We start from the raw sequence: 144,179 nt of genomic DNA, 5'->3' as shown, positions 1-144,179 counted from the left end.
CCATTTTCACCCAGGTGAATTCCGTCTTCCACAAAGTAGCCAGGTATATTCCAGAAGGAGTCAAAACTGTTGACGAAGGACATGCCGAAGTCCTTGGTCAGACGCATTAACCACTGGTGAAGAGACCAAAGATGGCTAAAACACTCGAGACAATTATATGTCCTGCTAATTTCTGAGCATTCTCCAAGAGTTGTAAAAAATTGTCTCTTAGCTTTACAGATTTCACATGCATAATATCATTAGACCTAATATTCAACACAACTGTTTTCAGAGCAGGAATCTGTTTCTTGATGATGGGCATGACTTCTAATACATCCAATACCCATCCAATGGACTTCCACCGATCTAACCATGGAGCTTCCCATAATAATGGTTGATGGCTGCTGCCACTAGGGGCTCCTCTAACTCGCTCCACACAAATTATAGAAATAGCAGAGCCCACAATAGTCCCTGGTGATGTCATCACAATGTTGGCTGATACCGAAGGAACCTCCGACGCTCCATGATAAGATGGGGCCAGGACAAGGGTGGCTATTTGAAGAAACTTAAATATAAAATTGATTTAGATTTGTTTAACCCAGTCCAGGAAGTACTGCAGGCCCCTCACCCGGCTTCTCGAGTCCAGAATGGCACACATATAGTGTACGCCGGGGACCCCTCGATTTCCAGAGGGGGCGGAGGGACCACAGGCACCTCACCTTCTTGCAGTGGACCAGCTACCACCGGCCTGAGGAGAGACACATGAAATGAGGGGTTAATACGATAATAGGAAGGGAGCTGTATTCTATAACACACCTCGTTTATCCTCCCCAGGACTTTGAAGGGCCCCACATCCTGCGGCCCCAGCTTCCGGCAGGGCAAGCGGAGGGGTAGGTTTTGGGTCGAGAGCCAGACCCTGTCCCCCGGTACGAACACAGGGGCCTCACTGCGGTGGCGGTCAGCACTCCTCTTCTGCCCTTCACCGGCTTGCTTGAGGGACTCCTGGACGGCTCTCCAGGTCTCCTTGGAGCGCTGCACCCACTCCTCCACCGCGGGAGCCTCGGTCTGACTCTGATGCCATGGTGCCAGGACCGGCTGGTAGCCCAACACACACTGAAATGGTGATAGGTTTGTAGAGGAGTGACGGAGTGAGTTCTGGGGCAACTCCGCCCTTGGGACGTACCTAGACCACTCCCCTGGCCGGTCCTGGCAATTAGACCGCAGAAACCTACCCACCTCCTGGTTCACTCTCTCCACCTGCCCATTACTCTCGGGGTGATAACCGGAGGTCAAGCTGACCGAGATCCCCAAACGCTCCATAATTGCCCTCCATACCCGGGATGTGAACTGGAAACCTCGATCAGAGACAATGTCCTCCGGCACCCCGTAGTGCCGGAAGACATGGGTAAATAGCACCTTAGCAGTCTGTAGGGCTGTATGTAGGGAGAACTGGCAACTGGCAAGAAAACCGATCCACAACAACCAGGACCGTAGTGTTCCCCTGAGACATGGGGAGATCGGTCAGGAAATCCACCGACAGGTGAGACCATGGCCGTTGTGGAATGGGGAGGGGCTGTAACTTCCCTCTAGGAAGGTGCCTAGGAAGAGACATAGAACCTAACGTCCCTAGCCAAGGTGGGCCCCTGCACTGTCCTCGCCACACCAGGATGACCCGAAGAGGGTAGTGTGTGAGCCCACCGAATCAATTGATCACGAACACCAAGCGGCACGTACTTGCAATCTGTCGGACACTGAGGAGGCGCTGGTTCCACCCGTAATGCCCGCTCTATGTCCGAGTCTACTTCCCATACCACCTGTGCCACCAGCCTCGAAGCTGGAAGGATGGGAGTAGGATCGATGGGCCAATCTTCCGTGTCATAGAGACGGGACAGCGCGTCGGCCTTCATGTTCAGGGAACCTGGTCTATAAGAAATGGTGAACCTGAATCGGGTGAAGAACATGGCACACCGTGCCTTACGCGGATTCAGTCTCCTAGCTTCCCAGATATACTCCAGACTTTGGTGGTTGGTCCAGATGAGAAAAGGGTGCCTAGCCCCCTCAAGCCAGTGTCTCCACACTCCACACCTTCAGGGCCTTTACAACCGCTAACAACTCCCGAGCGCCGTGATAGCACGGCACCCACCCCAGCCTCGGACGTGTCCACCTCCACTATGAATGATAAAGAGGAGTCCGGGTGCGCCAACACGGGTGCATCGGTGAATAGCGCCTTCAACCTATTGAAGGCTCTGTCAGCCTCTGCCGACCACCGCAAATGCACCGGTCCCCGCTTCAGCAGTGAGGTAATGGGGGCCTCTACCTGGCCAACCCTGGATAAACCTCTGGTAGTAATTGGAAAACCTTAAAAACTGCTGCACTTCCTTCACCGTGGTTGGAGTCGACAATTACACACGGCCTTAACGCGGTCACACTCAATCACCACCCCCGAGGTGGAAATGCGATAACCCAGGAAGGAGACGGCTCGTTTGGAGAACACACACTTCTCAGCCTTGACGTATAGGTTATGCTCCAGCAGTCTACCAAGCACCCTGCGCACCAGAGACACATGCGCGGTGCGGGTGGCGGAATAGATCAGAATATCATCGATACAGACAACCACTCCCTGTGGCTACAAAGGATTGAAAGACAGCTGGAGCATTCTTTAACCCATACGGTATGGGGTACTCATAATGACCCGATGTGGTACTAAACACGGTTTTCCACTCCTCTCCATCCCGAATACGCACCAGATTATACGCGCTCCTGAGGTCCAGTTTTGTGAAAAAACGTGCTCCGTGAAATGATTCCACCGCCGTAGCGATGAGAGGTAGCTGGTAACTAAAACCCACCGTGATGACATTTAGACATCTATAATTAATGCACGGACGCAGACCTCCCTTCTTTTTTTCACAAAAAAAGAAACTTGAGGAGACGGGTGTAATGGAGGGCCGAATGTACCCCTGTCCCAGAGATTCCGTGACGTATGTCTCCATAGCCAACGTCTCCTCCTGTGACAATGGTTACAAGTGTCTCTTGGGAACCGCAGCGTTTACCTGGAGATTTATCACACAATCCCCATGTCGATGAGGTGGTAATTTAGTCGCCCTCTTCTTACAGAAAGCGATAGCCAAATCGGCATATTTGGGGGGAATGCGCACAGTGGTAACCTGTTCTGGTCTCTCCACCGACGTGGCACCGATGGAAACTCCCATACACCTCCCTGAACACTCCTCTAACCACCCCTGGAGAACCCCCTGTCTCCATGAAATCCTGGGATTGTGACTAGCCAGCCAGGGAACCCCCAACACCACTGGAAATGCAGGTGAATCAATAAGGAAGAGACTAATCCGCTCCTTATGATTCCCCTGCGTTACCATGTCCAGTAGAACCGTGGCCTCCCTGACCAACCCTGACCCTAATGGCTGGCTATCTAAGGAGTGCACGGGGAAGGGGGGATATATCGGCACTAAATCAAATCAAATCACATTTATTTATATAGCCCTTCGTACATCAGCTGATATCTCAAAGTGCTGTACAGAAACCCAGCCTAAAACCCCAAACAGCAAGCAATGCAGGTGTAGAAGCACTAGCGGAATTCCCAGCTTGATGGCGAGTCCGTGATCCATAAAGTTCCCAGCTGCGCCTGAATCGACTAGAGCCTTATGCTGGGAAGAGGGAGAAAAGTCAAGGAAAAAAATAAATACAGTGCCTTGCGAAAGTATTTGGCCCCCTTGAACTTTGCGACCTTTTGCCACATTTCAGGCTTCAAACATAAAGATATAAAACTGTATTTTTTTGTGAAGAATCAACAACAAGTGGGACACAATCATGAAGTGGAACGACATTTATTGGATATTTCAAACTTTTTTAACAAATCAAAAACGGAATAATTGGGCGTGCAAAATTATTCAGCCCCCTTAAGTTAATACTTTGTAGCGCCACCTTTTGCAGCTGTAAGTCGCTTGGGGTATGTCTCTATCAGTTTTGCACATCGAGAGACTGACATTTTTTCCCATTCCTCCTTGCAAAACAGCTCGAGCTCAGTGAGGTTGGATGGAGAGCATTTGTGAACAGCAGTTTTCAGTTCTTTCCACAGATTCTCGATTGGATTCAGGTCTGGACTTTGACTTGGCCATTCTAACACCTGGATATGTTTATTTTTGAACCATTCCATTGTAGATTTTGCTTTATGTTTTGGATCATTGTCTTGTTGGAAGACAAATCTCCGTCCCAGTCTCAGGTCTTTTGCAGAATGGTCCTGTATTTGGCTCCATCCATCTTCCCATCAATTTTAACCATCTTCCCTGTCCCTGCTGAAGAAAAGCAGGCCCAAACCATGATGCTGCCACCACCATGTTTGACAGTGGGGATGGTGTGTTCAGTGTGATGAGCTGTGTTGCTTTTACGCCAAACATAACGTTTTGCATTGTTGCCAAAAAGTTCAATTTTGGTTTCATCTGACCAGAGCACCTTCTTCCACATGTTTGGTGTGTCTCCCAGGTGGCTTGTGGCAAACTTTAAACTACACTTTTTATGGATATCTTTAAGAAATGGCTTTCTTCTTGCCACTCTTCCATAAAGGCCAGATTTGTGCAATATACGACTGATTGTTGTCCTATGGACAGAGTCTCCCACCTCAGCTGTAGATCTCTGCAGTTCATCCAGAGTGATCATGGGCCTCTTGGCTGCATCTCTGATCAGTCTTCTCCTTGTATGAGCTGAAAGTTTAGAGGGACGGCCAGGTCTTGGTAGATTTGCAGTGGTCTGATACTCCTTCCATTTCAATATTATCGCTTGCACAGTGCTCCTTGGGATGTTTAAAGCTTGGGAAATCTTTTTGTATCCAAATCCGGCTTTAAACTTCTTCACAACAGTATCTCGGACCTGCCTGGTGCGTTCCTTGTTCTTCATGATGCTCTCTGCGCTTTTGACGGACCTCTGAGACTATCACAGTGCAGGTGCATTTATACAGAGACTTGATTACACACAGGTGGATTGTATTTATCACCATTAGTCATTTAGGACAACATTGGATCATTCAGAGATCCTCACTGAACTTCTGGAGAGAGTTTGCTGCACTGAAAGTAAAGGGGCTGAATAATTTTGCACGCCCAATTTTTCAGTTTTTGATTTGTTAAAAAAGTTTGAAATATCCAATAAATGTCGTTCCACTTCATGATTGTGTCCCACTTGTTGTTGATTCTTCACAAAAAAATACAGTTTTATATCTTTATGTTTGAAGCCTGAAATGTGGCAAAAGGTCGCAAAGTTCAAGGGGGCCGAATACTTTCGCAAGGCACTGTAAACATGTGACCAACAGGGGGTTCTGGGTGAGTTTGGTGCTGACTCACCTGGGGTGACCGAGAAGTGTTCTGCCTGCCCTCTCGACTCCCAGACGGGCTCCTCCAGCACCGGTCGGCCATGTGTCCTCTCCGACCACAGCTGGTGCAGGAGGAGCCTCCTCCTCCGGTATCCCTTGGCACGGCCCCCCCTAACTCCATAGGAATGGGAGCGGGAGTGCTAGGAGGTGGAACAGACAGGACCCTTTCCAAACACCCGCGGGCAGCCAGCAGATTGTCCCGCCGGATTGACAAGTCTATCAGTTCGTTGAGGGAGAGCGGCGTCCCGACACGCTACACCGGTAGTGGTCTATCAGGGCCCTGTCGTTCCACCCAGCCCCAATGGCCAAGGTCCGGAACTCCAACGCGAAGTACTGCGCTCTCCTCGTCTCCTGCCCAATATGGAATAGTCGCTGAACTCTAGATAGTGTTCCTTCGCCGAGTCTGGGCCATTCCAGAGTTCGTTGGCCCACTCCAGAGCAAGACCGGTCAGGCACTCTCCTCCCCCTAGGGAGTCGGTCTCACGGTAGCCAGGTACAGCTCCAGTCGAGCAAAAACCCCTGGCACCCAGCCGCCTTTCCATCGTACTCCCTCGGGAGAGCAAGACGAAGTGCGCCGGAGCCGGACGCGGGGGGAGGAGGAGGTGGACTCGTCGGAGGAACTGGATCCATAGCCGATCCTATCCGATGGAGGAAGGTGGTATGATGGAGGACAAGTTCCTCCATCGATGGAAGGGGGGCGGCAGCTGCTCCTGCTGACTCCATTGGTAAGGTGCGGGATTCTGTATCGCTCTGGGCGTAATGGGTGCGAAGTCAGGCGCTGGAAGCAGAGAGTACAGGGTAGGGCTTTTAATTGCACACACGGCAAACATAAGCCACCCCACGAAACACAGGGCGCACACAAAACAAATTCCCCAAACACGGGGACTCAAACACTTTGGAGAAAAGCCCACGAACGAAAACACGTCAACATCAAACGTGCACAGTAGCAACACAAAACAATCCCGCACAAAGAGCAGGCGGGCCTACTGGCTAACATAGCCCGACTAATTAGCCTACACACAAACAGGTGAAACCAATAAACAGAAAGGGGAAAAGGGATCAGTGGCAGCTAGTAGGCCGGTGACGACGACCGCCGAGCGCCACCCGAACAGGAAGGGGAGCCACCTTCGGTAGGAGTCGTGACATATGATGACAAGACGCACCTGCTAAAATTGGTTTCCTATTGAACATACTTCTTTCCGTAATAAATATTATAGTCTGATTACATTTTAGGGTATCTGAGGAGTAATTAGAAATGTATTTTGACTTGTTGAAACAAAGTTCAGGGGTAGATTTTCAGATTCCTTTCTTTGCATGTTGAATGAGTGGATTACTCAAATCGATGGTGCCAACTAAACACTTTTTGGGATATAAAGAAGGATTTTATCTAACAAAACAACACTATATGTTATAGCTGGGACCGTTTGGATGACAAATCAGAGGAAGATTTTCAAAAAGTAAGTGAATATTTAATCGCTATTTGTGAATTTATGAATCCTGTGCCGGTGTAAAAATATTTTGATGTGGGGCGCCGTACTTAAAAAATTGCATGGCATGCTTTTGTTGTAATAATGAAGACATCAATGGGCAGTGCAGTTAGATTAACAAGAATTTAGGCTTTCAACCAATATAAGACACTTGTATGTACTTAAATGTTAAATATCCATCATTTTTATGATTATTTATTTGATTTGCTCACCCTCCAGTTTCACCGGAAGTTGTCCCACTAGTGGGACGCTTAGCCCTAAGAAGTTTTAAAGTAACTAACTTTGGCCTTCCAGATAGCCTGAGTGCACTTATTTCTAATTTGCCTGAACGAGAGCCAGTCAGTCTGCGTGTGCCGAGCGATTTGCCTAATTGAATTCTTGAGGTGGAGTAACTCTGCCAAATCACGGTCGAACCAGGGACTGAACCTGTTTTTAATTAGAATTTTCTTTATGGGCACGTGTTTGTTAATGATACCACTGAAAATATCAAAAAGAAGGTCCAAGCATCTTCTAAAGAGGGGATCAAGATGATTCTATACCAATTTAAAGAGGCCAGGTCATGAAGGAAGGCTCGCTCATTAAATTTTTTAGCAAGCGTCTATGACAAGTCAGGACAGGTCGTTTCACTGAGCAGCCATTACAATCACAGGCTGTAAAACAGAGATCCCTAAGGTCATTACCGAAAACACCAGACTGATACCTATCAGGATTACTGGATTACAGTAATTTTCTAGGTGTTTAGAGTCATACCTTGTGGGATTAGTAATAATCTGAGCAAGATTTAGGGAGTCCCATTGCTTTAGGACTTGGTCAAGAGGTTTACGCATATCCCAGTTTAGGTCACCTAGCAGGACAAATTCAGATTTAGTGTAAGGGTCCTGGAGAGAGTAGGGCATAGGCCGAAGCTGATGGTGGCCGATATCACCCAGCAACAGTCAACAAAGAGTTATTTGAAAGTTTAATGCGTACCCCAGCAAATCAGACTTGTTGGAGACAAACGAGCAATGAAGGTGTTCTTTGGTAAAGATTGCCACTCCACCACCTTTGGAAGATCTGTCTTGCTGAAAAAGGTTATAACCAGAAAGGTTAACATCAGTGTTCAAAAACTCTTTCTTAACCACGTCTCAGTAATGACCAGCACATCTGGATTGGAACTGTGAACCCACACCTTTAATTGTTACATTTCAGGTAATAAGCTTCTAGTGTTAACGTGCAGAAAACCCAGGCTTTTACAAGAGCAGAAATCAGTGAAGCCCAAAACACAGAGCACAAATCTAAATTGTGGCTAGCAACAGAAGATGGGCTAGGATGTACATGCACATTTCCAGATATAATCAGCTGTAATACAATCAGGGCATGGCAGAGGACATTTGAATGTGCATTAGATGGCAACAAGATCATATTGTACAGCAATTGCATCAGGTAACATGAATACAAAGCCGGCGAGAGGTGGTTAGAATAGGATGGAAGGCCAAGAGCCTGTGTAACCAATAGAGAGTCAGAGTCCTGAGTGTGGGAACAAACATGGTTGGGTAAACAAGCAAGTTCATAGTCAACAAAACACGCAGAAGTCATGAGGCAAATAGCATAAAGCATAAGAGAAAAATATAACATTTGGGGCTAGCCATTTTAAGTTCAGAGTCCCTCGCCCCAGTAGTTCATGTGTGCTGGAGGCGAGCGAAAGCTCGGGAGAGAGGGGGGAGTGTAAGCGGGAGTACCGATACCAGACATGGGGGAGACAGGCCAGGGCAGACGGTGAACAGATAGCCAGGTGAACTCCAAGCAGCAGTGCAGAAGGCAACGGGAGTAGGTGTTACACCCACTTGGGAAAAGGGGAGAATACCGACACTACACACACACGGCTACTTTGTTCTTTATTTTACTCGTATTATTATATATCCTGTCTTTTCACTTTACCCTGCTTAATGTACATATATGATCCAACCTCAAATATATCGTACCCTGCATATTCATCTGGTACTGGTACTCCCTGTATATAGCTCAATTATTGTATATTTTATTCCTCTTGTGTAATTGTAATTTTTACTGCGTTGTTGGGAAGGGCTTGTAAGCAAGTCATTCACGGTAAAGTACACACCCATTGTATTCGGCGCATCTTACAAATAAAATTTGATTTGATTTGAAAGTAAATACCTACTTTTAGGACATTTCTGGTTGGGCATTCACAACATCCAAGATGGCTGCCACTGTAGAATCCCTTGTTTTGTACGGAACCGATTCAGATAATGACACAAAATCTAATGTTAGTTCCGAAAAGTTGACCCTGATGCCCTAGCACATCTTCAACCGTTGATATCTGGCAAAACAATGTCTTTGGTGCTCCTTAATTCAGCGTATGCTAGCTAGCTAACTAGCTGTGGACATCAGCAACACCATCTAGCTAAATGTCAAGTGCATATTGTGGTGGAAGATTCTATTCAAGTGAGAGAGACTGTCATTTCTTCAAACAATCATCTTTATTCAATATCGATTAATTATTGAAATAACGAAACCATCGACCCACTCATAATTCACTGTATCACAACTCCAGTGGGTCAGAAGTTTACATTACACTAAGTTGACTGTGCCTTTAAACAGCTTAGAAGCTTCTGATAGGCTAACTGACATCATTTGAATCAATTGACATCATGGGGAAATCTAAAGAAATCAGCTAAGACCTCAGAAAAAAAATTGTAGACCTCCACAAGTCTGGTTCATCCTTGGGAGCAATTTCTAAATGCCTGAAGGTACCACAATAGTATGCAAGTATAAACACCATGGGACCAGGCAGCCATCATACTCCTCAAGAAGGAGACACGTTCTGTCTCCTAGAGTTGAACGTACTTTGGTGTGAAAAGTGCAAATCAATCCCAGAACAACAGCAAAGGACTGTGTGAAGATGCTGGAGGAAACAGGTACAAAAGTATCAATATCCACAGTAAAACAAGTCCTATATCGACATAACCTGAAAGGCTGCTCAGCTAGGAAGAAGCCACTGCTCCAAAACCGCCATAAAAAAGCCAGATTGCAGCTTGCAACTGCACATGGGGATAAAGATCATACTTTTTGGAGAAATGTCCTCTGTTCTGGTGAAACAAAAATAGAACTGTTTGGCCATAATGACCATCGTTATGTTTGGAGGAAAAAGGGGGAGGCTTGCAAGCTGAAGAACATCATCCCAACCGTGAAGCACATGGGTGGCAGCATCATGTTGTGGGGGTGCTTTGCTGCAGGAGGGACTGGTGCACTTCACAAAATAGATGGCATCATGAGGAAAGAAAATTATATGGATATACTGAAGCAACATCTCAAGACATCAGTCAGGAAGTTAAAGCTTGGTCGCAAATGGGTCTTCCAAATGGACAATGACCCCAATCAAACTTCCAAAGTTGTGGCAAAATGGCTTAAGGACAACAAAGTCAAGGTATTGGAGTGGTCATCACAAAGCCCTGACCTCAATCCCATAGAAAAATTGTGGGCAGAACTGAAAAAGCGTGTGCGAGCAAGGAGGCCTACACACCTGACTCAGTTACACCTGCTCTGTCAGGAGGAATGGGCCAACATTCACCCAATTTATTGTGGGAAGCTCTTGGAAGGCTACCCGAAACATTTGACCCAAGTTAAACAATTTAGAGGCAATGCTAACAAATTCAAATTGAGTTTATGTAAAAGTTCTGACCCACTGGGAATGTGATGAAAGAAATTTAAGCTGTTATAAATCATTCTCTCTACTTTTATTCTGACATTTCACATTCTTAAAATAAAGTTGTGATCCTAACTGACCTAAAACAGGGAAGTTTTACTAGGATTAAATGTCAGGAATTGTGAAAAACTGAATTTAAATATATTTGGCTAAGGTGTATGTAAACTTCTGCCTTCTACTGTAGATTGGGGGTACCATAAGCCACTTTGGTGTCATCCTGTGGTCATCTGCCTCTGGTGTTGTCTCCCAGATGCCAGGATAATTAGGAATCCTGAGGCCTTTGTTCTGTTCCTCAACTTAATAGTGGAATTACAAGGTTTAAAAATAAAAATGATCAGTTTAGTGCCTAATGAACTGAACCCAGGATAAGCATCATGATTCCACCATGTATAAGGCATCGCCTGTGGACTCTATGTGCCATTAGCATAAACCCACTATAGTTCCTGAGCATCATCTTTCTCATCAAAAATGTCAATTTGGTAATGGATATAGATCAAATAGAATAGGATCAGTTTCACTCTCAGAATCAGAGTTCACCTCTCCATTCACCAAGGCATGCTGAGAATAGTCATTGGTCAACATTTTCAGTGCACAACAACCTCTTTACCTATGTCACAGTCTGCATAACAACAATCAAAACAGTTAATCCATAATACATTAAATGTTCCACTCATATAGTTAATAACCTACTAAAACTTACTCAAATCCATTTTAATTTTATTCAACTTACTCAAATCAATTTCTGACTTACTCAAGTCAGTTTTAATTCAGCTTCCAAATCATAGTTAAAACCTAATTAATTATCCAAACCAAAATGCAGAATGACATTGCTTGGTGATTCACCTTGGTTCTATCACTCAAAATTAAAAACCTCAACACTGCAGAACATATATTTATATTAATATACAATTATATTCATCTCATAATTCTAGTATTAAGTTTCTCATCAGGGTTATAATTACAGAACAGTATCTCAATGCATTCTTAGCCTCAATTACTTTAAATTTAGCAGTGTATAAACCTCAATCAACCTTATAACCCAAATAATAATTTCAGACAAGTCTAAAATGTTTCTTCAGATAGCTTCACAGTTCAAAGTGGATGGCCCATGACAATGTCCCAATTTCATTGTCTCACCTGAACCCCACCACAACTCAAACTATGTCTTGTTCATTTGCCAACCAGGGAACATTTTGTGAACGAATCACTCCACGTGGACATCTTTTGCACTCCTGAGAGAAAAGGCATGAGAGAAAAGGCAGTTGATAACTTCAACCGGTTGCTGTACATTGGTTGCTGGCTCGGACTCAGGTCTCTCGATAGAAGTGGTGCAGGACAGGGCTGTAGTGAATGCAATTTCTTCAGCCGGATAGAGGGGTTTTTGAGGTTCACACCGTTTGGTCAAACTATCCCTTACATGCATCTAGATACCATCTCCACCATAACTTTGAGAAAGGACAGGTCTCATCTCTTCAGTGATGATTGAGTGTAGTCTGGCCCAGGAGTGTGAAGGTGAACAGAAAGGCACTCTAGAGCAACGAACCGCCCTTGTTGTCTCTGCCTGGCCGGTTCCCCTCTCTCCACTGGGAATCTCTGCCTCTAACCCTATTACAGGGGCTGAGTCACTGGCTTACTGGTGCTCTTCCATGCTGTCCCTGGAAGGGGTGCGTCCCTTGAGTGGGTTGAGTCACTGACGTGATCTTCCTGTCCGGGTTGGCGCCCTCCTCTGGGTTGTGCCATGGCAGAGATCTTTGTGGGCTATACTCGGCCTTGTCTCAGGATGGTAAGTTGGTGGTTGAAGATATCCCTCTAGTGGTGTGGGGGCTGTGCTTTGGCAAAGTGGGTGGGGTTATATCCTGCCTGTTTGGCCCTGTCTGGGGGTATCATCGGACGGGGCCACTGTGTCTCCCGACCCCTCCTGTCTCAGCCTCCAGTATTTATGCTTCAGTAGTTTATGTGTCGGGGTGCTAGGGTCAGTCTGTTATATCTGGAGTTTTTCTCCTGTCTTGTCTAAAGAAGGTCCGTTTTATTGCATCTTTAATCAGAACAACAGTTTTTAGCTGTGCTAACATAATTTCAAAAGGGTTTTCTAATGATCAATTTGCCTTTTAAAATTATAAACTTGGATTAGCTAAGACAATGTGCATTGGAACACAGGAGTGATGGTTGCTGAAAATGGGCCTCTGTACACCTATGTAGATATCCCATAAAAAATCTGCCGTTTCCAGCTACAATAGTCATTTACAACATTAACTTCTTGGATATAGGGGGCGCTCTTTTAATTTATGGATAAAAAAATTTTCCCATTTAAACAAGATATTTTGTCACGAAAAGATGCTCGACTATGCATATAATTGACAGCTTTGGAAATAAAACACTCTGACGTTTCCAAAACTGCAAAGATATTGTCTGTGAGTGCCACAGAACTAATGCTACAGGCGAAACCAAGATGAAATTTCATACAGGAAGTGCCCCAGATTTTGAATGCGCTGTGTTCCAATGTCTCCTTATATGGCTGTGTATGGGTCACGAATGAGCTTAGACTTTCTGTCGTTTCCCAAAGGTGTCGACAGCATTGTGACGTATTTGTAGGCAAATCATTGGAAGATTGACCTTAAGAGACTACATCTACCATGTGGCCGCTTGGTGTCCTCCGTTGCAATTATTGCGTAATCTCCAGCTGTGTGTATTTTTCGTTTGCTTTGAGGAGAAACACAGCTGCCACGAATGATTTATCATCGAATAGATATGTGAAAAACACCTTGAGGATTGATTCTAAACAACGTTTGTCATGTTTCTGTCGATATTATGGAGTTAATTTGGCGTTGTAGAGACTGCATTTTCAGATTTTTTTTCTTAGCCAAACGTTATAAACAAAACAGAGCGATTTCTCCTACACAAATAATCTTTTGGGAAAAAATGAACATTTGCTATCTAACTGAGAGTCTCCTCATTGAAAACATCCAAAGTTCTTCAAAGGTAAATTATTTTATTTGAATGCTTTTCTTGTTTTTGTGAAAATGTTGCCTGCTGAATGCTAGGCTTAATGCTATGCTAGCTATCAATACTCTTACACAAATGCTTGTGTAGCTATGGTTGAAAAGCATATTTTGAAAATCTGAGATGACAGTGTTGTTAACAAAAGGCTAAGCTTGTGAGTGAATATATTTCTTTAATTTCATTTGCGATTTTCATGAATAGTTAACGTTGCGTTATGGTAATGAGCTTGAGGTTATAATTACGCTCCCGGATACGGGATTGCTCGACGCTAGAGGTTAACAATGTCTACACTACATTTCTGATCAATTTCATGTTATTTTAATCGACACATTTTTTGTGTGTTTCTTTCAAAAACAAGGACATTTCTAAGTGACCCCAAAGTTTTGAATGTTAGTGTAGTTCATAGCCCAAACAGTTCGGACGCTATAGACGTTTTTGCGAGAAGTCCGATTTTTGGGATGTGTCCTGGACTGAAAAACACCGCTGTAGCACTTCTATACAAAGTATAGCTTCTGACTACGCAAATGACCTCTTTCCCAGTTGTTGACACCAGGTCCATTTCAGGTGGTGAATGAAAGGTCAGAACTTATTTTCCCGACGTCGAAAAGAAATCAATTACAGACATTCAAAATCTGTATTTTATCTGTCGTTGTTCCTTTGCTGAAATTTCAATTGCACATACATGTTCAATGAAGTACGCATCATATCCTAATAATGTAGGAAAGAGCAGAATTGATTGCAACACACTATATATATTGCTTCAATCTGTCACATGCAATTATGTTAACTTTTTCAAAAGTTTTAAAACTGGTGCTGAATATGTTCAAATGAATCCAAACTACAGAATAAACCAACAGACCACTTCAACTACAATAACATTAAAAATAGACACACACAAAGGTACAGACTAATATATACGCACACATTGTGATTGTTGTGTGGTGATATTAAACATTTTGTGTTGTGGATATGTGGTGGTGTAGGGATGTTGTATGATGTACTGTTTAATCTTTAGCTCATTCAATACAGATATAGTTCATTGTTTTACCTTTCGTTTTATATGTAATGTGGGTGCTTTGGTGTGTTTGGACCCCAAGAAGAGTAGCTGCCAAGCTAATGGGGATCCCTAATAAATACAAATACAACGGTTACATCTTTTTTTATTTTCTTGCTGTAAGTGTGACATGTTGTTATTTATCTACCTTAGTTGAATGCACTGACAGTCAGTTGCTCTGGATAAGAGCGTCTGCTGAATGACCAAAATATAAATGGAAAAAAAAACTTGCAAAGCATATTATTCTAATGAGCCCCGCCCACAAACAAGTACAAATTTGTTCAGTGAGGACCAGATTCAAATCTGAACTAACCATAGACGTCTAGGCCAGCGTTTCCCAACCCTGGTACTCAAGTACCTCCAACAGTACACAGTTTTGTTGTAGCCCTTGACAAACACACCTCATTCAACTCATTGAGGGCTTGATGATTAGTTGACAAGTTGAATCAGGTGTGATTGTCCAGGGTTACAATAAAATGTGTACTGTTTGGGGTACTCGAATTTCCAGTTGAATGTTTAGGTCAATGTGTTTATTGTATTTTGATATGTATTGTGGTGCTATACAGTGCTCATCATAAAAAAATACCTTGCTCTCAGCATTGACTCCCTCACAAAATAAATATTTGTAGATGTCTATGTTTGGGCCAAATAGCAGCCGGTCCAGACCAAATCTGAACCAAACATAGACATTTATGTTTGGGCCAAATAAATGTCAGTTGAAATCAAGGCTGGTCCACACCGCACCAAAAATAGACAGCCAGTCTGGACAGGACCAAAAAAAGACGTCCAAAAGACGTCGCCTGACGGTAAATTCTTAGTTGGTCTTTAAGGCTGGGAAAACTCCAAGGCTGGATGGCTTACCAGTGGAACTATATATTTTTTTGCTATACTCAGAGGACCATTATTAGCATGTTTTAGCCACACAACAAGGTCGGATTTCATTATTACTGAAACAGGATCCAAGTGGTATATATAAAGATCCAATCCATTAAAAAAATTGGAGACCTCTTACACTTCAGTGTTGTGATGCAAAAATTCTTGCTAGATGCTTGGTGCATAGAATTAAAAAGATATTGCCAGATATTATTCATCCTAATCAGACAGTTTTTTTACATGGATGATACATTGGCTATAAAATAAGACAAGTACGGGAAACAATAGAATACTATGAAATATTGGGGAAACCAGTCCTAGTTTTCAAAGCTGTTTTTGAAAAGGCTTTTGATAATGTATGACTGGCGTTTATATATAAGTGCCTAGAATATTTCAATTTTTGAGAATCTCTTATAAAATGGGTTAAAGTTATGTATAGTAACCCTAGGTGTAATATCGTAAATAGTGGCTACATCTCAGAATGTTTTAAAATGTCAAGAGGAGTAAAACAAGGTTGTCCACTATCAACATATCTATTTATTATTGCCATCGAAATGTTAGCTGTTAAAATTAGATCCAACAATAATATTAAGGGATTAGAAATCCGTGGCTTAAAAACAAAGGTGTCATTGTACGCTGATGATTCATGTTTTCTAAAACCACATATAGAATCCCTCCACAGCCTCATAGAGGATCTAGATACTTTTACTAAACTCACTAGTATGATAAGTACTATATTACGTAATGAATAATTTAAAAAACTGCAACTTTTACATTACCGTGTAGTTTACCATTAAAATGGTCTGACGGGGATGTGGACACACTCAGTATACATATCCCAAGAAAAAAAAGAAATTCTCATTCCAATACATTTTTATAGAAAGTTAGCAAAAATAGATGAGATCTTGTTACCATGGAAAGTCAAATAGCTGCCTATTTGTGGGAAAATCACCTTGATTAATAACCTCTTACAGCCACCGAGACGCCAGCGTCTCACCTAGCCAACGGGAAATGGAAATGCGTAGCGCCAAATGCTAATAGTACTCGCTAAAACTCAAACTTTCATTAAAACACACATGCAGGGTACTGAATTAAAGCTACACTCGTTGTGAATCTAGCCAACATGTCAGATTTTTAAAATGCTTTTCGGCGAAAGCATGAGAAGCTATTATCTGATAGCATGCAACCCCCCGAAATACCTGAAGGGGACGTAAACAAAAGAATTAGCGTAGCCGGCGCTACACAAAACGCAGAAATATAATATAAAACATTCATTACCTTTGACGAGCTTCTTTGTTGGCACTCCTATATGTCCCATAAACATAACAATTGGGTCTTTTTTTTCGATTAAATCCATCCATGTATACCCAAAATGTCCATTTATATAGCCCGTCTGATCCAGGAAAAAAATGCTTTCCAAAACGCGACTTCATTTTTTAATATTAAAAAAGTTGCCTATAAACTTTGACAAAACACTTCAAACTACTTTTGTAACCCAACTTTAGGTATTTGTAAACGTTAATAATCGATCAAATTGATCACGGGACGATCTGTATTCAATAGCAGCTACTCTTGAAATCATGGTCCATTGTCTCTCTCCCATAAGCCTTCTCCTTTGTACTGGATGACAGGAAGTGCCTATTTCTCATTTCACCAAGGATTAATTCCAATTAAATTGCCAGTACTGGCGATATCGTGTGGAAGCTGTAGTAACTGTAAATCGCTATCTATTTTCTCTTGCCATAGACAATTCAGAGACTGGCGGATGAATATATATATTTTTTTGTGACCAGGTTTTTCTTGGGATTTTGACGGCCGTTCACGTTCTGTTATAGTCACAGACATGATTCAACCAGTTTTAGAAACGTCAGAGTGTTTTCTATCCACACATACTAATCATATGCATATACTATATTCCTGGCATGAGTAGCAGGACGTTGAAATGTTGCTCGATTTTTAACAAAATGTTGAAAAAATTCAGGAGAGCTCTAAGAGGGACTCTTTAGTGGAAGACTAACCATTTACCTTTTTGCTTATAGTTTTGCCTACACCTAGCTACCTGCTTTTTAAATTATAAGAACAAAAAATATTCAATTTTCTTTGGAATTAATTCGGAGGGCAGAAATGATTAAATATTAAAGCATTAGACCTCTCACTAAAGGCAGCAGTCATACAAAAGTTATACTTAAATCAGAAATGGTTCTCTAGTAAATTGGTAGGAATGTCTCACCCCATGTTCAAGAATGGCCTTTTTCCCTTTATTCAGATTACAACTACTCACTTTCGGTTGTTTGAAAATGATATCATATTTTTTAAACATATCATATTTTTTTAAACAAGCCTTAGAGAGTTGATTGCTATTTCAGTTTAATCCACCTGAAAAGACAAATAACACAACAAATATTGTGGTTAAATTCAAAAATACGAATTGATAAAAAAACAACGTATTTTTTGATAAAATGAAATAAATTATTATATTTGGTAATTTATATCATAAATAGGACTGTGGAGTTATGTCACACATGCAGCTAACACAGACATATGGAAATGTCTGCTCTACGCAAAATTACAACCAAGTAATTGCAGCATTACCACAAAAATGGAAGAGGCAAGTAGAAGGGGGAAAAATTAAGGAACTTGTCTGTTGGCTCTGCATTAAAGACCATAAATGGTTAAAGAAAATTGTGATAAATAAAAACATATACCAATTTCATTTAAGGACCAAAAACTTGACAACTATGCCATATAAATTACAAAATGGTTGGGAAGAGATTTTCAAGTTATGAATTGACACGCAAAACGCCGGATTCAAATCTTAGAATTTTTCAATTTAAATGATTATACAAAATTCTTGCAACCAATAGAATGTTATATATACAATCTTCCCAACTCTGAAGATTTTGCTGTGAGGAGGCAGAGTCATTAGATCATTTATTTTGGTACTGTCCATATGTAGCTTGATTTTGGTCACAGGTCCAGGAATGGCTGAAGAACTGCAACATTTACCTAGAACTAACACTGCAGATAGGAATACCGGCTGATTTGAAAAGTAATAATCAATCAATAATATAATTATTCTTTTTTCAAAATGATTATCTTTAATTTATAATCTGTAGAAGCTATGAGAATATTTTTATTTTACTAGGCAAGTCAGTTAAGAACAAATTCTTATTTTCAATGACGGCCCAGGAACAGTGAGTTAACTGCCTGTTCAGGGGCAGAACGACAGATTTGTACCTTATTAGCTCAGGAATTTGAACTTGCAACCTTACAAGTCCGCCGCTCTAACCACTAGGCTACCCTGCAAGCCCAATATAAATGTTCAATATAAAGGTTCAGTACTTTTGTGAAGCATCACAGCACATTTGAAATATATATGGCAAATAGAAATCCAAAATGGATGGCGTTAAGAGATAGATAGGATGGGTTGAATGGAGCTGAAGGGTGGGACAATATAACCAATGAAAAACACTGGGAAATGTCCAGATATGTTGTAAAATAGCACAGTTACAAATAGAAATCAAATTGGATGGACATCAGAAACAGAGGAAAGACTAAAAACAAACAAAATATAACTATTGTAAAATAGATTGTGTCTGTAAAATGTGTATAATATGTATAAACTGAAGGTAGAAGCCTAAGTGTTATTGTTTATTAGTTTACTCCAATTCGGGGAGGGGTGTTAGAGTTTGCGGGGAATAATATTCAAAAAAAATGTATGTATGAATATATGTGTATATGTATGAATGTGTATGTATATATGGGTATGTGTGTATATGGAAATATATATTTACCTTGAAAAATATATGGGGGAATGGAAATCAATTACATTGATGGAAGCAACAATCTTTCCTCAATATTAAAGCTGATTCACCCCTTTAAAAAAAGAAAATGGTACCTATATTAGCATTTTCACTCTTCATATCCAAATAATCTATATATATCATCATTGAGTTACACAACAATTTTTTTAATACTTTAGGATTATTTTTTATTTGGTTTCTCCTAATAGCAGGAACACCACAACCTAGTGGTCAGAACCTGGCAATATCAGGATAGGATAGGACATAAACCTGCATTATATATGATGAAGAAACAGCAGCCACAGCTCCATACTACTTGTCAGACACAGAGAACTGATACTATATACTCGTTGTTGGGCTGGGATTGGCGTGGGGTGTAGGGGGATTCTTGTGTGTCGTGACCATTCCTTTGGAATTCTCATGTATAACTCATTGTTAGAAAAAAGTATGATCCAAATCTGAATATTATATAAATCCAATAAATTGGCCAATTTGGATGCATTCCAAATTAGGTTAATTTCTCAGCGATCAAATTATATTTCAATAAAATAATATTGCAGGAATGCAAATGGTGGGTGTCAAAATCCTCTGTCTTATGCTTTTTGAGGTGGAACGACCCATAGGTGTGGTAATACACAACCATAATCAGAACGAAAGGTCTACATGTAAAGATAGAGAGACATGTAAACATATTAAATAAACATGCTAATGAATGCAATAACATTACATTCCTAAACCCAAGGATATTTACACAGTAGATGCAATAGCATTAGTCTACTCTCACATATACTAGGGCAGGTATGTTACCAGAGAGAGCGAGAGGGAAAATTAAAAGGCCTGTCATGCCAAAAAGTGTCCCCCATGCGTTACAATGGGATTCGAGAAGGTATCAGAGTCTGTTGCTATATCAACGGTGTGATGAGCTAATGCGTCCTATTTTGGAGATCATTACAGACAATATGACATTCTTTTCATCCCTGATATAGAAACAAACAATTTCGCAGATTAAAATGAAAACATTATTTGAACTTCTTTTGGGTACCTTAACATTTCATCCACATTAAAAGTCATGTCTTAAACGGTTCTTAATTTTCTAAATAGCAAAGAAAACGTGTAAACTGCACATGAACTTACCTTTCAGATCGCAAAGTGAGCTTCCACAAAGCTATTAAAACTTCATTAATGTGCAAATCAGTTCAAGTCATACACTGGCTCATCTGGCTGGCATATTTTTATTTTGACTTTATGATTAAGTCCTATTATTATTACTTTTCCCTACCTCCCTTCCTCCACCACATGTCAAAGCTCAATAATACAGCAGTATACTTGTGGTTGAATATCATGCAGGACACAACAGACAGTTGAATAATGTTGAACTCACAAATAGCAAAAGGGATTTACAGCAATTAATTATATGAACACCCTGTGGAATTAAATGGCAATATTTAAGATTGAAATATGAAAAAGTAGTATTTTATGGAACAGGTGTGTCATGAACTTGGTGGTTTTATTGAATATACCCACATGGCAGTTATAGACTGAAATACATGAGTACAGGCTAACATCAACACATAAACAATACAATACCATTTAGTTGAGAAAACAAAATCTCGTTCTAGAAGCTGGGCTAAGCAATATTCAAGATATAGCACAATTAAGTGTATGTTTAGTTAACAACTGAACCTGATTTGTTCAGTGGTGTTCCGACTGACAGTTTTTATATCAAGTTTTACATAGAAAATCAATATAGGATACCTGTCTGAGAAGTATAAGTTTGAGGAGGGGTACGACTAGCAGTCGAAGTTGAAGAGAAAGCAACCAGTGGTCAGACGGAGGAGGGGTTGGGGTTGAGTCGAGTGGGCAGGTTGTTCGGCAATCAGACATCACTAGACACAGAATTTCGTCTGGAGGAAGAGGAGAAAACCAGTAACAGGATGAGGAATAGGAAGAGGCAGAATCAGGAGGGAGAGATGGTAGGTTTTAAATTGTCCAGATATTTTTCATTAGTGAGGAGGAGAAAAAGACATTAGGACTATTGAGATGTTCCCCTTGTTTGGTTGTCACTCGCCGTTTACTGATGGACATGGTTGAAGTTGCACTCACTGCAGTGATGGTAGGGATGCCATAAGAATAGAGCTTTTAAAAAGAAGGGGAACATACTGCTTGTATTCAGACAATATGCTCATACATTTTTTTTATTGTGCAATGTAAACATGGAAATTATCTGGTTGTCTTGCCTCCTGATGTCATATTTGAAAGCTCAGCTCGCATTTCTGTTGTTTATGTGAGGAAGTTGCTTGACAGAGGCCCACACCATGGCAACCTGGTATGTAACAAGAAAAACAAAGGATAAACTATCATGAATGTAATAATTCAGCAAGAAATCGATTCAAACCTCACTGGATCAGGTTTTCCAATCATCTACTAATACAGGTCCTTCCCCTTTTTTTCCCTGGTATAGGCCTGAATAGATAACAGGATGGTCTCTAATAGTAGGTCCAGGTACAATCTGATCAGTCTAATGATAGACCCAGGTATCGGTAATCCCAGGTACAATATGATCACTCTTGATGACCAGAAGATTAATTAATGGAGTTCACCTTTTTCCCATAATATTTTACAGATCATGTAACACTTGTCATAGGCTACAAACATAAATAAAACAACACAAAACAAATCTTACTTTAGCTTACTAGCTAGCTAAATAAACAGATTTGGAAAAGTTGTCTTACCTTGCTTGCAAGGTATTCCGAAAAATGTCTGTCTTCATTCTGGTGGCCTCCACCATTTCTCGTTCGTTGGTTTAGTTATTATTTCCGGTTTGTCGGCATTCGCCGGTGAATTCTATTGCACCTCAATCAGGCTATCGCCATTGTGGCTTGTACACAATTCTTACCGATGATACTGTATATACCAGCCTACTTGTATTACAGAAACATACAAAACATATTTTAGCAAGTTCTCTCTGTATTAATCCTGTTACCCAAATATAGCAGGTAACTTGTGTCTGTGTCAAATATGTTGTTGAGTTCAATTTCATATATGCTTCGACTGTTATGCGGAGCGGAGCAGGTGAACCCAAGAGCAGACTTCGACGAGGAGACTGGGATAAGGTGACCAGGGTATTTATAGAAAAAACAGGGAGAAGATGGGGTGCAGGCCAGGGAAAGCTCGGGCAGGATGCAGGGAGCCAGGTGCTGAGGCTGGAGCAAGGAGAGTTGGGGCTGGGTAAGCAGGTCCGGAGAGGAATCCAAAGAAGCAGTTGAGTGGAGGGTCCAGGACAGTGTAGTAGGTCTGACAAGACGTGGGACTGGAGACAGGGACCAGCATCAGAGCTGACAGATCTGTAGCAGAGAGGAAAACAGCGTCAGGCAAGGGAAAACAGGAACAACCCAAAAACAGGATCTATGCAGGAGCAAACGGCTAAAAAATGCAGACTGACTGAGCAGAGGTTACAATCTGGCGGCGTGGAAGTGGCAGGGCTGAGTATTTTTAGAGGCCTTGATTATGGAGCTGGTGGGGATCTCTAGCACATCTGTCTCCACCCACACAATCACACACACAGAGAGAAAGAGGGAGAGAGCACTGGGGGAGTGGCGGCAGGTTAGGGGGCGTGGCAGGCAACCTCAAGATGCTTGACTCACTTCAGGTGCTTTTGAAGAAATGCCCAGTCGTTTCTGCTTTACATTTGACTTTTGAAGTCACTTTATTGGACATAGATAGTAGTGTCTAATAAAAAAGAGCTAAATTCTTTAAAGCATATATTTATTATTAAAAAACAAATGTGCATTTTTAGGCAGTTTCATTTCACAAACATTTAATCTACATTTCATGGTTTACAATACCAAATAATTTCATGGAGTGTACATATGGTTCCCAATCAGAGGCAGCTGTCAATCGTTGTCTCTGAATGAGAACCATAGTTAGGTAGCCTGTTTTCCCACTCTTGTTTGTGGGTGGTTATTTTCCGTTTCAGTGTTTTCCCCATACGGGACTGTTTCGGTTTTCCTTTATTCGCTTGTTCGTTTGTTTTCTGTGTTCTGTGAAATGAATATGACGAACACTTACCACGCTGCATATTGGTCCGATATTTCCTACTCCTCCTCAGAAGAGGAAGACGACAACCGTTACACTTGGTTAAGTCTTGGTGGTTCCAAACTTATTCCATTTAAGAATGATGGAGGCCACTGTGTTCTTCGCAACCTTCAATGCTGCAGAATATTTTTGGTACCCTTCCCCAGATCTGTGCCTTGACACAATCCTGTCTCGGTGCTCTAGAGATCATTTGTTTGAACTCTTGGCTTGGTTTTTGCCTTTCCAAATCATGTACAATCAATTAAATTTACCACAGGTTTGGCCGAGGACCCAAGTTTTAGGATTACCCCTGGAGAATGGAATGCACAATGAGAATGGACTGTGGACTGTGGATTGTGGACTGTGAACTAGTTGCTGAATTCCCCCCTTTCCCTCAGTGTGCAAATCCCCCTAATATACATTCCCCATTTGTATTCTAGTTGTGCTTTGTGTGTGTGTTTGATTACTGAACTTGTTGACATGGAAACCCCACCCCCTTGAGCCTGCTACATGTGGTGGAGAATGTGGGCAAAGCCAACCAAGCTTAATAACTAAACAGACGTGAAGCACAATGGTAGCACCAGTGAAACAGCTGGTGGAGGCGAACATTGCACAGTAGGCTATGCATCAGGAGCTGCTGGAGGAACAGCGTCAGCAGACCGATCTCCTGTGAGCTGAACTCCGCCAGCTGAGAGTCGCTCAGGCCTGCGTGGCTGCAGGTGCAGCAGTCTCTCGTCCCAAACCCAGTAGGTTAATACTGAAGCTGACAGAGGCTGATGACATTGAGGCTTACCTCCAAGCCTTCGAGAGGACGGCGGCTAGGGAGAAATGGCCCCATGAGCAACGGACCAGCCTGGTAGCCTCCTTCCTGTCAGGCATGGCCCAGAAGACATATCAGGATCTGACGGGTGACCAGGATACGCATTACGAGGGGCTGAAAAAGGAAATCCTATGGTTTCATCCTGATTAGCAGGGCACAAAGATTCCATGATTGCCGTATGATGCTACAACATCCCCCCGATTGCAAATTAATGATCTAATTAGGCTGGCCAATAACTGCTGAACCACTGATGCTCATGCCCATCGAGACAGTGCTCATTGATACATTTCTACGCTCTCTCCTGTTCAAAGCTAAAAAGTTAGCAAGCCAAGCTAACCCACAGAGCACAGATCAACTGGGGGAACAAGTGGAAGGTCAACAGGTGTCTTTGGAGGTTCTGCGCGGTGGACAACCACGGAGGACTGAACCCTCCACTCGCCCGACGGAGCGGAGAAGGGTGGAGGACCACGCCGGGACCCCAGCCAGCTCCCCGAGATGAGCTCCCTTCCTGAATGATGCATCCCTGTGGCTTGCTGAAGGCATGCTGGGCTGAGGAGAGTGGTCCTTCCCCTGTCAACCCGGTAAGAGCTAACGGAAAGGACACCACGGCACTTTTGGACTCCGGGAGTATGGTGACCCTGATCCGACCTGACTTTGCCCAGTCCCCAAACCTGACTGACACCATGGCCATCACGTGCATACACGGTGAGACCAAAGACTACCCTACCACACTCCTCCACCTACAAGACCACAAAGGGACAATACACAGGGCCAGTGGGAGTCATCCTGAACATGCCTGTGCCGGTCCTTATCGGGAGGGATTTCCCGATGTTCCGCCAACTGTGGACCAGTATGTCCGGAGACGTGGGGAACAAGAAAGGAAGAGGAAGCCAGAGTGGTGGGAGGGATGCCAGAAGGAGGGATGCCTGGATGTGTGGATTCTAGGTGTCAACAGAACCCCTCTCGGAGGGTGACTCGAGTGATTTTACTGGACGGGTGTGAAGAGAACAGGGGAGGATTACTGCCGCAATTGCTTGGAGTGCCAGCAGGTGGTGCCAAAACCACACTTTCGCAGCACCTTAATTCCCCTACCCATTATTTCAGTCCCTTTCAGCAGGATTGCAATAGACCTGGTGGGACCTCTACCCAAGAGCAACCGAGGGCACCAATACATCCTAGTGATTCTGGATTATGCCTCTGGGTACCCAGAAGCCATTACCCTGCGCACCATGGCCACCAAGGGAATCGCACGTGAGTTAGTCATGCTGTTCTCCCGAGTAGGCATCCCCTACAAAATATTAACCGACCAAAAGATTCAATCGAACCCTGAAGCAGATGCTAAAGAATGTGATGGAGGCCGAAAGAATTGGGACCAGCTGCAACCCTACATGATGATCTCGATCCGAGAAGTGCCCCAAGCTTCTACAGGGTTCTCTCCCTTTGAACTCCTGTACGGGAGACGACCCCGGGGACTGCTGGACGTGGCTAAAGAAGCCTGGACACAGCAACCATTGCCCCATTGAACCATGGTGGAACACATGGAAGACATGAGAGACCGGATGGTAACCCTGTGGCATCTGGTACGGGAACACATGCTGAAGGCCGAAGGAGGCCCAAGCGAAGGTGTACAACAGAGGGGCACAACGGAGAGACTTCCAGCCAGGAGACAAAGTGTTGGTGTTGGTACCCACCTCAGAATGTACTTTTTTGGCCCAATGGAAAGTGCCATATGAAGTCCTCGAGAAGGTGGGTGAAGTTAACTATAGGGTCAGATAGCCAAGACGTAGGCATCTGACCCAGATTTACCATGTGAATTTGTTAGAGAAAAGGAATGCACGGATATACTTTACTCTATTTCCCAAAGAAGGTTACCACAGAGACCAAGCCGGAGGAGGTGCCACTGGGGGATACAGCTGAGCCAAGTACAGAAGCAGGAGCTAACGGAGTTGGTCGGCCGGAAACAGGACATGTTCTCCAGTTAACCAGGGCAAACCGATCTGGTACAGCACAGCATCCTCACCGAGCCTGGGAAAAAGGTGAAGCTGAGACCCTACCGCATACCAGAAGCAAGGAAAGAGGCCGTTAGGACCGAGGTGAAAACAATGTTGGAAGATGACATTATCGAAGAGTCTAATAGTGAGTGGTGCAGCCCCATAGTGTTCGTCCCGAAACCAGACGGTACCATTCACTTTCTGTAATGATTTTAGAATGGTAAACGAAATCTCACAGTTCGACGCATACCCCATGCCCCGAATTGATTAACTAATCAAACGGCTAGGGACCGCCCAATTTTTCAGCACGCTCGACCTGAGGAAGGGGTATTGGCAGTTGCCCTTTGCTCCCGAGGTGCGGGAGAAAACTTGTTTCGCCATCCCTGATGGGCTATTCCACTACAAGAAGCGGCCTTTGGGTTACACAAGGGCCCCGGCCACCTTCCAGAGGTTCTCCGTCCCCATCGTGAGTACGCGGCGGCCTAACTCGATGATATTGTGATCCATGGGAGAAAGTGGGAGACACATCTAAATCAGGTGAGTGCAGAATTGCAGGCCTTATAGGGGCGGGGCTATCAGCTAACCCAAGGAAATGTTGGGTCGGGCTGCTGGAGGCTGAGTACACAATCGGGAGGGGATGTGTCAAACCCCAGGTGAAGAAAGCGGAGGCGATTCGGGTCTGGAAATGCCGATGCCCTCTCCAGGAGGGATGCTCTAGGGAGTTGGATCGTCCCTGCCTCTTGGTTGGAGCTGGGGGGGGGGGAAGGTTGAGGGGAGTGGTGATTGAAGGGAGATATCTTGCAGCCTGCTGGCTCCACCCCCGAGCCTTTAACCTCTAGTGACACCCCATTCCGGATCCGGGAGCGTAATCATCGACTGACACTAATTAGCATAACGCAACGGACATAAATATTACTAGAAAATATTCCTATTCATGAATATCACAAGTGAAATATATTGAGACACAGCTTAGGCTTTTGTTAATCACCCTGTCATCTCAGATTTTCAAAATATGCTTTACTGCCAAAGCAAGACAAGCATTTGTGTAAGTTTATCGATAGCCTAGCATAGCATTATATCCAGCTAGCAGCAGGTAACTTGGTCACGAAAATCAGAAAAGCAATCAAATTAAATCGTTTACCTTTGATGAGCTTCGGATGTTTTCACTCACGAGACTCCCAGTTAGATAGCCAATGTTCCTTTTTTCCAAAAATATTATTTTTGTTGGCGAAAAAGCTCAGTTTGTTCTTCACGTTTGGCTGAGAAATCGACCGGAAACGCCGAAAAATATTTAAAATTAGCTCCATAATATCGACAATCCTCAAGGTCTTTTCAAATATCTATTCGATAATATATCCACCGGGACAATTGGTTTTTCAGTAGGACCGATTGGAAAAATGGCTACCTCTGTATTTTACGCGAGAATCACTCTGAGAGCCATCAGGTGACCACTTACACAATGTAGCCGCTTACAGGTATTCTTCAACATAAAGGCGTAAAACTACGTCACAATGCTGTAGACACCTTGGGGAATACTTAGAAAAAGTAATCTGGTTGATAGCCCACTCAATAGGGAGCCATTGGAACGCAGAGCTTTCAAAACATGATTTACTTCCGGATTGGATTTTTCTCAGGCTTTCGCCTGCAATATCAGTTCTGTTATACTCACAGACAATATTTTTACAGTTTTGGAAACTTTAGAGTGTTTTCTATTGGACTTCCTGCCCCAATGAGGCAAGCCTGTGGATCATTAAGCCATGGAGTGCTTGGGGATAAAAGAGGAAGCGGGCTGCGCAAACAAGGAGAGGACTGAGAGGGAAACGTGTGTTATATAGAGTGTGAGAAGAGAGATAAGTATCTGTGTGATTAGCTGTTGTGACCTAGACTGTCTGATTACCCCAACTGTGTACAGAACCGGTTTGGCTGAGGACCCAAGTTTTAGGATTACCCCTGGAGAATGAAATGGACAATGAGAACAGATTGTGGACTGTGAACTGGTTGCTGAATTACCCCCTTTCCCACAGTGTGAAAATCTCCCTAATAAATTCCCCATATGTATTGTGGTTTGTGTGTGTGTTTGGTTATTGAACTTGGTGACGTGAAAACCACACCCCCTTGTGCCTGCCACAATAGGTTTAAATGTACTGTGAATAGCCTGAATAGTTATATTAAAATGTTTACATGCTTTGCAAGTAGAAAGTGTATACAGCATGACTAATGCCATACTCTGCTTACTGCAATAATCATCCGTTTGAATTATTTTAGTGTGAATGTAAACGTGCTTACTGTGTTTTTTGGTGGAAACTGTTGCGTGTGAAAATCCCAGCGGGGTTGCAGTTTTTGCCACAAACTGGTGAGCCTGTAACCTACTACCATATTGCGTTCAAAGGCCTTTGAATATTTTGTATTGCCCATTCACCCTCTGAATGGCACAAATACACAATCTGTGTTTCAATTGTCTCAAGGTGTAACGATCGTCGTTGGTGGAATTAGACCAAGATGTAGGTTAATCATATTCTTTAACAGCCAAAGCAAGACAAGCATTTGTGTAAGTTTATCGATAGCCTAGCATAGCATAGCATTATGCCTAGCTAGCAGCAGGCAACCTGGTCACGAAAATCAGAAAAGCAATCAAATTAAATTGTTTAATGATAACCAGAAAAACAAGAAAGAGAGAACCAACGAAATGTACAGCCTTGTAGGGCTCAACAGCAACAATACAAGGACAAGATCCCACAACATAGGTGGGAGAAAAGGCTACCTAAGTATGATTCCCAATCAGAGACAGTGGTAGACAGCTGCCTCTGATTGGGAACCACACTCCGCCAAACACAAAGAAATACAAACACATAGAATGCCCAACCAAATCGCACCCTGACCAAACCAAATAGACATAAAAAGGCTCTCTAAGGTCAGGGCGTGACAGTACCCCCCCCCCCCCCCCAAAGGCCGCAAAACCTGAACCTATGTTCAGACAGAGGGTCTGGGTGGGCATCTATCTTCGTGGCGGCTCCGGTGCGGGACGCAGACCCCGCTCCACCTCTGGCTCCCCCCACTTTGGTGGCGCCTCTAGTGCAGGGACCCTCGTCGCCGACCCTGGACCGGCGACCCTCTCTGCAGGCCCCGGACCGGAGACCCTCGCTGCAGGTCCCGGACCGGGGACCCTCGCTGCAGGCCCCGGACCTGGGACCGTCGCTGGAGGCTCCCGACCTGGGACTGTCACTGCAAGCTCCGGACCGGAGACCGTTGCTGGAGGCTCCGGACTGAGGACCATCGCTGGAAGCTTAGTGCCTTGAATCCTAAATGCAGGCTCCGGGCCATGGATCATCACTGGAGGCTTCGTGCCATGGATCATCACTGGAGGCTTCGTGCCATGGATCATCACTGGAGGCTTCATGCCATGGATCATCACTACAGGTTCTGGGCCATGGATCATCCCTGGAAGTCTGGAGCGCAGAGCTGGCACAACCCATCCTGGCTGGATGCTCACCTTAGCCCCGGCAACTGCGGGGTGTTGGAACATGATGCACTGGGCAGTGAAAGCACACGGGAGACACTGTGCGTAGAGCTGGCACCACCCTTCCTGGCTGGATGCTCACCCTAGCCCGGCAACTGCGGAGCGCTGGCACAGGACGTACTGGGCTGTGGAGACGCACTGGAGGCCAGGAGCGCTGAGCCTGCACAATCCATCCTGGCTGAATGCCCACTCTAGCTCGACAAATGTGAGGAGCTGGCACAGAGCGCACCGGGCTGTGCATGCGCACCGGAGACACACTGCGCAGAGCCGCATAACATGGTGCCTGACTAGTCACATTCTCCCCAAGGTAAGCACGGGGAGTTGGCTCAGGTCTTTAACCTGACTCCGCCAATCTCCCCCAAACTTTTTTGGGGCTGCCTCTCGTGCATGCTTTGTTGTGCCAACTCCTCGTATCTTCGCTGTTCCGCTTTTGCTGCTTCCATTTCCTCTTTAGGAAGGCGATATTCTCCAGCCTGCGCACAGGATCCCTTGCCTTCCAGTATCTCCTCCCATGTCCACTCCTCCAGAAAACTCTGCTTGGTCTTTTTGTGGTGGGATCTTCTGTAATGATCGTCATTGGTGGAATTAGACCAAGATGCAGCCTAGGTTAATCATATTCTTTAATGATAACAAGAAAAACAAGAAAGAGAGAACCAATGAAATGTACAGCCTTGTAGGGCTCAACAGCAACAATACAAGGACAAGATCCCACAACATAGGTGGGAAAAAAGGCTACCTAAGTATGATTCCCAATCAGAGACAACGATAGACAGCTGCCTCTCACATGCCCACCCAAATCTCACCTCACATAAAAAGGCTCTCTAAGGTCAGCGTGACACAAGGCTTAAAAATCCTTCTTTAACCTGTCTCCTCCCCTTCATCTACACTGATTCAATTGGATTTAACAAGTGACATCAATAAGGGATCATAGCTTTCACCTGGATTCACCTGCTCAGTTTATGTCAGGGAAGAGTAGATGTCCTTAATGTTTGTATACTCTGTGTATAAATACTTATGGTAATATACTGATGATAACTGGAGTAATCGTGACCAGTAGCAGCATAAATATAAAAATACTAATGCCAACAAATAGTCATTGTGGCAGGTAGCCTTAGAGTTATTGGGAGCAGGAGTGATGGTGATCATCTTGAGACACGTGGGGGTTACAGACTGGGACAAGGAGAGGCTGAAAATGACTGTGAAGATTCCTGCCAGCTGGTCTTTGTATCCTCTGAGAATGAGCCAAGGAATACCGTTTGGGCCTGTGGCCTTGCGAGTATTGACCCAATTAAAAACATTACTCACGTTGGCCTCGGAGAGCGAGATCACCCAGTCTTCTGGCACAGAGCGTGCCGTTGTGCAGGGCTCAGTGCTGTTTTGTCAAAACGTGCATAAAATACATTGAGCTCGTCCGGTAGAGAGGCATCGTTGGATAGATCACGGCTAGCTGTTCCTTGTAATTCGTAAAGGACTGTAGCCCCTGCCACATGCGTTGCGCATCGGAGACGGTGTAATATATTCCTATATTGCCCTTTTGTCTTTTTGATGGCTCTGAGGAGATCGTAGAGGGACTTCTTGTACGTGTTCGTGTCCTCAGTCATAGCCTTGGGGTTGTCTGCGATAGCCTTGTGTGCAGTAGCTCGGTCCTTTAGTTTGGTGCGTACCTCAGTGTAAATCCAAGGGTTTTGATTGGGGAAGCAGTGAATCTTCACTGTTGGGACAACGTCGGCGATGCATTTCCTGATGAAGCCAGAGACGGAGTTAGTTAGCTCATTGATTTTGTATTTGTATTTATTACGGATCCCCCTTGGCAGCAGCTAAAGTTTCTGGGTTCCAGCAAGATTAAGGCAGCTATACTATTTTTAAAACATTACAATACATTCACAGAATCCTCGAGCTGACAAGGTAAAACCACAAGGCAGTTAACCCACTGTTCCTAGGCCATCATTGAAAATAAGAATTTGTTCTTAACTGACTTGCCTAGTTAAATAAAGGTAAAATTTATGTTTAAAAATAATATCACAAAACGTTGTGTGTCCTCGATGATGCTATTGGCGGAGTCCAAACAGAGCTGTGTATGTAAACATATTTTTTTCCTAACGCCTACACCGTCAGTGTCACACACTGACCTTAGAGAGACGTTTTATTTCTCTATTTGGTTAGGGCAGGGTGTTTATTTTTATTTTTTTTATTTCACCTTTATTTAACCAGGTAGGTGGGATCAGGGAATCGCCCGCAGCAAGAGCAACATCATTGGTATATACAGAGAAAAGAGTCGGCCCGAGAATTGAACCCTGTGGCACCCCCACAGAGACTGCCAGAGGACTGGACAACATGCCCTCTGATTTGACACACTGAACTCTGTCTACAAAGTAGTTGGTGAACCAGGCAAGGCAGTCATTAGAAAAACCGAGGCTACTGAGTTTGCCGATTTAGAATATGATGATTGACAGAGTCGAAAGCCTTGGCCAGGTCGATGAAGACGGCTGCACAGTACTGTCTTTTATCGATGGCGTTTATGATATCGTTTAGTACCTTGAGCGTGGCTGAGGTGCACCCGTGACCGGCTCGGAAACCAGATTGCACAGCGGGAAAGGTACGGTGGGATTCGAGATGGTCAGTGATTTGGGGTGGGCATTCTATGTTGTCTATTTCTTTGTTTTTGGCCGAGTATGGTTCCCAATCAGAGGCAGATTTCTATCGTTGTCTCAGATTGGGGATCATACTAAGGCAGCCCTTTTTCCCACTTTCTGGTGTGGGATCTTGTCCTTGTATAGTTGCCTTGTGCACTACAATACTGCACGTTTGTTATATTCTTTGTTGTTTTTGCTGTAAGTTTCACTATTAAGGAATGTGGAACTCTACGCACGCTGTGCCTTGGTCCGATCCTTTCAACAAATTAAATTGTCAGAGTGAGCATTTCAATGGACAAAGGAGACTCAGGGAAATAAATTATTAAAATATATATTTTGGAATTATGTTCAGTAAATTAACACACACATTGATTTATTAGACATACAGTGATGATTTAAAAATGTAATTAAAAATACTTCTGGTGGCTATAAGCATATTAGAACATGGAGATAATATTAAAACACATGAGAGGTAAGACATTGTATACACACACAAACATGCACACGCACGCACACACACACACACACACACACACACACACACACACACACACACACACACACACACACACACACACACACACACACACACACACATACACCCACACCATCCATCAGTGTTGAATAGGGATTAACAGAAAGAAAGAAAGAAACAACAGATAGTGTGGGAGAGTTTTGCAAACGTGTGAAGAGCTACGAGACGAGTGCACACACAGGAAATAGAGAGAAAGATTTTTCTCTTTTTAAAATCTCACTCCCTCAGACTCTTTCTCTTTCTCTGTAGAAATGTGTTTGTATTTATTAAGGATCTCCATTTGCTACTTCCAAGGCAGCAGCTACTGTCCTGGGGTCCAGCAACATTAAAACAGTTATATACAGTTTCAAATATTACTTGACATTACATTTCATAACACTTTAACCAATACATTTAGTGTATTTCCTCAGGCCACAACTCCACTATCACATATTTACAATGCAACATCCATGTGTATGTGTCTGTAGAGTGCATTTCTTATCGTGTGTATGTGTCTGTGGCTCTGTGTGTCTTCACTGTCCTTCACTGTCCTTATGTTCCATAAGGTGAATTCTTATAACTTAAAAAACATCTTCAAAATCTACTGCTTGCATCAGTTATATGATGTGGAATAGAAATGTAGCCATGGAAATGTAGCCATGGCTCTATGTAGTACTGTGTGCCTCCCATAGGCTGTTCTTGACTTGGAGATTTTGAAGAGGCCTTTGGTGGCATGTGCTAGTAGTTTGAACAGACACCTCGGTGCATTCAGCATGTCAACACATCTTATAAAAACAAGAAATTATGAAGTCAATCTCTCCTCTACTTTGAGTCATGAGAGATTTACATGCATTTTATTAAAGTTAGCTCTCTGTGTACATTTAAGGGCCAGTCATGCTGCCCTGTTCTGAGCCGACTGTAATTTCCCGAGGTCCCTCTTTGTGGAACCTGACCACACGACTGAACAATAGTCCAGGTGCGACAAAACTAAAGCATGTAGCATCTGCCTTGCTCATAGTGTTGTTAAAAATGCAGAGGAGCATTTTATTATGGAAAGACTTCTCCCCATCATAGCTACTGTTGTATGAACATGTTTTGACCATGACAGTTTACAATCCAGGGTTATTCCAAGCAGTTTAGTCACCTCAACTTGCTAAATTTTCACATTCTTTGTTACAAGATTTAGTTAAGATTTATGGCTTAGTGAATGAAATGTCCCGACACAATGCTTTAAGTTTTTGTATTACAGTTTTTTCCAAATGCTTACACACGTTTTCGAAACTGCCTCCTTTTTCCAAAACTCTACACACAAAATGCAAAATGCCTCACATCTCCTTCAAAATGTAACACTGCATTCAAAATGCCATAAACACATGTCAGAATGAAGCATTTGCATCAAATGGCAAACACTGCTTTCATAATAGTACATTTTTGGATATACCATGTAAACACTGTTGTTTTAAATCTAAAGCTCTTTGGTCTGTCATAGGCTTATATCTACATTTCAATACAATGTTCTACAGTGAAAGTAATCTGCTGAGAGGGGTAACAAGTACACTGTAAACACCAATGCAATGTAGAAACAGAAAATATTTATTAGGCCAAATATTACTGTTGTATACAGTAGCATACAACAAAACCATAAGCATATGTAAACCAAAAGTATATTCTTTAGAATACAGTAAAGAACACAATTGTGTGTGTGTGGGGTACCGGAGGGGCAGTCCAGGAATTGGTAGGGGGGGGGGCAGTCACCAGTGCTAAGCTACGCTTCATCTCTTCTCCGGCCTGGGTCTGGCCACATACTTCATCCACATCACAAGATACGTTTTCTCTTGCCAAACATCGAGGGAAGTGTCTCCTAGCATGGTGTATCCAACCTTGGACAGAGGCAACCTCTATGTCCCCACATGCGTCCTCCATTGCATGGAGAAGCGGCATGCGGGCATAGGGTTGTCGATTATACACTTTCAAGCGCCAGGCTGAGAAGAATTCCTCTGTGGGATTTAGAAAAGGTGAATGTGGGGGTAGGTACAAAACTACAAATTGTGGATGGGTGGCAAACCAGTTTTGGACCAGAACAGCCTGGTGAAAACTAACATTGTCCCATAAAACCACAAATCTAGCAGGCTCCTGATCTGGATCAGGGACAAGCATTGTGTAAATTGCATCCAGAAAAGTATATGGCCAGTGTTGTACGGACCCAGTGTGGCATTGTGATGGAGGACCCCATCTGAGTGATGGCTGCACACATAGTTATATTACCCCCACTCTGTCCAGGGACATTGGTAATTGCCCTCTGTCTTATTACATTTCTTCCGCGGCGCCTGGTTTTGATGAGGTTGAAACCAACCTCATCCACATGAATAAATTAATGGCGAATTACATGGGCATCCAGCTCCAATACTCTCTGTAACAGACAAAAGGATATACAGATGAGTAAATATGGTATGTCTGAAGTACTGGAAGTAGTGTTGCATACATACCTCTACAAAGTCATGTCGCATATTCTTGACTCTGTCAGAGTTTCTCTCAAAATGGCACCTTGTAAAGTTGTTTCATCGTCACTCTGTGTCGTTGGAGGATGTGTTGTATGGTCGACAGGCTTACAGCATTTATGTTGTTAAATATGGTGTCATTATTCAAGATATGCTCTCTTATTTCTCGAATCCTAATTGCATTGTTGGCCAAAACCATATTGATAATTGCAGTCTCTTGTACATCTGTAAACAAGCATCCTCATCCTCCATGATGTCTTTGCCTTTCCACTCTGTACAGAATTCAAACACAGTATGTGTTCAGCATAGAAACTGTAAACAATGTACAAAACAATGTAGTACAGCATGATAACCAACCTCCTTCATGCAATGCAGTGTAGTAAATGGATGGCTTACAGTTACAAATGTTTATGCAATACTATGCAGTCATACGTATTTTACAGTACATTACTGTAATGCTAAAATAGTAATTAGATAGTTGCATACCTGTTCTCATTTCTGAAGGTTCGAATTATGGACGCCACTGTAAATCGACTCAAGTTGGGCTGGACTCTCAGTCCAGCCTCTCTCATGGTCAAACCGTTGGCTCTCCTTCCTTCTCTTCTTTGCCCTCGTCCTCTTCTTCCTTTTCCTCTCCCTCCTACTCCTCTTGCTCTCTGTCCATTGTTGGCATCCATTGTTCAAAACAGGTAATCTGACCTTTGACCTATTTATAGGCCTATACTACAGTAAAGCAATGATTGGTTAGTGATCAGTTAAGCTATTCGTTTTTGCACATGTGAGGAGTGTGTGTGTGACCTGGTGAATAAGTGTAGCATTTTGATTGGTTGTGTTTGGAAAAGGAAAGCAAGTTACTTCCTGTTAGATTTTTGTGTTTTAGGTAGAGAATTGTGTGTAGTGTTTTGGAAAAAAGTGTTTTATGCAATTGACAACTGAGTCAAAGCCTGAGAAATAGCTTATGGTTTTGGATATTTGGTGTGTAGTTTTGCACTTTGAGTGAGAGGTTTCAAAAATCGTGTGACATGAAATTATTTTGTGTGTAAGCAGTTGGAAAAAACTTTAATGACTAATTTAATTCTTGCCACCCATTCTTAAGCTAACTGCAGCTCTTTGCTAAGTATTGCATTGATTTCACCTGCTGTAGTAGCTAATGTGTATAGTGTTGAGTCATCCGCATACATAGAAACACTGACTTTACTCAAGGCCATTAGTAATGACTCATGTCATTAGTAAAGATTGAAAAAAGTAAGATTCTACCTGGATTATGTTGGAGAGGCTTCCAATAAAGAACACCCTCTGTGTTCTGTTAGATAGGTAACTATTTATCCACAATATAGCAGGGGGTGTAAAGCCATAACACATATGTTTTTCCATCAGCAGACCATGATCAATAATGTCAAAAGCCGCACTGAAGTGCTCCCACAATCAATTTCTCTCAGCCAAATATCAGTCATTTGTGTAAGTGCTGTGCTTATTAAATGTCCTTCCTATAAGTGTGATGAAAGTCTGTTGTCCATTTGTTTACAGTAAAATAGCAAAACAGCATTGTATCTGGTCAAGCACAACTTTTCCCAAAAGTTTACTGAGGGTTGATAACAGGCTGATTGGTTGGCTATTTGAGCCAGTAAAGGGGGATTTCCTATTCTTGGGTAGCATAACACTTTCTAGTAGGCTTAGATTGAAGATATGGAAAATAGGAGTGGCAATATTGTCCGTGATTATTCTCAGTAATTTTTCATCCAGTCACTACAGAGATATAGGGCTATAGTTAGAGCTAGATTCAAACAGATCCTAGCCGACACCCACATAGTAGTTGTTTTGGAGTTGTCAGAGGTGAACTGCATTAGAGCTGTCAAATCCACAAGCCGCTCCTTGCATTACGCTATCACAAACACAGCAATTGGATGCAATGAAACCACACCAGATTTATAATCCGACAAATCCCATGCAGCCGTGTTACAAATTCAAACACAGGATTGCCTGATGTTCTATTGTCTACTGGGGCGGCAGGTAGCCTAGTGGTTAGAGAGTTAGACTAGTAACTGATAGGTTGCAAGATTGAATCCCTGAGCTGACAAGGTAAAAATCTGTTCTGCCCCTGAACAAGGCAGTTAACCCACTGTTCCTAGGCTGTCATTGAAAATAAGAATTTGTTCTTAACTGACTTGCCTAGTTAAATAAAGGTAAAATAAATAAAAAATACTCCTCGATTAAACTGATAGACAATAAATCCCTCCATCCAAATTAAGATGAAAACATGCACTACACTTTCTCTCGACCCATTGAATTCCTAACCTGGTGGGGACACACAAGACCATCCACCTATTTGACAGCTTATACCGCCAAAAACATGCACAATGTGGATGTCGGTCAATGCGGGTTATTAAAGCTTGATCTGAATTAATTAAGGCCTTAGTCTTTCCTGGAGATGATTGTCCATGATGAGGTGCCATGCATGTGTGAGATAGATAAACTTTACAGAAACGTACATATTAACCAATGGCATTTATTTATTAGCATTGGTAACACATTTTCATTTGTCAGTTAGAAATTATTTTACTTTAAAAATAAAGCATACTATTTAATCGGCTGACATGAAACTATGTAGTTGAGTTGTAATCAAATATAGCAACAATACTGTCTTACAAACACATTTTAAACACCAATATAGAACGTCGATACTACAGATGTAAAGAGATTTAAAGGATCACATTGAAGTTTTGATACCGAAACCAAATGCTATTTTCAAATTAATGACTGGCACAATGACAACATAAGAATACAGGCCCACATCAAGAATGTCTGTCTCTAGCGTAGTCTGTCTCCCTCTGTGTCTCTAAGCTGTTGTCTACTGTTGGTAATGATTCTCAGTGGTGTGAGTTGGTGGCGGGCTGCTAGGGTGTGCTTTCATGTTGCCAGGCTGTGTATGATTCTCTGTGGTGACAGGGTGCGTGTGACTCTGTATGGTTACGGGGTAGAGGAGAGGTGTAGCAATGCCTTGGCCTGGTTTCTGGAAAGCTGTTATCAAGTTCTTCATTTTCCGAAAGTATCGTTTCTCCACACCGGGAGTAGTCTAGAAGAGAGAGACAGAGAGGGTGAGGAAGAAAGAAAGGGGGGGAGAGAAAGGGAGATGGGGAGATAAAGAGACAGGAGGAATCAGGAATAACATCAGTTAGTGTGGTGGCGAGAGCTTGAGAAAGATAGAGAGGGTGAGAAAGAGCGAAAAAGAGAGAGACAGGAGGTCTGGTGTCTTACCTCTGCTGTCCAGGAGCCTCCACCATCCAGGGACAGCCTATATGTGTACACATAGCCTTTATACCTGCACACACACCCACACAGTAAGTTTGACCATGCACATAGCAGACAATCACAGTGTGTGTGTGTGTGTGTGTGTGTGTGTGTGTGTGTGTGTGTGTGTGTGTGTGTGTGTGTGTGTGTGTGTGTGTGTGTGTGTGTGTGTGTGTGTGTGTGTGTGTGTGTGTGTGTGTGTGTGTGTAAAGTACTTAAGTAAAAATACTAGTTAAGTAGATTTTTGGGGTACAGAGCCTTCCCGAAAGTAATCACACCCATTTACTTTTTCCACATTATGTTGTGTCACAGCCTGAATTTAAAATATATTAAATTGAGATTTTGTCACTGGCCTACACACAACACCCCACAAAATCAAAGTGGAATTGTGCTTTTACAAATGAATTAAAAATGAAAAGCTGAAATGTCTTCAGTCAATAAGTATTCAAACCCTTTGTTATGGCAAGCTTAACTATGTTCAGGATTAAAATGTCCTTAACAAGTCACATAAAGTTGCATTGATTCCCTCTGTGTGCAATACTAGTGTTTAACATGATTTTTGAATGACTAGCTAATCTCTGTACCCCCACACATACAATGATCTGTAATGTCCCTCAGTCGAGCAGTGAATTTCAAATTCAACCATAAAGACCAGGCAGGTTTTCCAATGTTTTCCAAGGGCACCTATTGGTAGATGGGTAGAAATAAAAAACAGCCATTGAATATCCCTTTGAGCATGGCAAAGTTATTAATTAAACTTTGGAGGGTATATCAATACACCCAGACACTACACAGATACAACCATCCTTCCTAACTCAGTTGCAGCGGAGTGGAAGGAAGCCGCTCAGGGATTTCACCATGAGGCCAATGGTGACTTTAAAACAGTTACAGAGTTTAATGGCTGTGATAAGAGAACTGAGGATGGATCAACAACATTGTTGTTACTCCACAATTAGGGCTGTTGCGGTAACCATATTACTGCCACACTGGCAGTCACGAGTCATGAAAGGCAGTCAAATTCCATGTGACAGTTTAGTCATGGTAATTAAGCTTCTCTAAGCTCTGAAGCTGTTGATCGTGATTAGTAGCCTACCAAACTTACTAACTGCCTGGTACTCAGCACTCTATTGTCCCTCTAATAACTCTGACAGCAATGCAAATGTGTTCAAAAATCAAATCAAACACTGCATGTTGTGCAACATTTCAATAGGCTATGCAATTGCGCAAGAAAACAAGAGTGATGGCCTCCACAAAAAATAGGAGGATCAGCTTTCTATAGGCTAAGCCTACTCTATATATTTCTCAACTTTCCTAATATTAAGCACATTGCATATATTTTCAACAGGAGTATAGCCTACATGGCTGGCATGAAAATAAACCACAGGGAAAAGCGTCCTCCATTCACTATTTAAGTACATAGTGTTCTGATACAGGTGCATGATAATGGTCTATTCTAAATCAAAACTAATTTCACACATATATTATTTAGTATATGTAAAGACAAGATTAAATCAAGAATAGTCAGATGGTGGACAATACTAGCCTATGAATTATATATTATCACTTGTGAATGATGCCCAGCATAAGAAACAATGCCTTTTTTTTGCAACTTTTTCGAATCACAGTCTCACACCTCATGTAGCCTACCCCATAGGCCTATATGTTTTAATAAGGTTTGTATCACAACTAAAGTAGCCAAATAAAATTAGGCACATTAATCTGCTTTACAAGGGGTGTAGAGCCTAACTGGTATACATAAGTTTGGGGAAGATAATTGTCAACATAAAAATGCACCTTTATAATAAAAGCATTACATGCATAATTGTATTTGCTGTCACCTTTGATAATGGTGTTTTCCGCTAATGGAACATTTGCGCTTATAGCCTACCACCATATGCACATTGCTGCGCTTATAATGTGAAGAAATAGCCTAATAGTTTATCAAAATATTAAGCTAAATGTTCTGATCTGTTGCGTCAGCCACATTGCGTAAAAAAATATTTGATGCTAAGTGGTTGTATTAATTTGGGATCTTTTGGATCCCACAACTGTCCCAGACTATGTTTGAAATATGAATTTCTTCCACAGAATAGAATAGGTCCGACTTTTGTACTATGGGGGATAGTAGATTGACATAGGTTAGTGATCTTGCTGTTCATTAGGCCTACTAATATTGTTGGCTGACGAAAAGTAAATGTGGACAGTTCTTCCAATATCTTCAATATGCATCTTGGAATTGCATAAGGACAGGTGCAGTTGTGTCCCCGATGTGTCTGTCTTCACTTGTAGCACGTGAAATATACACATTCACATGATGGAGCGTGCAGCACCCAGGGAGACGTGCCTAATGGCCTCTTGCCGCAAAAGTCCTGGATTATTTTTAGGGTACATTATTGCCACACAAAAGGGATGCCACTGTGAAATTCTAGGCATTATCAAGTGCTTGTCAAACGACTGATGTCGTGTGTACAGTCTGTGCAAAAAAACCCAAAGCAGAGCTCATGCCTTTCAAGCTACTTTTTTCAAATCATCATTAGTCACATCATTCATCTTCTGCACATCTACCATTCCAGTGTGTAATTGCTATATTGTAATTACTTCGCCACCATGGCCTATTTATTGCCTTAACTCCCTTATCTTTTCTCATTTGCACTTACTGTATATAACTTTTTGTTTTCTTTTGTTCTACTATATTATTGACTCTGTTTTGTTTATTCCATGTGTAACTCTATGTTGTTGTATGTGTCGTATTGCTATGCTTTATCTTGGCTAGGTCACAGTTGCAAATGAGAACTTGTTTTCAACTAACATTACCTGGTTAAATAAAGGTGAAATAAATTATTTTTTAACAATGCAGCCTTTCAATGTATTAAAAATCAAAACATATTAGCCCAACATTTGTAGAACAACTAAAGTTACATTAATAACTCTAAATTAAGCATATAGGAGTACCCATTTCTTTGTTAACCACTCAATACAGCATGTGTATACTCCTTCAAATCATTTGGAGAAAATATCCTTTCTATTTTATTCAGCATTGTTCAATTGTATTCTTCATAGTATAAAATAATGCCATGTCATGCTAAGATAATCTTGTCTGCTAAATGAACTAGTGTAGCCCACAGCCATTTGACATAGCTAAATCAGGACCTAACATAAGGACAACTCAGAGTATGCTATTCTGTTCTTCTGAAATAGACTACATGTTCTTCATATCATGCTTCTTTAGACCTGTCTAAAATAAATAATGGATTTATTGTGAAGGTGTAGACTATATTACATGGATTTATTAGAATTTTTAAAATGTAGATGTTCCAAAGGTCTGCATCAGTGGTTTGTGTGGAAGCCAGGAGATGCTAAAAGTGTTAATTAACGGTCAATTACCGTGAGATCAACAGTTATTTGCTTGACAATCACCAACTGACAAAATGTTGTGACCACCACAGCCCTATCCACAATACTAACCTATTTGCCAGAGTGAAAAGATTGAAGCCTGTACAGAATAACAAATATTCCAAAACTTGCAAACAAGGCAATAAAGTAATACCACAAAAAAAAATGTGGCAAAGCAATTCACTTTTTGTCCTGAATACAAAGTATTTTGTTTGAGGCAAATCAAAAACAAGACATTACTGCGTACCACTCTCCATATTTTCATGCATAGTGGTGACTGCATCATGTTATAGGTATGCTTGTAATTGTTAAGGACTGAGGAGATTTTTAGGATAAAAAAAAAACAGAATGGAAGCAAACTGCCTTCCAGTTTGCTTTCCACCAGACACTGGGAGATTAATTCACCTTTCATCAGGACAATACTCTAAAACACAAGGCCAAATCTACACTGGAGTTGTTTACCAAGAAGACTGTGAATCTTCCTGAGAGGCTGAGTTACAGTTTTGACTTACATCTGCTTGAAAATCTATAGCAAGTCCTGAAAATGGTTGTCTAGCAATGATCAACAACTAACTTGAAAGAGCTTGAAGAATTTTGAATTGAATAATGGGCAAATGTTGCACAATCAAGGTGTGGAAAGCTCTTAGAGACTTTTACCAGACACTCTTATCCAGAACGACCTACAGTAGTGAGTGCATACATTTCCATACTGGTCCCCCGTGGGAATCACATGTTTTCACTTTGTCATTATGGGGTATTGTGTATAAATGAGTGAGATACAATTATTTGTTTTATCCATTTTGAATTCAGACTAACACAACAAAATGTGGAATAAGTCAAGGGGTATGAATACTTTCCGAAGGCACTGTATCTGCACTTTACTATTTATATTTTTTAGTACTTTTACATAACTATATTCTGAAAGAAAATATGTACTTTTTACTCCATACATTTTCCCTGACCCATACATTTTCCCTGACACCAAAAAGTATTTGTTAATTTTAGAATGCTTAGGCAGGATATAGTTATGGTCCAATTCACGCATTTACTGTATATGAGGTGTCCCTACTGCTTCTGATCTGGAGGAGTTTGTCAATTAAATTTGAGTGTTGGAGTGTTAAATGTACAAAATGCTGTCGGTTTGCTTAATATAAGTAATTTGATATATAGCATTTACTTTTACTTTTAAGTAAAACACTTTAGTACTTTACCTCCACTGTACTTAAGTACATTTACAAACAAATACTTTGACTTTAACTCAAATAGTATTTTACTGGGTAACTTTTACTTTTACTTGAGTCATTTTCTATTAAGGTATCTTAACTTTACTCAAGTATGAAGATGGAGTACTTTTTCCACCGCTGCATCCTGTATCAAAAGGTTGGCTGGTCCTCATTGAAGTCCTATAGATCACTTCATTACTCCCTTTTTGTTACAAAGCTCTACTACACAAGCTTCCAACTGACCTAACTTGCTAGTATTAAAGTATGAGTTACTAAACCCGCTTGCAGGGTTGGTTAACTTCTGGTCTCGACCAATTTAGGTAAATCCTCCTTTAGTTTTAGTGCCTCCCATTGTTGGAATAAACTGCTAAATTAATAAACTGCTAAATTGCACCTTGATTCCCTGGTGCCGCCAAGGCAGTTTAGGACTCTGGTGTTAAATTCATTCCTTGAGGATTGCAGTTGTTTATTTTTTGAAAAAAAAACAAGAAAATCAGTTTTGCTTAATATTAAGGAATATAGCATTTTTACTTTTTACTTTTACTCAAGTACTCAAGTAGTACTTTTCTCACCACTGTACTTAATTGTATTTAAAACCAAATACTTTTACACTTTTACTCAAGTATTATTTTAATGGGGTAACTACTTTTTGTTGAGTCAATTTCTATTAAGGTGCCTTTTATTTTACTAAAGTGTGACAATTTAATACTTTTTCCACCACTGTGTGTGTAAGATACTCACAGCACACAGAGGCAGTAGAGCCCAGCTAGACTCTCACTGTTGCGTATCAGGTAGCTGCCGTCCCGTCCTGCTGTCCACAGCCTCATCTCCCCCTCCTCTCTGCTGATGGCTCCGTGGTACACGGCTAGTTTTTCCTGTTCCATGGCTGTGGACCACTCCACACTACTATACTGCTAACACTATCCTCTCAATAGTCGACTTTCAGCCTCCTAAAACCAAGCTCAGAACACCAGCTGACACCTCTCTTTCTGTAATGTCTGTAATGTGTGGATGCTGGCAGATCTCAGTTTCCTCTTATCTGAGTGCAGGCAAGCCAAGTATCTAACCTCTCACCTCACTCTCTCTCTCTCTCCATTGCTCTCTCTCCCTCTCTCTCTTTCCCTCTCTCTCTTTCTCTCTCTCACACATTTAATTTCCGTGGTAGGTTTGCAGCTCTCTCAGGAAGTTAAGTCATACTGACAGGAAGCAACATCAAAAGCCTCAAACTGAATATTTCCACAACAATAGAAATAAAGAACAGGGGAAAATATCAGTTTGACACTTCTGAATGAAAAAACTGATGATGCACTGCGCAGAGGAGTGTTGCCTGCTTAACCGTCTCCGTGCAAAACATCTTTAAGGGGAAAGCAGACCGCACCAACAATTATTAGCAGTGGGTTGCCACAGGGAAATTGATATGAAATGCTGGCCGATGTTTTTTGGTCAGAGGTGATAGACAGACACCAGCATTGGTCGGCACGGTATGCTTTCACCGTTACTGACATGGTACAGCTCTAAAACATCATTAGTAACATCACACATGTCTATAAAACATCCTTAGTAGTATCACACACACATCTAAAACATCACTACTAGAATCACATACAGTTCTAAAACATAATTTCTAACATCACACACCTCAAACATACTAACATCGCACACACTTCTAAAACATTGTTACTAGCATCACACTCAGCTCTAAAACACATTAACATCACACACACCTCCACAACATCCTAAACAACATTATAAATTAATTAGAATTAGAATTATAAATGATGATATAATAAAATATATTTAATGTGCATTGATCCTGTTTGCGACAGGTGTTGGCAAGCTCCTGCTTCATTAATACATGTGTTTTGGTCATGCTCTTCTCTACATAACTATTTGTCTGCCATCTGTGATACCATATCTAAAGTATTACAAGTGCCTTTTGCTCCTACTTTCATAACATCATTATTTGGGATAATACCTGATACTATAACACTACCAAAATACATATCTAACTTTGTAGCCTTTGTGAGTTTGTTGGCAAGAAGGTTAATTTTACTTCTGTGGAAATCTCCCTCTCATTTTGTGTGGATTAAAGATGTCTTACACTTTATTAAATTGGAGAAGGTAAAATATACACTACAGGATTCTTCTGACAAATTCTACCAAATGTGGCAACGTTTCTTTACCTACTGTATGTTGAGACACTGCAATTTCCCTCTACTTTAGAGTAAACTGCCTACCTAAGCTTTGTAATTGATCTACCTGTGAGTGTTTAATATTAGCCTGTCCTATTATAATTTTTCTATTTGTTTTGAAGACTAGCCATGTTTTTTTGTGTACTATGTTGTTTCTAAAGTATGTTTTGTTATAAAAGTATTACTTAAGTATTTTATATTTTCGTATGGGCATATACATTCCTACCTCATTCAAAAAGCTTGTTGCTATGGTATTTCAAATGTATAAAACCACATGTGCAATGTACTGGATTTCAAGCATTGTTTACTGTAACTGTGAAAGAAAATACCATATATACAGTGCCTTGCGAAAGTATTCGGCCCCCTTGAACTTTGCAACCTTTTGCCACATTTCAGGCTTCAAACATAAAGATATAAAACTGTATTTTTTGTGAAGAATCAACAACAAGTGGGACACAATCATGAAGTGGAACGACATTTATTGGATATTTAAAACTTTTTTAACAAATCAAAAACTGAAAAATTGGGCGTATAAAATTATTCAGCCCCTTTTACTTTCAGTGCAGCAAACTCTCTCCAGAAGTTCAGTGAGGATCTCTGAATGATCCAATGTTGACCTAAATGACTAATGATGATAAATACAATCCACCTGTGTGTAATCAAGTCTCCGTATAAATGCACCTGCACTGTGATAGTCTCAGAGGTCCGTTAAAAGCGCAGAGAGCATCATGAAGAACAAGGAACACACCAGGCAGGTCCGAGATACTGTTGTGAAGAAGTTTAAAGCCGGATTTGGATACAAAAATATTTCCCAAGCTTTAAACATCCCAAGGAGCACTGTGCAAGCGATAATATTGAAATGGAAGGAGTATCAGACCACTGCAAATCTACCAAGACCTGGCCGTCCCTCTAAACTTTCAGCTCATATAAGGAGAAGAGATGCAGCCAAGAGGCCCATGATCACTCTGGATGAACTGCAGAGATCTACAGCTGAGGTGGGAGACTCTGTCCATAGGACAACAATCAGTTGTATATTGCACAAATCTGGCCTTTATGGAAGAGTGGCAAGAAGAAAGCCATTTCTTAAAGATATCCATAAAAATTGTTGTTTAAAGTTTGCCACAAGCCACCTGGGAGACACACCAAACATGTGGAAGAAGGTGCTCTGGTCAGATGAAACCAAAATTGAACTTTTTGGCAACAATGCAAAACGTTATGTTTGGCGTAAAAGCAACACAGCTCATCACCCTGAACACACCATCCCCACTGTCAAACATGGTGGTGGCAGCATCATGGTTTGGGCCTGCTTTTCTTCAGCAGGGACAGGGAAGATGGTTAAAATTGATGGGAAGATGGATGGAGCCAAATACAGGACCATTCTGGAAGAAAACCTGATGGAGTCTGCAAAAGACCTGAGACTGGGACGGAGATTTGTCTTCCAACAAGACAATGATCCAAAACATAAAGCAAAATCTACAATGGAATGGTTCAAAAATAAACATATCCAGGTGTTAGAATGGCCAAGTCAAAGTCCAGACCTGAATCCAATCGAGAATCTGTGGAAAGAACTGAAAACTGCTGTTCACAAATGGTCTCCATCCAACATCACTGAGCTCGAGCTGTTTTGCAAGGAGGAATGGGAAAAATGTACAGTCTCTCGATGTGCAAAACTGATAGAGACATACCCCAAGCGACTTACAGCTGTAATCGCAGCAAAAGGTGGCGCTACAAAGTATTAACTTAAGGTGGCTGAATAATTTTGCACGCCCAATTTTTCAGTTTTTGTTTTGTCGTTCCACTTCATGATTGTGTCCCAATTGTTGTTGATTCTTCACAAAAAAATACAGTTATATATCTTTATGTTTGAAGCCTGAAATGTGGCAAAAGGTCGCAAAGTTCAAGGGGGCCAAATACTTTCGCAAGGCACTGTACCTACACGTACGCTACGGTCACAAGACTCAGGCCTCCTAATTGTCCCTAGAATTTCTAAGCAAACAGCTGGAGGCAGGGCTTTCTCCTATAGAGCTCCATTTTTATGGAACGGTCTGCCTACCCATGTCAGAGACGCAAACTCGGTCTCAACCTTTAAGTCTTTACTGAAGACTCATCTCTTCAGTGGGTCATATGATTGAGTGTAGTCTGGCCCAGGAGTGGGAAGGTGAAGGGAAAGGCTCTGGAGCAACGAACCGCCCTTACTGTCTCTGCCTGGCCGGTTCCCCTCATTCCACTGGGATTCTCTGCCTCTAATCCTATTTCAGGGGCTGAGTCACTGGCTTACTGGGGCTGAGTCACTGGCTTACTGGGGCTCTCTCATGCCGTCCCTGGAGGGGATGCGTCACCTGAGTGGGTTGATTCACTGATGTGGTCATCCTGTCTGGGTTGGCACCCCCCTTGCATTGTGCCATGGCGGAGATCTTTGTGGGCTATTCTCAGCCTTGTCTCAGGATGGTAAGTTGGTGGTTGAAGATATCCCTCTAGTGGTGTGGGGGTTGTGTTTTGGCAAAGTGGGTGGGGTTATATCCTTCCTGTTTGGCCCTGTCCGGGGTGTCCTCGGATGGGGCCACAGTGTCTCCTGACCCCTCCTGTCTCAGCCTCCAGTATTTATGCTGCAGTAGTTTATGTGTCGGGGGGCTAGGGTCAGTTTGTTATATCTGGAGTACTTCTCCTGTCCTATTCGGTGTCCTGTGTGAATCTAAGTGTGCGTTCTCTAATTCTCTCCTTCTCTCTTTCTTTCTCTAAGGACCATGCTCCAGGACTTGCTGTCCTTGCTGTCCCATTTGAACATCTTGGCCATGTTCTGTTATAATCTCCACCCGGCACAGCCAGAAGAGGACTGGCCACCCCACATATGCTCTCTCTAATTCTCTCTTTCTTTCTGTCTCTCGGAGGTCCTGAGCCCTAGGACCATGCCCCAGGAATACCTGACATGATGACTCCTTGCTGTCCCCAGTCCACCTGACCGTGCTGCTGCTCCAGTTTCAAATGTTCTGCTTTATTATTATTCAACCATGCTGGTAATTTATGAACATTTGAACATCTTGGCCATGTTCTGTTATAATCTCCACCCGGCACAGCCAGAAGAGGACTGGCCACCCCACATAGCCTGGTTCCTCTCTAGGTTTCTTCCTAGGTTTTGGCCTTTCTAGGGAGCTTTTCCTAGCCACTGTGCTTCTACACCTGCATTGCTTGCTGTTTGGGGTTTTAGGCTGGGTTTCTGTACAGCACTTTGAGATATCAGCTGATGTACGAAGGGCTATATAAATACATTTGATTTGATTTTGATTTGATTACAGTGTTGTATGGGGTAATATTGGGCAATATAGGGTAGTGTGGGATAATACAGAGTGGTGTGAGGTAATACACTGAAATACAGGCTAGTATGGGGTAAAACAAGGTGGTATGGTGTAAGAAATCAAATTGTATTTGTCACATGCGCCGAAAACAACAGGTTTTACTTACTTACAAGCCCTTAACCAACAATGCTTAAAGAAGTTAAGATAAAAAAATAAAATAAAATAAGTGTTAAGTAAAAAATAGAAAATAGAAAATGAAAGTAACAAATTATTAAACAGCAGCAGTAAAATAACAAGCGAGGATATATACAGGGGGTACCGGTACAGAGTCAATGTGCGGGGGCACCGGTTAGTTGAGGTAATTGGGGTAATATGTACATGTAGGTAGAGTTAAAGTGACTATGTACCCTCACCACCTGGGGGTGGCCCGTCAGGAAGTCCAGGATCCAGTTGCAGAGGGAGGTGTTTAGTCCCAGGGTCCTTAGCTTAGTGATTAGCTTGAACGCGTGCTCGGAATACACGTCCTGGTAATCTGTCTGGCCTTGTGAATGCTGACCTGTTTAAAGGTCTTACTCACATCGGCTATGGAGAGCGTGATCACACAGTCATCCAGAATGGCTGGTGCTCTCATGCACTTCAGTGTTACTTGACGCGAAGCGAGCATAGAAGTGATTTACCTCGTCTGGTAGGTTCGTGTCACCGGGCAGCTTGTGGTTGTGCTTCCCTTTGTAGTCTGTAATGGTTTGCAAGCCCTGTCATATCCAACGAGCGTCGGAGCCGGTGTATAGTACGATTCAATCTTAGTCCTGTATTGATGCTTTGCCTGTTTGATGGTTCGTCTGACAGCATAGCAGGATTTCTTATAAGCTTCCGGGTTAGAGTCCCGCTCCTTGAAAGCGGCAGCTCTACCCTTTAGCTCAGTGCTGATGTTGCCTGTAATCCATGGCTTCTGATTGAGGTATGTACGTACGGTCACTGTGGGGATGAAGTCATCGATACACTTATTGATGAAGCCAGTGACTGATGTGGTGTATTCCTCAATGCCATCGGAAGAATCCCGGAACATATTCCAGTCTGTACTAGCAAAACAGTCCTGTAGCTTAGCATCTGCTTCATCTGACCACTTTCTTATTGACAGAGTCACTGGTGCTTCTTGCTTTAGTTTTTGCTTGTAAGCAGGAATCAGGAGGATAGCATTATGGTCAGCTTTGTACGCGTCTGTATGTGTGGAGTAAAGGTGGTCCAGAGTTTTTTTTCCCTCTGGTTGCACATTTAACATGCTGATAGAAATGAGGTAAAACTGATTTGAGTTTTCTTGCATTAAAGTCCCCAGCCACTAGGAGCGCCACCTAAGTATGAGCTTTTTCCTGTTAGCTTATGGCCGTATACAACTCATTGAGTGCTGTCTTAGTGCCAGCATCGGTTTGCTGTGGACAGCTACCAAAAATATAGACTCTTTTGGGAAATAGTGTGGTCTACAGCTTATCATGAAATACTCTACCTCAGGCGAGCAAAACCTCGAGACTTACTTAGATTTTGTGCACCCCCTGTTGTTTACAAATATGCATATGCCTCCTCCCCTTGTCTTACCAGAGGCCTCTGTTCTATCCTGCAAAATAAGCTTAAAACCCGCCAGCCTTATGTTAATCATGTCATTGTTCAGCCACGACTCGGTGAAACATAACATATTTTAGTTTTTAGTGTCTCGTTGGTAGGATATACGTACTTGTATGTCATCTATTTCATCTTTTCATCTTTTCATCTTTTCCTCCTGTGAATGACGGGGATGAGGGCCTTGTCTGGAGTAAATCCTTCCCATCCGACTCATTGAAGAGGAAGAATTCCTCCAGTACGGGGTGAGTAATTGCTGCCCTGAAATCAAGAAGCTCTTTTCGGTCATGAGACAAGGTGTCAGAAACATTATAACAAAATAAGTTACAAATAACGTGAAAAAACATACACAATAACACAATCTCCTCAGCCATCTTCTTCGGCGCCATTGACCATAACACAGGCTAGTGTGGGGTAATAAAGGCTAGTGTGGGGTAATACAGGGTGGTATGGCATAATACAGGATAGTATGGTGTAATACAAGGTTTTATTGGGTAATGTCAGTAAATACATGGCAGGGTGTAGTAGTATTTATTTATTCATGGGAGCTCAATTGAGACCAAGGTATCATTTACAATGGTGCACTGAGTGCAAACAACGAAGAAAATGACAATTTCAAATAAAACAAGAATAATCATTTTAAACACTACTACAAGGTACAATTACAATACTACAATTTCAACAAATTAACCATTACAATCAATCAAAACAACTGCAATCCTCAATTAATTAATTTAACACCAGAGTCCCAAACTGCCCTTGGGGCACCAGGGAATCAGGATGCAAGGAATTTTCCAGTTTATTCCAACAATGGGGGGACTCTAAAACTAAAGGAGGATTCACCTCAGGAGTTATATGTTCTCTCATACTTTTATACTTTAGCAACGAAGTTAGATAAGTTGGAAGACTGTGTAGTATAGATTTGTAAATAAAAAGGGAGTAATGAAGTGATCTACGAGACTTCAACCAGCCAACCATACCTTACTAGAAAATGACTAAGTAAGAGTAAAAGTTAACCAGTAGAATAATACTTGAGTGAAAGTCTAAAAGTATCTGTTTTTAAATGTACAGCCACAGTACAGTGGTGGTAAAGTACTCAATTGTCATACTTAAAAGTAGAACTACATTCTATATATTAAGCAAACCAGACGGTGTGAAATAAGGACAGACAGGGGCACACTCCAACACTCAGACATACAAACTTAGTATTTGTGTTTAGTGAGTCTGTCAGATAAGAGGCAGTGGAGATGACAACACCTTATATTGATAGGTGTGTGAATTTGACCATAATTCTATCCTGCCTGAGCATTCTAAATGTAAGTACTTGTTGGTGTCAAGGAAAATGTATGGGAGTAAAAATTACATATTTTCTTTAGGAATGTAGTGGAGTAAAAGTAGTAAAAAATAGAAATAAAGTAAAGAATAGAAGTAAAATAAAGCACAGATACCCCCGATAGCTACTTAAAACTTCTTATGGCTGCAGGGGCTTGGATGAATAAGGTGCCTAAAGTAAACGGCCATGCTCCTCAGTCTCATTTGCTAATATATGCATATTATTGTTAGTATTGGATGGAAAACACTCTAAAGTTTCTAAAACTGTTTGAATGATGTCTGTGACTATAACAGAACTCATATGGCAGGCAAAATCTGTGAGAAATCTGAGCTTTGTATGTATTCACCAGAGTCCCCAATGAAATCCCCTTGAGATATTTATGATGTTGCACTGTCTAGAGGTTCCACTAGATATCAACCATCAATAGAAATTGTAATGAGACTTCTATGGTGTTGTGGGAGTGAATGATAGCAGAATGTATCAAGTGTCCATCAAGCAGCCATTTTCTGATCATGCTTATACCTCATGGTACCCACTTGCGTTCCATTGCCCATGAAGACAAGAATACTCCGGTTGGAACTTTATTGAAGCTATATGTTAAAAACATCCTAATGATTGATTCTGTACTTCGTTTGAAATGTTTCTTCGACTTGTAATATAACTTTTTGAAGTTTTTGTCCAATGTAACGCTGACCAGAATGAGAGTTTGGATATGTATACCAAACGCGCTAACAAAAGAAGGTATTTGGACATAAATAACGGATATTATCGAACAAAACAAACATTTATTGTGGACCTGGGATTCATGGAGTGCTTTCTGATGTAGATCATCAAAGGTAAGGAAATATTTATCATGTCATTTCTTGTTTATGTTGACGCCATTGTTGCGGCTGTGGTGATTTTTACATCTGAGCGCCGTCTCAGATGATTGCATGGGTTTATTTTTCCGTGGAAAACTGATACAGCGGTTGCATTAAGGAGAGGTATATCTATAATTCCATGTTGTCACGATCGTCGTAAGAAGCGGACCAAAGCGCAGCATGGTGTGAATGCATCATTTAATAGATGACAAAAACACGAAGTAAACTGTGCAAAAACAATAAACAAATAACGACCGTGAAGCTATCAGAAGAACTGTGCTGACAAAAGCAACTAACATACCAAATCAAATTTATTTTATATAGCCCTTCGTACATCAGCTGATATCTCAAAGTGCTGTACAGAAACCCAGGCTAAAAACCCCAAACAGCAAGCAATGCAGGTGTAGAAGCACGGTGGCTAGGAAAAACTCCCTAGAAAGGCCAAAACCTAGGAAGAAACCTAGAGAGGAACCAGGCTATGTGGGGTGGCCAGTCCTCTTCTGGCTGTGCCGGGTGGAGATTATAACAGAACATGGCCAAAATGTTCAAATGTTCAAAAATGACCAGCATGGTCGAATAATAATAAAGCAGAACAGTTGAAACTGGAGCAGCAGCACGGTCAGGTGGACAGGGGACAGCAATGTGGCAAAAGGTCGCAAAGTTCAAGGGGGCCGAATACTTTCGCAAGGCACTGTAGGTAGGAGCAAGCCCATGTAATGCTTTGTAGGTTAGCAGTAAAACCTTGAAATCAGCCCTTGCTTTGACAGGAAGCCAGTGTAGAGAGGCTAGCACTGGAGTAATATGATCAAATTTTTTGGTTCTAGTCAGGATTCTAGCAGCCGTATTTAGCACTAACTGAAGCTTATTTAGTGCTTTATCCGGGTAGCCGGAAAGTAGAGCATTGCAGTAGTCCAACCTAGAAGTGACAAAAACATGGACCAATTTTTCTGCATCATTTTTGGACAGAAAGTTTCTGATTTTTGCAATGTTACGTAGATGGAAAAAAGCTGTCCTTGAAATGGTCTTGATATGTTCTTCAAAAGAGAGATCAGGGTCCAGAGTAATGCATAGGTCCTTCACAGTTGTATTTGAGACGACTGTACAACCATTAAGATTAATTGTCAGATTCAACAGAAGATCTCTTTGTTTTTTGGGACCTAGAACAAGCATCTCTGTTTTGTCCGAGTTTAAAAGTAGAAAGTTTGCAGCCATCCACTTCCTTATGTCTGAAACACATGCTTCTAGCAAGGGCAATTTTGGGGCTTCACCATGTTTCATTGAAATGTACAGCTGTATGTCATCCGCATAGCAGTGAAAGTTAACATTATGTTTTCGAATAACATCCCCAAGAGGTAAAATATATAGTGAAAACAATAGTGGTCCTAAAACGGAACCTTGAGGAACACCGAAATGTACAGTTGATTTGTCAGAGGACAAACCATTCACAGAGTCAAACTGATATCTTTCCGACAGATAAGATCTAAACCAGGCCAGAACTTGTCCGTGTAGACCAATTTGGGTTTCCAATCTCTCCAAAAGAATGTGGTGATCGATGGTATCAAAAGCAGCACTAAGGTCTAGGAGCACAAGGACAGATGCAGAGCCTCGGTCCGATGCCATTCAAATGTAATTTACCACCTTCACAAGTGCCGTCTTAGTGCTATGATGGGGTCTAAAACCAGACTGAAGCATTTCGTAGACAATCACATAGACAATCACCCACAAACCACAATGACAAAACAGGCTACCTAAATATGGTTCCCAATCAGAGACAACGACTAACACCTGCCTCTGATTGAGAACCATATCAGGCAAAACACAGAAACAGACAAACTAGACATCCAACATAGAATGCCCACCCAGCTCACGTCCTGACCAACACTAAAACAAGGAAAACACAAAAGAACTATGGTCAGAATGTGACACGTGTATTATTATCTACATTTATGATGAGGATTTATGATGAGTATTTCTGTTGAATCGATGTGGCTATGCAAAATCACTGGATGTTTTTGGAACTAGTGAATGTAAAGCGCCAATGTAAACTCAGATTTTCTGATATAAATATGAACTTTATCAAACAAAACATGCATGTATTGTGTAACATGAAGTCAAATGAGTGTCATCTGATGAAGATTATCAAAGGTTAGTGATGAATTTTATCTCTATTTGTGCTTTTTCTCTCTCTCTTTGGCTGGTAAAATTAGCTGTGTATTTCTGTGAGTTGGTGGTGACCTAACATAATCGTTTGTGGTGCTTTCCCCGTAAATCCTATTTGAAATCAGACACTGTGGTAGGATTAACAACAAGACTACCTTGAAAACGATATAAGATACATGTATGTTTGAGGAATTTTAATTATGAGATTTCTGTTCTTTTGAATATGGCGCCCTGTACTTTCATTGGTTGTTGTCAAATCGCTCCCGTTAAATCTTAAGGTTCTTCGGGTCTCCACCGAATTAGGTAAATCCACTTTTAGTTTTAATGTTAACACTGCTGGAACAATTTGCAGAACTCATTACATTTAGATGTTCTGGTGTCACTCGGGCAGTTTAAGGTGTTGATTGTGGATCTAGTCGCTGAGGAATGTAAGAGTTTTTCATAAATGTTGCATTTTGTATCGATTGTTATTTTCTTTTACATTGTATTGGTTGTTGTATTGTTCTGATCAGCACACCCTTGAGAATGGTCTGAATGGGTTTTTCCTGAATAAAAATTTAAAAAATTTAAAAAATCTTCCTTTACAGCTTTCTCAAGCTCTGTTATTAACCCTAATGATGAGGTGCAGGTGTGCGTAATGAAGGTTTCAGGGACCGGTGGTTAGTAGACCGGCGACATCCCTGGATTTACAGGCGAGGCAGAGGGGTGTCGTCGGGGACGGCATCAGCAAGGAGACTAGGAACCACCAACCTGAGGAGGGAAAAGTGAAAAGAGGGTGACATCCGGTAGTTAGTGGGAAGCTGGAATCGGTAAGCTTCCGGGAGGGCAGGAGGAGCGGGAGACAGACACGATCACCAGGATGGAAAATGTTGCCTCACTGCGGTGGTGGTCCGCCTGCTCCTCCTGATGGCGGTTGGATCCTCACGTGAGCAGCGTCCCAAACCTAATTTGCGTGCCAGCAGGGGCTTCGGTCTGGCTTGGGGTCCATGGTGTCAGGGCCGGCTGGTACCTCAGGACACACTGGAAGGGAGACAAGCCGGTGGAGGAGTGAGTTCTGGGCTTATTCCGCCCAGGGAAGAAACCGGGCCCACTCCCTATGCCGGTCCTGACAGTGACTGCTCAGGAACCTCCCCAGCTCCTGGCTTGTCCTCTCTACCTGCCCGTTGGACTAAGGCCGGTACCCGGATGTGAGGCTGACCATTACCCGCAGCTTGTGCGGCTTTCCATAGACTCAACGTCAATTGGGGACCACAGTCGGAGATTATGTCCTCCAGAAGGCCATAGTGCTGGAAGTCCTGCTGGAACAATGCCTCAGCAACCTGGAGAGTGTTAGGGAGACCAGAGAGAGGGATAAAATGGCAAGATTTTGAGAATTTGTCCACAACAACCATAACAGCGGTGAAACCATCAAACAGGTGAAACTCAGTAACAAACTCTATAGACAGATGAGACAAAGGCCACTGAGGCACGAAGAGGGGAAGGAGTTTCCTGCTGGAGTGTGCCGAGGAGACTTGGTTTGAGCACATACAGAACAGGAGTTTACGTAGCGGGCAACGTCCTGCGCCAAGGTGGGCCACCAGTACTTAACAGAGATGGATTGAGTGGTGGGGTGATACCTGGGTGTCCAGCGGCAAGGGATGTGTGCGCCCAGGTCAATAGCCGATCCCTTACCTCCGTGGGGGAGTATGTGTGATCCGGAGGACAGGTAGCAGGCGCAGGTTTCTTCTCCAGCGCCTGGCGTTTGTTCACGTCTATGTCCCATAGCATGGGGGCAATAATGGTATGATCGGCGCATTCAGGAAAAAACCTTTCCCGAATCATGGAGACAGCTTTGATGTTCTTTGAACTTGGAGAGATTAACAGGGTGAAGTTTAATCCAGTAAAGAAAAGGGCGCACCTTGCTTGGCGCAGGTTCAGCTGCCCCGATATCCGTATGCACTCCAGGTTCCGATGGTTGGTGAGGATGAGAAACGGGTCCGTGGTGCCTTCCAGCCAGTGTCTTCACTTCTCTAATGCCAACTTCACCGCCAGGAGCTCCCGATCACCAACGTTTCTAAGACAAATGTCAAAGAAAACAACACATTCTGTTGAAACCATTTTTTCAAATTGGTTTATACTGTCCTATCACACTGTCGACCTCATCACAGAGTCACAGGGTCAGGGAGTTTGACAGCTAATCCTTAGGGAGAAATCCCAATCATCCAGCAAATGCAATCTGGTGATATTTGTATCGAAACAAAACGGAAACAGAACTAACACATTAATACACTCCCTCATATATCACTTTATACACACCTTCAGTGATATACAAGTGTAAAAGTTCAATAAAAAAGTCCCTAATTTTACATGACTCACAACATGATTAATGTGTAAAAAAAACACAGTTGGTTAAATAAAACAAATACCAAATCGAAATACTACTCTTAATAAATCCATAAAGAAATAATTGTATCTCATAAATTAGTTCAAGGAATAGAAAAATAGACTAAAGACATGTCTATCCTTCTCGTGGTCCGAATCACACATATTAACTATACACTTTGTTGTAATTATGAGTGTTTATATACATCTTAACCAATGTTTCTAGGCTCTCTAGTGAAGGTGATCAGGCCTCACCAGAAAGTCAGAACAGAGGTCAGAGGCCATTCAACCTCTTCGCGTGAGCATTTCTCTCCGTTTCCTTTCCCTTTACCTCAGACTAATTATTTAAAAACATTTAAAACATTTCATATATCTTGTGTACAAGGTTTACATTAAGTTTATCAAAATAGTTTTAATCAAAGCTCATAAAATAAAAACTTCAGAAAATTATATTTGTGTGCCATTTAAGGTACATCCTCTCTCAACTGTGAAAAACCACTAAAAAATATTCATAATGTTGGGTAAAAACAAACTAAATTGGCCCGGCCTTATTTAATTTGAGAGCTCCCTTAATTTACAGTACATACTGTAGTGGACTTCCATCAGTCCTGGAATAAATAATCCTACTTAAGACATTGGCTAATCCATAAGGCATAGTGCCCAGACATTGTAGTGCCCAGACATTATGCTGAAGGCTGTCTTCCATTCATCCCCCTCCCGGATGCGATTGTAGGCAGTCTTCAGGTCCAGCTTCTTATAATAAAAAAAAAAAAACAGGCACTGTTCAATGGAGGCTGGCACAAATGAGAAAGGGTAGCGGTACTTGGTGGTGATGGTATTGAGACCTCTGTAGTCAATAAATGGATAAAGACCCCCCCCTTCTCGGCCATGAAGAAGAAACCTGCTGACGCAGGGGAGGCGGCTGGTAGGATGAAACCCTGTCATCTATGAACGTTTGAACATCTTGGCCATACTCTCCACCCGGCACAGCCAGAAGAGGACTGGCACTCCTCAGAGCCTGGTTCCTCTCTAGGCTTCTTCCTAGGTTCCTGCCTTTGTAGGGAGTTTTTCCTAGCCACTGTACTTCTACATCTGCATTGCTTGCTGTTTGGGATTTTAGGCTGGGTTTCTGTATGGTACTTTGTGACATCTGCTGATGTAAAAAGGGCTTTATAAATGAATATGATTGAATCTTGGAGAGCCTCCTGGATGTACTCCTCTATAGCCTTGGCTACAGCCACCAACAGGGGGTAGAGTCTGTTAGCAGGTCGATGGCACAGTCCCAGGGATGATGAGGAGCAAGACAGGTGGCGTGGGTCTTGGAGAAAACCACAGAACTTTCAACCGACATGGAACCACAGGGTAAGGGAAAGCAGGTCTTCCAATATCCGGGTGTGATCTCCATCCTCGACCAGGAGATGGTGGGGTCATGGCGTTGGAGCCACGGGAGGCCAACTTTGTGTACAGGTGCCTGGATGATGAGGAAGGGGAGGTTTTCTTGGTGCAGGGGTCCCACAGTGATGGTGAGTTGTGCTGTGATGTGTGTGATTGATGTGTGTGATTGTCCCAGATCCCAGTGGTCCAGTGCTTGAACTGAAAATGGAGTGGAGAGCGGGTATGATGTTACCATACATGTCATCCTGCTAACTGCTAAATGGACACCCATGTTCTGGAAAATACCATAACAACAGTACATAGTAGGCCATAACACATTTACAGGAATAATCAGTCGTGTCCAACCCCAGACAGGTGCATGTCTAATGGTGTCTAATGACCCAGAGCACAAATAGAGTGCACTAGTTTTGCTGGCTCCTTCTGAAATAAATAATTGCCACATATGTACTGGAAAATTCCCAACAGGACAAACTGGCATCGCTGATCTGGGCAGACTGCTGAAATGGCTGGGGTGCTGGCTCTCTGGGTTGACTCATGGTAGAAGTTCCCCCGCTCTTTGGGAGTGACACCCTTTGAGGAAGATCTAGACATTGAAGATCACGGAGGACCTCATCCATAACCGTCCCCAGGTGAGCCAGCTGGTCGTGGTGTTGGCGAAGTGGAGATGTCTCGGTTGGCTTATGCTTCCATTCTCTGAGGCAGTATTCTGTAATGAACATGCAGGGAGTGAGGAAGCAGGTGCAGTCGGTGAGTTTAATAAGAACAAACAGAACGCATACATGCACAAGCGTAGCGTCTGAACATAAAACAGAAACAATACTGCCTGATGAGTGACAATAACGGGGTGCTAGATAAAGGAGGAGTAATCAGGGAGGTGATGAAGGTTGCCAGTAGACCGGCAACGTCGAGCGCTGGCAGGAGGGAGCAGGAGTTGACGTGACAGTGTAGCTTTGGACATTATCAATCATAGTCTTTCAAACAATCCTGTTTTTCAATTCCAACTTAGTATTTTCCAGCGGAGTCTTTTGACTAAGTGTAGTGGCTAAATTGTCCAATATAATTGTCCCAATACAATTTCCATTCTAGTGCTTTAGGCACCATGGAGAGTGGTGAAATGTTAGTCTTGACACATACAAATCCAATGTCCAGAGTTTGATTCAACTTGAAAAATAATAATACATTTATTTGTCGCTCTTTTGGATACAGAAATGTATAGATTTCTACCAAAAATAATTCTGATCATTAAACTAAAGAAACAAACAGCATGGTAAACATGGTCTGGTATGGTCAAAAGACTGTGTGCTGCCATTCCAGTCACTCCCAGTAAGCCTTGGAGCATGTATGCCTTTTAACTGTGTTCTCCATTGGCCTGTAGAGGGGGAACACACACTTGACAGAGGATTAATGGCAAACACATACAACAGAAATGTATCATGAATTGGAAACATGCAAATATGATGGTGAAAATGTGGAGAATGTCACTTCATTTTGTGGAAAGAGGCAAATAGAGAATTAAAGAATTGGAGAATTAGAGAATCAGACAATTACAGAATCAGATAATTAGTATCATGAGTAGACCTGACATTCCCACAACATTTAGTGACTGTTATAGTGGTTGTGGTTGGGTAGCTCAGAGTGTTTGGTGAATATATGTTCTACTCCTCCCAGTGCTATAAAGCCCTGGTACTCTAGCTCCTCCCACTCGGGAAGTAGCCCACCCATCTGTATAACCCCACTTGGAGAGGAGGAGCAAGTACCGATACCGCACACACACACACACACACACACACACACACACACACACACACACACACACACACACACACACACACACACACACACACACACACACACACACACACACACACACACACACACACACACACACACACACACACACACACACACACACACACACACACACACACACACACACACACACACACACACACACACACACACAGTTAAGCCGCTCCCATCATGAGGTGACCCACACAGACAGTTTCTCAAACTGTGTCATACACCTTGTTTCTCTCCAGGCTACTCTCTCTCTCCATCTTGCTCTCCCCCGTCTCTCTCTCGCTTACATACGGACACTGTTTTGTAAATCATGTCTCAGAGGCAGACCAAGCTAACTCAGAACCCTTTAGAGAAGATTTGGATTCCCTCCATGAGTAGCAAGCTGTACCGACGTAGAGGGTGTAAGTACACACATACACACAAATATACACATGGAAACAACAGACACACATACTGGTCGGTCTCTGTGTGGTTCATTACCTGTACAGGACAGGTTGGTGCTCGTAACAAACAGAAATTTGATATTGTTTCAAATTGTGTGTGTGTGTGTGTGTGTGTGTGTGTTGGGGCCAGGGTATGACTTGCAGTATGGAACACTGTACCTCTCTGAGAGAGACCTAAGGGCCGTTCACCCCTAAGACCAAGGCCATGTCTATGTGTGTTGTTGTGTGCGTACGTCTGTGCGTGTGTGTTACGTGGTCTATCCATTTGTCTAAAACTGATGTGTGTGTGTGTTCTTTGATCTTTGTATTACTCCAATACATGTGTATGTGTGTGCCATGTCAGTTTTTAATCCATCTGTGTGTGTGTGTGTGTTTTTCAGCGTCCGTCCCTCAGTTCACTAACTCTCCTACCATGATTGTGATGGTGGGGCTGCCTGCTAGAGGGAAGACCTACATCTCCAAAAAGTTGACCAGATACCTCAACTGGATAGGAGTTCCCACTAAAGGTACCACATACACAAAATTAACCAGATACTTCAACTGGATAGGATTTCCAACAAAAGGTACCGCTACACAACACAATTTAACACAACACAATACCACACAACATGTTAACCAGATACCACAACTGGATAGGCGTTCCAACTAAATGTACCATAAGACAATACGTCACACAATAAATCACTAAGTCTCAAACTCACGCAGGAAACAAACGCACAAGGTAAACTATTCAAGCTTCTGCAAAGGACAACAGAAAACACACTTCTTTTAACCAAAAAATCTTGAGTAAATTGGACACACCTGAGTGCCGTTAATGTCTCTAGGACGGCCTCTGCCGCCCTCTGGTCACAGGTGGAACCATGACAGTACCCCTTCTAGGAGCGGACCCAGCCGCGGAGCCAGGGCGACCACCAAGCAGTTGGTTGAAGTCCCAAAAGAGTCCTGGATCCAGGAGATTCTGGGCAGCCTCCCACGCCCGCTCCTCTGTGCCTTGCCCTCACAGTCCACATTCATCGCAGGGTACCTCAGACCCAACGTGCATCCAACAGACGATGGACAGTGTAGGCTGGTCAATACTAACTTGAGACGGGAGACATGGAAGGATGGACAGACCCTCATAGACCTGGGAAGCTTGAGACAATAGTGGACCGGGTTGATGTGACTCAGGATCTTGAATGATCCTATGTAGCGTGGTGCGAGCTTCTGCAAGTCCACCTTTAAGGGAATATCATGGGTGGACAGCCACACCCATTGACCCGGTCGGAGGAGCCGAAGAGGCCTTCGGTGCTGGTTTTCCTGGTGTTGGTGTCGGGCAGAGGAGCGGAGCAAGGAGGATTGCGCACTGATCCAGGTGTTGCGACCTCGTCAAATGAACGCCTTGGCTGATGGCACCCCAGTTTCAGCCTCTTGTTATGGAAACGGGGGGGGTCCAAACCCAAACTCTCATTTGAATGGTGACAGTCCAGTGGATGAGTTCCGCAGTGTGTTGTGAGCATACTCCACCCAGACGAGGAACTTTCTCCAGTTGCTGGCCTGGCTGGAGACGAAACAGCGGAGGAACTTTTCCAGCTCCTGGTTGGCCCGCTCCGTTTACCCATTCTACTGTGGGTGGAATCCCGAGGAGAGAATCACCTATGCCCCCAACAGGGAGCAGAAGGTTTTCCAATACTGTGCGACAAAAATGAACGGCATCTTATTGGCATTGAGCCAACCGTATACACAATTGCAAATACCACTCAATTGGGTGGCAGTTGGTCAAACATATTGCAAGTGGAACATGTCAAATGCCACGTGTTATAAACCAAAAATCCAAAAGGTGGCGAGCGCGCTCCACAGTAGGATGTCATATGTGAAATGGTCTGAAAGTTAGGTCTCAAGGGTAAAATCTTCAATATTTAAAAAAATGTAAAAACCTCGTAAAAAAATGCGCTATGGATCAATTATGCATATGTAGAAACCGTACGGACATAGATTTGTTTTATTTTATGCGAGTTTGTCCATAAGGCCTATGTTTTGTCCATTTACCTATCATAGGAAGTAAGGTTCCAAACACCATAGTAACAGAACAATATCCAAATTGCAAAGGAAATATAAATATTGAAAGTACTTAATCAGAATGTTATGTCCATTTGCCATGTATGACCATAGGAAGTCGGCTTCCGAACGCAAAAGTCAGTGAACCATGTGCAAATGGCATTTATAATGTCGAGAAGGCCTATTTACTCACCAAATTATGTATATATCACTATGTTAAACCCTGACTTAACCTAGAAGGTTTATTTGTTATGTTTGTTCACAGGAAGTCATAGGAAGTCAGAATTTCTTGTTGGTGCTGATTCCGCATGTCCATTTCATAATAGGAAGTCCTTATCGATATACGTACGTTGTCAATAGATACTGTCGACTTGCAGAAGAGCATGTTCACACTGACAATATAGCATATGTGTAACGGATACTGTCCAATATATTGGCAATGGACACTCCACCTGCAGTATAACATGTTAAGACTGGTAATGTATTATGTGTATTGGACACTGTCCATTAGCAATACATTACAATGGGAATTTACCGTCACAAATTAGACATGCTCTAATATATTTCTGAAATGCCCAATTGCTCGTTGAACTCGGGATGGCCTAGCAGTGATAGTGGTTCCTCTCCATAGCTCGTTTGTGTTGATTTCAGCCTGCCCATTAGGTCATCACCTAATTTCCTAATTAAATGTTTTGGAAATGTACACTGTCCATTAGCAATACTTTACTATGGGCATTTACCATGGTGTTGGTGTTGATTTCAGCCTGTCCATTTGGTGATGGTAAATCCCTGTTTAAACTGTTTAAACTTTTTGGAAATAGACACTGCCCCTAAGACCCGAAGTTAAGAGTAAATACATATCCTCCTTGGGACACCCTTGTACAGAATCCTGAGTTTCAAGTCTTTACTGATTTACAGAGAGTTGAATGCAGTGTTTTCACTAACTGTTGTTAAATATATTTTGATTGGGTAAATTTAACAACTGCCGTTTACTCCAGGAAGTTTCAAATCAACACATGTAATCCTTAGTGGCTTGATGGATTGTAATTGAAGACAGATTGATATGGCAACCTTAACCCACATAGTCATCAGGTTGAAGTTAGGGCAGCAGGCAATGTATTCCTATTGGGAGAGATGTCAATGTCAACTGTTAGAATAAATACTCCTTGTTTTCACTGTTATGGGTTAATTCCACATGGTCAGGGGTAGTCTTAGGAATGTTCCTAAGGTTGAATTGTGTGTCTAACCTCAACGGTTCTACCTCTGTCACCCAAAAGCACCTCAAATTTAGGTCTGACCATGAGCTATGGTCAAGTGGGGCACCTCGTTGAACTCGGCACGGCCTAGGGCCTATGGTGATGTCATTTGTTTCCCTTTCAGTGATGATTTTAGCCTGCCCATTTGTTGATTTCATCCTTATTTGATGGTAAAGTTCATATTTCCTCTTTAGGATATGAAGGGGACCATTCAATCTTTTCATGTTGATCTGTAGAGGTACATGTGACCCTGAACACGTGGAAAATACATTTTGAAAATTGCCTGCACAGAAGCAGAGTTAGAGCATAACCTGTAAACCCATGTTATCCTTGTTATCCTCATATATTTTGACACATGCATGTGTCCAACTATATGAACCGGCGAGCGCAGCTAGAATAACTCTGTGGCTTATCTACCCCAACCTCCTCCCGATGATCCCATTCAAAAATGGCGTGTATCTGTGTGACCCAGAGGCCCTAATATGTCAAAAGCATGTCTAAATAATAATAGTCAGGCGTCATTCCAGGCCTACTTTTTGCACGGTTGCTGCGGTCAGACCGAGTGAGCTACGTTCAAGTGGGGCACCTTGTTGAACTTGGCACAACCTAGAGACTACGGTGATGCCATTTGCCAACACTTTGAGTGTTGATTTCAGCCTGTCCATTTGGTGATGGTAAATCACAGGATGTTATGTCCATTTGCCATGTACGATCAATGGAAGTCGGTTTACAAACCCAAAAGTCAGTGAACCATGTCCAAAAGGCATTTATACTGCCAAAATGGTATATAGCACTATGTTAAGCCATGAATCAACCTAGATGGTATATTTGTCATGTATGATGAGGGAGAAGTGGGACTGTTGTTTTTTAACGATTTTTTGAAAATGTCCAAAATGATTAGGGGTGCCCCCTATTGGATGGGCACGGGTGGGGGGGTGCTCCCTACCCAACCGTGGACCCCTTGCTACCCCGTAATGGCATTAAAAAAATGTGCCCCTGGTAACCCGTTCCAATCACCAGGTGCACGGCTGTGCATTTGCAATATGTTTCGATTGGCATTTACCATCACGAATTTGTCATGCTCAAAAATACTGCAGAAATGCGAAATTGAGTGGTACGATGAACTCGGGATGGCCGGGCAGTGTTTCTGGTTCCTCTCCATCGCTCGTTGGTGTTGATTTCAGAATGTCATTTTGGTGATGGTACCTCACTGTTTAAACATATTGCAAATGGACAAAAGCCAGCCAGCAAGTCACCGTCCATCAGTCAATTAGATGTCATTCTGACACCAAACTGATACAAACTGACACCACACCCACTTTTTCCAACTCGTTTAGAAGCCAACTATCACATATTTCAGAGCAGGCCCATAATTCACAGCGACGTTACATAATAAAAACGTGAAACACATAATTACGTTCTAGCTGCGGGTCCAGTTCTGACATTATGTGTAGGCCAATGTGAGGCGACCCCGAATCCCGAGTTTCGGCTTGATAGGTCATTTGGTGCCCGAGCAAGACCATAATGGTGCTGAAAATCCACTTTTTTCCATTCCATGCTACGGGGTCCTTGAATGAGCTATCGGACAGAAACGTTAGGGTCCGTCTCTATGGGCCGAGCCGGTTTCAGTGCACTTAGTCTTGCGACTCTGGGACATTTCAAAATGTCATAATTTTCGTAATGGTCAAAATGAATTGAAGATGTTGCAAATGTGCGAGGCTGTTTCTCGGTACGAGAACCTTCTAGAGCCACGCAACTCACCACGCACTATCAACCTGAGGTCAAGAACAGGTTTCTAACGTTTCAGAACTCTAGGTCTGACGATTATTTTTTAGTTCGAACCTAGTTAACTATTGCAGGCACTCTCTGTCTCTACGCACCACACTGTGTCCCTCTGTCCTAGCTGTGTGTGTGTGAGTTTTTCTTGGAGATTTTATGGGAGACATGACTGATTTACAGTTCATGGGGGTTGCTTAATCACACATTTGAAGTTATGATAAGATCTGACTTAACCCTTCGAAACAGCCCCTATGACACCATTTAAGGCACTTCCGGTTGGCACAGGATAAGCTATAAGTAAAGACATATCTTGCCTTTACAGAATCCTGAGTTTTAAGTGTTTACGTTAAGAACTGATTTATTTAAACAGGGTTAAATGCACTATTTATGACAAACTGCTGGTTTGTTATGGAAAAAAACTTTTAGGGTGATTTTCACCACTTCCAGTTGCTCCAGGAAGCATAGAATCAACACAGGTAGACCTCATAGTGGCCTGATGGATTGTCATCGAAGACAGTTTCATAAGACATTCATAACCCACATAGGCTTCAGGCTGAACTTAGGGGAGCAGGCAATGTATTCCTATGGGGAAATTCAAATAAATTACTATAAGAATCAAACTTTCATTAAATCACACATGCAAGACAGCAAATTAAAGCTACACCTGTTGGCTAACATGTCAGATTTCAAAAAGGCTTTTCGGCATAAGCAAACGATGCTATTATCTGAGGATAGCATCTCCGTAAACCAGGAGAGAAAAGCATATTTCAACACTGCAGGTGCAACACAAACGCAGAAATAAAAATATAATTCATGCCTTACCTTTGATGATCTTCTTTTGTTGGCACTCCAATATGTCCCATAAACATCACAAATGGTCCTTTTGTTTGATTAATTCTGTCGATACATATCCAAAATGTCCATTTATTTGGCGCGTTTGATCCAGAAAATCACCGGTTCCAACTTTGCCAAAACATTTCAAACTACTTTTGGAATACAACTTTAGGTATTTTTTGACAAAAATAATTGATCAAATTGAAGACGGGATGATCTGTGTTCAATACAGGAGTAAAACGAACTGTAGCTTTCTGGTCACACGCCTCTATCTAACAGTACACTTCAAGTGACCCTCGTTAAAGAGGGCCGTACTTCTTCATTACACAAAGGAAAAACCTCAACCAATTTCTAAAGACTGTTGACATCCATTGGAAGCGATAGAAACTGCAAGAAGGTCCCTTAGAAATCTAGATTCCCAATGAAATCTCATTGATAAGAGAGTGACCTCAATTTTTTTTATTTGAATGGTTTGTCCTCTGGGTTTCGCCTGCTAAATAGGTTATGTTATACACAGACATGATTCAAACAGTTTTAGAAACTTCAAAGTATTTTCTATCCAAATCTACTAATAATATGCATATCTTATCTTCTGGGGAAGAGTAGCAGACAGTTGAATTTGGGCATGCATATCATACGGACGTGAAAATACTGCCCCCTGTCACCAAGAAGTTCAAGATTAACTTCAGCCGCTGTGTCAGATTTCAAAAAGGCTTTACGGCGAAAGCAAAACATGTGATTATTTGAGGACAGCACCCAGCGGACAAATCATTACCAATAGTTACCAGCCAAGTAGTAGTTGTCACAAAAGTCAGAAATAGAGATAAAATGAATCACTAACCTTTGATGATCTTGATATGGTTGCACTCGCAAGACTCCCATTTACTCAATAAATGTTTGATAAAATCCCTCTTTATATCCAAAAACCTCCGTTTTGTTTACGCGTTTTCTTTCGTAATCCACAGGCTCAAACGCAGTCACAACAGACAGACAAAAAAATCTGAAAAGTATCAGTAAAGTTCGTAGAAACATTTCAAATGATATTTATAATCAACCCTCAGGTTGTTTTTAGTCATAATAATCAATAACATTTCAACCGGACAAAGCTTTGTCAATATAAAAGGAAAACAAGAAATGTGTGCTCTCGGTCACTGCAGTGTCCACTCATTCAGATTGGTCTTACTCCCTCATTTTTCAGAGTACAACCTGAAACAATTTCTAAAGACTGTTGACATCTAGTGGAAGCCATAGGAAGTGCAATTTGAGTCCTAATTCATTGGAATCTGTATTGGCAGTCTATGGAAAATTACAAACATAACAAAAATCCCACTTCCTGGATTGATTTCTCTCAGGTTTTCTGCCATATCAGTTCTGTTATACTCAGACATTATTTTAACAGTTTTGGAAACTTTAGAGTGGTGTCTATCCAAATCTACCAATTATAGGCATATCTTAGCCTCTGGGCCCGAATAACAGGCAGTTTACTTTGGGCACGCTTTTCATCCGGATGTCAAAATACTGCCCCCTACCCTAGAGAAGTTAATCCAGCCAGGTGTCAGATTTCAAAAAGGCATTACGGTGAAAGCAAACCATGCGATTATTTGAGGACAGCGTCCAGCACACAAATGCATAACAAATCATTTTCAACCAGGGAGTTGCAACACGAAAGTCAGAAATAGCGCTATAATATATGCCTTACCTTTGAAGATCTTCTTCTGTTGGCACTCCAAAATGTCCCAGTTACATTATAAAGGGTCTTTTTGTTTGATAAATTCCTTCTTTATATCAATAAAAACTCAGTTTAGCTGGCGCGCCTCAGTTAATAATCCACTCAGTTTCCCTCCTTCAAAACGCATACAAAATGAATCCCAAACGTTACCAATACATTTATCCAAACAAGTCAATCGAAATAAACAATACAATTTTAGATGGAGAATCATTATTGTCTTTATACCGGAGATAAAAAGACTGCACTCTCTCGGCCATGCACTTGGAAACACTACAGCCAAAATGGGAGCCGCAAACTACAACTTCTCCCTCATTTTTCCAACAACCAGCCTGAAACTCTTTCTAAAGACGGATGACATCTGGTGGAAGCCCTAGGAACTGCAATCGGGGACCATTTCGCCCTATTATAATATAGCCATACATTGAAATCAGTGGTATGCTGATTTATTTTTATTTTTATGGTTTGTCCTCTGGGTTTCGCCTGCCATTTTGGTTCTGTTATACACAGACATGATTTTAACAGTTTAACAGATTTTAACAGTGTTTTCTATTCAAATCTACCAAATATATGCATATCCTAGCTTCTGGGCCTGAGTAGCAGGCGTTTACTTTGGGCACGCTTTTCATCCGGATGTCAAAATACCGCCCCCTATCCCAAAGAAGTTAAGGATAAACATAATACTTTACTGAAAAACGGTAGCCGTAGGACCAGAGTACACTTGAAAAAACAACAAAGTCTCAAACTCACTCTGGAAACGAAAGCACACTGTAAACAATTCAAGCTTATGCAATGGACAACAGAAAACACACCTCTTAACAGGGATATAATAATAATGAGTAAATTGAACACGCCTGAGTGTCGTTAATGCCTCTAAGACGGTCTCTGCTGCCCTCCGGTCACAGGTGGAACCATGGTGTGTGTGTGTGTGTATGTGTGTGTTTGTGTGTGTGTGTGTGTGTGTGTGTGTGTGTGTGTGTGGTGTGGGTGGGTGTCTCCCACATCTGTTGCTAGGGGGTAAGGATGTTAGGAACAATACAGGATGAATCACAATAATTGTTTTCTAAAATAATTTAAAAAATGTAATGCAATGACAATCTCCTGGTTATAGATAACAATACTTCGCATGAACTGTCAACATTATTATGAATTATATTAATTGTTAATAATGGAAATGAAGATACACAATATTTTTTAATACATATCGTTTTTAATAGCTATATATAAAGAAAATAGAGGTGAGAGCATTGGACATGCTTTTGTTCTCGGGCAGAACAGGGATCCGAGAGGACGGGTGGCCTGCCGGTCATTCAAGGGTTTTTCTTTATTTTTACATTTTAGAATAATAGTGAAGACCTCAAATTGATGAAATAACACATACGGAATCATGTAGTAACCAAAAAAAGTGTTAAACAAAACAAATTAGCCACCCTTTGCCTTGATGACAACTTTACACACTCTTGGCATTCTCTCAACCAGCTTCAAGCTTATTTGGAAAAAGACCAAGTCCATATTATGGCAAGAACAGCTCATATAAACAAAGAGGAACAACAGTCCATCAAGACACGAAGGTCAGTTAATCCAAAAAATTACAAGAACTTTAAAAGTTTCTTCAAGTGTAGTTGCAAAAACCATCAAGCGCTATGATGAAACTGGATCTCATGAGGTCTGCCACAGGAAAGGAATGTGTATTTGTGAGTCTTTGTGAGACGCAGAGTAGGTGAATGGATGATCTCCGCATGTGTGGTTCCCACCTTGAAGCATGGAGGAGGAGGTGTGATGGTGTGGGGGTGCTTTTCTGGTGACACTGAATTCAAGGCACACTTAGCCTGCTTGTCTACCACAGCATTCTTCAGTGATATGCCATCCCATCTGGTTTGCACTTAGTGGGACTATCATTTGTTTTTCAACAGTACAATGGTTTGGGATGAGTTGAACCGCAGCGTGAAGGAAAAGCAGCCAACAAGTGCTCAGCGCATGTGGGAACTCCTTCAAGACTATAGGAGAAGCATTCCTCATGAAGCTGGTTGAGAGAGTGGTAAGAGTGTGCAAAGCTGTCATCAAGGCAAAGGGTAGCTACTTTGAAGAATTCAAATATAAAATATATTTTTATTTGTTTAACACTTTTTTGATTACTACATGATTCCATATGTTTAGAAAAACCCTTGAATGATTAGGTGTGTCCAAACATTTGACTGGGACTCTATAGCAACCAATTAAATAAAAACAGCTACCTCCACTGAAAATAAATTCCAACTAATGGTACCGCAACACCACACACCCCAATACTACACAACACAATACAATGTCACACAACACGTTAACCAAATACCTCAATTGGATAGGAGTTCCAACTAAAGGTACCACAACACACCACAAGGCAACACACCACAAGACTAGACAACACACCACAACACAATATAATACAAGACAACACAACAAAACAGAAGACAACACAAACATTTAACCAGATACCTCAACTATATAGGAGTTCCAACTGAAGGTACAACAACACAATACAAGACAAAACAACACTACACAACACAAGACAAAACAAGACAACACAATACCACACAAGAACAAAATACCACACAACACAATTCAACACAAGACAACACAACAGAAGTGCCAAGTTTAGGTCCAAAAGGCTTCTTAACAGCTTCTACCCCCAAGCCATAAGACTCCTGAACAGCTAATCAAATGGCTACTCAGACTATTTGCATTGCCCCCCCTCTTTGACGCTGCTACTACTCTCTGTTCATCATCTATGCATAGACACTTTAACTCCACCTACATGTACATATTACCTCAATTACCTCGACTAACCTGTGCCCAGGCACATTGACTCTGTACCGGTACCCCCTGTATATAGCCTCGCTACTGTTACTTAACTGCTGCTCTTTAATTTTTAACTGCTGCACTCTATTTTTTACTTATCTATTTTTTACTTAAACATTTATTTTTCTTCAAACTGCATTGTTGGTTAAGGACTTGTAAGTAACCATTTCCCTTTAAGGTCCACACCTATTGTATTCGGAGCATGTGGCAAATACGATTTGATTTGAAAAGACCACACAACACAGCACAGGACAACACAACACAAAACAACCCAACACAGCAGAAGCACAACACAAGATGTTGACCAGATATCTCAAATGGATAAGAGTTCCAACTGAAGGTACGATAACACATCAAAATATCACACAAGACAAAACAACACAATACCACACAACACAATTACAACCCAACACCAGACAAGACAACACAACACAACACAAGACCACACACCACAAGACAAAACACCACAACACAGGACAACACAACACGTTAACTAAATACCTAAACTGTATAGGAGTTCCATCTAAAGTTACCACAACACATCACAACAAACCACCACAGCAGCATACCAGCAGAACACCACCCTGCATCCCACTTGCCTCTGTCGCTAAGCAGGGTTGGTCAGTCCCTGGATGGAAGTTGTTTGGAGGGCCAGTAGGAGCTTCTCTTTCCTCTGGTCCCCCAAAAATATTCCAATGCCCCAGGGCAGTGAGTGGGGACATTACCGTGTGTAGGGTGCAGTCTTTCAGATGGGATGTTAAACGGGTGTCTTGACTCTGATCACTAAAGATCCCATGGCACATATCATAGGGTGTTAACCCTGGTGTCCTGGCTAAATTCCCAATCTAGCCTTATACCATCATAACCACCTAATCATCCCCAGCTTCCAATTGGCTCATTCATCCCCCCACTTCTCCCCTGTAAGTATTCTCCAAGTCATTGCTGAAAATGAGAATGTGTTCTCAGTCAACCTACCTGATTAAAATAATGGTTAAAAAAAACACAACATAAAATATGTGTGTGTGTGTGTGTGTGTGTGTGTGTGTGTGTGTGTGTGTGTGTGTGTGTGTGGTCCTGTCCTCTCCAGTCTTTAATGTAGGTCAATACCGGCGGGATGCGACCCAGTCCTATAAGAGCTATGAGTTCTTTAGACCTGACAACCAAGAGGCCATGAAGATACGCAAGTATGAACCAATCACAAAGCCTGTTATTAGAGTATAAACCAATGAGAGCCTGTTATGAGTATGAACCGACCAGACAGCCTGTTTGAATATGAATTAGTCTGTCCTAAGAGTATGATGCAGGCTCACTGTGTGTTTGTGTCTGTGCTCGTGCGTGCGGGTGTGTAGGGCCTGTGCCATTGCGGCTCTGAAGGATGTGTGTGCCTACTTCATGCAGGAACAAGGACAGGTGGCAGTGAGTAACCACCATGGAATCCTATGAAGCAATATGGGATCTTCATGAACCTACAATGTGGTCAAAAATTATTGACATCCTTGATAAGCACAAACAAAAATTACTGTATAAAATATATTATTAAAATACTGAGCTATATTGTATGCACAACAAAATGGGGAAACTATATTGTTTTATGCTAATACAATTCCTCAGAGACAGAGATATGGTTTAACAAGTAATGTATATTTTTACAAAAAGGTAGGGGTCAAAATGATTGGAACCCCTGTGTTCAATACCTTTTAATAACTGACCTTTTGAGGATAATGGCACTGAGCCTTTTTCTAAAATGTTTTATGAGAATGGAGAACACATTAGGGGAGATCTTAGGGGAGACCAACATTATTCGATTTTATACAGTAATTTTTGCTCATCTTTAACAAGGGTTTCAATCATTCCAAACTCCAATGTATATGAACCTATACGAATACATACTGTATGAACTAGTATAAAGCAATATTAACCTATATCAGGGATGGGCAACTTTGATGGGGGTGGGGGTCACAAAAACTGTGAACTCATCATAAGGGGTCGCTGTGGTCTGCGTACCGACATCCATACCCACACATGCAGTGTGTACATTGCTTGTGTGGATCCTAAGTGAAATTTTGTTGGGGGTCCCACCCCACCTTGCAATGCAAGCAAAACATTTTAGCGGCCCCCCTCTTGACAGCGGAGATAAGATTTAGCAATTTTATATAACATTTCATGCAATTCTACTTATTTTTACATTGGGCAAAGAGAAAAATTAGCAGTTTTAAAGCAAATTTCCTGTGATTCTACACATTTTGCCCTAGGCTGGAGAGAAATGTTTTCCGTTTTTTATTTTACATTCAGTAATTCGACCATGATTACTTCAAGATAGCTGGCTAGACTAACTTACCAATCTAAAAAAAAATAGCTTACTAATTGAGTGACTCATTGAGTCAGTCATTGAGAAAAAATGCTGATGCACAAACAAATTTGGAAATTGCACCTATTCTAATGCTCAACAGTAAGTTGAGACCTCGACTGGGTAAAAAATAATTGTGATCGGGGGGATTATCAGCAGGCCTACAAATGCCAGTTGCCCATCACTGATATATATTAAGCACTATGATGTATATGAACCTACATTATACTCTATGAACCAGTATGGTGTATATCAGGGGTGCCAAACTCATTCCATGGAGGGCTTAAAGGAACGAGTTTAACACCTGTGATCTATTTGAACCAGTTTGAATTTAGATGAACTAGTATGAAGCAGTATGATGTACATGCCCTCAGGTGTTTGATGCCACCAACACCACTATAGAACGTAGAGAAGTCATTCTCAGCTTCGCCAAGGAGAACGGATACAAGGTCAGATGGAGTGTGTAGCTGTGTGTGTATTTAGCTGTGTGTGCGTCGCTTTCTGTAGGCTATGTGAGTAGCTGTGTTTGTGTAGCTGTGAATTAAAATATATATATATATATATATATATATATTTAACTTTTGTTTAACCAGGGCGACACATTGAGACCTAGGTCTCTTTCACAAACATGCCCTGGGAACAACAGTCACATCAGCACACACACAAATACAGTGAGCGGAAAAAGTACTTGATCCCCTGCTGATTTTGTACATTTGCCCACTGACAAAGAAATGATCCGTCTATAATTTTAATGGTAGGTTTATTTGAACAGTGAGAGACAGAATAACAACAAAAAAATCCAGAAAAACGCATGTCAAAAATGTTATAAATTGATTTGCATTTTAATGAGGGAAATAAGTATTTGACCCCTCTGCAAAACATGACTTAGTGCTTGGTGGCAAAACAGATCTTAGTCACTTTTAAATTGTGTTTACACATTGCATCACCCATTTCATATGTACAGTATAGAGTACAGTGCTATTCTACGGATTCTTAGTCACTTTAATTGTTTGTAAATATTGCATCACCCATCTCATATGTATATATACTGTACTACTATGCCACTGTATCTTAGTCCAATGCCGCTCTGACATACATGTATATATATTTTTTATCCATTCCTTACTTAGATTTACATGCATTTTGGGTATATGTTGTGAAACTGTTAGATATTACTTGTTAGATATTACTGCACTGTCAGAGCTAGAAGCACAAGCATTTCGCTACACCTGCAATAACATCTGCTAAACACGTGTATGTGACCAATAACATTTGAATTGATTTGAGTGAAGATGCAACCTAACGGATACTTTTACAAGACTTTGAAAACAGAATGTATTTAGTTTTGCCTGTATTAAGTACAAGCTTTACATCCGTAAAGGCTTCCTGAACAGATGCAAAATCAGACTGTAATCTTGACACAGCTAAATCAGCAGTCTGAGCAATTGTATAGGTAATAGTGTCATCCGCATACAAATGAAGATCACAATTTTTGACCATTCGCATTTATGTAAATCGTAAAAAGACTGAAATACTGATCCCTGTGGAACACCTTTATGTACTTGAAGAAAATCTGACTTAACTCTAAATTTGACTTAACTCAACACAATAGTTCTGTCTCTAAGATAGTCACGAAGCCAAGAACATGCGATAGAGCCAAGGCCTATCGATGACAGTTTCTTCAACAAAATATAATGATCAACAGTATCAAAGGCCTTAGACAGGTCTATAAACAAAGCAGCACAACTAATTTTAGCATACAAAGCATTGACAAGGTCATTCACAACTAATGTGGTGGCTGTAATAGTGCTATGCCCTGGTCTAAATCCTGATTGGTTCACAATGAAAATACATTTATCAGTCAAAAAATAACAAATCTGCACATTTACCGATGACTCAAGAATCTTAGCTGGACAAGGAAGCTTAGAAATTGGTCGGTAATTGTCAAAGAGTGTCAACACATATGCATATTTCCATGCTTTGGGAATAATTCCTGAAGACAATGTCAAATTTAAAATGTGAGTTACTGAGGCAGCAATTGTGTAAAGAAGCAGTGCAGCTTGGCCGGCTCTCGACCTTCACCTCTCTAGAGTCCTTACGGGAGTTGCAGCGATGGGACAAGACTGTAACTACCAATTGGATACCACGCAATTGGGGAGAGAAAATCAAACATGGAATTGCCTGAAAGAAAATACCAGAACAAAATGTTCAACAAATTTCAGCGTCTTTCAGCAAATTACCTCCATTAACTTCCCATGACTCTCAAACCCGCATGCGGGAGCGTAACGTAGCCTCAAACTAATTAGCATAAATCTTCCTAGAAAATCTTCCTATTCATGAAAATCACAAATTAAATATATTGAGACACAGCTTAGCCTTTTGTTAATCACACTGTCATCTCAGATTTTCAAAATATGCTTCACAGCTAACGCTAGACAAGCATTTGTGTAAGTTTATCATGGCATAATGCTTTGGCTCTGCTACCAGCAGGCAACATTTTCACGAAAATAAGAAAAGCAATCAAATTAAATAATTTACCTTTGAATAACTTCGGATGTTTTCACTCAGGAGACTCCCAGTTAGATAGCAAATGTTTCTTTTTTCCAAAAATATTATTTTTGTAGGCGAAATAGCTCCGTTTGTTCTTCACGTTTGGCTGAGAAATCGACCGGAAAATGCAGTCACTACAATGACAAACTTTTTTCCAAATTAGCTCCATAATATCGACAGAAACATGACAAACGTTGTTTAGAATCAATCCTCAAGGTGTTTTCCATATATCTATTTGATAAAATATCCGTCGGGACAATTGGTTTCTCATAAGAAGCGATTGGAAAAAGGGCTACTTGTGTACTTTACGCAAGATTTTCTGCGGGAGCCGTCATGTGACCACTTGCTAAATGTGGTCCCTTACGGCTATTCTTCAACAAAATGCGTAAAAAGACGTCACAATGCTGTTAGACACCTTGGGGAATATGTAGAAAGTGTAAGCTCATTCGTAGCTCATTCACAGCCATATAAGGAGTCATTGGCATGCAGGGCTTTCAAAAAATGGGGCACTTCCTGGTTGGATTTTTATCTGGGTTTCGCCTATAACATGAGTTCTGTTGCACTCACAGACAATATCTTTGCAGTTTTGGAAACGTCAGAGTGTTTTCTATCCAAAGCAAAATATCCCGTTTAAAACGGGAACATTTTTCATCCAAAAATGAAAATTCTAGTTATAAAAGGTTAATATCCAGACTACACTTAAGGTGAGTTGGCTTAGAAACTGAGACAAATATAGAGCCCGCGGAAATAGATTCGAGATCAAATGCTTTAATTATATACATTTTATCAGTAATGGTGCCAAAGACAAGATTCATTTGATGAGGAAGAGAAGAATAGGTACAACCCTTCAGAGATTTAACACTTTTCCCGAATTTGGCCGAATTCCCTGCATAATCAGATAGGTAATAAAATAAATCAGATTTTGCTTTTCTAACTAGTTTCACACACAGATTTCGCAATCTCCTAAACTATTGCTAATCAGGGTTTGAGTCTGTAAATCCAGTTCTGGCCCAAACAGCATTTCTATTGCATATAACTTTGGTTAGCTCCAGTGTACACCAAGGGTTAGACCTATTTTTAACTCTGGTCTAATGTTCATTGCTCAGGTTTCTTGGCCCAAGCAAGTCTCTTCATATTATTGGTGTCCTTTAGTAGTGGTTTCTTTGCAGCAATTTTACCATGAAGGCCTGATTGATGTTGAGATGTGGGCTGGTAAATCAAATTAACTTATCCTCTTGCGCAGCGGTAACTCTGGGTCTTCCTTTCCTGTGGCGGTCCTCATGAGAGCCAGTTTCATCATAGAGCTTGATGGTTTTTGCGACTGCACTTGAAGAAACTGACTGGCCATGTTTTAAAGTAACGATGGACTATCGTTTCTCTTTGCTTATTTGAGGTGTTCTTGTCATAATATGGACTTCTGTATTACCCCCCTTACCTTGTCACAACGTAACTGATTGGCTCAAATGCATTTAAAACGCAAGAAATTCCACAAATTAACTTTTAACAAGGCACACCTGTTAATTGAAATGCATTCCAGGTGACTACCTCATGAAGCTGGTTGAGAGAATGCCAAGAGTGTGCAAATCTAAAATCTTTGGTTACTACATGATTCCATATGTGTTATTTCGTAGTTTGGATGTCTTCACAGTTATTCTACAACGTAGAAAATAGAATAAAATAAAGAAAAACCCTTGAATGAGTAGATGTGTTCAAACTTTTGACTGGTACTGTACGTTCAATCAAGGCTGATTTTGTAGGGTCCTTCAGATTTGGACGCATGGGTTAATGAATTAACTGGGTATGATTTAAATTAACACACAAATCTTTTAAACATTCATAGTCATGGTTTCCACAGTCAATGTTAAAGTCCCCAATGATTAACACTTCAGAGGCTGAAAAGGAGGCTATTAAGTCTGTGAGCTCTATTAGCACACATTTCTTAGCAGAGGGTGGACGGTAAACTCCCATGACTGTTATTGTAATGCCCGGGGTGTAGTGGAGGAAGGAGTCAGACGCAGGAGACAGAGAGTTCAGAGTAGGCTACTTCTTTATACACCGACCAGGTGAAAACAGACGCCACTCAAAACAAATGCCCCAAAACACAGGGGAACTAAACAGTCCCAAAAAACAGCTCACGTACACGAACAACCGTGACATACATGAGTGTACAAAGAGTACACATAAAACAAACCCACACACCCAGCAGGCGGGCGGCTGGCTAATAAAGCCTAGCTAATATGCCTAATTAACAACAGGTGTAACTAATAAACAGACAAGGAGGGGGAGGAAAAGATCAGTGGCAGCTAGTAGGCCGGTGACGACGAGCGCCACCCGAACGGGAAGGGGAGCCACGTTCGGTAGGAGTCGTGACAGTACCCCCCCCCCCCCCCCGATGCGCGGCTCCCGCAGCGCGTCGACACTGGCCTCGAGGGCGTCCCGGAGGGCGAGGCGCAGGGTGATCCGGATGGAGGCGATGGAAATCCCTCAACATTGACGGATCTAAAATGTCCCCCACCGATACCCAGCTCCTCTCCTCCGGACCGTACCCCTCCCAGTCCACGAGGTACTTCAGGCCCCTCACCTGGCATCTCGAGTACAGAATGGCCCGTATCGTGTACGCCGGGGACCCCTCGATGTCCAGAGGGGGAGGAGGGACCCCCGGCACCTCACCATCCTGCAGGGATCAGCTCACACCGGCCTGAGGAGAGACACATGAAACAAGGGGTTAATACGATAATAGGAAGGGAGCTGCAATCGATAACACACCTCGCTTATTCTCCTCAGGACTTTGAAGGGCCCTGCACACTGCAACCCCAGTTTCCGACAGGACAAGTGGAGGGGTAGGTTTCGGGTCGAGAGCCAGACCCTGTCCCCCGGTGCAAACATGGGGGCCTCACTGCGGTGGCGGTAAGCACTCCTCTTCTGCAGTCCACTGGCTTGTTGGAGGGATTCCTGGGCGGCCCTCCAGGTCTCCTGGAGCGCTGCACCCACTCCTCCACCGCCTCGGTCTGACTCGGATGCCACGGTGCCAGGACCGGCTGGTACCCCAACACGCACTGAAATGATGACATGTTGGTAGAGGAGTGGCGTAGTGAGTTCTGGGCCATTTCAGCCCAAGGGATGTATCTCGCCCAATCCCCTGGCCGGTCCTAACAATGCGACCGCAGAAACCTACCTGGTTTCCTGGTTCACTCTCTCCACCTGCCCATTACTCTCGGGGTGATAACCGAAGGTCAGGCTGACCGAGACCCCCAGACGCTCCATGATCGCCCTCCATACCCGGGACGTGAACTGGGGACCCCGATCAGAGACGATGTCCTCCGGCACCCCGTAGTGCCAGAAGACGTGGGTGAATAATGCCTCCTCAGTCTGTAGGGCTGTAGGGAGACCGGGCAACGGGAGGAGACGGCAGGACTTAGAGAACCGATCCACAATACCCAAAACCGTAGGGTTCCCCTGAGACGGGGGGAGATCGGTCAGGAAATCTACGGTAGGGTGTGAGCCCACTGAATCAGTTGGTTCCGGATACCAAGCAGCACGTACTTCCACCCACCCACTGAGGAGGCACGGACTCAGCCCGTAACGCCCGCTCGATGTCCAAGTTCACCTCACATACCACTGGTGCCATCAGCCTCGAGGCGGGAAGGATGGGAGTAGGCTCGGTGGACCGATCCTCCGTGTCATAAAGGCGGGACAGTGCGTCAGCCTTTACGTTCTGGGAGTCCGGTCTATATGACAGAGTAAACCGGAATCGGATGAAGAAATGGCCCACCTTGTCTGACGTGGGTTCAGTCTCCTAGCTGCCCGAATATACTCCAGATTTTGGTGGTCGGTCCAGATGAGAAAGGGGTGCTTAGCCCCCTCAAGCCAGTTTCTCCACACCTTCAGAGCCCTGACTACCGCTAACAACTCCCGGTCCCCCACATCATAGCTCCGCTGGACTAAGCTTCCTCGAAAATAAAGCGCAGGGGCGGAGTTTTGGTGGCGTACCCGAGCGCTGTGATAGCACTGCACCCACCCCAGCCTCGGACGCGCCCACCTCCACTATTAAGGCTAGAGAGGGGTCCGGGTGCACCAACGGGTGCATCCGTGAACTGCGCTTTCAACCTACTGAAGGCTCTGTCCGCCTCTGCTGACCACCGCAAATGCACCGGCCCCCCCTTCGGCAGTGAGGTAACGGGAGCCGCTACCTGGCCAAAACCTCGGATAAACCTCCGGTAGTAATTGGAAAAACCCAAAAACCGCTGCACCTCCTTTACCGTGGTTGGAGTCAGCCAATTACGCACAGCCTTAATGCGGTCACACTCCATAACCACTCCCGAGGTGGAAATGCGATAACCCAGGAAGGAGACGTCTCGTTTGGAGAACACACACTTCTTAGCCTTGAAGTATAGGTCATGCTCCAGCAGTCTACCAAGCACCTTGCGTACCAGAGACACATGCGTGGCGGAATAGATCAGAATGTCATCGATATAAACAACCACGCCCTGCCCATGCAGGTCCCTGAGAAGCATTCTTTAACCCATACGGCATGACGAGGTACTCATAGTAGCCCGATGTGGTACTAAATGCGGTTTTCCACTCGTCTCCATCCCGAATACGCACCAGACTATACGCGCTCCTGAGATCCAGTTTTGTGAAGAACTGTGCTCCGTGAAATGATTCCACCGCTGTAGCGATGAGAGGTAGTGGGTAACTAAACCCCACTGTGATGGATTTAGACCTCTATAATCAATGCACGGACGCAAACCTCCCTCCTTTTTCTTCACAAAAAAGAAACTCGAAGACGGGTGAGATTGAGGGCCGAATGTACCCCTGTCCCAGAGACTCCGTGACATATATCTCCATAGCCAACGTCTCCTCCTGAGACAATGGGTACACGTGACTCTTGAGAAGCGCAGCGTTTACCTGGAGATCTATCGCACAATTCCCTTCCCGGTCGATGAGGTGGTAATTTAGTCGCTTTCTTTTTTACTGAAAGCGATTGCCAAATCGGCATATTCGGGGGGGATGCGCACCGTTGAACCCTGGTCTGGACTTTCCACTGACGTGGCACCGATGGAAACTCCCAGACACCTTCCAGAACACTCCTCTGACCACCCCTGGAGAACCCCCTGTCTCCACGAAATCTTAGGATTGTGCCGAGCCAGCCAGGGAATCCCCAGCACCAGTGGAAACGCAGGCGAATCGATAATAAAGATACTTATATGCGCCCTATGATTCCCTTGCGTCACCATGTCCAGTGGAACCGTGGCCTCCCTGACCAACCCTGACCCTAATGGCCGGCTATCTAGGGAGTGCACGGGAAAGGGAGAATCTATCGGCACAAGCGGAACACCCAGCTTGATGGCGAGTCCGCGATCCATAAAGTTCCCAGCTGCACCTGAATCGACTAGCGCCTTATGCTGGGAAGAGGGGAAAAAAATCTAGAAAAAAAATCAAGACAAACATGTGACCAACAGGGGGTTCTGAGTTCACATTTTAGAAGCTAAAATCACAATTCAGCCCATCATGAATAATTTCATATTCAAACATTTAAATTGAGAAACATTTCCATGTGAATCCGATAACTCTGATGTGTAGACTTTCCACTGTAGAGTTTATGTCATCTTATCATTGATGAGAATGTCTCAGATGACAACCGAACTGACATCATATTCATTAAGTACCAGCGCATATGTTCAATTGTTCAGGTTACCAGAATATAGTTCAATACCCCCCCCCACCTACTGATGTTCCCAGAATCTCTGTTAACTTGTTATGGCTGCAATCCCCCTATCGTGATAAGTGTCATCAACAACCGCTGAATAGCATGGCGCTACATACAATAAATATATTACTATATATTACTATAAATATTTATATTAATGAAATCACAAATGCAATATAGGAAAACACAGTTTAGCCTTTTGTTAATCCACCTGTCGTGTCAGATTTTGAAATGATGCTTTACAGCGAAAGCAATCAAAGCGTTTGTGAAACGTCAAACGTTTTTTATAATCAATCCTCAGGTTGTTTTTAAAATATAGAATTGATAATATATCAACTGCAAATGTCTTTCACAGTAGGAGAGGGGAAAACAATGGCTGTCCAAATTCTGTTGCGCAAGCCAAACTCATGTGACCACTTGACGTGATGTTTTCGTTCTGGCTCATTTTTCTAAATAAAAGCCTAAAACTATGTCTGAAGACTGTTGACACCTTGAGGAAGCGATAGGAAAAGGAATCTGGTTCATATCCCTTTAAATCCAGCAAAGGGAGGCTATGGAACATGGAGTTCTCAAAATAGAAGCCACTTCCTGTTTTGATTTTCCTCAGGGTTTCGCCTGCAATGTCAGTTCTGTTATACTCACAGACCATATTTTGACAGTTTTGGAAACTTTAGAGTGTTTTCTATCCAGTACTAATTATAATATACATATATTAGCAACTGAGACTGTAGAGCTGGCCGTTTATAACGGGCATCTTTTCATCCAAGCTACTCAATACTGCCCCTGCAGCCATATGAAGTTAACCAAGGGTTTTGCAAATGTAACCTCAGTAGGGTAGAGAGAGGAAAAAGGGGGGAAGAGGTATTTATGACTGTCATAAACCTATCCCCCAGGCCAAAGTCATGACAGCACTGAGGCGGTGTGCAATAGTAGGAAGACCACTTTATGCAGCTCACCCTGCACTCTCAGCTCCAATGTAAATAACATGAGTAAGTCAACCTCTCATAAGCTTCCCAGTAAAGCATTAAAAACTATCAGATAACCCAGAAAAGTGCTACAAAATAGCCCATATTAACATATCTAGCCTAAGAAACAAGGTCCAATGAAGTCAATAACTTGCTTGTAACAGATGATATTCATATTCTGACTATCTCTGAAACTCACCTAGATAATACCTTTGATGACAGTTGTAGCAATACATGGTTATAACATCTACCGAAAAGACAGAAATGCCAACGGAGGCGGTGTTGCTGTCTATATTCAGAACCACATTCCTGTAAAGCTTAAAGACGATCTAATGTTAAATACTGTGCTGCCCACTCAGGAAAAAAACTACAAACTATAAGCAGTGCCTGCAACCTGGATCAGGTTGTCAGTCAACCTACCAGGGTAGTTACAAAGAGCACAGGAATTAAATAATCAACGTATTGATCAATGTTTATGAAATGAAATAAATATATTCAAACACAAGCGTAGCCTTTTGTTAACAACACTGTCATATCACATTTTCAAAATATGCTTTTCAACCAAAGCTACACAAGCATTTGTGTAAGAGTATTGATGTCCTAGCATTCAGCAGGCAACATTTTCACAAAAGCAAGAAAAGCATTAAAATAAAATAATTTACCTTTGAAGAACTTCGGATGATTTCAATGACGAGACTCTCAGTTAGATAGCAAATGTTCATTTTTTCCAAAAATATTATTTGTGTTGGCGAAATAGCTCCGTTTTGTTCATCACGTTTGGCTAAGAAAAAGACCGGAAAATGCAGTCACTACAACGCCAAACTTTTTTAGCTTCATAATATCGACAGAAACCTGGCAAACGTTGTTAAGAATCAATCCTCAAGGTGTTTTTCACATATCTATTCGATAACATATCCGTCGTGGCAGTTGGTTTCTCATCAGAAGCAAACGGAAAAATACTGCAGCTGGAGATTACGCAATAATTGCAACGGAGGACACCAAGCGACCACCTGGTAGATGTAGTCTCTTATGGTCAACCTTCCAATGATATGCCTACAAATACGTCACAATGCTGTCGACACCTTGGGGAAGCGACAGAAAGCCTAAGCTCATTCGTGGCCCATTCACAGCCATATAAGGAGTCATTGGCATGAAGCGGTTTCAAAAAATGCGGCACTTCCTGATTGGATTTTTATCTGGGTTTCGCCTCTAACATCAGTTCTGTGGCACACACAGACAATATCTTCTTTGCAGTTTTGGAAATGTCAGAGTGTTTTCTTTCCAAAGCTGTCAATTATATGCATAGTCGAGCATCTTTTCGTGACAAAATATCTTGTTTAAAACGGGAACGTTTTTCATCCAAAAATTAAAATAGCGCCCCCTATATCCAAGAAGTTAACAAGTCCAATACCTCAAATGAAAGATAAACATCTTGTTCATCTACCCATCATGTCCGATTTTTTAAATGTTTTACAGCGAAAACACAACATATATTTATGTTAGACCACCACCAATTCAAAGGAAAAACGTTTTTCCAGCCAAAGATAGTCACAAAAGCAGGATTAGAGATAAAATGAATCACTAACCTTTTGAAAATCTTCATCAGATGACACTCATATGACATGTTACACAATACATTTATGTTTTGTTCGATAATATGCATATTTATATCCACAAATCTCGGTTTACATGGACGCCATGTTCAGAAATGCCTCCAAAATATCCGGAGGAATTATAGAAAGCTACACCAGATAACAGAAATACTCATCATAAACTTTGACTAAAGATACATGTTCTACATATAATTAAAGATACACTAGTTCTTAATGCAACCGCTGTGTTTTTAAAAGGTACGGAAAAAAGCCTACCATGCAAACATTTCAAACTACTTTTATAATACAACTTTTGGTATTTTTAAAGGTAAATAATCGATCAAATTGAAGACGGGATGATCTGTGTTCAATACAGGAAGAAAACAAACTGAAGCATGCTTTCTGGTCATGCGCCTCTATCAAACAGCACACATGAAATGACCCTTGTTCAAGATGGCCGTACTTCTTCATTACACAAAGGATTAACCTCAACCAGTTTCTAAAGACTGGTGGCATCCAGTGGAAGCGGTAGGAACTGCAAGCAAGTCCCTTCGAAATCTGGATTCCCAATGAAATCCCATTGAAAAGAGGGTGACCTCAAACATTTTTTTTATTTGAATGGTTTGTCCTCAGGGTTTTGCCTGCTATGTAAGTTCTGTTATACTTACAGATATGATTCAAACTTTTTTTAGAACATTCATTGTGTCATCTATCCAAATATACTAATAATATGCATATCTTATCTTCTGGGGATGAGTAGCAGGCAGTTGAATTTGGGCATGCTTTTCATCCAAAATTCCAAATGCTGCCCCCTATCCTAGAGAAGTTAAATAATGGATGAACCGTGGCTGCCTTCCAAGCAATGGGAACCTCCCCAGAGAGGCGAGACAGGTTGAAAAGGTCAGAGATAGGTTTGGCGATGATAGGGACAGCAACCTTAAAGAAGAAAGGGTCTAAACCATCTGACCCAGAAGTTATTTTAGGGTCAAGTTTAAGGAGCTCCTCTAGTTCCTCGGACTCAGTGACCACCTACAGGGAGAAACTTTGTAGTGGAGGGGAAAAAGAGGGAGGAAAATTGTGACTAGTCACATTAGAAGGGGTGGGAGATGAGGAAATATTGGATGGCCGAGGAGGCATGGCTGAGTCAAATAGGAATCCTGACTTAATGAAGTGGTGATTAAAGAGCTCAGCCATGTGCTTCTTGTCAGTAACAACCACATCATCAACTTTATTAAGGTACATGAGCAGCTGTGAGGAGGAGTGTTTATTCTCCAGGTCTTGAACTTTTTACGGATCACTGGGATGCTACCGTCCCAACTGGCCAACATCCGGGGAAATTGCGGAGCGCGAAATTCAAATGACAGAAATCGTAATATTAAACATTCATGAAAATACAACTGTCACACATCATTTAAAAGGTTAACTTCTTGTTAATTCAGCCGCGTTGTCAAATTTCAAAAAGGCTTTTAGGGAGAAAGCACACCATGCGATTATCTGAGGACAGCGCCCCACACACAAAAGCATTAGAAGCAGAGGTGTCACAAAAGTCAGAAATAACGATAAAATAAATCACTTACCTTTGAAGATCTTCATCTGGTTGCAATCACAAAGGTTCCAGCTACATAACAAATGGGCCTTTTGTTCGATAAAGTCCTTTATATCCCAAAAAAGTATGTTTCATTGGCGCGCTAGACTCAGTAATACACCGGTTTCCCTCATTCAAAATGCATACAAATGAATCCCGTAAGTTACCAATAAACTTCTTCCAAACATATCAAACAATCTAATCAATCCTCAGGTACCCTAATATGTAAATAAATGATACAATTTAAGACTGAGAATACAGGAGACCATGACCGGAGATGAATAACGAAGTACGCACACACCCCGGAACGCGCAACAAACACTACAGCTAAAATGGGAGCCACTTACTAAAACTACAAATTCTAGCTCATTTAAAAAAAACAAGCCTGAAACTCTTTCTAAAGACTGTTGACATCTAGTGGAAGCCCTAGGAACTGCAATCTGGAAGGACTTCCTTTTATATTCCCACTGACAGCCATAGTAATCAAGGGTGAAAAAAAAAATCTTGATAGATTGGCAGGTTTTTGCCTGCCATATCAGTTCTGTTATACTCACAGACATTATCTTAACCATTTTGGAAACTTTAGAGTGTTTCCTATCCAATACTACCAATTATATGCATATCCTAGCTTCTGGGCCTGAGTAACAGGCAGTTTACTTGGGGCACCTCATTCTTCCAAACTTCCAAATACTGCCCCCTACCCCGAAGAAGTTAACTGTTTTCCAGAACTTCTTGGGGTTAGACCCACAGAGATAGAACTGCTCCTTACAGTAACTAACTTTGGCTTTCCGGAAAGCCTGAATGCACTTATTTCTCATTTGCCTGAACGAGAGCCAGTCATCCTGGCACGCTTGTGCCGAGTAACTCTGCAAGATCACAGTCGAACCAGGGGATCACTTTTTTAAAATTCTTATTTTCTTTATGGGGGCGTGTTTGTTCTTGTGACACCCCATCCCGGGTCCGGGAGCGTAATCATCGCCTGACACTAATTAGCATAACGCAACGGACATAAATCTTCCTAGAAAATATTCCTATTCATGAAAATCACAAGTGAAATATATTGGAACACAGCTTAGCCTTTTGTTAATCACCCTGTCATCTCAGATTTTCAAAATATGCTTTACAGCCAAAGCTAGACAAGCATTTGTGTAAGTTTATCATAGACTAGCATAGCATTATGCATTGCTAGCAGCAGGCAACCTTGTCACGAAAATCAGAGAAGCAATCAAATTAAATTGTTTACCTTTGATGTACTTTGAATGTTTTCACTCACGAGACTCCCAGGTAGATAGCCAAAGTTCATTTTTTCCCAAAATATTATTTTTGTAGGCAAAATAGCTCCGTTTGTTCTTCACGTTTGGCTGAGAAATTGCCCGGAAATTACAGTCATGAAAACGGCGAAAAATATTCCAAATTAGCTCCATAATATCGACAGAAACATGGCAAACGTTGTTTATAATCAATCCTCAAGGTGTTCTTCAGATATCTAATTGATAATATATCAACCGGGACAGGTGGCTTCTTAGTAGGAAAGAGAGAAACAATGGTCGCATTTGTCTATTACGCACATATCACTCTGAGAGCCTCCAGCTGACCAATGTCGTCGTTCAGGCTCATTTTTCAAAATAAAAGCCTGAAATGATGTATTGTGACACTAGACACATTTAGGGAAGCCATAGAAAAAGGAATCTGGTTGATAGGGACGCATAGGAACGCAGAGCTTTCTAAATAAGAGTCCCTTCCTGATTGGATTTTTCTCAGGCTTTCGCCTGCAATATCAGTTCTGTTATACTCACAGACAATATTTTTACAGTTTTGGAAACTTTAGAGTGTTTTCTATCCTAAGCTGTCAATTATATGCATATTCTAGCATCTTGTCCTGACAAAATAACCTGTTTACTTTGGGAACGTTATTTTTCCAAAAATGAAAATAGTGTCCCCTAGATTCAACAGGTTAACTAACCTCTAGCCGAGCTTCAATGCAATACAACTCTACATCCGTGGCCTCCAACTGCTCTTCAATACAAGTAAAACAAAATGCATGCTCTTCAACCGATTGCTGCCCACACCTGCCCGCCTGCCAAGCATCACTACTCTGGACGGTTCTGACTTAATATGTGACTTAATAAAAATACCTAGGTGTCTGGTTAGACTGTAAACTCTCCTTCCAGATTCACATTAAGCATCTCCAATCCAAAATTAAATCTAGAATCAGCTTCCTTCACTCATGCTGCCAAACGTACCCTCGTAAGACTGACTATCCCACCGATCCTTGACTTTGGCAATGTCATTTACAAAATAGCCTCCAACACTCTATTCAGCAAATTGGATGCGGTCTATCGTTTTGTCACCAAAGCCCCATATACTACCCACCATTGCGACCTGTATGCTCTCTTTGGCTGGCCTCGCTTCATATTCATCGCCACACCCACTGGCTCCAGGTCATCTATAACTCTCAGCTCACTGGTCACCATATTAGCACTCACCCGTAACACGCTCTCCAGCAGGTATATTTCACTGGTCACCCCCTATGCCAATTCTTCCTTCGGCCACCTTTTTTTCCAGTTATCTGCTGCCAATGAATGGAACAAACTGTATAAATCACTGAAGCTGGAGACTCATATCTCCCTCACTAGCTTTAAGCACCAGCTGTCAGATCAGCTCACAGATCACTGCACCTGTACATAGCCCACCTGAAATTAGCCCATCCAACTACCTCATCCCCATACTGTTATCTATTTTATTGATTTAGCTCCTTTACACCCCACTACCTCTACTCTCATCTTCTGCACATCTATCACAACAATGTTTAATTGCTATATTGTAATTATTTCGGCACTATGGCCTATATATAACCTTACCTCCGTTATCCTACCTCATTTGCACACACTGTATATAGGCTTTTTATATTGTGTTGTTGACTGTATGTTTGTTTATTCCATGTGTAACTCTGTGTTGTTGTTTGTGTTACACTGCTTTGATTTATCTTGGCCAGGTCGCAGTTGTAAATGAGAACTTGTTCTCAACTAGCCTACCTGGTTAAATAAAGGTGTGGTAGTGGCAGCATCATGCCGTGGGGATGTTTTTCAGGATCAAGGCAAAGCTGAATGGAGCAAAGTACAGAGAGATCCTTGATGAAAAACTGCTCCAGAGCGCTCAGGATCTCAGACTAGGGCGAAGGTTCACCTTCCAACAGGACAATGACCCTAAGCACACAGCCAAGACAAAGCAGGAGTGGTTAGTCTCTGATTGTCCTTGATTGGCCCAGCCAGAGCCTGGACTTGAACCCCATCGAACATCTCTGGAGACGTGAAAATAGTTGTGCAGCAGTATCTACAGAGAAGAATGGGAGAAATTCCCCAAAATACAGGTGTGCCAAGCTTGTAGCCTTATACCCAAGAAGACTCAAGGCTGTAATCGCTGCCAAAGGTGTTTCAACAAAGTACCGAGTAAAGGGTTTCAATAGTTATGTAAATGTAATATTTCAGGTTTTATTTTTAAGGTATTTTTAAAAATGTCTAGAAACCTGTTTTTGCTTTGTCATTATGGGTATTATGTGTAGATTAATGAGGGGGAAAATCAATTTAATACATTTTAGAATTAGGCGTAACAAAATATGGAAAAAGTCAAGGGGTCTGAATACTTTCCGAATGTACTGTACAACACCTCTATGCTTATGAGCACATGCAGTACGATAGCTAGATTACAAGCCTGTTGATAGTATTGTAGGGGCTAATTACAGAGGTCTCCCTCTTGTAGCTACTGATTAACTTAGCATATCTTGGAGCTTACAGTCACTTTTTCAGAGCTGCCACATGTGAAAGGCTCCAGGAACCCAAATTAATTGGGTGGATCCCATCCTCCTTAAATAACGTGTTTTGTTTCCAAAAGGTATTGAAATTGTCAACAAAAGCTGCAATATTCAAGTAGCCAGCTGTGAAGAGAAAGAATCCTGCTAATGCGTCCAGTGCCACGATTCAGAGAGGGAACAGGGCCAGATATCATGGGCCTTTTATTAGTGTCTAGCAGAGAATCAATCAGCTCTCAGATTCAACTGTTCAGAGCTGCGCTTCATAGTGTTTTAAAACCCACATGGACTACAATTAGAATCGATTTCCATGGCCTGGCATGGAACATTCATTAGCAGCTTAGTAGTGTAATTCACTCGAGCTCAGGGATAGCACAGTATTTTTGCACCAGGAACAGTGAAATGCTTTTTCAAGGAGCAGCTCAAAATCACGTCTGTAGCTGTGTGTAAATCAATAGCTTAATCTGTGTGGAAATGTGTGTCATTGTCCATCTCTCCAATCAAATTTTTTCTCCCTCTCTCCTTCCACAGGTCTTCTTCATAGAGTCGTTGTGTGACGACCCAGAGATCATTGCTGAGAATATCAAAGTATGTTTCTGTTTCTATTAAGTGTACTAATCTCACCTGTGAGTGTGTGTCTGTCTGTACTGATCTCTCGTGTGTGTGTGTGTGTGTGTGTGTGTGTGTGTGTGTGTGTGTGTGTGTGTGTGTGTGTGTGTGTGTGTGTGTGTGTGTGTGTGTGTGTGTGTGTGTGTGTGTGTGTGTGTGTGTGTGTGTGTGTGTGTGTGTGTGTGTGTGTGTGTGTGTGTGTGTGTGTGTGTGTGTGTGTGTGTGTGTGTGTGTGTGTGTGTGTGTGTGTACAGCAAGTGAAGCTGAGCAGTCCAGACTACGCGGGTTGTGATAAAGAGGAGGCGGTCGCTGACTTCCTCAAGAGGATTGAGTGTTACAAAGTTACATACATATCCCTGAACGATGAGAAGGACAGGTAACAAACACACATACACACACAGGACTCTGACACTTCTCTTTCTCTCCTCTCTCTCTCTCCTCCCCACTAAGAGTTTGTCGTATGTTAAGATCTTCAACATAGGCAGCAGGAATCTAGTGGATTGGGTAAAGGGATTTAACATCTCTCTCCCTGTTCCCCCCCTGCCCCATTTATTTTTCTCCCTCCTCCCCCTCCCATTCTCTCTCCCCTCTTCTAGGAGTCTGTCATATATAAAGATCTTTAATGTTGGCAGCAGGTATCTGGTGAACCGTGTGCAGGACCACATCCAGAGTCGTATTGTTTATTACCTGATGAACATACATGTAGCGCCGCGGTTCATCTACCTGACCCGCCACGGAGAGAGTGAACTCAACCTTGTGGGACGCATTGGAGGAGACTCTGGCCTGTCCCCACGCGGTAACAAGGTAGGAGACTGGTCTGTCCCCAGAAGGAACCCAGGTAGGAGGCTGGTCTGTAAACAAGGTAGAGTCTGATGTCGGTCCCTAGGAGGAAACCGGGTAGGAAACTGGTCTGTCCTCAGTAGGAAACAAGGCCGGATACTCTGGTCTGTCCCCAGGAGGAAACAAGGTAAGAGGCTGGTCTGTAAACAAGGTGGGAGTCTGGGGTCGGCCCCTAGGATGAAACCGGGTAGGAGACTGATCTGTTCCCAGGAGGAAACAAGGCCAGAGACTCGGGTCTGTCCCCAAGGAGGAAACAAGACAGGAGACTGGTCTATCCACAGAAAGCAAGATAGAGAAAGCAAGATAGGAGACTGGGGTTGGTCCCCTTGAGGAAAAAGGTAGGGCAGTGGTCTGTCTCTAGGAGGGAAAAAGGTAGGATACAAGTAAGGGTCTTGTCTGTAGGCCCTGCATTGAAGATCAAAATTAGCTAAAGAAATTTGTGATAAATAAAAAAGTATACCAGTTTCATTTATCTTCCAAAAAATGGACAGCTGTGCCATATAGATTGCAATATAGCTGGGAAGACATTTTCGATGTACCGATTACATGGTACATGGTTTATGAACCCGATACACAAAACAATGCTGGATTCAAAGAGTTTTTCAATTTAAATTAACCAATGGCATGTTATATTTTAGGGGGATACCACCATCATTTTGCTGCGAAGAGACAGAATTATTAGATCATTTGTTTTGGTACTGTCCATATGTGGCTTGTTTTTGGTCGAAGGCTCAGGAATGGCTGAAGAGTTGTAACATTTACCTGGAGCGAATTCTGCAAAGATCACTGGGCGATTTAAAAAATCATAGTCACTCGATCAATAATATAATTAAAAAATATATATTTTATTTAGAATCAGTAGAATCTTTGAGACTAGAAAGGTTCAGAACTTTTGTGAAACAGCACAGTTGAAAAATATATGGCAAATATGAATCAAAACTGGATGGTGTTCAAAAATAGATGGGAGACGAGAGGAGCTGAAGGATGGGACTAAAATCAAGCAAAAGATAACTATTGTAACATATATACTGTGTCCGTAAAATGTTTATAGTATGTATAAGCTGGAAGTAGAAGCCTAACCCGGAACCAAACCGGCTTGAGCACCATCGTGTGAAATCGTGCATACCACGGGGGACACATCATGACACGCAGGTTAAAATATTGAAACAAACTCTGGACCAATTCTATTAATTTGGGGACAGGTTGAAAAGCATTAAACATTGATGGCAATTTAGCGTGCACTTGCTTGCTAATTTGTCCTATTTAGCTAGATTGCTGTTGCTAGCTAATTTGTCCTGGGAAATAAACATGAGTTCTTATTTTACCTGAAATGCACAAGGTCCTCTACTCCACAAATTAATCCACACATAAAACAGTCAACTGAATCTTTTCTAGTCATCTCTCATCCCTCCAGGCTTTTTTTTCTCTTGACTTTAAATTGCGATTGGCAACTTTCATAAATGAGGTGCATTTCTGCCACGGACCTCATTCATCTTCAGTCACCTACGTGGGTAAAACCAATAAGGAGATGGCATGTTGGCTACCTGCTTCTATAAATCAATGAGAAGATGGGAGAGGCAGGACTTGCAGCGCGATCCGCTTCAGAAATAGAACTGACTTCTAGTTTAGCCCTTGGCAACGCAGACATTCGTAGGCGCGCTCGAGCAGTGTGGGTGCAATAATTGATCAATATAGATTTCAAAATTGATTTTGCAATGCTCACGCACGAGTGGTGTAGTCAGCCTGTAAGTATTGTTGTCCATTAGTTTACTCCAAATAGGGGAGGGATGGTAGGGTTAAGGGAAAATAATTAAGGAAAAAAAAAATATTTTTTTAAAGTTTATATATATAAATAAATATATAATATTTATATATTTACTCCCCAAAATATGGGAAATTGGAAATGATGCAGACAATTACAAGCTGATCTACTCCCTAAGATTTTTTTTAAATAGGATACTGGTCTGTCCCTAGGAGGAAACAATTTAAGAGATTGGGGTGTGTGTAGTTTGCCAGTGCTCTAGGAGGGTACATGCCAGTGTATCAAAGTCTAAAGTGTGTGTGTGTGTGTGTGTGTGTGTGTGTGTGTGTGTGTGTGTGTGTGTGTGTGTGTGTGTGTGTGTGTGTGTGTGTGTGTGTGTGTGTGTGTGTGTGTGTGTGTGTGTGTGTGTGTGTGGTTTGTTAGTGCTCTAGGACAGGATTTCCCAACCCTTTCCTCTGGCTCCCCCAGACATTCCACATTTTTGTTTAACCCTAAACTGGCACACTTGATTCAATTAGTCAAACACTTGCTGAAAAAAAAGTGAAACATCTAGGTTGGGAAACCCAGATCTCTGAATCCCTGTGTATCAGCGATCTAAAGGTGTGTGTGTGTGCATACATGCATACATGTGTGTTTGTGTAGTTTGCCAGTGCTCTAGGAGGGTACATGCGTAACCAGCAGTGGAGGCTCCTCAGAGGAGGAAGGGGAGGACCATCCCCTTTTCATACAATTGTTTTATTAACACTTAAGTGTATCCTTTTTAGATAAAGCTACACTAAAGATATTCACATGTCACCAAATAATTGATAAAAAAACAGTTTTGCCATGAAGTTCTACTGTACAGTAGCCTCAACAGCACTCTGTTGGGTAGCACCACTGTATAGCCAGAAGACAGCTAGTTTCTGTCCTCCTCTGGGTACATTGACTTCAATACAAAACTGAAGAAGCTCATGTTTCTCACCCCCTTCCATAGACTTACACAATAATTCTGACAACATCCGGAGGACGTCGAATCAAAAATGCTTATTTTTGTCCTGTTTCACACATGTACAAATGTGTAAAATATAAAAGTGTGTGGTGTGAACTGGAAATGTGTTTTTTAAATATCCCACTCACCCTGAGACACCCTTAGAGAATGGGGTCACAGTATGAATCAGCAATTGTTGGCGACTCTGGAGCAATTAGAGCTAATAAGTGCCTTGCTCAAGGGCAGATCGACAGATTTTTTATCTAGACAGATTTTTCACCTTTTAGGGTTAAAACAAAAATGTCTGGGGTGGCCCGCGTAACCAGTGAATCAGAGATCTAAAGTGTGTGTGTGTGTGTGCGTGCGTGTGTGTAGTTTGCCAGTGCTCTAGGAGGGTACATACGTAGCCAGTGTATCAGAGATTTGAAGGTGTGGACCAGCCACATGAAGAGAACCATCCAGACAGCTGAGGGTCTGGGAGTCCCCTACGAACAGTGGAAGGCCCTCAACGAGATAGACGCAGTAAGTGTGTGCGTGTGTTTAGTGTGTGTTTAGTGTGTGTGTGTGTGTGTGTGTACCTCTCTTCTTTCCTGTTTGTCAGGAGGGGGTGGGGTGTATGTGTAACCTCTCTGTCCTGCATGTCAGGGTGTGTGTGAGGAGATGACCTATGAGGAGATCCAAGACCACTACCCAGAAGAGTTTGCACTGAGAGACCAAAACAAGTACCGTTACCGCTACCCCAAGGGAGAGGTGAGGAGTGAGAGTATAATGTTTGTATGCTATGTGTATACTGTGTGTAGTAATGTTAAAAGTGTTGGCTTGACAGTAGCTGGATCCAGGTTTGACTCCCAGTCGGGACTACCTCCAGAATATGCTACAATAAACTTCCATTGTCGGTTTCGTTGATACTGACTCTAATTGACAACATTTTAGCTCTAACTCCTGAGTCCATTGAAAAGGATCAGCTTGAGCAAGGTAAGGTGTAGAATCACTGATCCACAAATAATATCCCCAGCAAAATACACATTCACAATCAGACATTGATTGATTGATTGGAGACAGTTTATGTCAATTAAAGAACATTTCCTGAGATATTCTACCTGCAGCAACACCAGTGGATAATGCTGGAAATAAAAGCAAAGTGCCCTAATTATGAAAGTGTTCCACATTGGATGCTTGCCCTGTGCAAACGGTGGCACCTACCACCTTGCCCCGTTCATAGACATGTTTTTTGTTTTTCACATTCACCCTTTGAATGGCACACATACACATTCCATGTCTCAATTGCCTCAAGCTTAAATATCCTTCATTATTAACCTGTTTCCTCCCCTTAATTGAGTGGATTTAATAAATAAGGGATCAAAGTTTTCCCCTGGATTCACCTGGTCAGTCTATGTCATGGAAAGAGCAGATATTCTTAATGATTTGTAGACTCAGTGTATATAATGTATGTTTTTCAGTCCTATTTGCATTTTCTATGGATCCCCCAATAGCTGTTGCCAAAGCAGTGAAATAGGCTACTTTCTCATGTGAATTAATGAGGAGCACACCTCAATTGAAACTGTTGTTAGAAAATATTTTTAAATTGACAAGTTGAAACAGCCTATGTTTGAGGCCAGCGCGTGTTAACTGTTCTGTTGAGTCACAATCACATTTTGGAACTGTGAGTGGATTCTAACATCATGCACATAAAAAAACTCACGCTGTGGCAACAGTTAGATATATTTGGAACTCATGCATGAAAAGGTTAAACACCTCTGTGTTGTGTTAGACAGGTAACTATTTATCCACAATATAGCTGGGGGTGTAAAGCCATAAAACGTACGTTTTTCCAGCAGCAGACTATGATCGATAATTTCAAAAGCCACGCTGAAATCTAACAAAACAGCCCCCTATCATCAATTTCTCTCAGCCAATCATCAGTCATTTGTGTAAATGCTGTGCTTGTTGAATGTCCTAAAAGTCTGTTGTCAATTTGTTTACTGTAATATAGCTTTGTATGGTCAAACACGATCAAGGGTTGGAAACAGGCTGATTAGTCGGCTATTTGAGCTAGTAAAGGGGGTTTAACTATTCTTACGTAGGGGAATGACTTTTGCTTCCTTCTAACCCTGAGGGTGCACAGTTTCTAGTCGGCTTAAATTGAAGATATGGAAAATAGGAGTGGCAATATCATCCTCAGTAATATTCTAACCAAGTTGTAGGAACCCGGTGGCTTGTCATTGTTGATAGACAACAATCCTTTTTTTTACCTCTTCCACACTCACTTTATGGAATTCAAAATTACAATGCTTGTCTTTCATAATTTGTTCGGATATACTTGGCTGTGTAGTCTCAGTGTTTGAGGACTTGGTGCAGTGCTTGGAACCAGTGACCATAGGGTTAGGGTGTATTGTGTGTAGATATAATGTCTGTATAATCAGACCACTTGACTTTTTCCACATTTTGGAACATTACAGCTGTATTCTAAAAAAAAAATGTGCAAATGTAAAACAAATAAAAACAGAAATACCTTATTTACAGAAATATTCAGACCCTTTGCTATGAGAAATTGAGCTCAAGTGCATCCTTTTTCCATTGATCATCCTTTATTTTTCTACAACTTGATTGGAGTCTACCTGTGGTAATTTCAATTGCTTTGACATGAAAGGCACACACCTGTCTATATTAGGTCCCACAGTTGATAGTGCATGTCAGCGCAAAAACCAAGCCATGAGGTCGAAAGAATTGTCCGTAGAGATCTGAGACAGGATTGTGTCGAGGCACAGATCTGAGGAAGGGTACCAAAATATTTCTGCAGCATTGAAGGTCCCCAAGAACACAGTGGCCTCCATCATTCTTAAACGTAAGAAGTTTGAAACCACCAAGACTTTTACTAGAGCTGGCCGCCCGGGCCAAACTGAGCAATCGGGGGAGAAGGGCCTTTGTCAGGGTGACCAGGAAGCTAAAGGTCAGTCTGACAGAGCTCTAGAGTTCCTCTGTGGAGATGGGAAATCTTTCGAGAAGGACAACCATCTCTGCAGCGTTCCACAAATCAGGCCTTTATAGTAGAGTGGCTAGATGGAAGCCACTCCTCAGTAAAAGGTACACGAGAGCTCGCTTTGAGTTTGCCAAAAGGAACCTAAAGACTCTCAGACCATGAGAAACAAAATTCTCTGGTCTGATGAAACCAAGATTGAACTATTTTACCTGAATGCCAAGCATCACGTCTGGAGGAAACCTGGCATCATCCCTTCAGTGAAGCTTAGTGGTGGCAGTATCACGGGGATGATTTTCAGCGGCAGGGACTGGGAGACTAGTCAGGATCGAGGGAAAGATGAAAGGAGCAAAGTACAGAGCGATCCTTGATGAGAACCTGCTCAAGAGCTGGGGCGAAGGTTCACCTTCCAACAGGACAAGGACCCTAAGCACACAGCCAAGACAACGCAGGAGTGGTTTTGGGACAAGTCTTTGAATGTCCTTGATTGGCACAGCCAGAGCCCGGACTTGAACCCAATCGAACATCCCTGGAGAGACCTGAAAATAGCTGTGCAGCAACGCTCTCCATCCAATCTGACAGAACTTGAGAGGATCTGCAGAGAAGAATTGGAGAAATTCCCCAAATACAGGTGTGCCAAGCTTGTAGCGTCATTGTCACGTCTACTCCCACTCCCCCTCTCCGGTGTTCAACGTCGCCGATTTACTGTCCACCGGTCCTGGCAAATATTATTATTCATTATGCGCACCTGCTCCTCATGATGAGCCACATCTGGACTCATTACCTCACCTATATCTGGCACTCACTTAGGTTTATTTCCCAGGAAGTATTCTCTTGTTTCTTGTATTATTCCATATTTTGTTTATTTTTAAACTCACCACCTGCACCGACTCCCAGCGTCTACGTAACAGATTACTGCCTCAACAAATGGAAGCAGTAGGAAATCAGGACATCTAATCGGACGGTCGACGAACAGGGATACCTACTTCATCAACACCATAACCAGCTGGCGCAACTGGGGAAGGCTATGGAAGAGGTTCTTCGCAGTCTTCAACGTTTCAAATATATCCGAGAGGCTAGCGGAGGATACTCTACCACCAGTCAATCTAGCAAGCCAGCACACCAGTCCATTCAGCAGTCCACCCAGGTCAGCAATGACCATTTGTCCCTCCCGGAAAAATATGATGGGAACCCATCTAAATGCTGTGGCTTCCTACTCCAGTGCTTCCTCTATTTTGCACACCAGATGGGAGTCCCCACCACTGACAGGTCTAAGGTTGCCATGGTTATTTCTCTGCTGACTGGATGGGCATTGGAGTGGGTTTCGGTTATGTGAGAGAGAGGAGAGGAGGAGCTGGATTCATATGAGGGTGTTCATGGCTCTGTTAACCATGTTAGGTGACTGGGAATATGGCCGAATCGCAAACAGTGTAGTTATTCCCGCCATAAGGCAAAATGGAGTCGCAATTCAACGGCTCAGACATGAGACGTATGTGGCAGGGTCTACAGACAATCACGAACTACAAAGGGAAAAACAGCCAAGTCGCGGACACCGACTTCTTGCTTCCAGACAAGCTAAAAACCTTCTTCGCCCCCTTTGAGGACAACACAGTGCCACGACGTGGCCTGCTACCAAGGACAGTGGGTTCTCCTTCTCCGTGGCCAATGTGAGTAACACATTTAAACGTGTTTACCCTCGCAAGACTGCCGGCCCAGATGGCATCTTAAGCCGCATCTTCAGAGCATGCTCAGACCAGGTGGCTGGAGTGTTTCCAGACATATTCAATCTCTCCCTATCCCAGTCTCTCCCTATCCCCACATGCATAAAGATGCCCACCATTGTTCCTGTACCCAAGTAAGGGAATACCCCCCCTGAATTGGACAAAAATGTATGAAAGAAAATGTGACTGAACTAAATGACCATCTGTTACCATGAAGTGCTTTGAGAGACTAGTCAAGGATTATATCACCTCTACCTTAACTGACACCCTAGACCCACAATTTGCTTTCCGCCCCAATAGATCCACAGACGATGCAATCTAGTGCAATTTAGGGCTCACTGCACACTGCCATATCCCATCTGGACAAGACAATTATACCTATGTAAGAATGCTGTTAATTGACTATAGCTCAGCATTCAACACCATAGTACCCTCCAAGCTCATCATTTAGCTCGAGGCCCTGGGTCTGAACCCTGCCCTATGCAACGGGGTCCTGGACATCCTGACGGGCCGCACCCAGGTGATGAAGGTAGGAAACAACACCTCCACTTGCTGATCCTCAACACTGGGGCCCACAAGGATGCCCCCTCTGTACTCCCTGTTCACCCATGATTGCGTGGCCACTCACGCCTCCAACTCAATCATCAAGTTTTCAGATGACACAAAAATAGTATGCCTAATTACCAACAATGACGAGACAGTCTACAGGGAGGAGGTGTGAGGGCCCTGGGAGTGTGGTGCCAGGAAAAAAACCTCTCACCCAATGCCAACTAAACAAAGGAGCTGATCGTGGACTTCAGGAAACAGCAGAAGGAGCACCCCCCTATCCACATCAACAGCACCACAGTGGAGAGGGTAGAAAGCTTCAAGTTCCTCAGCGTACACATCACTGACAAACTGAAATGGTCCACCCACACAGACAGTGTGGTGAAGAAGGCACAACAGTGCCTCTTTTGGCTTGGCACCTAAAACCCTCACAAACTTTTACAGATGCACAATTGAGAGCATCCTGTCGGGCTGTATCACCGCCTGGTATGGCAACTGCACTGCCCGCAACCACAGGGCTATCCAGAGGGTGGTGCAATCTGCCCGACGCATCACCGGGGTCAAACTGCCTGCCCTCCTGGACACCTGCAGCACCCGATGTCACAGGAAAGCCAAAAAGATCATCAAGGACAACAACCACCTGAGCCACACTGCCTGTTCACATCGCTATCATCCGGAAGGCGAGGTCAGTACAGGTGCATCAAAGCTGGGACCGAGAAGTTGTTTTTGCAGTCTCTATCTCAAGGCAATCAGACTGTGAAATAGCTATCACTAGCACATTAGAGGCTGCTGCCCTATAGACTTGAAATGACTGGCCACTTTTAATAATGTTTACATATTTTACATTACTTATCTCATATATATATATATATATATATATACAGTGCCTTACGAAAGTATTCGGCCCCCTTGAACTTTGCGACCTTTTGCCACATTTCAGGCTTCAAACATAAAGATATAAAACTTTATTTTTTTGTGAAGAATCAACAACAAGTGGGACACAATCATGAAGTGGAACGACATTTATTGTATATTTCAAACTTTTTTAACAAATCAAAAACTGAAAAATTGGGCGTGCAAAATTATTCAGCCCCTTTACTTTCAGTGCAGCAAACTCTCTCCAGAAGTTCAGTGAGGATCTCTGAATGATCCAATGTTGACCTAAATGACTAATGATGATAAATACAATCCACCTGTGTGTAATCAAGTCTCCGTATAAATGCACCTGCACTGTGATAGTCTCAGAGGTCCGTTAAAAGCGCAGAGAGCATCATGAAGAACAAGGAACACACCAGGCAGGTCCGAGATACTGTTGTGAAGAAGTTTAAAGCCGGATTTGGATACAAAAAGATTTCCCAAGCTTTAAACATCCCAAGGAGCACTGTGCAAGCGATAATATTGAAATGGAAGGAGTATCAGACCACTGCAAATCTACTAAGACCTGGCCGTCCCTCTAAACTTTCAGCTCATACAAGGAGAAGACTGATCAGAGATGCAGCCAAGAGGCCCATGATCACTCTGGATGAACTGCAGAGATCTACAGCTGAGGTGGGAGACTCTGTCCATAGGACAACAATCAGTCGTATATTGCACAAATCTGGCCTTTATGGAAGAGTGGCAAGAAGAAAGCCATTTCTTAAAGATATCCATAAAAAGTGTCGTTTAAAGTTTGCCACAAGCCACCTGGGAGACACACCAAACATGTGGAAGAAGGTGCTCTGGTCAGATGAAACCAAAATTGAACTTTTTGGCAACAATGCAAAACGTTATGTTTGGCGTAAAAGCAACACAGCTGAACACATCATCCCCACTGTCAAACATGGTGGTGGCAGCATCATGGTTTGGGCCTGCTTTTCTTCAGCAGGGACAGGGAAGATGGTTCAAATTGATGGGAAGATGGATGGAGCCAAATACAGGACCATTCTGGAAGAAAACCTGATGGAGTCTGCAAAAGACCTGAGACTGGGACGGAGATTTGTCTTCCAACAAGACAATGATCCAAAACATAAAGCAAAGTCTACAATGGAATGGTTCAAAAATAAACATATCCAGGTGTTAGAATGGCCAAGTCAAAGTCCAGACCTGAATCCAATCGAGAACCTCACTGAGCTCGAGCTGTTTTGCAAGGAGGAATGGGAAAAAATGTCAGTCTCTCGATGTGCAAAACTGATAGAGACATACCCCAAGCGACTTACAGCTGTAATCGCAGCAAAAGGTGGCGCTACAAAGTATTAACTTAAGGGGGCTGAATAATTTTGCACGCCCAATTTTTCAGTTTTTGATTTGTTAAAAAAGTTTGAAATATACACTAAATGTCGTTCCACTTCATGATTGTGTCCCACTTGTTGTTGATTCTTCACAAAAAAATAAAGTTTTATATCTTTATGTTTGAAGCCTGAAATGTGGCAAAAGGTCGCAAAGTTCAAGGGATCCGAATACTTTCGCAAGGCACTGTATATATATATATGTATGTATACTGTATCTATCCTATTCTACTGTATCTTAGTCTATGCCACTCTGATATTGCTCGTCCAAATATTTATACATTCTTAATTCCAGTCCTTTATTTTATATTTGTGTGTAATTGTTAGATTATACTGCACTGTTGGAGCTACAAACACAAGCATTTTGCTACACCTCCAATAACATCTGCTAAACACGTGTATGTGACAAATAATATTTGATTTGATTTTAACTTTGTGGCAACAGTTTTGGAATTGCCCTTTCCTGTTTCAGCATGACAATGCCCACGTGCACAAAGCAATCGCCCAATATCAGTGCCCAACCTCACCAATGTTCTTGTGGCTAAATGGAAGCAAGTCACTACAGCAATGTTCCAACATCTAGTGAAAAGCCTTCCCAAAAGAGTGGAGGCTGTTATAGCAGCAAAGGGTGGACCAACTCCATATTAATGCCCATGATTTTGAAATGAGATGTTAGACAAGCAGGTGTCCACATACTTTTGGCCATGTAGTGTATAATGTATGTATAATGTGTGTATCGTGTGCGTGTGTGTGCAATGTTCATATATATTATGTGTGTGTGTGTGTGTGTGTGTGTGTGTCAGTCGTATGAGGACCTGGTGCAACGTCTGGAGCCGGTGATCATGGAACTAGAGAGACAGGAGAATGTTCTGGTGGTGTGCCACCAGGCTGTCATGCGCTGTCTGCTAGCTTACTTCCTTGATAAGAGTGCAGGTAAGACGGTCTAACCACAATCCCATAGCCTCTACTATACCATATACCACTATCACACAGCTTGGGAACCTTTGGAACTCTGTCAATGTTGAAATTATCCATCTGTCAGTCAGAAGAAATGTTTGAGTTCTGTATCCCCATCTATCTCTCTCTCCTCTTTCTCCACTCCCCTCTTAACTTTCTCCACTCTTCTCCCATCTCTCTCTCCCTCCAGCGGAGTTGCCATATTTGAAGTGTCCTCTCCACACGGTGCTAAAACTCACCCCAGTTGCTTACGGTCGGTCTCTTTCTCTCTCTTTCTCTCCCTATGAATATTTAAGTAGAAATATTTAACAATGATAATGTTAATTGATATACTAAATCAGCTGTAGTCCTGGGGTCTCTATTATTTTTCTCAGGTTGTAAGGTTGAGTCCATCTTCCTCAACATTGAAGCAGTCAACACACACAGAGACAAACCAGTGGTGAGCCAACACACGTGCACACACTACATATAAAGTTCCCATTTCCAAATCCAACCCTCGTACCGCCTCATATGTACTAAAAGCGTCTAGCAGCAACCTACTCCTGGCTTAAAAGCCTTGAACTGTCAGAAAATCTCATTTGTGGATCATACTTAAGCCCCTCTGGTTGTCAGGAGAGCCAATGCAGTGACGTCCCCACACCAAGCCCTACCTCGAACAAAATCCTGCAGAACCTCACCAAGCGTAGTTTGCAGGTACACACACACAAACACACACACACATCATCACACCTTCTCTTTCTCTCCGTCTGTCTTCAGAATGTTGACGTGGACAGAGAACCAGAGGAGGCACTACTGACAGTCCCAGACCACATATAGAGGAGGAGAGGAGAGGATGAGAGAGGGTCGACTGATGGTCCCAGACGACATCTGGAGGAGGAGAGGAGAGCTACGATATTGCGACACAATACAGGGAGAACCAATGAAGAGACACCATTGCCGTAGACACTTAAGTGAAGCAATAAGAGAGACTGCTGGGAAATGGAGTTTAAAGGACCAGACTACATGAACCCTACACTATAATTCTCTGTCTAAACGGTGCTAGAAAACAATGCAACATCTCTCACAGTGGAACCCTGTTAGTGACAGTAGAATGAAGTGAATTCAATAATTTGTCTGTCTGTGTGTTAGGATCATGTAGTCTGTCTGTGTGTTAGGATCATGTGTCTACCGGCAGGGTAGCCTAGTGGTTAGAGCATTGGACTAGTAACCGGAAGGTTGCAAGTTCAAACCCCCGAGCTGACAAGGTACAAATCTGTCGTTCCCCCGGCAGTTAACCCACTGTTCCTAGGCCGTCATTGAAAATAAGAATTTGTTCTTAACTGACTTGCCTAGTTAAATAAAATAAATAAATATATGTTAGGATCATGTTGTCCAGGATTTCACAAACTCGGTCCTCAAGACCCCAAGGGGTGCAAATTTTGGTTTTTGCCCTAAACAGCTGATTCAAATAATCAACTAATTATCAAGCTTTGATCACTTGAATCAGTGTTAGGGCAAAAACAAAATGTGCACCCCTTGGGGTCCTGAGGATCAAATTTGGGAAACGCTGATGTAGTCTATCAGGATAATCTAGTCTGTCTATGTGTTAGGATCGTGTAGTCTGCATGTGTGTTAGAATCATCTAGTCTAACCATCATCATCATACACTGGTTTAATTCTGCGCTCTGGTCTGGTCCATATTTCCATGCGTGTCCGTGTGTGTTGTTTGCAAGTGGTGTGCCATGTAAAAGGTGTGACTGATTGAGGCTGGGATTCATTCTGAGGTGCGTTGTAGAGCGCTTGACATATAAAGGTAATTTCTGATTACCTTTAATTTAGAAATCTGCAGTGTTTATCATCAATGTGATTTCCGCGGGATGTGCAAAATTGCCTTTAAAATGGTGCATCGTGGACAGCACTCCCCTTACGGAAAAAACACATGAACTCACATGTGACATTGCATATGTGAAATTGTGTCACATGTGATGATGTGGATTTTCACATCAAATCAAATTTTGTTGGTCACATACACATATTTAGCAGATTTTATTGTGGGTGTAGTGAAATGCTTGGGTGTAGTGTTGCCAGCTCAAACAGTGCAGTAATATCAAACAATTCACAACAACACACACAAATCTAAAATAATGGAATTTATAAATATTAGGAGGAGCAAAGTTGGAGTCCGGAGTGTGTGTGTACTGTATATACAGTGGGGCAAAAAAGTATTTAGTCAGCCACCAATTGTGCAAGTTCTCCCACTTAAAAAGATGAGAGAGGCCTGTAATTTTCATCATAGGTACACTTCAACTATGACAGACAAAATGAGAAAAAAAATCCAGAAAATCACGTTGTAGGATTTTAAATTAATTTATTTGCAAATTATGGTGGAAAATAAGTATTTGGTCACCTACAAACAGGCAATATTTCTGGCTCTCACAGACCTGTAACTTCTTCTTTACTCGTTACCTGTATTAATGGCACCTGTTTGAACTTGTTATCAGTATAAAAGACAACTGTCCACAACCTCAAACAGTCACACTCCAAACTCCACTATGGCCAAGACCAAAGAGCTGTCAAAAGACACCAGAAATAAAATGATAGACCTGCACCAGGCTGGGAAGACTGAATCTGCAATAGGTAAGCAAGCTTGGTTTGAAGAAATCAACTGTTGGAGCAAGTATTAGGAAATGGAAGACATACAAGACCACTGATAATCTCCCTCGATCTGGGGCTCCACGCAAGATCTCACCCCGTGGGGTCAAAATGATCACAAGAACGGTGAGCAAAAATCCCAGAACCACACGGGGGGACCTAGTGAATTACCTGCAGAGAGCTGGGACCAAAGTAACAAAGACTACCATCAGTAACACACTACGACGCCAAGAACACAAATCCTGCAGTGCCAGACATGTTCCCCTGTTTAAGCCAGTACATGTCCAGGCCCATCTAAAGTTTGCTAGAGAGCATTTGGATGATCCAGAAGAAGATTGGGAGAATGGTCATATGGGAGAATGTCATATGGTCAGATGAAACCAAAATATAACTTTTTGGTAAAAACTCAACCCGTCGTGGTTGGAGGACAAAGAACGCTGAGTTGCATTCAAATAACCCCATACCTACTGTGAAGCATGGGGGTGGAAACATCATGCTTTGGGGCTGTTTTTCTGCAAAGGGTCCAGGACGACTGATCCGTGTAAAGGAAAGAATGAATGGGGCCATGTATCGTGAGATTTTGAGTGAAAACCTCTTTCCATCAGCAAGGGCATTGAAGATGAAATGTGGCTGGGTCTTTCAGCATGACAATGATCCCAAACACACCGCCCGGGCAACGAAGGAGTGGCTTCGTAAGAAGCATTTTAAGGTCCTGGAGTGGCCTAGCCAGTCTCCAGATCTCAACCCCATAGACAATCTTTGGAGGGAGTTGAAAGTCCGTGTTGCCCAGCAACAGCCCCAAAACATTACTGCTCTAGATGAGATCTGCATGGAGGAATGAGCCAAAATACCAGCAACAGTGTGTGGAAACCTTGTGAAGACTTACAGAAAACATTTGACCTCTGTCATTGCCAACAAAGGGTATATAACAAAGTATTGAGATAAACTTTTGTTATTGACCAAATACTTATTTTCCACCATAATTTGCAAATAAATTCATTAAAATTCCTACAATGTGATTTTCAGGATTTTTTTTCTCATTTTGTCTATCATTGTTGAAGTGTACCTATGATGAAAATTACAGGCCTCTCTCATCTTTTTAAGTGGGAGAACTTGCATAATTGGTGGCTGACTAAATACTTTTTTGCCCCACTGTACAGTACCAGTCAAAAGTGTGGACACACCTACTCAATCAATAGTTTTTCTTTATTTTTACTATTTTCTACATTGTAGAATAACAGTGAGGACATCAAAACTATGAAATGACACATTTGAAATCAAGTGGTAACCAAAAAAGTGTTAAACAAATCAAAATACACAACCGGTCTGTCACACCCTAATCTGTTTCACTTGTCTTTGTGCTTGTCTCCATCCACCTCCAGGTGTCACCTATCTTCCCCATTATCCCCAGTGTCTGTTTCTAGTTCCTGTTTTCTAGTTTTTCTGGTTTTGACCATTCTGCCTGCCCTGACCCTGACTCTGATCTGGATTACTGACATCTGCCTGCCCTTGACCTGTCGTTTTGCCTGCCCCCTGTTCTATTAATAAACGTTTGTTACTTCGACACTATCTGCATCTGCGTCTTCCCTAAAATGTGTTACGGTCAAAAGTTTTAGAACACCTACCCATTCAAGGGTTTTAATTTATTTTGACTATGTTGTAAATTGTAGAATAATGGCCTCCACAATCACCCGACCTCAACCCAATTGAGATGGCTCGGGATGAGCTGGACCACAGAGTGAAGGAAAAAGAGCCAACAAGTACTCAGCATATGTGGGAACTCCATCAAGACTGTTGGAAAAGCATAGCAGGTGAAGCTGGTTGAGAGAATGCCAAGAGTGTGCAAAGTTGTCATCTAAAATAAAAAGTTGAAGAATCTAAAATATTAAATATATTTTGATTTGTTTACTACATGATTCCATATGTGTTATTTCAAAGTTGTGATGTCTTCACAATTATTCTACATTGTAGAAGATAGTAAAAATAACAGAGTGCATCAAACATGATTTAGAGCTTGTTCATGGAAAAGTGGTTATTTCTGTATTTCAATGTTGCAACTTGCTGAAAACTGTCAACAGTGTTCATTTCCTCTCAAATAGACAGCACAGCAAAAATTGGACATCCAGAGTGCATCAAACATGATTTAGAGCTTGTTTATGGAAAAGTGGTTATTTCTGTATGTTGTAACTTGCTGAAAATTGTCCACAGGTGTTCAATATCGTCAGGAATAAACAGCACAACAAAAATTGGACATCCAGAGTGCATCAAACATGATTTAGAGCTTGTTTATGGAAAAGTGGTTATTTCTGTATTTCAAGGTTCAAACTTGCTGAAAACTGTCCACAGTGTTAATTTCCTCTCAAATAGACAGCGCAGCAAAAATTGGACATCCAGAGTGCACCAAACATGATTTAGAGCTTGTTTATGGAAAAGTGGTTATTTCTGTATTTCAATGTTGCAACTTGCTGAAAACTGTCAACAGTGTTCATTTCCTCTCAAATAGACAGCACAGCAAAAATTGGACATCCAGAGTGCATCAAACATGATTTAGAGCTTGTTTATGGAAAAGTGGTTATTTCTGTATTTCAAGGTTCAAACTTGCTGAAAACTGTCCACAGTGTTAATTTCCTCTCAAATAGACAGCGCAGCAAAAATTGGACATCCAGAGTGCACCAAACATGATTTAGAGCTTGTTTATGGAAAAGTGGTTATTTCTGTATTTCAATGTTGCAACTTGCTGAAAACTGTCCACAGTGTTAATTTCCTCTCAAATAGACAGCGCAGAAAAAATTGGACATCCAGAGTGCATCAAACATGATTTAGAGCTTGTTTATGGAAAAGTGGTTATTTCTGTGTCTTGCAACTTGCTGAAAATTGTCCACAGTGTTCATATCGTCAGGAATAAACAGCACAACAAAAATTGGACATCCAGAGTGCATCAAACATGATTTAGAGCTTGTTTATGGAAAAGTGGTTATTTCTGTATTTCAATGTTGCAAACTTGCTGAAAACTGTCCACTGTGTTAATTTCCTCTCAAATAGACAACACAGCAAAAATTGGACATCCAGAGTGCATCAAACATGATTTAGAGCTTGTTTATGAAAAAGTGGTTATTTCTGTATTTCAATGTTCAAACTTGCTGAAAACTGTCCACGGTGTTAATTTCCTCTCAAATAGACAGCGCAGCAAAAATTGGACATCCAGAGTGCATCAAACATGATTTAGAGCTTGTTTATGGAAAAGTGGTTATTTCTGTATTTCAATGTTGCAACTTGATGAAAACTGTCCACAGTGTTCATTTCCTCTCAAATAGATAGCAGAGCAAAAATGTAACATCCAGAGTGCATCAAACATGATTTAGAGATTGTTTATGGAAAAGTGGTTATTTCTGTATGTTGCAACTTGCTGAAAATTGTCCACATTGTTCATATCGTCAGGAATAAACAGCACAGCAAAAATCGGACATCCAGAGTGCATCAAACATGATTTAGAGCTTGTTTATGGAAAAGTGGTTATTTCTGTATTTCAATGTTGCAAATTGCTGAAAACTGTCCACGGTGTTCATCTCCTCTCAAATAGACAGCACAGCAAAAATTGGACATCCAGAGTGCATCAAACAACACTTTAGTATCTTGAGAAATCCAATGAAAGCGGATGGACAAAAAGAGGACAAGAAAGTGAATAACGGAACAAGTATAACAGATATCAAAAATTCTATGCAAACAACTCGATCGCGACAGTTGCGGAATTGTTGATATTGGAACGGCATTTCTAGCTTAACGGTGTAGGAGGAGTGTCTCCTCATGATTTTGGCCCTGCAGCGTCTGCGAGTATCCTAGCCAACGGTATTGTTTTGGAATATCAGTATTGACACAGAGAGCTGTTAGTGAAGAGCAGGTGAGGGGTTAATTAAATTGCTCTCCCACGAGAACGGTAGACCCAATTTAAAAAGCGTTTCCGCCTTTGAGAAGCAGAGAAGTGGAGTAAGATTTTAAGCCAAACTATGTTTGTCAAACTGTTTGTTTAGTGGTCAAAACGATAGTTGTTTTGGAAAGTAATGAATTGCCTTGCTGCTGACATGATTTACAGACACTTGAAAGAGAGGCGATGGGTTACGAAAACGGCTATAGTTACAGATTGGTTGCACCGATTTGAAATCCGACTTAGTCTCTGAAGAGCAGAGAAGCAGGGGAAGATTTTAGCTTGTCGGACTTTTTTCCTCAAAAACGTTCCAAAAGTGGTCAAAACGAACGTTGTTTGTGGAAGTTTGAAAAACACGTGGTAATGCAGTTACAAAAACAGCTGTACCGTAAGTTCCGTATGGAATATTTTGATTCTGCACACAGCTATGAATAGCAGAGAAGTAGACGAATATCCCATACACTCTGACTTTTTGTCTAACTTGTTGACGTATTGGTCAAAATGGACACTGTTTGCCAAAATGTTACAGAAAATGATCTTGGTGCTCTTACTTAAACTGCTGTAACTTTTGATGTGAATATCATTTCTTCTCCAAACTCCCGATTTGAGTAGCAGAGAAGTAGATATCAGATATCAAAAATTCTATGCAAACAACTCGATCGCGACAGTTGCGGAATTGTTGATATTGGAACAGCATTTCTAGCTTAACGGTGTAGGAGGAGTGTCTCCTCATGATTTTGGCCCTGCAGCGTCTGCGAGTATCCTAGCCAACGGTATCGTTTTGGAATATCAGTATTGACACAGAGAGCTGTTAGTGAAGAGCAGGTGAGGGGTTAATTAAATCGCTCTCCCACGAGAACGGTAGACCCAATTTAAAAAGCGTTTCCGACTTTGAGAAGCAGAGAAGTGGAGTAAGATTTTAAGCCAAACTATGTTTGTCAAACGGTTTGTTTAGTGGTCAAAACGATAGTTGTTTTGGAAAGTAATGAATTGCCTTGCTGCTGACATGATTTACAGACACTTGAAAGAGAGGCGATGGGTTACGAAAACGGCTATAGTTACAGATTGGTTGCACCGATTTGAAATCCGACTTAGTCTCTGAAGAGCAGAGAAGCAGGGGAAGATTTTAGCTTGTCGGACTTTTTTCCTCAAAAACGTTCCAAAAGTGGTCAAAACGAACGTTGTTTGTGGAAGTTTGAAAAACACGTGGTAATGCAGTTACAAAAACAGCTGTACCGTAAGTTCCGTATGGAATATTTTGATTCTGCACACAGCTATGAATAGCAGAGAAGTAGACGAATATCCCATACACTCTGACTTTTTGTCTAACTTGTTGACGTATTGGTCAAAATGGACACTGTTTGCCAAAATGTTACAGAAAATGATCTTGGTGCTCTTACTTAACCTCTCTGATCTACCCATCCCGGATCCGGTATCGTGAATACAGACTCAAGCTCATTACCATTACGCAACGTCAACTATTCATGAAAATCGCAAATGAAATGAAATAAATATGCTAGCTCTCAAGCTTAGCCTTTTGTTAACAACACTGTCATCTCAGATTTTCAAAATATGCTTCTCAACCATAGGAAAACAATCATTTGTGTAACAGTAGCTAGCTAGCGTAGCATTTAGCGTTAGCATTATCGTTAGCATTTAGCAGGTAACACTTTCACAAAAAACAGAAAAGCATTCAAATAAAATCATTTACCTTTGAAGAACTTCAGATGTTTTCAATGAGGAGACTCTGTTAGATAGCAAATGTTCAGTTTTTCCTGAAAGATTATTTGTTTAGGAGAAATCGCTCCGTTTGGTGCGTCACGTTTGGCTACCAAAAAAACCCGAAAATCCAGTCATCAATTACGCCAAACTTTTTTCCAAATTAACTCCATAATATCGACTGAAACATGGCAAACGTTGTTTAGAACCAATCCTCAAGGTGTTTTTCACATATCTCTTCGATGATATATCCTTCGTGGAAGTGTGCTTTCCGTTCTGAATCCCAGGACAAAATGACCGCAACTGGAGATTGATTACGCACGAATTTAGATAAAGGCCACCGGGCGGACCCCTGGAAAATGTAGTCTCTTATGGCCAATCTTCCAATGATATGCCTACAAATACGTCACAATGCTGCAGACATCTTGAAGAAACCACAGAAAGCACATGGTCGTTCCTGCTGCATTCACAGCCATATAAGGAGACATTTGAAAACAGAGCTTCAGAGATTCTGCTCATTTCCTGTTAGACGTTTCATCTTGGTTTCACCTGTAGAATGAGTTCTGTGGCACTCACAGATAAAATCTTTGCAGTTTTGGAAACGTTAGACTGTGTTCTTTCCAAAGCTGTCAATTCTATGCATAGTCGAGCATCTTTTCGTGACAAAATATTGCGCTTAAAACGGGCACGTTTTTTTATCCAATAATGAAATAGCGCCCCTATAGGCTTAACAGGTTAAATCTGGATTTGAATCTATATTTTTGTGGATAACACCAAATACGAACTTAGAGTGGCTTAATTACATATACTATAACCAACAGAGATTCATTAACTATACTGACTCGGCTCTAACGGCGTTGAGGGAACAGGTACGGGCTACCAGTAAAATGTCTTCGCAAAATAGACAGGCTCTCAATTGGCTTTTGGCAGAGAAGGGTGGAGTTTGTGTTATGTTCGGGGATGATTGTTGCACCTTTATTCCCAATAACACTGCGCCTAATGGATCCCTTGCAATCGCTATGGCTAAACATAAAGGTTTACGACTAGAGGTTAAGGCAAATGCTGGGGTTGACTCTCATGTTTGGGATTGGTTGGACTTAGCATTGGGAAAATGGGGAGCTATGTTTGCTAGGATGGCCATTATGCTGGGCGGGGGGTTATTGGCTCTGGGTATTGTATTTTGCTGTGTTGTACCCTTGGTGAAATCATTTGTGATCCAGACAGCGGTTAAACAGATGCTTGTAAGTAGAGCTGACCCTCCGGTGATAGCTCATCCTGTGTCGGGTAGCCCAGGCCATTATACTGATGAAAATGGACAGTTATGCAATGCGGTTGGTGGACCCCTTGACTGCCCCTTATCCAAACTGCCTGTATGGAGTGGTCCCTGGAGGTGGTGATGCTTGCCATGGTTTTCGTAAGGAAGGTTTACCTGTATATGCTGTCATTCCAAATTCATAAGAAAGTCAACTGATACATATCCACAAAAAGGGTCATTTCCGTAGTAAGTACAAGAGGGGCTATGTAAGGTCTACTTTTGCTCACGGCCTTGTGTTTTGTTTGTTTTGTTGAATGTTTTTGATAGGTATGTCAATGAATGTTTATTTTAATTAAAAGTTGGTTTTGCCTTCTAAATATTAGGTTAATTTCAAAACATGTAGGTAACAGTGGGGTATCCCGGTTACAAGTGTCTATGGACCATGTCCTTAATCTTCTAACAGAGGTTGGTATCATGTTTGTTGGAGAGGTGTCTGAGAGGGAAGATCATGTTGACAGCTTAAATTTAGAATGATGTTGTGTCAATTTTATTTTGAATTATTATTTTTTTTTTCACATAACTGAGATAGCCTTGCCTGAGGCTATGTACTTACATGCTCATGCTTCAACAAAATGTAATGTATTATTTTTTGTTTCTATACCGAACTAGATATTTTACTCTTATGAAATACTAGAGATGTTTGGTCCAGTTGGTTTATATATTTTACTCTGTTTTTATATTTTATTGTCTATCACAGGTATTCTCATTCACCATCCTAGGGTTATATTTGTATTATTATGGGGCTAATTAGCCCCAGAGGGGGGATTTGTGGGAGCAAATATAACACATAGACAAATGCATAAGATGCATAGAATAGCTGAACACTAAAAACAGACTACATGAAGGGAAGGTGACACATAGGTACCAGGATAGCTGGACATACCAAGGCCAGAGGGATATACAAAGGAGGGGGTCAGTCAAATTACTAACTGATGACCAATAGACATAGTTCGCATATTTTTAGGACGTAGAGATGCAGAAGGAATGACAGAGAAGACACACAGTCTATTGATCCGAGATAAAGACACACATTGAGCTAAGTGCAGGGACAAAGCAAGCCTATAGCATAGAGGAATGTGTAGTATTTTTAGTATAGCTGAGCACGCTAAAATCAGAGGAGACACTTAGTCTCCTGATCCCAGATAACACACAAACAAAATAATGCATTTAGCTAAGTGCAGGAACAAAGCAAGGGTCTTGTCATCATTAGGATCTAATGGAAAGCAGATGTGGGCGTTGTTGAGCTGAACAAGCAGGATGCACGGATTGGAATGTAACTTAATGTGCTTGTAGGATGGGCTTATGTGTGTGTATAAAGTCAGAGCGAGTGCTCTGAAAAAAGTGTGTGTTCCACGGAGCACTCCGGCTTGCTATACTCTTGTATTAAAAGTCTATAATTGAATTCAAAGTTCTTGATTATGTCATATTTGAACCGATTTTCTACCACACTGGTTCACCAACTACTTCTCTGATAGAGTTCAGTGTGTCAAATCGGAGGGTCTGCTGTCCGGACCTCTGGCAGTCTCTATGGGGGTGCCACAGGGTTCAATTCTTGGACCGACTCTCTTCTCTGTATACATCAATGAGGTCGCTCTTGCTGCTGGTGAGTCTCTGATCCACCTCTACGCAGACGACACCATTCTGTATACTTCTGGCCCTTCTTTGGACACTGTGTTAAGAACCCTCCAGGCAAGCTTCAATGCCATACAACTCTCGTTCCGTGGTCTCCAATTGCTCTTAAATACAAGTAAAACTAAATGCATGCTCTTCAACCAATTGCTACCTGCACCTACCCGCCTGTCCAGCATCGCTACTCTGGACGGCTCTGACTTGGAATACGTGGACAACTACAAATACTTAGGTGTCTGGTTAGACTGTAAACTCTCCTTCCAGTCCCATATCAAACATCTCCAATCCAAAGTTAAATCTAGAATTGGCTTCCTATTTCGCAACAAAGCATCCTTCACTCATGCTGCCAAACATACCCCTGTAAAACTGACCATCCTACCAATCCTCAACTTTGGCGATGTCATTTACAAAATAGCCTCCAATACCCTACTCAACAAATTGGATGCAGTCTATCACAGTGCAATCCGTTTTGTCACCAAAGCCCCATATACTACCCACCATTGTGACCTGTACGCTCTCGTTGGCTGGCCCTCGCTTCATACTCGTCGCCAAACGCACTGACTCCATGTCATCTACAAGACCCTGCTAGGTAAAGTCCCCCCTTATCTCAGCTCGCTGGTCACCATAGCATCTCCCACCTGTAGCACATGCTCCAGCAGGTTTATCTCTCTAGTCACCCCCAAAACCAATTATTTCTTTGGCCGCCTCTCCTTCCAGTTCTCTGCTGCCAATGACTGGAACGAACTACAAAAATCTCTGAAACTGGAAACACTTATCTCCCTCACTAGCTTTAAGCACCAACTGTCAGAGCAGCTCACAGATTACTGCACCTGTACATAGCCCACCTATAATTTAGCCCAAACAACTACCTCTTTCCCTACTGTATTTAATTTATGTATTTATTTTGCTCCTTTGCACCCCATTATTTTTATTTCTACTTTGCACAGTCTTCCATTGCAAATCTACCATTCCAGTGTTTTACTTGCTATTGTGTGTTTACTTTGCCACCATGGCCTTTTTTTGCCTTTACCTCCCTTATCTCACCTCATTTGCTCACATCGTATATAGACTTGTTTATACTGTATTATTGACTGTATGTTTGTTTTACTCCATGTGTAACTCTTAAATAAAGGTGAAATAAATAAAATAAATAAATTACACAAAACAAAATGTATGATACCACTACACAACAATATTACTATGTACGTGTGTGTAGAGTGCGTGTGCATATGCGTGTGTCTGCACCTTTGTGTATGTCTCTTCACAGTCCCATTTGATCCATATGGTGTATTTTTGCCAGTATATTTTTTTATTGTATTTCCATTGCTTGCATCAGTTACCTGATGTGGAATATAGTTCCATGTAGTCATGACACTATGTAGTGCCGTGCGCCTCCCATAGTCTGTTCTGGACTTGGGGGATTGTGAAGAGACCTCTGGTGGCATGTCTTGTGGGGAATGCATGGGTGTCCGAGCTGTGTGCTAGCAGTTTAATCCTTGTGTAATTTCCGGGTCTGTGGGACCCATTTTCAATGTTTTCAATGTTTTAAAATTATACAATTAATACTTTTTTCAGCGTGAGACTCATTGGCCGAGGCTCATTTTCTGTGAAGAACATGTAAAAGAACACATTTGCATTGAGTTCACACTTTGCACCACCCTAAACATATATATTACGTATGTGGTGTTCAGGTCCACTGGACCCAAGGGTAACAAAAGTGTGTGTGAAAACAAGTAAAAATTAAACAAAAAGGTTTACTGTGTCTTCACTCCGTTTTCCTCCCCCTTGGGAATGCTGATTCAACATAGCACCAAGAACCTGTCTGTGTCCCGCATCCTTTGTAGTGTTTGAAACTACACAATGTCTTGCGGGAACCTGCACAATGTTATTACAATATATTATTTCCATACATTGTAAAAAGTTTTATTTTCCCACACTCTACCCCAGCCAGGTGCAAATTGGGGGAGGGACACAACACATACAGTTTAAGTCAGAAGTTTACATACACTTAGGTTGGACTCATTAAAATGTGTTTTTCAACCACTCCACAAATTTATTGTTAACAAACTATAGTTCTGGCAAGTCAGTTAGGACATCTACTTTGTGCATGACACAAGACATTTTTCCAACAATTGTGTACAGACAGATTATTTCACTAATAATGAATTCACTGTATCAAAATTCCAGTGGGTCAGAAGTTCACACACACTAAATTGACTGTGCCTTTAAACAGCTTTGAAAATTCCAGACAATTATGTCATGGCTTTAGAAGCTTCTGATAGACTAATTTGCATAATTTGAGTCATTTGGAGGTGTACCTGTGGATGTATTTCAAGGCCTACCTTCAAACTCAGTGCCTCTTTGCTTGACATCATGTGAAAATCAAAAGAAATCATCCAAGATCTCAGAGAAAAATTGTAGACCTCCACAAGTCTGGTTCATCATTGGGAGCAATTTCCAAATGCCTGAAGGTACCACGTTCATCTGTACAAATAATAGTATGCACGTATAAACACCATGGGACCACACAGCCGTCATACCACTCAGGAAGGAGTTGTGTTCTGTCTCCTAGAGATGAACATACTTTGGTGCAAAAAGTGAAAATCAATCCCAGAACAATAGCAAAGGTCCTTGTGAAGATGCTGGAGGAAACAGGTACAAAAGTATCTATATCCACAGTAAAACGAGTCCTATATCGCCATAACATAAAAAGCTGCTCAGCAAGGAAGAAGCCACTGCTCCAAAACCGCCATAAAAAAGCCAGACTATGGTTTGCAACTTGGACAAAGATTGTACTATTTGGAGAAGTGTCCTCTGGTCTGATGAAACAAAAATATAATCGTTCGGCCATAATGACCATCGTTATGTTTGGAGTAAAAAGGGGGACGCTTGCAAGCTGAAGAACACCATCCCAACTGTGAAGCACGGAGGTGGCAGCATCACGTTGTGGGGTTGCTTTGCTGCAGGTTGGGATTGGTGCACTTCACAAAATATATGGCATCATGAGGTAGAAAAAACGTGGATATTTTGAAGCAAAATCTCAAGACATCAGTCAGGAAGTTAAAGCTTGGTCGCAGATGGGTCTTCCAAATGGACAATGACACAAGTATACTTCCAAAGTTGTGGCAAAATGGCTTAAGGCCAAAAAAGTCAAGGTATTGGAGTGACCATCACAAAGCCCCGACCTCAATCCCATAGAAAATGTGTGGGCAGAACTAAAAAAAAATGTGTGCGAGCAACGAGGCCAACAAACCTGACTCAGTTACAGCAGCTCTGTCAGGAGGAATGGGCCAAAATGGGAAGCTTGTAGAAGGCTACCCAAAAAGTTTAAACCCAAGTTAAACAATTTAAAGGCAAAGACTAATTTAGTGTATGTAAACTTCTGACCCACTGGGAATGTGATGAATGAAATAAATCGTCCTCTCTACTATTGTTCTGACATTTCACATTCTTAAAAAAAAGTGGTGATCCTAACTGACCTAAAACAGGGAATTTTTATTAGGATTTAAATGTCAGGAATGGTGAAAAACAGAGTTTAAATGTATTTGGCTAAGGTGTATGTAAACTTCAGACAATGTAGGACAAGTGGGTGGACCGCCTCTTTGCATGTGTGACTCCTTACCACAATCAATGAGTATGGTAAAAAATAATCTCTGCTCAGAGGGCCTTAGAAATCATTTTTGCAGAGCGAGAAGGAGCGTCTTCCACTTTGGAAGATGAAGAATTTTCAGAATATGAGGATCATGTCTCTGTCAATTTAGAGTTGGACAGTGAGTTGGAAGAAGAGGATGAGATTGACCCTTAGCCAAAACCAGGACCAGCCAGTCAGCAACCAGCTCATCAGCAGCCTGCAGAATGAGAAATATGGAGGGTCTTCTTGTCCAAAGAATGACTGCCAATGTGATAAGGATGCAACCCAGGGCCGACACGGATGGCGGTTACTCATGTGCAGGACAGTCTTCTTTTGAACTGTTCATTCCAGACAACATCCAGAAATCTTTCTGGACTTCTGAGGGAAGTTGTGTTTTTGAAGAGAGATGGAAGGAGACTTATTTACATGCATACTTTTGTGTTCTTACCCTTGCTGGTGTTTTCAGATCCCTGTGGGATGCGGAAACTGGTAGAGAACTTTTATGTGCAATAATTTCTCTGGAAAACTTCCACATTATTTCCAGGATTATCCTCTTCCATAACCAAGACAGCACACTAGCTCGGCGGCAGAGAGACAAGCTAGCTGCAGTCAGGTCAATGTGGGACCAGTGGGTGGACCGCCTTCCCCTATTTTACAAACCTGGGCCCAACGTTACTTTTGATGAGCAGCTTATGCCATTTAGGGACCGCTGGCCCCTTCAGGCAGTACATACCGTCTAAATCCGCAAAATATGGAATCAAGATCTGGGCTCCCACTGCTGTTTAATCATATGGGTGGAACTTGCAAGTGTATAAGGGGAAGTCTGACAGAGGAGCCCCTGAGAAGAAACAAGGGATGCGGGTTGTCCTGGACGTGACACAGGGACTCCGTGGCCACAACATCAAATGCAAATGCTTCGCACAAGCTGGGACAGGAGCACCTCAAGAGGAAGCTGACAATTGTAAGAACAGTACAAACTGTTTTTTTTCTTCTCACTTCAGCTGTTGAATACACGGAACAGGCCTGTCAATTCCTCAAAGTTTGTGTTCATGGCCGACACGTCCTATGTGAAAAAGAAAGGCAAAAATGTGGTACTCACGAGTACGCTGAATAGGGATGGAAGAATATGTGGCCAGGAACATAAAAAAACTGAAATCATAATGGATTACAATGCCACAAAAGGAGGGGTGGACAATTTAGACAAGCTGGTGAATGTAAACAGCTGCAAAAGAAGAACAATATGCAGGCCACTTGTGATATTCTTCAATATCTTGGACATCTCGGTGTACAACACGTTTGTCATATGGATGGCATTGAACCCAGATTGAAACAGAGGGAACATACAGAGGAGATGGCTCTTTCTCGAGCTGCTGGGCAAGACAGTGGTAGGACCTCAAGTCCAGATGAGGCAACATATCCCAAGGGCCCCAGCTTCTGCAGCCATCGTGAGGAGGATGCTTGTGCCCCATCCGCCCGACCCACAGAACCAACAACTCCAATACCGGAACTAAGGGGGATGTTGTTGCATATGAGGGATGTTGTGAGGGATGTTTGTGTCTGCAACAAGAAGAAGCGTTGCGATGTGTGTGGACCCAAGAAGGACAGGAAGACACAGTACACATGCATCAAGTGCAGGAAATATATTTGCAACACACACAGTAAAACTCTGCCCCTCGTGGTGTGTAGACCGGCCTTAATGTGTCTACAATGGGGCTCATTTATAATTTTCATAAAATACTGTATGTAAAATTTGTCCTTCAATTTGTTAATTTCAAAGAAATAAACATCAATAGTGATGAAAACCGTGTTTCATTTATATTTGTTCAAGATGAATATGATTTATTCCACACATGTCTTGATTATAATTGATTTTGTGTTTACAAAAAAATCACATTATCAAAAAAACAAATAGCGCTTTTATTGATAAATGTGATCTAGCAGAGGTAAATGTCAAATATTAACCATTTAAAAATAAATATTTATCCAGAAAGAATTCTTATTTACAATGATAGCCTTGTTCAGGGGCAGAACTAGAGATTTTTACCTTCCCAGCTCAGGGATTTGATCCACCATCCTTTCAGTTACTGGCCCAAAGCTCTAACCACTAGGCTACCTACCTGAGGCCCCATCTATGCTGTCTATATTGCTTGTAATTGACATGAGTCAACATAAGTATTTTTACATAATTGTTATGGCTGTATTGTTTTAAAACCCTATTAATGTTGTGGGTCCATCAGATCCGCGAACATTGGGTGAATAACAACAACATGAACACCACACAAGGGTTAAACAGACAGCTCGGTACATTCAGCTTGTCAACACTTCTTACAAAAACAAGTAGTGATGACATCAATCTTTTCCACTCTGAGCCATGAGAAATTTACATACATATCATGCTCTCCGTGCACTCTGATAACGTCATGAAGCCAATGCGGGCACCAACTGGAAAATGCTATAGTGGGACACCATCAGGTTAGTGAACATTACAGAGATAAGCCACAGTAAGTTACTTTGAACGTTACAATAACTACTTGCAGCAACTGTATTTATGTAAATTATTGAAAAATCAACACGAACTTGGAGAATGCTAGAATGGCGACAAGAAGGGATGGCTGCCGTTTTATGGGCTCCTAAACAAATGTGCTATTTTTTTTTTTTTGTTGCATTGTTTAATATTTTCGTAACTCTTTCTTGAACTGCATTGTTGGTTAAGGGCTCCTGAGTGGCACAGCGGTCTAAGGCACCGCATCTCAGTGCATCTATCACTCAAGTGTTAATTGTGAAATTGCAATTACTTCGCCACTATGGCCTATTCATTGCCTTACCTCCTTACTTCATTTGCACACACTGTATACATATTTTTCTATTGTGTTATTGACTGTACGTTTGTTTATCCCATGTGTTACTCTGTGTTGTTGTTTTTGTCACACTGCTTTGCTTTATCTTGGCCAGGTCGCAGTTGAAATTAGACATTAAATAAAGGTGAAATAAAAAAGAGGCGTCACTACAGTCCCTTGTTCGAATCCAGGCTGTATCACATCCGACCGTGATTGGGAGTCCCATAGGGCAGTGCAGAACTGGACCAGTGTCGTCTGGGTTTGGCCGGGGTAGGCCGTCATTGTAAATAAGAATTTGTTCTTTAACTGACTTCCCTGGTTAAATAAAGGTTTAAAACAAGGGCTTGTAAGTAAACATTTCACGGTAAGATCTAAAGCTGTTGTATTCGGCGCATGTGACAAATAAAGTTTGATTTGAACTACTGGAAAATGCAAAGGAACCTCAACCACTCTGCGCACCGAACCCGATAGCGGGATGAAATTCGACAACATATGGTGATCACTACATAAATAGTCATATTAAACATTCATGAAAATACAAGTGTCTCACATGTTTCGAAAGCCTAGAATCTTGCTAATCCAACTGCGTTGTCAGATTTAAAAAAGGATTTACTGCGAAAGAATACGATGCGATTATCTGAGGATATAGCCCCATAAAAAACAACTATTTCAACCAGCACAGGCGTAACAAAATCACAAACTGCAATAAAATAAATTGTTTACCTTTGACTATCTTCCTCTGTTTGCAATCCCGATGCTCATTGTTACACAATTAATGTTTTTTTGTTTGATAAAATCAATTTTTATAGCCTAACACGAAGCATTTTGTGAACTGCTTGTGTTGTGAATTCCATCTCATTCCATTTTCGACAACACATTCGAGGTAAATACACACACAGAACGTGACCTTTCCAGTCATGTTTGGTTTCATTGCAATCAACTGGTTTGTTTGTAACAAGACGATCAGTGGTCATTGGGTTAACACAACCAAACCTGATGGGTCATTTCGCGGGACGTTTTGACTGAAAGAAACCGATTTGAAGACAACAAATAATGACATCATTGTGCACCAATGATTTGCCCGCTGTTTCGTTGATTGACTGTATTTTAACCCAATGACCACTGATCGTCTTGAAATCTAGCTGGGTAGATAGCCAATGAGCTGAGGTAAACGGCAATATGTAATGTTTGTGTGTTGGAAGACCAACCCATGTAGTAAACTCCGGCGTAAAGAGGTTCATTCGCCATTGACGATTCATACTGGAAGGAGCCACGTATGTTGTGCACAGCATTGTTTTGGTAAAGCGCATATTCAGCTGTATATATATCAATCAGTATGGCGACTAAGTCAGGGAAAGCTAAATCTAAGTCTAGATATACAGATGTACACACAATTTTAGAAGAAATTTATCGAGGACGATTCATTTAGCGATTCCCAAATGGAGGAATGTTTTTTGAACGGAGAGGACATCGTTTTGGACTGGTAAGTCCTTCTCATGCTAATGCCGTTGTTTGAAATTAATAATATAAAATATTATTTGTGAAATGAAATAGCCTATTTGAGGCAGTTAAGGGGAGGGCAGGCCCACAACAATGGCCAAAGTGAAATGGAGACAGTAGATACAGCTGGTCTGTCATAATATAATAGAGAGAGTAGATCCAGCTGAAATGTCATAATATAAATGAGACAGTAGATCAAGCAGGTCTATAATAATATATTCAACCTTATGTTCCCTGTACTATATATATATATATATATATATATATATATATATATATATATATGTTTATTATACCTGTTGATACAGGGCTCATGTGTGAAACTATTCTAACTGAACAATTTATTTCACAGTGACACTGACTCCGAATGGGAGCCCCCAGTGCCAAGGTGTCCATCCCCCACTGAAGCTGGATCATCCAGCTCCTGCCACAAGTGGTGTTCATCTGCCCAAATGTATTTCTGCAGGCATGGATGTGCTATGGCACTTGGCATCAGCACAATATTGTGTAGAGGACTGAGTGTCTTCCAAATATTGAAAGTGTTGTTTTGTAAATATTTTTTTTTCATGTTTTTTCTCCATGGGGGGTAGCTCTAAGATTTAACAGTGCAGCTTTGATTGTCACACGTACTTATAAATTATTGTATAACAAGGATTGGACAAATTAGGTGCTCAACCCTCAACAACATAATGATAAAAACGCTTTGACTGGTTCTTCACTTCCACTAGTGGTTGGCACATATACAACACATTTTGGACCATGCCCCAAAATAATCTTATGAGCGGCGCCTGTACATTAGCCCCACCTATACAGAATGTCCCAGGGGGAATGTACAGTGCATTCGGAAAATATTCTGACCTGCTGACTTTATCCACATTGTTACATTAGAGTCTTGTTCTAAAATTGATGAGGAAAAAAAACGATTCAAACAATATCGCATAATGACAAAGTAAAAACAGGTTTTTAGAAATGTTTGCAAATGTATTAAAAATTAAAATCAGATACCTTATTTAGATAAGTATTCCGATTCTTTGCTATGAGACTCGAAATTGAGCTTGGCTGCATCTTGTTTCCATTGATCATGCTTGAGATGTTTATAAAACTTGAATGGAGTCAACCTGTAGTAAATTCAAATGATCGGACATGATTTGGAAAGGCACATATCTGTCTACATAAAGATCCCACAGTTGACAGTGCATGTCAGAGCAAAAACCAAGCCATGAGGTCGAAGTAATTGTCCATAGATCTCCGAGACAGGATTGTGTCGGCACAGATCTGGGGAAGTGTACCAAAACATTTCTGCAGCATTGAAGATCCCTAAGAACACAGTGGCCTTTGTCACGACTCTCTCTCTCCTTGGTGAGGATCAAAGTTGCTAGATCAGCTCGGCACATGGCTGACAGAGCCAGAGAGGAGATAGGGGGGAGTTGGCATGGTTTTATGACAGCCAGTTGTAAACTTTCTCTCTCTTGCCCTGCAGTACTAGAGAAGGTAAAAATCCCTTTGTTACAGAGAGACTCGTGCTGCCCAAAACTTAATCAAATATTGGACACTGGGACAATATACAGTGGGGAGAACAAGTATTTGATACACTGCTGATTTTGCAGGTTTTCCTACTTAGAAAGCATGTAGAGGTCTGTAATTTTAGGTACACTTCAACTGTGAGAGATGGAATCTAAAACAAAAATCCAGAAAATCACCTTGTATGATTTTTAAGTAATTAATTTGCATTTTATTGCATGACATAAGTATTTGATCAACTACCAACCAGTAAGAATTCCGGCTCTCACCGAGCTCTTAGTTTTTCTTTAAGAATCCCTCCTGTTCTCCACTCATTACCTGTATTAACTGCACATGTTTGAACTCGTTACCTGTATAAAAGACACCTGTCCACACACGCAATCAAACCATCACAATGGCCAAGACCAGAGAGCTGTGTAAGGACATCAGAGATAAAATTGTAGACCTGCACAAGGCTGGGATGGGCTAAAAGACAATAGGCAAGCAGCTTGGTGAGAAGGCAACAACTGTAGGCACAATTATTAGAAAATGGAAGAAGTTCAAGATGACGTGGTTAAGGGAATTTTAATCAATGATGACTAATTATTTATACATTTCAATCAGGACTGACTAATCAGTATACTATTATGTTACTGTATATGTACTAATCCGAATACTATTCTGTATATGTATGAGTTTTCTTTCTTGATCCCAGTACTGAATATAATGTCTGTGAATGTCGTCAAGAGTTAGAACAATGACTGTCTGTTCCTTGGTAGGAATGAATGAACGACATCTTCAGACTGGCTAGAATGCTTATCTACACGAGAAGGCCTTGGCTCGTAAATTATATTAAATTGGTAGGGAGACGGATGTGGAAAGGCTTGAGATACATCCTTTGTACTGGAACGGAGATGGCACGGGTTGGTACTGGAACTAATGACGTCATTTTCAGTTTATAACCTGTGGTAACCTGTATCGTGTTCAGTACTCTCATGAATAAAGGCTGCTATTTGACTTTAAGACCGGGCTCTGTCCATTTCTATAAAATAAGGGTCTTAGAAATTCTTATGAATTGACAGAGTGTTTAATTTTAATTGGGTATTAGAACAGAGGAATTAAATTCCTGTAACAATTGGTCCTTCGAACCGGGATCTAAAATACCCGTCTCTGCCATCTGGAGGTCGTACGCCGGAAAAATCGTGCACGAGCGGGTCTGGTCCCGTTATTTAAGACCTGGCCCCTAAATTGAGGTTAAAAAACAGGCCGGTATACACCCCAGACGGCAGGTACGGTGACTAGATCCAACAAACAATGCTTTTCCCAGTCGGCGGCATGGTTAGTAGCCTATATTCTCGATTCTGGGGGGATTTGAGTTCTTTGATTGATGTTCTAAAATTTTTTGAATTCATCAATAATGGGAGCTTTGCTATTCCCACAGGGTTTTGTATGACCAACATACACTGGGTTTTGTATAACCGATATACACTGAGCAGGTTCGAAAATAACCTGTGGTACTATCGTAAATAAACTAAACTTAATCATGAGAGGCATATTCGCCCGAGATTAAGACGGGATATTAAAGAGGTGCTGGGGGATAGGACGGTGATCTTGTACAAATACTAGGCGTGGGGCGACAGGAAGGGAATGCTCAAGATAACTGGAATGGTCATTTGAATTGTGGCAGTATTGATCATCGTTCCGATTCAACAAATACTACTGAAATATCCAAATAAGGAGGAGAGGGAACCAAAATCTAAAGGAATGGGATAAAAGCCAAATCTATAGACAAGAGGTTCCATGCGAGAGGGAAGCCTAAGAAATAGTGGCATGAGATAACGATTATTAGCGTTCTTTAAAAGCCCTTGACACAACCGGAAAATAAGATATTAACTAGGGATTTACAACCCCTGGGCTTATAAGGTAAGACCTAATATCTGATTCAACAGTCAAAGCTATTGATAAGATTTCCATAAAAGAGACACACACATAGTCAGACAGAAAAGTAACCTAAAGTTAAATTTATTTAACTAGGCAAGTCAGTTAAGAACAAATTCGTATTTTCAATGACGGCCTAGGAACAGTGGGTTTAACTGCCTGTTCAGGGGCAGAACGACAGGTTTGTACCTTGTCAGCTCGGGGGTTTGAGCTTGCAACCTTCCGGTTACTAGTCCAATGCTCTAACCACTAGGCTACTCTGTAGGGAATAACAGAGAGATACGATAACCAGGATGTTATATTTTCATGAATCGATGGATATACGATAAATTTAAACAGAGAAAATGGCTTGTGGCATTTAGAGGGAAAATGCGTGCATTATAGCTTAGAGTTACTTTTCAAAAGTGGCTAAAAGTTCCAAATACATTTTTTTTTAAAGGATATAAATATCGTAAGGATAGTCTGAAAAGATGCTACAGCTAGCAACGGAATTGCTAGGCATTCAATGGGGCTATATAGTGCAACACTTTGAACTATAAAATAGGTAAGAATAGTTTAATCGTAAAAAGTTGTGATTGTTTTCCCGAGTATTGATTTTTGGTTAGGTAACGCCAGTGAATTCGAACAAGAAGTTAACGTATTCTAAAAACACTATCTGTTTTCATTACGGGGAACAAGTAAATGTCTTATCTTAAAGGGACAGCGCACGTTTATCACAGTGGTTTGAGTGTATGGCAGTGTATAAAATATTTTGGGACGACAATTTGAAGATAGACTGAATGAGTTACATGAAACATCGAGGGATTTAAAACGAATGATGTGAAGGGATTATCATAATTATTAGGTTTCGTTGTTGTAGTAAAAGTTTGGGTTAAGGGGATTTCCCTGTTCCCAGAGACAAGATATCTTAAAGGGGTACACTCACATAAGGATTGTTAGGAGTTTTAATTAGACAAGTGAATAACATATTGGGAATAGAGTCGTAATTAAAATACTAAGTCAAAGACGAGACAGTAACTTAAATAAAAATGAATTCTAAATAATAACGAAGAGACAATTACGATTTAGGCCCATCGAAATATTTTTATTAAATTAGCGAATTTAGAGATATTGGTTGGGGTTGTAAATTATAATTCAAGATTTGAACAGATGTGATAAATTAGGTTTGGTTTATCGAACAACAATTATTTACAATTTATTGAAAGTCGTTACGGATTGGGTCGAGGTTGAGCGCTTGTTGATGACATCACTCGCAAGGCACTTTTGTCGCCACGGAAATTATGTTGTGACTAGGGGTAACGGAGAAAATTGTTTGTCTTTTAGAAGGAAAATGCGTGCATTATTGTTTTGAGTCACTTTTCAGAAGTTCATAAAAATTTCAAAATACATTTTTAAAAGTAGTTTGTGAGTCGTCAGGAAAGATGTTAAAAACTAGCAGCTGATTCGCTAGGTGGGCATCATAGATTTGTGGTTAGGCTATGAGAAAGGGAGACTGGATGTCTGAATCGTAAAACATCGTGATAATGGATTCTGATGGTTATTGATTCCTGGTTTGACTGTTTATGTAACACCAGTGAATTTGAGCACTGTTTCCATTATGTGGAACAATGTTATGGTATTAATGTGGAAAAGCAACCTCTATAGAAAAACACAATTGCATATGTTTCGGGAAATTAGCTAGGTTAGATTTGGTTATTTGAGCTTTTCCCCTGATACGTAGACATCTGTAACAGGGGCAAGCTGAACTAGCAGATGTAAACGTGAGTCTCTGAGTAATTTTGTCATCTGAAGCATTATAGTAGTGAGCTTTTGTATAGTTTGTTTTTTGCTGATAAAAGTGGTTTGTTTATTTGGTTACTGGTTATGGTCAATTTTAGGGTTTGATTTAACTTAGTTAAACATTGTATTCTGGTGTGTTTAAGTAGGATTCCTTATTCCGGGACGGATGGAAGTTATCTAAAATATGTAAGTTGAAGGAGCCATGGGAGAATGCGATTGCATTTTTATTAAATATCTGGGATTAAATTACGGATTTCTTACACTGAGAAATGTACGACATTTGCGGCAGAGGGAAAAAGTAATACATTGGATAATAATGTTATCAGGTTAATTGTATCTAAGGGTAGCATGTTCATTTAAGTAAACATATACATAGACGTTGTTTAAAACTTATGATTAATGATTTGAGTCAAAGGGGAATTATCATTAGGTTTAGTTTATAGTTCACTTTTGAGTTTCTGAATCGAAGTAGCATAGTGAATGCTAGTTAGGCGGGTTGTGTTCTTCTGGGTTTCCTGGGATTATAATCTTGGGGAGAGTGGCTGAGATAGCGTCCATAAACGACCAAATTAAAAAAGGCCTGGAAGTTTTGATTATCCATTAAGGTTTGCAAATATATACACATAAAACATTTGTTAGTACTATTTGTTTTAGTGCAAAGGTATTTTAAAGAGGCACGCTCACATATGGAACTTTATGAGTTTTTATTTTATGAGTTTTAATTACACAAGTGAATTTTTTATTTATTTTAAGGATAAAGGGTTCTTTAATATGTCTAAGGTAGTATGGAACATGACTATAAAAGGGTGGCATGACCTATTGACCTTATCATGGCTATCTTTTGGGGTCTGATCAGCCCCGGGGGAGAGACATTTGTATAATGAATTGTGGTCAGTTGGGTTACTAATTTTAAGGTAAATTAATTATAATGGAGTTTTAGTTTGTGGTTCAGAATTATTGTTTGAATCACTGAAGAGAAAGTGTTTCAGGATTCTGTTTTACAATATTAGCTGTGAAGTTTTTTAATTGGCTATTATGGATTTGACATTACAACAGAAAATAATTATATTTATCATTGAGAATAAATAGGGGTGATAAATTACTGTAGATAAGGTATTCCACACTATGCAACATATATTCAATTCATGTTATTGTCAGATAGAATACTGAGGATCCCTGAAGGAAAGAGCTTGTAAGTGTAGGAAGGATTTTGATAAGGTTAGCATTTGTTTTGGTTCTGTTTAACTATCAGGTGGTTTTTTAAATAGTATTAAATTTAACAGGAATATAGGACATCTGTGGTGATTTAGGATTATTGTAAGGATTAAGATAGATTGATTAAGGAAATGTAAGGACTTTAGAGATTGCCACTTATAGACATGTTTTTTTCTCTAAAAATCAATAATTTTAGATAGTCAAACAGTGAGACGCTTAGTGGCATTTTGAGAGATAGGAGAGAAAGGAATTGCTGTTTAAATCGATAAATATATATATATTTAAGAACATATATAAATAGCACAGATACTTCTTAAACTAGATAAGACACCTGACAGAGAATTGATACAGGACTGAGATGAATGGATGCCCAAGGGAGAATTGGACATACATGATAATGTCAGAAAATAAGGATAATTTACTAATCCTACCTAAATCATTATTTAGGGTATATAAGGTTGTTACCTGGGCAGAGCCAGGTATCAAAAGGGGGGTGGGTAAGTTAGTGGCCTATAGGATAATAAACTAATAATACAAAATAAAAAAATGTGCTGAAAAATAGGCATAGAAGTTAAAGATATAATCAGATAAAACATATGAGAAACTGTTTGTTAAACAAGCCTGTATGTCCAGGATTTTATGCATTACAGGTGAACTACAGGTGAAGTCACTCAATCCAGTCCCAGAGGCTTGTTGGGGGGACCATACCAAGGACTCCTGGTGACAGCTAGCTGAAAGAGCTACCCGGATTCATATCGCACGGCGGGAGGGTAAGACACTTTGACACTGTCGAACAATAAACAGTGTTCGAGAGGAGAACTGGAATTAACAGAATTCCGGGGGCCATCTCTCGAATTAAGTAATCCTCCCTGTCCTATCACCCCTATTTTTGTTCATAGAAGGGAAGGTGTGTCTGGCTCTTGCTAGTGATGTGTTCTCGGGGAGAGGGTGGGGCTTCACATGGAAGCTGTTCATCTGAGCTGTCTTATCGTGGGTGCCATATTCCTGATACAGCACATCCTACCTGAGTATGCGGAGAGTGGTAATTTGACCCATGATTTAGACGATGAGGATTTTGTTCCAAAACAAGCATAAGAGATCCCTAGATCTGGGTAGACAGGAAGTTAGAGTAGAGGTTGGGAAGGATCTCTCAATGGAGTTTTATGTAGACCAAATGGGGTCTCTAACTACATGGCAGTCTAGGACTTTGAGCCATTATGGTATATATCGGTGCAGGTCCCCATATTGATCATGGACATAGGTCATAGCTCATTTGGAGAGAGAGGGCTATATGAATCCACTCACCCAGTATGGAAGGAGGTGGAGTATAGTGAAGGTGAGAGTTTTTGATTGTAATCCGGAGAGAGGGATGTATTGCATAAAGATACACCTAACCCTTTAAAAAGTAATGAAGGAGGATCTAGGGTTGTGGTATGATGGATATGACCAGGTCTTGGTCGACACCCTAGTACGGTTCTGGGTAGAGGAGTTTAGGCCAGTATGGTAAAGCTGTTCACGAAAGCAGGAATGCCAGATAATGACAGTTGCATTGACTTGCACTATTTATATCCACAGGTTCCTCCCTTTACAGTGAGGAGATTATTACCGTTTGGCCCGGTACAGTACTCTTGGGAAATGATGTCAGGGCGAGGTTTTACCAGCAGATGGACAGGATTATGCTCCCTTGTACATTTGGGAATGCCTTTCACACTCATTCAACACCGAGACATGAAGTTTATCTCTTGATGATAAAGTATACATTGATAACGTTGGGGTTCCACGGGGGGTGCCAGATGAGTTCAAAGCAAGAAATCAGATCATAGCAGGATTAGAGTTAAGCATTTCCGGGTGGTCTACTCTCAATAAGAACGTGGACTGGATTAATTATATTTATTATAATCAACAGCGCTTTAACAATTATACCAGAGATGATATTAAAGGTTTTGCAGAACAGACTGAAGCAACCAGCCTGATGGCTTGGCAGAATAGAATTGCATTAGATATGTTATTGGCTGAAAAGGGAGAAGTGTTTCATGATTATCGGGACCATGTTTGTGCTTACATCCCAAATAACACAGCTCCGGACGAATCAGTGCCCGAAGCCTCAGCTGGTTTGACCACCACCCTGGCTCACGGTTTGGCAGAAAACTCTGGGGTGGATACTTCTCTGACTAATTGATTTGATAGTATGTTCGGAAAATGGAAAAAATATTATGATCACTGTATTATGGGCTACATTCACCTGTGTGACTGTTTTAGTTTTATGGGGCTGTTGTCTAATTCCCTGTGTACGAGGCCTTATTCCCAGGACTCTGGAGAAATCGATGACAATAGATGGTGAGGTACCAGTGGATTCCAGGTTCTGACCCGTGGAGTGCTGAATGCATGTCTACAGAACAAGTGGACGAATCAGGATCCTTCATTTGTGGGGAATTTATGTTTGGTAGGGAGGCTAGGTTGTATCCTGTTTCAATATTAGACTGTTTTTTTTATGAAGATTGTAACGAAAATCCTGATAAGAAGAGATATGATTCTGATGTAGGCCTAAAAAAATAAAAAATAAAAAAAATAGTCATGGCGAATGCAAGTAGTGGGTTATGTTTAGGTGATGTTTTGATGGCAAGAAATATCTCTAATAAAAATAGAAATAGGCTTTTTAATATTACAATATAACATGTGTGATTGGATGTATAATATTTAATCAAAGGGTGGATATGTTAAGGGAATTTTTATCAATGATGACTAATTATGTATACATTTCAATCAGGACTGACTAATCAGAATACTATTATGTTACTGTATATGTACTGATCCGAATACTATTAAGTTACTGTATATGTACTAATCAGAATACTATTCTGTATATGTATGAGTTTTCTTTCTTGATCCCAGTACTGAATATAATGTCTGTGAATGTTGTCAAGAGTTAGAACAATTACTGTCTGTTCCTTGGTAGGAATGAATGAACGATATCTTCAGACTGGCTAGAATGCTTATCTACACGAGAAGGCCTTGGCTCGTAAATTATATTAAATTGGTATGGAGACGGATGTGGGAAGGCTTGAGATAAATCCTTTGTACTGGAACGGAGATGGCACGGGTTGGTACTGAAACTAATGACGTCATTTTCAGTTTATAACATGTAGTAACCTGTATCGTGTTCAGTACTCTCGTGAAATAAGGCTGCTTTGACTTTAAGACCGGGCCCTGTCCATTTCTATAAAATAAGGGTCTTACAAATTCTTATGAATTGACAGTGTTTAATTTTAGTTGGGTATTAGAACAGAGGAATTAAATTCCTGTAACAGACGGTCAATCACCCTCGGTCTGAGGCTCCATGCAAGATCTCACCTCGTGGGGCATCAATGATCATGAGGAAGGTGAGGGATCAGCTCAGAACTACACGGCAGGACCTGGTCAATGACCTGAAGAGAGCTGGGACCACAGTCTCAAAGAAAATCATTAGTAACACATTACGCCGTCATGGATTCAAATCCTGCAGCGCACGCAAGGTCCCTCTGCTCAAGCCAGCGCATGTCAAGGCCCGTCTGACGTTTGCCAATGACCATCTGGATGATGGGAGAAGGTCATGTGGTCTGATGAGACAAAATAGAGCTTTTTGGTCTAAACTCCACTCGACCGTGTTTGGAGAAAAAAGAAGGATGAGTACAACCCCAACAATACCATCCCAACCGTGAAGCATGGAGGTGGAAACATCCTTCTTTGGGGATGCTTTTCTGCAAAGGGGACAGGACGACTGCACCGTATTGAGGGGAGGATGGATGGGGCCATGTATCGCGAGATCTTGGCCAACAATATCCTTCCCCCATTGAAGATGGGTCGTGGCTGGGTCTTCCAGCATGACAACGACCCGAAACACACAGCCAGGGCAACTAAGGAGTGGCTCCGTAAGAAGCATCTCAAGGTCCTGGAGCGGCCTACTTTACTGAATTACTGATTACTGAAGAAAACGCGAACAAAACAAAAAGTTTTCGGATATAAAGAGAGACTTTATCGAACAAAAGGAACATTTATTGAATAAATGAATGTCTTCTGAGTGCAACCATATGAAGATCATCAAAGGTAAGTGATTCATTTCATCTTTATTTCTGACTTGTGTAACTCTTCTACCTGGCTGGTTACTGTTTGTCTGCTGGGCTATGTTCTCAAATAATTATAAGGTATGCTTTCGCCGTAAAGCATTTTCAAAATCTGACACCGTGGTTGGATTCACAAGAAGTTAACCTTTAAACCTATGTAAAATAGTTGTATCTTTTCTGAATTTTTATAATGAGTATTTCTGTATTTGAATTTGGCGCTCTGCAATCTCACTGGATGTTGGCCAGCGTCCCACATACCCTAGAGAGGTTAACAGCTTTCACACTGTATATATCAGGTTTAGATCTAAATGTTGTAAAAATTATATGATTAAATATGAGAATGCTCTTGTGAAGATAGCAATGTGATTTTAGCCTTCTAAATTAGAATTGTCTTTCATGCAAACTTGTGTCCACTCAGTAGCCACGCCCAAGTGAGCTCAGAGTTCGTGTCAACATGGCGGAACGCCCTCCAAGGCCAGAGTGCTTAAAAGGACTCGCTAATGACATTTACATTAGACCAGAGAACGTGAGGCCGCGGCCCACAAGTAGAAATTATTAAAACTACAAGAACAGACCACGTGGAGCTGTGGCTAAATAGCTGAAAATGGTAAGACCCTCAAACTCTCAACCTGAATGAAGGTAAAGACTAAACCAGAACATTCAGTCTGCAGCGGTGCTTGGAAAGTAGTCTAGGACATTTGCCATGTAGTACACCTGAAGTGTATATTCTAATAAACACTCCAAAACTAAAGAGGCCTACAACTAAGGATATTGTGACCTCTGTTGGACAACCAGAGACTTACATCAAACCACTCCCCATAGACAGATCGAGTGGTTTTAAACAGAGAGACAACAGTGAAAGACATCTACGCATAAATACACTGCTCAAAAAATAAAGGGAACACTAAAATAACACATCCTAGATGTGAATGAATTAAATATTCTTATTAAATACTTTTTCTTCACATAGTTGAAAGTGCTGACAACAAAATCACACAAAAATTATCAATGGAAATCATATTTATCAACCCATGGAGGTCTGGATTTGGAGTCACACTCAAAATTAAAGTAGAAAACCATACTACAGGCTGATCCAACTTTGATGTAATGTCCTTAAAACAAGTCCAAATGAGGCTGAGTAGTGTGTGTGGCCTCCACGTGCCTGTATGACATCCCTACAACGCCTGGGCATGCTCCTGATGAGGTGGCGGATGGTCTCCTGAGGGATCTCCTCCCAGACCTGGACTAAAGCATCCGCCAACTCCTGGACAGTCTGTGGTGAAGGATGGAGCGACAGTCTGTGGTGGTGGATGGAGCGAGACATGATGTCCCAGATGTGCTCAATTGGATTCAGGTCTGGGGAACGGGTGGGCCAGTCCATAGCATCAATGCCTTCCTCTTGCAGGAACTGCTGACACACTCCAGCCATATGAGGTCTAGCATTGTCTTGCATTAGGAGAAACCCAGGGCCAACCGCACCAGCATATGGTCTCACAAGGGTTCTGAGGATCCCATCTCGGTACCTAATGGCAGTCAGGATACCTCTGGCGAGCACATGGAGGGCTGTGCTTGTCCCCCAAAGAAATTCCACCCCACACCATGACTGACCCACCGCCAAACCGGTCATGCTGGAGGATGTTGCAGGCAGCAGAACGTTCTCCACGGCGTCTCCAGACTCTGTCACGTCTGTCACATGTGCTCAGTGTGAACCTGCTTTCATCTGTGAAGAGCACAGGGCGCCAGTGGCGAATTTGCCAATCTTGTTGTTCTCTGGCAAATGCCAAACGTCCTGCACGGTGTTGGGCTGTAAGCACAACCCCCACCTGTGGACGTTGGGCCCTCATACCACCCTCATGGAGTCTGTTTCTGTCCGTTTGAGCAGACACGTGCACATTTGTGGCCTGCTGGAGGTCAGTTTGCAGGGCTCTGGCAGTGCTCCTCCTGCTCCTTCTTGCACAAAGGCGGAGGTAGCGGTCCTGCTGCTGGGTTGTTTCCCTCCTACAGCCTCCTCTACGTCTCCTGATGTACTGGCCTGTCTCCTGGTAGTGCCTCCATGCTCTGGACACTACGCTGACAGACACAGCAAACATTCTTGCCACAGCTCACATTGATGTGCCATCCTGGATGAGCTGCACTACCTGAGCCACTTGTGTGGGTTGTTGACACGGTCTCATGCTACCACTAGAGTGAAAGCACTGCCAGCATTCTAAAGTGACCAAAACATCAGCCAGGAAGCATAGGAACTGAGAAGTGGTCTGTGGTCACCACCTGCAGAACCACTCCTTTATTGGGGGGTGTCTTGCTAATTGCCTATAATTTCCACCTGTTGTCTATTCCATTTGCCCAACAGCATGTGTCAATCAGTGTTGCTTCCTAAGTGGACAGTTTGATTTCACAGAAGTGTGATTGACTTGGAGTTACATTGTGTTGTTTAAGTGTTCCCTTTATTTCTTTGAGCACACTTTTTTTAAACTTAATATAAAACATCTATAAAATCAATTTAGCCTCAAATAAATAATGAAACATGTTCAATTTGATTTAAATAATGCAAAAACAAAGTGTTGGAGAAGAAAGTAATATGTTCCATGAAAAAATGTGTGCCATGTAAAATATGTGCCATGTAAAAAAAGCTAACGTTTAAGTTCCTTGCTCAGAACATGAGAACATATGAAAGTTAGTGGTTCCTTTTAACATGAGACTTCAATATTCCAAGGTAAGAGGTTTTAGGTTGTTGTTAATATAGTATTTATAGGACTATTTCTCTCTATACCATTTGTATTTCATATACCTTTGACTATTGGATGTTCTTATAGGCACTATAGTATTGCCAGTGTAACAGTATAGCTTCCGTCCCCCTCCTTATCCCTACCTGGGCTCGAACCAGGAACACATTGACAACAGCCACACTCGAAGCATCGTTACCCATCACTCCACAAAAGCCGCGGCCCTTGCAGCGCAAGGGGAATAACTACTCCAAATCTAAAAGCGAGTGATGTTTGAAACAGTATTAGCACACTCCCAGCTAACTAGCTAGCCATTTCACATTGGTTACACCAGCCATTGGGCTGATAGGCTTGAAGTCATTAACAGCACTGTGCTTGCGAAGAGCTGCTGGCAAATCTCACGAAAGTGCTGTTTGAATGAATGATTACGGGCCTACTGCTGCTCAGTCAGACTGCTCTATCAAATCAGACTTAATTATAACATAATAACACACAGACATATGAGCCTTTGGTCAATAATATGATCGAATCCGGAAACTATCATTTCGAAAACAAAACATTTATTATTTCTGTGAAATACGTAACGGTTCGGTATTTTATCTAACGGGTGGCATCCCTAAGTCTAAATATTCTTGTTACATTGCACAACCTTCAATGTATGTCATAATTACGTAAAATTCTGGCAAATTAGTTCGCAATGAGCCAGGCAGCCCAAACTTGCATATACCCTGACTCTGCATGCAATGAACGCAAGAGAAATGACACAATTTAACCTGGTTAATATTACCTGCTAAACTGGATTAGTAGTTATAACTAGTGATTATGATTGATTGTTTTTTATGAGATAAGTTTAATTATAGCTAGCAATTTCCCTTGGCTTCTACTGCATTCGCGTAGAGTCCTACTCGTGGAGTGCAATGGTTAGAGCGTTGGACTATTTAACTGTGCGGTTGCAAGATTGGAACCCCTGAGCTGACAAGGTGAAAATCTGTCATTCTGCCCCTGAACAAGGCAGTTAACCCATAGTTCCTAGGCAGTCTTTGAAAATAAGAATGTGTTCTTAACTGACTTGCCTAGTTAACTTCTTGCGTTGAGCAATCTCGTATCCGGGAGCGTAATCATAGCCTCAAGCTCATTACCATAACGCAACGTTAACTATTCATGAAAATAGCAAATTAAATGAAATAAATATATTCACTCACAAGCTTAGCCTTTTGTTAACAACACTGTCATCTCAGATTTTCAAAGTATGCTTTTCAACCATAGCTACACAAGCATTTGTGTAAGAGTATTGATAGCTAGCATAGCATTAAGCCTAGCATTCAGCAGGCAACATTTTCACAAAAACAAGAAAAGCATTCAAATAAAATAATTTACCTTTGAAGAACTTCAGATGTTTTCAATGAGGAGACTCAGTTAGATAGCAAATGTTCACTTTTTCCAAAAAGATTATTTGTGTAGGAGAAATCGCTTCGTTTTGTTCATCACGTTTGGCTAAGAAAAAACCCCGAAAATTCAGTCATTACAACGGCATTTTTTTTCTCCAAATTAACTCCATAATATCGACAGAAACATGGCAAACGTTGTTTAGAATCAATCCTCAAGGTGTTTTTCACATATCTATTCGATGATAAATCATTCGTGGCAGTTGGGTTTCTCCTCGGAAGCAAACGGAAAAATACACGCAGCTGGAGATTACGCAATAATTGCGACGGAGGACACCAAGCGAGCACCTGGTAGATGTAGTGTAAAATGGTCAATCTTCCAATGATATGCCTACAAATACGTCACAATGCTGCAGACACCTTGGGGAAAGGACAGAAAGTGTAAGCTCATTCCTGGCCCATTCACAGCCATATAAGGAGACATTGGAACACAGCACCTTCAAAATCTGGGGCACTTCCTGTTTGAAATTTCATCTTGGTTTCGCCTGTAGCATCAGTTCTGTGGCACTCACAGACAATATCTTTGAAGTTTTGGAAATGTCAGAGTGTTTTCTTTCCACAGCTGTCAATTATATGCATAGTCGAGCATCTTTTCGTGACAAAATATCTTGTTTAAAACGGGAACGTTTTTTTATCCAAAAATTAAAAGAGCGCCCCTATATCCAAGAAGTTAAATAAAAGGTATCTAAAAAAAGCATTTTCTTTGTAATTAAAAAAATTATCGGAAATCGGCGCCCAAAATACCGATTTCTGATTGTTATGAAAACTTGAAATCGGCCCAAATTAATCGACCATTCTGATTAATCGGTCGACCTCTAGTATGTACAGTGGTTCAACCTTTAACATATTCCATGTGTGTTATTTCATAGTTGTGGTATCTCACTATTATTCTATGTAGAAAATAGTCAAAATAAAGACAAACCCTGGAATGAGTAGGTGTGTCCAAACTTTTGACTGGTACTTGCTTTATTAATATTATGGTTTTTCTATTCCAAGAAACACAAAAAACCCGCTGGGTTTCTGTTAGGATGAACATAAAATATGGCGCTGTACAACTTGACTGTCGGGAGTACAGTACTATTTACTTAAAGAATCCCTGTGTCGTACGTGTGAGACTCCTGACCGGGAGAAGGGGAAGGCTGTCCTTGTAATTAAGATTTGGTTCTTAACTGACTTGCCTAGATAAATAAAGGTTACACTAAGAGCATAACATTCCTACACCCTAATTTTCTAATTCTAGTCTAATTCAGAGATTCAGTGAAAATAAAAGACTCATTGAGTTATCAAGACCAGTCCCCATGCTTGACTCAGAGCAGCGTGAAACTGTGCTAAAATAGTTGTATGCTATTGCTTCAAATCCTGGGAGTCTTGTGAGTGCAACCATACGAAGATCATCAAAGGTAAGTTATTTATTTTATTGCTGTTTCTGACTTTCGTGACTAATCTACTTGGCTGGTAACTTGTATGTAATGTTTTGTGTGCTGAGCGCTGTCCTCAGATAATCGCATGGTTTGCTTTCACCCTAAAGCCTTTTTGAAATCTGACATGGTGGCTGGATTAACAACAAGTTAAGCTTTATTTTGATGTAATACACTTGTGATTTCATGAAAGTTAAATATTTATAGTAATTTAATTTGAATTTGGCAATCTGCAATCTACAACATCCCACCTGGGATAGCGTCCCACACTCTCTATAGAGGTTAAAACCAAAAGCCACCTCATGGGTCTCCCGGTGGCGGCCAGCATGTGTATCAAACCTGCATCTGTAGCAATTCATTTTGCACTGCAGGAGCCCCCATCCACAAAGTTTCAAAATACAGAGAGGTGTTGGTCAAGGTATATTGTCTATATCCATAATGGACTATTATAATACTGTACATGGTGTCCAGGTCAGGGTAACCAAAAACATGTATTTATAGACTATCAGAAAGAATGTTGGTACATGGTACAAGCCATGAAAGAGTGAGCCACTCAGCTTTATGTAGGTACCGGGCTATATGACTGTGCCATCAACTTGATAATATATAATGATATTTGAGGTTATTTAATTTCCCAAAAAATGAAAGTGAGCAATTGTAATCTGAATACAGGCCAAAATAATATTTGCAAAGGCCAAAACATTAATTTCTGTTTTTAGAGAGAGAGAAAAGCTGGGCCAATTTTGGGGTGGCAGGTAGCCTAGTGGTTAGAGCATTTTCAAGTTACCAAAATGTTGTTAGATTGGTACAGATGACACAGAGCAGGGTGCCTTGTTAGGATCCGCAGAAGGCGAGAGGGAAAGCTGCTGTTAACGTCAATATTACTTGCCGATGTGCAATCATTGGACAATAAATTAGACGAGTTACGATCACGAATATCCTACAACGCTGCAAATCAAACAACGTAATATCTTATGTTTTACGGAATTGTGGCTGAATGATGACATGGATTTTCAGCTAGCGGGACATACACTGCACCGGCAAGATAGAACAGCACACACACAAGTGGGAGAGGTCTGTGCATATTTGTTAACACCAGCTGGTGCTGGTGTTGAAGTAGAATATCTTGTGATAAATTGCAGGCCACAGTACTTACCTAGAGAGTTTTCAGCTATACTTTTCGTGGCTGTTTATTTACCACCACAGACGGAGGCTGGCACTAAGACCACACTCAGTCAGCTGTATAATGAAATAAGCAATCAGGAAACCAGATAAAAAAAAATCTAGATCACCTGTACTCCACACACAGAGACACATACAAAGCTCTCCCTCCATTTGGTAAATCCGACCACAATTCTATCCTCCTGATTACTGCTTACAAGCAAAAACTAAAGCACCAGTGACTTGGTCTATAAAAAAGTGGTCAGATGAAGCAGATGCTAAACTACAGGACTGTTTAGCAATCACAGACAGGAACATGTTCCGGGATTCTTCCGATGGCATCGAGGAGTACACCACATCAGTCACTGGCTTTAACAATAGGTGCATCAGTGACTGTACATACATACCCCAACCAGAAGTCATGGATTGCAGGCAACATTCGCACTGAGCTAAAGGGTAGCTAAAGGGTAGAACTGCCACTTTCAAGGTGCAGGCCTCTAACACGGAAGCTTATAAGAAATCCCGCTATGCCCTCCGACGAACCATCAAACAGGCAAAGCATCAATGCAGGGCTAAGACTGAATTGTACTACACCGGCTCCGATGCTCGTCTTATGTTGGAGAGGGCTTACAAACTATTACAGACTACAGCATCAGCTGTTCCGGACGACTGTGTGATCACGCTATCCGTAGCCGACTTGAGTAAGACATTTAAACAGGTCAACATTTACATGGCTGCAAGGCAAGACAGATTACCAGGACGTGTGCTCCTGGCATGTGCTGACCAACTGGCAAGTGTCTTCACTGGCATTTTCAACATGTCCCTGATTGAGTCTGTAATACCAACATGTTTCAAAGCAGACCACCATAGTCCCTGTGCCCAAGAACACGAAGGCAACCTGCCAAAATGACTACAGACCCATAGCACTCACGTCCGTAGCCATGAAGTGTTTTGAAATGCATGTTGGCTCACAACACCATTATCCCAGAACCCCTAGAGCCACTCCTATTTGCATACCGCCCAACAGATCCACTGATGATGCAATCTCTATTGCACTCCACAATACCCTTTCCCAACTGGAGAAAATGAACACCTATGTGAGAATGCTATTCATTGACTACAGCTCAGCATTCAACACCATAGTACCCTCAAAGCTCATCACTAAGCTAAGGATCCTGGGACTAAACATCTCCTCCCTCTGCAACAGGATCCTGGACTTCCTGACGGGTCACCCCCAGGTGGTGAGGGTAGGTAGCAACACATATGCCACGCTGATCCTCAACACTGGAGCCCCCCAGGGGTGCGTGCTCCCTGTTCACCCACGACTGCATGGCCAGGCACGACTCCAACACCATCCTTTGGTTTGCAGACAACACATCAGTAGTAGGCCTGATCACCGACAAAATTGAGACAGTCTACAGGGAGGAGGTCAGAGACCTGGCAGGGTGGTGCTAGAATAACAACCCATCCCTCAACGTAACCAAGACTAAGGAGATGATTGTGGACTACAGGAAAAGGAGGACCGAGCACGTCCCCATTTTCATCGACGGGGCTGTAGTGGAGCAGGTTTGAGAGCTTCAAGTTCCTTGGTGTCCACATCACCTACAAACTAGAATTGTCCAAACACACCAAGACAGTCGTGAAGAGGGCACAACAAAACCTATTTCCCCCCAGGAAACTAAAAAGATTTGGCATGGGTCCTGAGATCCTCAAAAGGTTCCACAACTGCAACATCGAGAGCATCCTGGTTGCATCACTGCCTGGTACGGCAATTGCTCTGCCTCCGACTGCAAGGCACTACAGAGGGTAGTGCGAACGGCCCAGTTTAACTATACATTAATGTACATACTAACTCAATTGGCCCAACCAACCAGTGCCCCCGCACATTGGCTAACCTGGCTATCTGCATTGTGTCCCGCCACCCAACACCCGCCAACCCCTCTTATACGCCACTGCTACTCTCTGTTTATCATATATGCATAGTCACTTTAACCATGTCTACATGTACATACTACCTCAATCAGCCCAACTAATCGGTGCCTGTATTTAGCCTCGCTACTGTTATAGCCTCGCTAATGTTATTTTTCAATCTTTTTCCTGTTGTTTAATTTATTTACTTACCTATTATTCACCTAATACCTTTTTTGCACTGTTGGTTAGAGCCTGTAAGTAAGCATTTCACTGTAAGGTCTACACCTGTTGTATCCAGCGCACGTGACAACTAAACTTTGATTTGATTAGAGATTGAATCCCCGAGCCGACAAGGTAAAAATCTGTCGTTCGAACAAGGCCGTTAACAAACTGTTCCTACTTGCCTGGTACAATAAAAACAACTAAATTGTACGCTGCCCTATGGGACTCCCAATCATGGTCAGATGTGATACATCATAATAATACTTAACTTAGAAATACATTTGATGATAGAATTCTCCCCCTACCCTCCATCTAGGCAAGTCTATTGTCCAGATAACTGCTAGAACAGCGGGAATGTTTCCTTAGTTATTATTATTAGTGCAATGCTCCTTAAAGTGTTGCTCTGTGCTACCCAGTGTGGCGGGGCGAGGGTCCACCCCTACTCCCTTCCCCATGGGCTAGGTCTGTTTTCTGTGCACGGCTCTGCGGCCCATCCCATGCCCCCTGCCCTTGTGCCTTGAACCTCGCACGCTTTCAGTGCATACAGCGGGAGAACTGCAAAGCAATCACATTGTGCGTCACTTGGGAGCCATATCAATATATATTGTCCTGCTAATAACAGGGTTAATAATATATCTGTGAGAATATCCAATTGGATTTTATATAGTCCTAAATTAATAATAATAATAGTCACTTTGTTTAAAAAATATATTTTGGAGATGATTTTGTTTTCAAATCATGTAAAATTAGCGAGAAAAAGGCCATTGTTGAACATGGGGTGGGACATTGTTACAAATTTGTAAATAAAGCCAGTTTGTTATTTAGAATTATTTATTTCTGTTTGTAGAGGGAGAGAAACCAAAAACCTACAGTCATCTCGTGGGTCTCACAGTTGAGGCAAGCACAAATATTAAACCAGCAAATGTAGCTTGCATTGCTATGAAGTGTCTTAGACCATTGCGCCACTCAGGCAGTACTAGAGTAAGAGCAAAATAACATAATAAAATCCTTAAAGTAACAACAGTTTTAGTAAGTAATACTGAATTCATGCACAATTATCTGTTTCTATTTAGGTTTATGTTGCCCATTCATTGTCAGTTAGATACACAAGAGGACCCAAAAGCATAATCATTGCTCTAACTCCCCTTGCGCTGGTCTGGAGCAATGAAGTGGTGACGCAGGGTAATGTACTAAACCACAAAGTACCACTGGAGGTAGGGTCATAGAGATTTTTTATTTTTTTTATTTTTTATTTCACCTTTATTTAACCAGGTAGGCTAGTTGAGAACAAGTTCTCATTTGCAACTGCGACCTGGCCAAGATAAAGCATAGTAGTGTGAACAGACAACACAGAGTTACACATGGGGTAAACAATTAACAAGTCAATAACACAGTAGAAAAAAAGGAGAGTCTATATACATTGTGTGCGAAAGGCATGAGGAGGTAGTCGAATAATTACAATTTTGCAGATTAACACTGGAGTGATAAATGATCAGATGGTCATGTACAGGTAGAGATATTGGTGTCCAAAAAAGCAGAAAAGTAAATAAATAAAAACAGTATGGGGATGAGGTAGGTAAAAATGGGTGGGCTATTTACCGATAGACTATGTACAGCTGCAGCGATCGGTTAGCTGCTCAGATAGCAGATGTTTGAAGTTGGTGAGGGAGATAAAAGTCTCCAACTTCAGCGATTTTTGCAATTCGTTCCAGCCACAGGCAGCAGAGAACTGGAACAAAAGGCGGCCAAATGAGGTGTTGGCTTTAGGGATGATCAGTGAGATACACCTGCTGGAGCGCGTGCTACGGGTGGGTGTTGCCATCGTGACCAGTGAACTTGTAGATGACCTGGAGCCAGTGGGTCTGGCGACGTATATGTAGCGAGGGCCAGCCGACTAGAGCATACAGGTCGCAGTGGTGGGTGGTATAAGGTGCTTTAGTGACAAAACGGATGGCACTGTGATAAACTGCATCCAGTTTGCTGAGTAGAGTGTTGGAAGCGATTTTGTAGATGACATCGCTGAAGTCGAGGATCGGTAGGATAGTCAGTTTTACTAGGGTAAGTTTGGCGGCGTGAGTGAAGGAGGCTTTGTTGCGGAATAGAAAGCCGACTCTAGATTTGATTTTCGATTGGAGATGTTTAATATGAGTCTGGAAGGAGAGTTTACAGTCTAGCCAGACACCTAGGTACTTATAGATGTCCACATATTCAAGGTCGGAAGCATCCAGGGTGGTGATGATAGTCAGGCGTGCGGGTGCAGGCAGCGAACGGTTGAAAAGCATGCATTTGGTTTTACTAGCGTTTAAGAGCAGTTGGAGGCCACGGAAGGAGTGTTGTATGGCATTGAAGCTCGTTTGGAGGTTAGATAGCACAGTGTCCAAGGACGGGACGGAAGTATATAGAATGGTGTCGTCTGCGTAGAGGTGGATCAGGGAATCGCCCGCAGCAAGAGCAACATCATTGATATATACAGAGAAAAGAGATGTGACCGACTGGCTCGATTCGGTCTTGTTTTTTACATTTTTACATTTTTACAAAAGTACAGACTCAGAGCTAGAAAATGTTATGTCATACACTATAGCTGAGGAACAATGGGAAAGTAATTCTGTTTTGAAAGTTATAATTAAAGAATTCAAAGAATTCAATACTTTTTGTTTCAATATGAACCCTTTTCTTTTACAGGTTAATATGTTTCGGCCTGGTCCCAGATCTGTGGTCTCCTACAGCCTGCTATGAGCAAGGGGGACAAGAGTCTCACGTTTAAGTTTAGTGTGCAGGCTATTCCATAGGCAAGGAGTGTAACAGGAAAAGACAGCAAGTGTAATCCATGCTTGAGACCTGGTTTTAGGAACTATAATTCTGATGGTGACGAGTGATTTGTGTACTTTTTATTTCACCTTTATTTAACCAGGTAGGCCAGTTGAGAACAAGTTCTCATTTACAACTGCGACCTGGCCAAGATAAAGCAAAGCAGTGTGACAGAAACAACAACACAGAGTTACATGGAATGAACAAGCGTACAGTCAACACATAAAAAAAGTATATATACAGTGTGTGCAAATGGCATGAGGAGGTATGGCAATAAATAGGCCATAGTAGCAAAGTAATTACAGTTTAGCAGATTAAGACTGGAGTGATAGATGAGCAGATGATGGTGTGTAAGTAGTGATACTGGTGTGCAAAAGAGCAGCAAAGTAAATAAAAACAGTATGGGGATGAGGTAGGTAGATTGGGTGGGCTA

General features: G+C 41.8%; 2 protein-coding genes across 4 annotated transcripts; one reads left to right on the top strand and one right to left on the bottom strand.

The window, feature by feature from the left end:
• Positions 1 to 37,817: 37,817 nt before the first annotated feature.
• On the bottom strand, positions 37,818 to 44,236 carry sh2d1ab (SH2 domain containing 1A duplicate b). The gene is given in 3 exon segments (NM_001165066.2): positions 37,818 to 38,396; positions 38,579 to 38,642; positions 43,969 to 44,236. Coding segments are annotated over 3 exon segments (432 nt in total). The 5' UTR covers positions 44,112 to 44,236; the 3' UTR covers positions 37,818 to 38,171.
• Positions 44,237 to 60,388: 16,152 nt separating this feature from the next.
• Positions 60,389 to 106,537, top strand: LOC110500318 (6-phosphofructo-2-kinase/fructose-2,6-bisphosphatase). 3 transcript variants are annotated; one of them, XM_036957705.2, is made up of 14 exons: positions 60,389 to 60,633; positions 61,056 to 61,181; positions 72,230 to 72,326; positions 72,492 to 72,558; positions 73,864 to 73,938; positions 90,231 to 90,287; positions 90,563 to 90,684; positions 90,905 to 91,112; positions 94,253 to 94,399; positions 94,523 to 94,627; positions 102,189 to 102,318; positions 102,533 to 102,595; positions 102,717 to 102,781; positions 103,099 to 106,537. In XM_036957705.2, the coding sequence occupies exons 1-14, from the start codon at positions 60,543 to 60,545 to the stop codon at positions 103,156 to 103,158; spliced, it is 1,413 nt and encodes a 470-aa protein (XP_036813600.1). In that variant the 5' UTR covers positions 60,389 to 60,542; the 3' UTR covers positions 103,159 to 106,537. The 3 variants fall into 3 exon arrangements, with proteins under 3 accessions (XP_036813600.1, XP_090070472.1, XP_021433298.2); XM_021577623.3 differs by lacking the exons at positions 60,389 to 60,633; positions 61,056 to 61,181 and adding an exon at positions 71,346 to 71,482; XM_090214346.1 differs by lacking the exons at positions 94,253 to 94,399; positions 94,523 to 94,627; positions 102,189 to 102,318; ... (1 more) ...; positions 102,717 to 102,781; positions 103,099 to 106,537 and adding an exon at positions 93,157 to 93,457 and having other exon boundaries at positions 60,399 to 60,633.
• The last annotated feature ends 37,642 nt before the right edge of the window (positions 106,538 to 144,179 follow it).

The sequence above is a fragment of the Oncorhynchus mykiss genome, chromosome 21 (genome assembly GCF_057628025.1).
Source record: "Oncorhynchus mykiss isolate SJ-2025 chromosome 21, ASM5762802v1, whole genome shotgun sequence".
Taxonomy (NCBI): domain Eukaryota; kingdom Metazoa; phylum Chordata; class Actinopteri; order Salmoniformes; family Salmonidae; genus Oncorhynchus; species Oncorhynchus mykiss.
This window is presented reverse-complemented; position numbering and strand designations above follow the sequence as displayed.

What these genes read in the sequence shown, in the direction of transcription:
- LOC110500318 (XM_036957705.2), top strand. Translation starts at nt 60,543, where the DNA reads ATGTCTCAGAGGCAGACCAAGCTAACTCAGAACCCTTTAGAGAAGATT. An exon ending in CCAAGGAGAACGGATACAAG is followed by an intron (nt 73,939 to 90,230) that starts GTCAGATGGAGT and finishes CTCCTTCCACAG; the next exon opens with GTCTTCTTCATAGAGTCGTT. An exon ending in TGTCCCCACGCGGTAACAAG is followed by an intron (nt 91,113 to 94,252) that starts GTAGGAGACTGG and finishes GCGTGTGTGTAG; the next exon opens with TTTGCCAGTGCTCTAGGAGG.